Genomic DNA, 144,179 nt, shown 5'->3' on the forward strand with positions numbered 1-144,179 from the left:
TTCTTCAAGATCAAGGAAATTAGACTGTCTTTTTGCATCTTGTAGTTCCCAGAGGCTTGTGCAGACAGGCTCTAAAAGTGCTAACTTCTGTCCACAGAAACTTTTTCCTTGCTACAATAGCCTAAAAATAATATCTCTCTGTCTCTGTCTTTCTGTCTGTCTGTCTCTCTCCCTCTGTATAAATGAGTGTATATAATAGACATGTACACACACATATATGTTTCTATTTTGAAATCCTATAGGACCATAGATTTAGACCATCAAGACCAACTCCTTTACATTGCAGATGAGGAAACGGAGGCACAGAGAAGTTTAGTGACTTGCCCAGAGTCATATAATATAGAAAAACAATGCAAGACACGAAAGGCCAAATTACTTTTTCAATTATATTTTTTGGTCACAGTCTTTAAAATTGTTTTTAAAAATTTGTCTTTCTGTTTTGAAGTTTTACATGAGCATTTCATCTGCTCTCTGTCCTTTTGAAAAGTACAAAAATTAACGGTGCTGAGATTCAAACCCTGACCTTCTATGTAAAACTTAATGTTCTTTTTATTTCAACAGCATCTCATTTTCCTGAGGGCCTGGAAGATGCCACAGAGGAAGTCCATAAAGCAAGAACCAACAACTATATTTAAAAAATATTTGCTAAGTGGATACTATGTATCCTACATTATGCTAGGCAATGAGGGAAATAGATAAATAAGATAAGATCTCTGCCCCCAAGGATCTTACAATCTAGGAGGAGAATGTGACATGGATCACATAAAATGTAATAAAAGTTAGAATATGATAAGTATAAATAAGAAAAGCAAAAAAGTACCATGATATAAAATGAAGCAGACATCCTGCAAGGGAGATAAGAGAAGATTTCATGGAGGAGGGGATATTTGAGTTGGACTTCAAATAATGGGGAAGATTTCAGCAAGTGGAGATGCAGGTGAGGAGAGGGTAAAGAGTACATTCCTGGTATGGGGAAGTGGCACAAATAAAAGCTGGATAGAAGTTAAGTATAGGTTGTGTTCAGTATAATCTAGTTGGTGGGAAGAAAAATAAATGATGAACAAGACTGAAACAGTAGATTTATCCTTATGATTTTATTTTTATTTAAGTTTGGTTTAAATCTATGATTTCAGTTGTTTGGGGAACTCCTGGGGAGAAAGCTTTGGCTAATGCAAATCAGAAGCTGTCTATAGCTCATTATAATCTCATAGAATTTCAAGGGGGCCTTAAATGTCAGATTAAGAAGTTTGGGTTTTATTCAGTAAGCAATGAAAATGTACAAAACATCCATAGCTATATTAGTTTTGTCATAAGAACAACATCTGCTCCCAGGCAGGATAATTTTTCCTTAAAGGTAATGAAATGAACCTCATGGTCTAATTAGTCCAGAGGACTAAGGCTTTGAATTGGTGACATAGCTACCTATTTACTAAATACAAAAACCAGTGCAAGAGACATTAGGTCACATGAGGTATCAGGGGCACCTCACGTTTGACAGATGATTCTGATCATCATGACATCATGGAAAATGGGGAAGCTGTGGAGTGACTCCCAACTGAATCAATGCTGTACCCTTTTTGAATATCCTTTCCATAGAACTATTAAACAAACCTCTTATTGTGATGGTGTCATTTCATCCTAATCCTGAACCTGAACCCCTAACTGGCCTAAGTCAGGTCTGGACTAGGACCCCTTTAAATATGATGTCCAATTTTTCCATATCCCCTCCAACATTTTTTGCTTTCCCCTTCAATCATTTTAGCCAATCTGGTAGGTGTAAAGTGATATCTAAAGGTTACTTTAATTTGCATTTCTCTAATCAACAATGATTTAGATCATTTTTTCATATGACTACACATTGTTTTGATTTCTTCGTTGGAAAATTGTTCATATCTTTTCATCATTTATCAATTGGGGAATGACTTGTATTCTTATAGAATTGATCAAGTTCTTTACATATTTTAGATATTAGACTTTTATCTGAGAAACTATCTATAACATTTTTTCCAAATTTTCTACTTTCCTTCTGATCTTGACTACATTTGTTTTACTTGTACAGAACCTTTTAAATTTAATATAATCAAAATTATCCATTTTACAACCAACTTTGCTCTCTTGTTTATTCATAAACTGTTCATCTATTCATAAGTATGATAAGTAATGGAACTGTAAATTGATGCAACTGTTGTGGAGAGTAATCTGTAATTATACCCAAAGAGTTATTAAACTTTCTATAGCCTTTGATCCTGCAATACCACTTCTAAGTTTATTTCCAAAGATGACTCTAAAATGTTTATAGCAGCTATCTCTGTGATGGCAAAGAAATGGAAATTGCAGGGATGGCTATCAGTTGGGGAATGACTGAACAACTTGTGGCATATGATTGCGATGAATTATTACTGTGCCATAAGAAACATTGAGCTCAGTGACCTTAGAAAAACATGGAAACACTTCATGAAATAATGAAGGGCAAAATGAGTAGAACCAAGAGAACATTGTTTATAGCAGCAACAATGTTGTTTTAAGAACAACTTTCAGCAAATAAGTTATTTTGACTATTAGAGATACCCAAATTAACTATAAAGGACATGTGAAGAAAGATACTATCTGCATCCAGAGAAGAATTGATAAATAGAAATATGTATAGAATAATTTAACAAACCCCACCTCAGCAAACCAGTGGTAGATCCTGAACCTAGGTATGGTGTTGCAGGCAAATACCAACATCAGGACCCCCATGTGCCTCAGCATAGTCAGGGGAATGGGCAGATTCCAGCTCTGAGAACCACCAAGTACTTCAGCATAGCCATAGGCAAACAGGCAGCCTCCAGTGACCAGACTGCCACATGCTTCATTGTATCCCCAGGTAAATAGAGAAACACCTCACTGGCTTCAGCACCCACCCAACACCAGCTGTACGACCCTAGCTCAGCACCGGGCAAGCTGTCAGACCCCTACAGCCTCCAGAAGTGCTTGCCACCTTCTACCCCATTCTGCCAGTGCATCACCAGATACCAGAGTTCCCTGTGGGCCTCAGGACAACATCTGCACAGAACCAGATAAACATCCAAGACCTGCAGCCCCTGGCACAAGAAGCTTGAGACAGTGCCCTTTTCACCCCAGGAGCCAAGCACAGATTTAAAAGAAAGGAAAAAGACCAAAAAAGATGAGCAAACAACAACAAAAGAATCTGACCATGGAAAGTTATTATGGTAACGGGAGATTCAGATACAAACTCAGAAGAGGACAACAATGTCAAAATGCCATGGGCGAAACCCTGAAGAAAAATAGGAAGTGATCTCAAGCCCAGAAAGAACTCATGGAAGAACTCAAAAAGGAGTTTAAAAATCATATGAGAGACAGAAGAAAAATTGGGAAAAGAAATGATAGTGGTGTCAGAGAATTATGAAAAAAGAGTCAATAGTTTGGAAAAAGAAAACAATTGCTTAAAAAGCAGAATAAGCCAAATGGCAAAAAAAAAAAAAGATACAAAAACCCACTAGAAAAAGAAAACAACTCCTTAAGAAATACAATAGGAAAATAAAAAAGAAAGTACAAAAGTTAACTGAAGAAAACAATTCCTTAAAAGCTGAAGTTGGGTGAATGGAAACTAATGTCTCTATGAGACATCAAAAATCAATCAAAAACATACAAAAGAATGAAAAATAATAAAAAATAATATAAAATAACTCATGGGAATAAAACAACTGACCTGGAAAATGGACCAAGGAGAGAAAACATAAGAATCATTGGACTACATGAAAGCCATAATCAAAAGAAGGACCTGGACAGCATCTTTCAAGAAATTTTCAAGGAAAAACTGCCCTCATGTCCTGGAATCAGAGGACAAAATAGACATTGAAAGAATACACCAATAACTTCAGAAAAGAGATCCCAAAATAAAAACTCCAAGGAACAATATAGCCAAATTCATATTAGGTCAAGGAAAAAATACTGCAAAGGGCCAGAAAGAAACAATTCAAATCACTGGAGAGCCATAATCAGGACTACACAGGATTTAACAACAGCAACATTAAAAAATTGGAAGTCATGGAACACTATTTTGTAAGGCAAAGGAGCTACGACTACAACCAAGAATTAATTGCCTGGTGAAATTAAGCGTGATACATCAAGGGAAAAATTATCATTCAATGAAATAGAAGGATTTCAACTTTCATAAGGAGAAGATCAGAATTAAGCCAAAATTTTGATCTCTAATAGCAAGACCAAAAAGGGAAAAGAAAATATAAGGGATTCAATTGAGCTAAACTGTTTACATACCTACATGGGAAGATGATACTTGTAACTCTTAAAAATTATATCACTAGTAGTACAGCTAGAAGGAATATACATAGAAAATGAATATGAGTATAATGTGAATTTGAGGGAATAACAAAAGAAAATAATTAATTAATATAAAAAATGAGTAGATGGGGCACAGAAGGAAGGGACAGGTAGAGTGGGGTAAACTATTTCACATGAAGACTCAAGAGATTTATTACAGTGGTGGGGAAGATGGAAGGATGGGTGATGGGCACTGATTGAACCTAACTTTAATCAGTATTAGCTTAAATAAGGAATACTATATAGAAATCTATCTTACCTGACAAGGAAGAAGACTGGGAAGAAATTAAGTAAAGTGGTTGGGGAGACTGACAGAAGGGAAAGCAGATGGGGAGAGGTGGTAGACAGAATCAAATCATTGGTAAGGTAGGAAAGGGTGAAAGGAGAGAAAGAGGGAAAAATATAATGGAGAGAAATACACAGTTAGTAATTATAACTGTGAATGTGAATGGGATGAATTCACCCATAAAACAGAAGCAGATAACAGAGTGGATCAAAAATCAGAATCCTACAATATGTTCTTTATAAGAAACACACTTGAAGCAGAGACACACACAGAATAAAGGTAAGGGGCTGAAGCAGAATATATTATGCTTCAGCTGAAGTAAAAACAAACAAATAAGCAAATAAACCAGGGGTAGCAAACCTGACCTCAGAGAAAGTAAAATAAAAAATATCCCTAATTAAAAGAGATAAGAAAGGAAACTGCATCTTGCTAAAATGGCACCATAAACAATGAAGCAATAGCAATACTAAACATATATGCACCAAGTGGTATAACATCCAAATTCTTAGAGGAGAAGTTAAGTGACTTACAGGAAGAAATAGAAAGCAAAACTATACTAGTGGGGGACCTCAACTGTTCCCTCTCAGAACTTGACCAAGGTAACCAAAAAATAAACAAGAAAGAAACTAAGGTAGTAAATAGAATATTAGAAAAGTTTGTTATAACGGACCTTTGAAGAAAACTGAATGGGAACAGAAAGGAATATTTTTCTTAGCACCACACAACAACTACGGAAAAATTCACCAAGTAATAGGCTACAAAACCCTCAAAATCAAATGTAAAAAAAGCAGAAATATATTGTTTTTAGATCATAATGCAATAGAAACTACAATCAACAAAGGGCAATGGAAATCTAGGTTAAAAAATTAATTGCAAACTAAGTAATCTAAGCCTAAAGAATAAATGGGTCAAAGAACAAATCATAAAAACAATCAATAATTTTATTAAAAGGAATGACAACAATGAGACAACATATCAAAATTTATGGGATACAGCCAAAGTGGTACTTAGGGGGAAAATTATTTCTCTAAATTGTTACATCAATAAAATGGAAAAAGAGATCAATGAATTGTGCATCCAACTAAAAAAACCTAGCAAAACAACAAATCAAAGTCCTCAGGTCAAAGGTGAGTTTAATCCTGAAAATCAAAGGTGAGATTAATAAAACTGAAAATTAAAAGAAAAAATTATTAAGCTAATAAATAAATCTAGGAGCTTATTTTTTATGGGGGAAAAAACAACCAATGAGATAGATAAGCCTTGGTTAATTTGATTTATAAAAAGAAAGAAGAAAACCAAATACCCAGAACAAAAAATGAAAAGGGTGAAATCACCACCAAATGAAGAAAAAATTAAAGTAATCATTAGGAAGTATTTTGCCTAATTACATGCCAATAAATCTAACAATCTGAGTGAAATGGATGAACATTTAAAAAAATATAACCTACCTAGATTAATAGATTAGGAAATAGAATACCTAAATAACCTCATCTTAGAAAAATAAATTGAATGAACTATTAATGAACTCCCTAGGAAAAAACTCCCAAGGCCAGATAGGTTCAAGAGTGAATTCTACCAAACACTTAAAGAATGATTATAATTAATTCCAATACGATATAAACTATTTGGAAAAAAAAATAAAGAAGGAATCCTACCATGATCTTTTTATGACACAAATACTGTGCTTGTGCCTAAACCAGCAAGAGCTAAAACAGAGAAAAAAAATTATATACCAGTTTCCTTAATGAATACAAAAATTTTTAATAAAATATTAGCAAGGTGATTCCAGCAACATATCTCAAGGATTATATGATATGACCAAGTGAAATTTATGCCAGGAATGCAGGGTTGGTTCAATATTAGGAAACCCACTAACATAATTGACCATATCAATAAAAAAAAATCAACAGAAATCATATGATTGCCTCAACAGATGCTGAAAAAGCTTTTGTCAAAATACAATACCCATTCTTATTAAAAACACCAGAGAACATAGGAATAAAGGGAGCATTCTTCAAAATGTTAAACAGTATCTACCTAAAACCTTCAGCAAACATTATTTGTAATGGAGAGAAGCCAGAAGTCATCCTAATAAGATAAGAGGTGAAGGAAGGATGCCCATTATCACCATTATTATTCAATACTGTACTTGAAATGTTAGCTATAGCAATAGGAGAAAAAAAAGACATCAAAGGAATTAGAAAAGGCAATGAAGAAACAGAACTCACTCTTTGCAGCTGATGATGATGATCTGGTGATATAATTGGAGAATCCTAGAGAATCTACTAAAAAACTATTTGAAATAATTAACAACTTTAGCATAGTCGCAGGATATAAGATGAATCCACATAAATCACCACTATTTCTTTACATGAGTAACAAAGTCTAGCAGCAAGACGTAGGAAGAGAAATTCCATTTAAAATAACTGTAAACAATATAAACTACTTGCCAAGAAAATCCAGGAACTATATGAACACAACTACAAAACACTTTTCACACAAATGAAGTCAGATCTTAAAAATTGGAAAAATATCAATTGCACATGGGTAGGACAAGCCAATATAATAAAAATGACAATTCTGCCTAAACTCATTTACTTATTCAGTGCCATACCAAACTACCAAAAATTATTTGATAGTGCTAGAAAAATTAACAAAATTCATCTGGAAGAAGAAAAGATCAAGAATATCAAGGGAATTAATGAAAAAAATACAAAGGAAGGTGGCCTAGCAATACCAGATCTCAAACCATATTATAAAGCAGTAATCATCAAAACTAACTGGTACTGGCTAAGAAACAAAGTGGTGGATCAGTGGAATAGGTTAAGTACACAAGACACAGTAGACAATGACCATGGTAACCTAGCATTCCATAAACCTGAAGACCCCAGCATTTGGGATAAGAACTCACTAAAAAAAATGCTGGGAAAACTGGAAAACTATAGGACATGAACTAGATATAGACCAGCATCTGACATCGTATACCATGATAAGGTCAAAATGGGTGCAACATTTGGACATAAAGTTGATATCATAAGAAAATTAGAAGAACAAAGAATAGTCTACCTGTCAGATCCATGTAGCCAAGAATAGAAGAAAAACAGAAAGCTGAAAAACAATCTTTACAGCAAGTGTCTCTGACAAAGTCCTCATTTCTCAAATATGTAGAGAACTAAGTTAAATGTACAAGAGTACAAGTCATTCCTCAATTGATAAATGATAGAAGGCATATGAATAGGCAGTATTCTGATGAAGAAATCAAAGCTATCTATAGGCATATAAAGAAGTGCTCTAAATCACTTTTGATTACAGAAATGCAAGTTAAAACAACTCTGAGGCACCACTTCACAACTATCAGTTTGGTTAATATGACAAAAAAAGGAAAAATGATAACTGTTGAAGATGTGGGAAAATTGGGACACTGATGCACTGTTGGTGGAGTTGAACTGATCCAACCATTCTGGAGAGTAATTTGCAACTATGCCAAAAGGGCAGCCAAACTGTGCATACCCTTTGATCCAGCAATACCACTACTAGATCTGTATCCCAAAGACATCATTAAAAGTAAAAAAAAGTAAAAATATGCAAAAATATCTATAGCAGTCCTTTTTTGGTGATAAAAAATATTAGAAATTGAAGGGCTGCCCATCAATTGGCGAATGACTGAACAAGTTATGGTATATGAATGTAATGGAATATTATTGTGCAATAAGAAATGGTAAACAGGCAGATGGAAATATGTTTTACATGCTAGTACATGTATAACCTATATCAAATTGCTTACCATTTTTGGAAAACTGGAGGGAAGGGAGGAAGGGAGAAAAATTTGGAACTCAAAATCTTGTAAAAATGAATGCTAAAAATTTGTCTTGACATGTAATTGGGGGAAATACTGTTAAAAATAGTGGGAGTCAGTGAGTAAATATGTGGGATGAGAAAAATGAGAAGAGGCAAAGATGACTGAGATTACAAGCTATGAATGACTAGGATAATATTGATGCCATTAATAGCTATTGTGAAGAAGAGGAGCAGGCTTGGGAGAAGTAAGCATATTTCTTATTTAATATTGTTGAACGTGAGTTGCTAGTGGGGCAACAAGGTGGAGGTATTTAGTAAGCAGTTGGAGTATGCAGTTATGGAGGTTAGGGAGAAGAACAAGGCTGAAAATATACAATGGAAAGACATTTGCTTTGAACTTATCATGAATGCTGATGAATTGGTGAGGTGAAAGGGAAGTTTAACTTTTGAAGAAGAGTGTTGTCTGATAGAAAGGGATGGAGAAGAACCTGAACTGAATAAGAAGAATAAACAAATTGTGAAAGTGAATTGAAGAGCTTTCTAGTCCTGACAACCAGAGATTAAACTTGTGAAGGAGAAATAACTGGAAAAAATGAAGAACAATTCAGGCTTAAGGAGAAAAGAAGAAGCATTCAGCTTAGGAAGGAAAACAATTGAGTACAAAGACTCAAGAAGAGGGAGAAAGCATTTGTTAAGACAAAGTTAGCAGAAGGTAAACAAAACAAATTGCTAAAAACAAGATATTAATGAGAATAAGGGAAGGAAGTTCAGTGTAACTGTCAAGTTGTTAGAAAATTGATGAAATATTATGAAAGCATAATGAGGTAATAAAATGGTATAAATGTCTCAAAGAGGTGTTAATGAGCCCCAGTTTTATATACACTCACAAAAAGTGGGAAAGACAAGGACTGAGGATCACAATCATTGTGGATGACCTCAAAAATTTTGCAATGATTTATAATGAGTGTGCTCTGCTTAAATTCCTGCTGCTATGAAGTGGCTTCTCTCTTTGTTCAAAGTTTAGAATAGTCTCTCCACTAGAAGAGAAGATTCCATATTCTATGTTGTAAGTGACAATGAAGTATTTTTTAAAAATCAAAAGAGGGTCAGGGAAAGTTTGAAAAGTATCTAAAGAGACAGAGAGGAAATTTGACCCAAGTTTGGAAGTTGGAGTGTGGAAGAATGTGAAACATAGGAGGAAGGGAAGACAAAGACATACTATACACTTACAGCTAAGAAATATATGTATATAGCAAAGACACACAGATATGTACATATATGTGTGTATGTTTATGTATATGTGTACATATAGTTGTTCTTAAAGAGGGAGAAGAAAGATTTTCTAAAGAATGAACAGTTGCTTGTTCTCCAAGAAATATTGGAAGTCGAACAGCAATGCTGAGCTCATCAAGGTAAAGATCAGAAGAAAAGGAAAACAATGGGGGGTGTTGACATCTTGCTGAGAGGAATTGAGGGGACTTTTTGCTAACATGTTAATAACAATATAGATGTACATTGCACTCCCAGAGCATGATCTAGAAGTCTTGATGTAGAGAAGCACATCTGACCTCATAGACATCACTGACCTTGGGATTAAGAGAAGGCACAACTGCCTAATTCTTATTTTGCTGCTGTTTTCTCTATGTAGATGATTGACCTTTGACTTGAAAATGACAGAATTAAAATGACTAACAAGGAACTGATATACAAGAAAAATGAGACAGGGGCTGGAGTCAAGATGGCAGAGTAAAAGCAAGGACCTACTTGAGCTCTCCCCCCAAATGCCTCAAAAAACCTGTAAAAAATGACTCTAAACAAATTCTAGAGCAGCAGAAGCCAAAAAATGACAGATTGAAGCCAATATCCAGCCCAAGACAATCTGAAAGGTTGACAGGAAGGGTTATCTTACTGGCCTGGGAGCAGAGCACTGTTTGGTATGGACTGTGCCCAAGCAAACAGAGCTGGAGCAGGCCTGAAGGGACTGAATTGCAGATGGCTTCAGAGGTTTCCAGACTTCTCAACCCACAAATGCCAAGGACAATTTCGAAAATCAGTGTCTCTCATCTGGATGAGAGGGGGGCTTGGTCTAGCCCCAGCCCTGGCCTGTCCCCACCCCCAGGGCAACAGCAGCCACTGCCAAAGCAACAACTACTTCTGCAGTCCTCCTCTTAACAAAGAGCTCTAAAGTCAATAACTGGCTGGAAAAATGAGCAAAAGGGAAAAAAAACTCAGACTATAGATTCTTACTTCCTCAATGAAAAGGTATTTTTTTTACATCAATGGTGATGAGGAAGATCAAAACATGCAACCAGATGAGGGCAATAAAGTCAAAGCTCCTGCATCCAAAGCCTGCAAGAAAAATATTAATCAGTCTCAGACCATGGAAGAGCTCAAAAAAGGATTTTTAAAGTCAGGTAAAAGAAGCAGAAGAAAAATTGGGAAGAGAAATGAGAATGATGCAAGAAAATCATGAAAAACAAGTCAACAGCTTACTAAATGAGACCCCCCAAAATGCTAAAGAAAATAACATCTTTAAAATCAGACTAACTCACATGGAAAAAGAGGTCCATAAAGCCAATGAGGAGAAGAATTCCTTAAAAATAGGCCAAATGAAAAAAGATCCAAAAGCTCGCTGAAGAAAATAATTCCGTCAAAATCAGAATGGAGCAAATGGAAGCTAATGACTTCATGAGAAATCAAGAAATTATAAAACAAAACCAAAAGAATGAAAATATAAAAGACAATGTGAAGTATCTCATTGGGAAAACAACTAACCTGGAAAATGGATCCAGGAGAGGCAATTTAAAAATTATGGGACTATCAAAAAAAGAGCCTAGAAATCATCTTTCAAAAAATTATCAAGGAAACTTGCCCTGATATTCTAGAACCAGAGGGCAAAATAGAAATTGAAAGAAACCAATGATCAACCCCTGAAAGAGATTCCAAAAGAAAAACTCTTAGAAATATTGTAGCCAAATTCCAGTGTTCCAAGGAGAAAATATTGCAAGCAGCCAGAAAGGAACAATTTGAGTATTATGGAAACACAATCAGGATAACAAATGATTTAGCAGCTTCTACGCTAAGGGATCTGAGGACTTGGAATATGATATTCTAGAGGTTGAAAGAGGTCAGATTAAAACTAAAAATCACCTACCCAGCAAAACTGAGTATAATACTTCAACATGGAAAATGGTCATTCAATGAAATAGAGGACTTCCAAGCATTCTTGTTGGAAAGACCAGAGTTGAATAGAAAATTTGACTTTCAAATGCAAGAATCAAGAGAAACATGAAAAGGTAAATAGGAAAGAGAAACCATTAGGGACTTATTAAAGTTGAACTGCTTACATTCCTACATGGAAAGATGATAATCATAACACATGAGACTTTTTTCAGTATTAAGGTAATTGAAGGGAATATACATATATGTGTGTGTATGTATACACATAACTACACATATATGTATATGTGTGTCTGTATGTGCAAGTATGTGTATGTGTGTGTGTATATATATATACATATATATATGTATATACAGAGAGATAGTGAGAGAGAATGAACACAGGGTAAGCTGAATATGAAGGGATGATATCTAAAAAATAAAATTAAGTGTTGAGAAGAATGTACTGGGAGAAAGAGAAAGGGAGAGATAGAATGTAGTAAATCATCTCACATAAAAGAGGCAAGAAAGAGCTTTTACAATGCAAGGGAAGAAGGGGAGTGTGAGAGGGAATTAATGAGCCTTCCTTTCATCAGATTTGGCCTCAGGAGGGAATAACATACACAATCAATTGGGTACAGAAGTTTATCTTACCCAACAGGAAAGCAGAGGAGAATGGAATAAGAGAGGGAGGATAATAGAAGAGATGGCAGATTGGGGGAAGGAGTAACTGGAAGCAAACTCTTCTGTAGAGCGACAGGTCAAAGGAGAGAATACAGTAAATGTAGAGTGAGACAGAATAGAGGGAAATATAAGTCTTTCACAACATGACCATTACAGAAGTGTTTTGCATGACTATACGTGTGTGACTTGTGTCAAATTGCTTACCTTCTCAATGAGAGTGGGTGGGGAAGGAGGAAGGGAGAGAATGTGGAACTCAAAATTTTAAAAATGAATGTTAAAAATTGTTTTTACATACAACTAGGAAATAAGATATTTAGACAATGGGGTATAGAAATCTATCTTGCCCTACAGAAAAATAGAAGTGAAGGGGATAAGGTGAGGCAGGGTGACAGACGAATGAAAGATTAGAGGAAAGGGTAATCAGAATACACACTACCCTGGGGTTGAGGGGAGGGAGAGATGGGGAGAAAATAGGAGCCAAGAAAGCAAATATTATCAAGGAGGGAAGGAGTGGCAAATTGTTTTGTATAATTCTGAAAGGCCAAGGAAGAGAAGGACTGAGAAACAACCACTGGATTTGGTATATAGGGATGATCAGTCCCCTTTAGAAGAGCAATTTCATGGAATAAAATCCAAGTTACAAGGAGTTGGGGGGCAAGTGGTCAGTGAGGAGGTAAAGACAGGATATGTAACTTGATATTTTTAGAAATTTCACAGTGAAAGGAAAATGAGATGATAGCTTAAGATAATGTCAAGGGATGGGCTTACAAGGAAGACCTGGACATGTGTATAGGTAAAAAAGAAGCATATAGTAGAGTGGGAAGTATTGGAGCTGCACAAAAGGTGTTATATTTGATGGAAAGAGGATCTGGAGAATACGAAGGAAAACTATCACTTCTCTAGAAATAAAATGAGAAAAAGAAAAGAGTTCATTACAAGAGAAGGAATTAACTGGTACTTTTTATGTTTGTGCTGGTATTTAGTAACATTACAGAAATTGATTCTGGTCCATGAAACAACCAAAACCTGTGTTCTTCCTTATGAGACAAAAGACTGATGAATGAGAACCTCCATAGCACCATTTTTAAGTAACAATAAGAACAAACAAAAATGTTCTTGTCCTGTGCTATAGAGCATTATTATTGGACTCTTTCCTAACATAGATAAATCTCAACCTTGGGGTTACTAATGCCTCTCCCTAACATAAATGAGTCTTTCTGAAATGATTCAAGTATATAAAATAAAGGTGTATACAACCACTACAGTTATATGTTGCATAAAGGAGATGACCATTGCTGGTGAGTTAAGCTAGGGAGAAAGGTTTGGAGATTCATCCAAGGATCTAAAATTTGTATTTCTAGGGCAAGTGTTGGCATTAAATATTTCATGACTGCTCCAATTAGTTTTCTAATTTTCAATTTACATATTATGAAAATACGTTGTGTTACATGGCTATATGTGTTTGGTGTGATTTATTTTATGTAGCCAGATTTACAGTTTTTTATAATCAAGCATTTTAACTCCATTTTACTCCATAAAACAAGTGTTGTTTAACCACAGAAAGAAGAAAATGAATTGTAGATAGTCATTCATGAGCTTCACTAAGGATTGAGGATAATTTTATATGCCTTGCTGCTTACCTGCACATGAATCTTTCTAACCTCTCCTTTTCTTCCTCCTTGATTCCTTTTTCCTTCCCTTCCTTCTTTTTCAGTGTTTTTTCTCCCCTATTCAAGTAGAGCTCCACCTATAGTCTGTTAGAGGCTAAAATCACCCAGCTTTACAGCAGCAGGCTAAATATATCACTCTTCTTTCCTTTGTAGTTTTACTCCACAGAGGAATTTAAATCAACCTGGTTTAGATTCATAAATTTAGCAACATCCAATATCCTTTAGGCGGGGGGGGGGGGGGGGGGGGAGAAGGAGTGGGGGAGAGATGAAAGTCACATTTGGACCTAAACTGATAACTGCAAGGGTCTCTGGTCAAAAAAAAAATAAAAGATGAGAGGGAGGGGAAGGAAGGCTTCCTCAGACGCTGGAACGCTGTCCAGCCTCTGGTTCTGAAATTACAATCTGATTTCCCGAGCCACATTTATTTAATACTGTGCGGAATGAGCAAATGGGAGGGTGGGAAACAGAATTGGGTTCCTGCCTCTGTGGATTTGATTTAGAGGTTCTCTTATTGTTTTAATTTAGAATGAACTTCTTCCATTATGCAAAGCAGGAAAGACTAGGGGCATTATTTTAAAGGAATATCCAAGTAAAGGAACCTGGAAAAGTGTGGGGAAGTAAAAGGACTAAGTTTGCACCCTCATAAGGGAAATTACTGGATTTATAATCTCTTTCTTCCCCAGAGGACAAAAGACAAGAATATCTGGGACATTTTGCCCACTTTCCGTCTCAGGCCTCAGAAAAAAGTAAGCTCTTTTCAGGTAGTCTATGAAACTCAGATCTTCATTTGCATGTATTTTTAAAGCTCAGATATTACATTTGACAATATATTAAGGTCATGCATGGTTCTTGTAATAAAGTTTCGTGCTTCGTTTTGTAGTGGTGATCTGAGGGGAAGTGGAAGGAAATAAACCAGTAAACCAAAATTGGCATATTTGAAAACCTAATAGTTTCAAAAAGACAACACGTTGCTGTCTCCCCCTCCTCTGAAATCTTGTTGATTTGTTGAGTGTTTGACTTTCTAGGAGAGGCTATTTACCAATTCCCTAGGCTTGTATTATTAAAAGATTCTCAGCTCAACAACAGGCTTTTGTGATTTCTGCAGAATACTTGCAGAAACCAAATCTCCTAGGAGTACAATAAAAACAAACAAATCAGACCTATCATGCAATCATGAATGCCCCAAACTGATCGGTACTTGGGGTACTCAAGTGGGGCATTTCACTTTGATAGCTGTCCATTCTTTTTCATGGTGAGATAGCTACAGGGATAGAAAAGGCAGCCGCCTTCACAGAATCAAGCAAACGGTTTCACGATTTTTCTTAACCCCCGCTGCTTTATTTTGGCCGCTTCCCTACCCCGCCGGGAATACCATCAAGATCTTAGTCCAGGTAGATCTGACGTCAAGAGATGGCTTTCGTCGATTTGACGTGTAAACACTCATTTCCATTCTGGCTCGGGAGGGTTGGGGCTCCATTCAGCCCGGAGACAGAGGCGCTGTGCTGTGCGCTCGCTGGAAAGCTCCCACTTCTGCACCTCCTCTCGGTTAGCATAGCAACGAGGAGCAAGAAGTGATCCAACGGAGTCTGAATCTTGAAAGATTGATTTCTTGTTTGTCTTTCTCCTATATTGGTTTCCTTCTCTCCTGTTCCCATCGTGTGTGTGCAATGGATGTGAGATATCGGTCTCTGCAGTACACTGCTTTTGCTCTCTATTTCTGCTGGTGTGCAATGTACAGTGGTAGAGCAGAAAAACAGTTCGTTAATGAATGGGCAGCGGAGATTCCTGGGGGTCTAAATTCAGCCAAAGAGATAGCAGAGGAGCTGGGTTACGACCTTCTCGGACAGGTAAGCTTGCACTTCACAAGTTACTTTCTGGTGCTCGGGGCAGCTGCAGTGTCTATATGTTGGGGTCTGCCGGTCCTGCCGATCATTTAGTCGTCGTGTTAACACTAAAGGAGGTTTGATCTTCTTGACTTAGTCCTTTCTCTGGGCGGGCTGTTAGAATGCCTGTATTAGTTGCCGTTTCTATGGGTGCGACCCGGTAGAAGCATGTCTGGGCAGCAGCTGTTTGCTGCTCTCTTTTCCGCTCACTGCCTGCTCTGAGATCGAAAACCGTCCCAGTGCGGTTTCTAAGTGATATCTCTCCCCCTTGCCTAGGGAATTCCCAGTATCCCCAGACTCCCGGGACCCGCCGGGCAGGAGTCCCGACGCACGCAGTTCCTAGAGCCTCGACCCAGTCTGCGTCAGGAGCAGCTGGCTCCTTCCTTCTTTTCAATATGGCAGCGTCATAAGCAAGGCAGGCCTTGGTGGTATCGGCTAGCCGTCCCAGAAGCTGCAAGGGGGCATGCCAGAGCTACTGAGGTAGAACTCAGCCTGAGATGGGTCGAATCCCAAAGAAGCTCGGGGGGTGCGGAGATTGCCGGGAACTGTCTGGGAGCGTTGTACGGAATTGAGGGACCGCCCCCGGGTCCCAGGCCCCGCCCTGCCCACCTTTTCTGGTTGTAAAGAAGCTTCATCGAGAAACTTGCGAAGTCTGGGCTCTCAACTTTTCCCTGTATGCCCCCCATTCACACCCCACCCCTACCCCCAGGCTTCAAGCTGCCGGACTTTGGGGACGGGGCTCATTAACCATGTATTTCTTCTGCAAAGTGCGTAGTCGCTTTGGCCAGGGGTCTCCCTCCCTGGGAAGGAAGAGCTGGAGGAAAAGTGGGGCTCAGGTTCGCACAAATAAGTGGTGAATAAGAAAGAGAACTGGGGGGGGGGGGGGAAGTGTTCATCTGCCAGGCTCGGTGACAAATTATTCTCTTTCCTAAATTAAAATCCCCGCTCTCTGCCCGGGAAGTTACTATGAGGAGGGGTGACTAGGCAGGTGGAGCGGAGGATGAAGAAGTTGTACTTCCTCCCACACTCTTTTTTCCCTCCCCCCATTTTTTTTTCTTTTTTTATTTCTTTCTGTCTTTCTTTCTTTCTTTCTTTTTTTTTTGGCGCGTTTTTCCGGAGGTTGTGTTCGTGATGCTACTGTAGCCACAGATGAGTAACTGGATTTACGTTTCAGTGTAATTGCTAATTCTATCCACTGAGACCACAAGGGAATGGAACTACATTCCACTTCCAGTGGCTACATTTTTCACCTTGGGTATGAAATAACCGGCAATCCCACCGGCAAATAAAGTCCTTCAGAATTCCCAGTCCCTGGTAGAGGGAGGGACTGAAAAAAAAATTAGGACCAAAGATAAGATTCCAGTCAGAATCTAATGAATATTCCTTTCCGTTTTCCCACGTACTGGTAAAAGACTCTTTTCTTTAGTGGAACTACAATTCAATTAAGTTCTCCTAGGTGCCAGGCATTGTGCTGTAGCCAAGGACACTAAAATGAAAAGTTCCCACCCTCAAAGAGCTTAGACTCTACTATGGAATGATAAGGCATATTCACAGATAAGTAGGATACAGGGCATCGCGGTTACGGATCCTAGAAACAATGTGTGTATGTGTGTGTGTGTGTGTGTGTGTGTGTGTGTGTGTGTGTGTGTGTGTGTGTGTGTAGTGATTTCATTGATGTAGGGAACTCCCTATGAAGAATGCAGATCATCATCTGTTCTACAACTTGTAGACTTAGATAATTGCCTAGAGACACGGAGGCATTAAGTGACTTGTCTAGAGTCTTACAAATGAAAGGCAGCCCTACTGGAGTGTGAGAATACAGATCAAATGTAGTTATCTCAAGGCTTGAATCCAGGTTTTCATTTTTGTTTTCTGTCTCTGAGATTACCTCTAATAAGAAAAAAAAGTCATATGATAATCCAATTCGACTCCCAACAAACATTTATTAATTACCTACACTTTGTGCAAAGCACTGTGGTAGGAGCTGAGTGTCTGAGGTTTCATGCAAATTCCTTCTAGCTGCAAGCCCAATTCACATAGTTGCTGTTTATACCTAGTGAGTGCAAATACAGACCTCAGAGAGTTACGAGTTAGTGTGACCCTGTTCAAGTCACTTAATCCCATTGTCCTCTTTCCCTCCCCCCCCCCCCAAAAAAAACCAACATAGAACAAATCAAGCAAGTGGTCCTCAGATTTTTCTTTGTGGGGAGGGTTGTCACCTAGAGATGGTTAAAATAATTCGTGGTTATTTGCATATGATTTACATACTGGCTTTTTTTCCTAAAGATTTTCTCAGTGGAATATTCATTATTGTTTTGCTTAAAGCCACAGTTTTCCCTTCATGATTCCCTACATGATTCAATCTCATTGACCTAGATAGCCATTTGCCAGTAGTTTATTACGCAACATGGGTAAGAATGTATGTGAAGGCAGAGATAGAATTGGGAGGGTCACCAGTGAGTGATCGTCACTTTGGGTTATTAAGGACCCACCATCTGTAATACACTGTCCCATATGCCCAGCATTTATCTCTAGGGCGTAGCAAAATTCCTTGAACATAATTGGTCTTTAATAATGGTTTGTGGAATCAAAGATTTATAATGGGGGATCAACTGGATTAGACACACTAAATATCAAAGCATTTGTTAAGAAGATTTTTTTCCCAAGGCATTTATGGTGACTAAAGCTAACTCTTCCAATGAAAATAGATCAGCACTGTAGAATATAATCATTCTGACTCAAATTCACCTATCTATAACTATGGCTATGACAATACTACAAATCATCAGCATGGCCTTTATAACACTGTCTATTTAAATAGTATCCAAGAAGAGAAAACATTTATTTCCTCTCAGTTATATTGAATTCATCAAATATTTATTGAATCTCTTCTATGTGTCTAGCACTGTGGGAAGCAATATCCTACAAAAATGTACTGCCTCTAAATGGAAGCAGACGCTTTTCCATTAATACAGAATGAACCAAAATGTTCCACAATTGAGGCCCATTATATTCATGCATGTGCTACCAAGAAAAGAGGGGTGAACATCTGTAGTGTGATGTAGCAGAAAGAGCACTTTCAGTCAGGAAAACTCAGATTCAAATCCTATCTCATATACTTAGCCACCTTAGCCTTCCTATTTTTCAGTTTCAAATGTAAAATGAGGAAGTTGAAATCAGTGGCCTCTAAAATCCCTTTCTTAATTTGAGTGTTTTCCCCCTATTGATTATCTGCAGTTTATCCTGTCTATATCTTGTTCATGCATCTTTTTTTCCATATTGTCTTCTTTAGACTATGAGTTCCTTGAGGGCAGGCATGGTGTTTTACCTTTCTCCAGTGCTTATTAGAGTTCCTGGTCCATGACAGGTATTTAAAGAAAGTTTATTGAATGACTGATTTTCAACTCTACATCTATGATTTTAAATTTAATTTAAAATGTAATTTAAATTTAAAATCCAAGGCATACTCTAAATAAAAGTCATCCTTTGCAGGTCAGTTGAAATTAGCTGTTTGTTAGATAAGAGCTTCTTTCAGAAATGAATTTTTTATTTTGAAATCTCTCTGACTTATAGATTGGATCACTTGAAAATCACTACTTATTCAGGCATAAAAGTCACCCCAGAAGGTCTCGAAGAAGCGCCATTCACATCACGAAGAGATTATCTGATGATGACAGAGTAAGTTCTTTAATTTCTCTATGAGTTAGTGTGCTGGCTTCTTTGCCTAGTCCTTAATTCTAATGAAAGTCAATGAACTTTTATTCTGATGATTAGATTTATTGTACAATTTTCCCTACTCTAAGTATATACTTTCACTAAAAATAATATTATTGGGTTAATTTGTATGAGATGATAAACACGAATGAATATAATGTGCCTGTTGCATACTTACTTTGATACTGTAAACCTCTGTAATTTTGCCCCTGTGGCTCCTTCCAAACCAGACCTCAGTCCCTCTAAGGACTTCATAGAAAGTCTTTGAGATTTGTTGTGAGACCAAGTTTATCTCCCTATAGCCATCCTGGTAATGAATCTCACTGACCTTAGCTTGGCTGGTCTTTGGATGTCTCAGAACTAGCAGTTTGCTAATACCTGCCAGAGATTATTTTTGTTTGTTTGTTTTGCTTTTGGCATAGCCTCTAAGAAGCCAGGCTTACCTCCACTGTTCAAGTTAAGGCAGAGGAATAAGAGTTCAATATGTCTATCAATCAATCAATAAACATTTACTAAGCACTTACTATGTGCCAAGCACTGTGCTAAGTGATGGGGATACAAAGAGTTGAAAGATAGTTCCTGACCTCGAGGAGTTTATAATCTACTGGAAGAGATAACATGAAAATGAATATATATATGTATATGTATATGTATATATACATATATATGTATACGAAGCAAGTGATATGCAGGATAAATAAGGAATAATTAACAGAAGGAAAACATTAGAATTAAGAGACATTGGTGAAGCCTTCCTGTAGAAGGTGGGATTCTAGTTGGGATTTAAAGGAAGTCAGGCAGGTCAGTACCTGGAATGGAGAAGGGAAAGCATTGCAGACAAAGGGGACAGTCAGAGAAAATGCTCAGATCTGAGAGATGGAATGTCTTGTTCCTGGAACAGTCAAGAGGCTAGTCACACTGGATTGAAGAGTACATGTCAGGGAATAAGATGTAAGAAAACTAGAAAGGTAGGAGGGGTTAGGTTATGAGGGTTTTGAATGTCAAACAGAGCATTTCAAATGTGATCTTGTAGGCAGAAAACCACTGGAGTTTATTGAGAAAGCATTGTGTGATATAATTGGACTTGTGCTTTATGGAGTATGTGTGTCCATATGTACATACATACATACATATAAACACACATACATATACTTATGTACACACATCTGCATATGCAAGATGTTCCAATTGCATTAATTTAAAACTGTATATGTGTGTATATTCATGCACACATATGTTTAGTGAAGGAATATATAATAAATAGCATATTATAACATAATTATGATATAATATCTTATATAACAATAATTATTATATCTTATATTATATAATATGATAACTATTATAAAGTTATATTTAATAATATAATAATTATTCTAATATATCATGTTTAATATATTCCTCCACTAAAGTCTTATTCATATGTCTTACTTCAAATACAGATATTTATTACAGAAACATATCTTAAAATACCTAACTGATGTTCACATTAGATCAGAAATCATGAGACAAAAGTCTCATAACAGATTTTATTTACATAACAATTTATAAAAAACTTCCCCCACAGCAGGCCTTTGAGATAAGTAGAAACCTATTTTGCAGACAAGGAAATCAATTCCAAGAGAGCTTAGGAGATTTATCTAAAAGTTGCATAGCTAATAAGTGGCAGAGTCAACATTCCAACTCTGGACTTCTGGCTCTAAGTTCAGTGGTCCTTCAATTGCACCACAGCTAGGTTCTAGTACAAATTTAATCTACCTAGTAACTTTCAAAAACAATTCACAAGACTATGAATGTGTGTATGGATATGTACATACATACATACATACATATCTATATCTATATCTATATCTATATTTCAATTGCAGTCACCTAGAGTGAAGTATCATGCGCCCCGTGGGTGGCCACTGTACTTCCAACAAGGGAAAGATAGGGAGATCCAGTCTCAAAAAAAAAAAAAAAACCCATTGATTTTGGAGTCTGACAACCTATGTTCAAATCACCCCCCCAAAACAAATTACCACCTATTAGACCTTGTACATAGAGGAATTTACATGCAATAAATGATCATAGATTTAGAGTTAGACAAAATGTTAGAAACCATCAAGCCCAATATTCTCAGTTTATAGATGAGGAATCAATTTAGTTTCACCCTCCTCTAGTCATTATCATTCAGATCTTTGTAGTTATGTCAGATTATGCTTACCATAAAAATTGAATAGATTTGATGATGATGATAAAATTGTTATAGCACTTTAAGGATTGCAAAGCATTTTACAAACATTAACTCATTTTATCTTTACAACAACCCTGGGAAGTTGGTATGATAACATCTTCATTTTACAAATGAGGAAATTGAGATAGCTAGAGGATAAATGACTTGTCCAGGGTCACAAAAACTATTAAGTGTCAGAGGCTAGATTTGAACTCAGGTCTTCCTGACTGGAGAGGGCAGGTAATCCAATCCCCAGCTTACCCTTTTCTGTATCTTATGCTATCATACGTGTATCATGAGAACGTTCCCTACACCAGTGGAGATCAACAAGTGGTCTTTAGTCATCTGCGGAGAAGTTAATTGACTTGCCAAGGGCCAAACAGACAATATATATTAGAGGTGAGAACTGAACCCAGTTCTTCCTGTCTCTTGAAGTGATTTGCTAGAGGTCATACAAAAAGTAAGAGGTAGAGCTGGACTTCGAATCCAGGTCTCCTACTTCCATGTCCAGTAGACTTTTCAATGTTGCCTCTCACACTCCTCCAAGGTGGAGATTGTGTTTGGCATCTGTATCACTCCTATAGCTCTCTGAGCTAATTTAAGCATCCCAAGTAAGCAATAGCATTCCTGAGATGGAAGCTAAGATTGGAGATGTCTTTAACAACAACAACTATAAAAACAATGGTAATAACTAACATTTCCACAGAACTTACACAGTGCCAGCTGTGCCAAGTGCTGTACAATTATTATCTCATTTGATCCTCACTAGTCCTGGGAGATAGGTGCTATTATTATGCTCATTTAACAAATGAGAAAACTGAGGTAAAAGAAGGTTAAGTGACTTGTTCAGGGTCACACTTAGCAAGTGTTTGAGGCCAGATTTGAACTCAGGTCTTCCTGTCTTCAGGTATGGAACCCTATCCACTATACTATCTAGTCAGGTAAGCAATTTTTCAGCAGGAAATAGTGTAGACAGTATTGATGTTTAAATAAGGACCAAATGACCTTTGAGATCCCTTTAAGATTCTGTGATTCTACAATTCAGTGCCTGCACAAGTCAGATTTTGCTCTCCACCTTAGTCCTCCACCTCCATCCTCTATACTTTCCCCAACTCTGATACGTCAGTTGTCTACCCAGCTCATTGTCAAACTCAGAGGTCCTAATCGGACAGCCTTGCTTATCAACTATACCAGGTTGGAAAAGGCCAGGGAATTTTCTAGATATGTATAGCATGTGGTTTTAAAAATACCATTTACACTCAGTGTCTCTGGATAGGTCAATACAATCTAGTGGAAAGAACAGCAGCCTGAGAGAGGAGACCTAACCTCTAGTCCAGGGTCCGCCATTAACTATTTCACTTCTGTGCTTCAATTTCCTCCTCTGTTGGTTGTTGTCATCTGTTCTTGAAGAGGACTGACATGACATTACTAGGCTGGAGTCAAGGTAGTGTGTCCAACTGTGGCTGATCAGACCAGCATGAACTTGAAATACTCTATCACAGTTCAGGCACAAATAGTCCATATGAACATTTGGAGTTGAGATATCTCTAAATTTGTGCATCTCACATTTCTTTTGAGCTACTAAAATTCTGCTTCGGGGATAGAGTTCAGTGCTTTCGTTGATGTGGACACGCCATACTAGACAGTCCTTTGCCAGTGTCTCTCATGTCATGCAATTGATTCCAAAATTCTTCAGGGAGATGAGACATACTTTGAGAGTGTCCTTGTATCATTTTTTCTGACCTCCATGTGAGCACTTGCCTTGTGAGTGTTCTAGGTAAAATAATCTTTTAGGCAAATATAAGCTTGACATTTGAACAATGTGGTCAGCCCATCAGTGTTGCAGTCTCTGCAGTAGAGTTTGAATGCTTGGCAGTTTAGCTTGAAAAAGGATCTCAGTGCCTGATACCTTATTTTGCCAAGTGATCCTCAGAATCTTTCTAAGACAATTTAAATTGAAGTGATTCAGTTTCTTGGCATGTTGCTGGTATACTGTTCAGGTTTCACAAGCATACAACAATGAGGTCAGCACAATAGTTCTGTAAACCTTCAATTTGGTAGGCAATTTAATATATCTTCTCTCCCACACTTTCTTTTGGAGCTTCCCCAAAACCAAGCTAGCTCTAGCAATGCATGCATAAACCTCATCATCTATGCCTGGAAAGTCTACTGTCAAGGTAAATGAATTTATCCACAACATTCAAAATTTCTCTATTTGCTGTAACCAATGGTTCCATGTATGGATGGTTCAGTGCTGGCTCGTGGAGAACCTGTATTTTCTTTCTGTTAATTGTTCGACCAAAATTGACACAAGCAGGAAAGAACTGATCCTCAGAGCCTGCATTGAGTGCACAATCATCTGCGGACAAAAAGTCATGCAGCAATTCTCCCTCTATGTTAGTCTTGGCACTTTAGTCTAAATTGAAAGGGTTGGACAAGATCTCTGATGTTACTTCTAGCTTCAGCCTTCTTTGATACAATGATTCTTTATGAAGTAGATAGCACTAGAATAACTACTGGAAAAAGCAATGATTAGGAGACCCAGGTTTGAGTTGCAGTTTTGTCCTTAACTAACTCTGTGGCTTTAAACAAGTCACAGCTCCAATCTGGATCATAGATTCTTTGTTTTGTTTTGTTTTTATTTTTTTAATGTGAATGAATGAGTTGGACTAAATGATTTCAAGGGTTCCCTTCTAGCTCCAACATTTTGTGTTTTGTGTCTGACAAACCCAAGCAAATATCTTTCAGGGTCCCTTTCCAATGGTAACTTCCTTTCCTCTCCTCAGGTCAGACATCTTTTTGCAGGTTGTGTATCAGCATTCACATGAAGTCTTGTCTCCAGGCACTGTGACTATGAATGTTTGCTCCTCTGGTTAAAGGACAGCACATCCTGAGGCCAGACTGAACTCCTTAGTTTGTCATCAACACAGTTTAACCCTCTCCCTCTGTCCTCTTCTTTCACCTCACAGAGGAAAGGGTGATTGGGAAGAATAATGAGAAACTAATGCTTTTTGAATTCAGAGTATCCGTAGAAAAGATTCAATAGCCTAATTTTATTTTTAATGTGTATTGTCCTCTTGAAACCAATATGGTCTTCACTGGAAAACAAGACAAAGTGTGAAGAAGGGTTAAACCTTGATCCACAGTGGGTCGCTACTTGTCCTTTAATAAAATCCTAACCAAAATAAATTTTATGATAGGATAAATAACATTCCAATTTGACTTACATTTTTATTGCTACCCATGCCCCTGTAATTTGGGGGCCCCAATTACTTTACCCAAGTTCCATCCATAGTAAGCATGTTTTCAGTTTGCTATATCATGTCGATTGCATTCTCCCAGAAGTTATCGTGGACTGCTAGATGAATGACATCACCTACAACCATGCTTCTCAGAATTGTAAATCAAGTTTGGATGATTGCTCCCTTTCATTGCTCTGACTGACGTTCGCAAAACTAACTCTTAAGTTTCATTTTAGTACATTTTGTTTACATTTTTTCTGATTTTCATTCAAATTATCATTTACAATGAAATGCAATTGTGTACCCACTTCCTAAGATTGTACTAGAATACTCTCCAATTGGAAGTGACCCTCTTCTCTAAAGATAAGCACTTGGTCCCTAGCAGCCTGCTTCCAGAAGACTAATTTAAATGATGGGCAGTCTATTCTAAGCATTAGATATCTTTCAAGCCAACACAATATAGCTTTCAGATATATGCAGTTTAAAAATAATTCATTAGTGAGTAATTTCTGGTTCCTGAATTCCTCCCAATGTTTATGGTAGTTTCACAGCACATTTTCTAACTGGAGTATCAAGATGAAGTCAGTGATTGATTTTTGTCGTTTATTTTAGATTATTTTTCCCAATGTAAAAATAAATTACATTTAACTCATGAGTTTCCACTTACATCTGTTAAATCCCAAGACACACTGGACTTCCACTCTGGGTACAACAGAGGTAACATTTTAAATAGGAAGGAAAGGTTCTTCTTGCTCAGCAAGTGGGTTTTTACTAATATGACAGCCTTGTGTATTGAAAGTCATCCCTGGTACAAGAAAGAAAATTAAGAATATTTACCATGTGCTATGATTTTTTCAAATTTTAGTGGACAACAATGAGCTCAGTGTGAGGCAACAGTATGTTAGGGCATTTAAGAAAGTGAATGCAATCTTAGGATAAAGAAAGGCTCTATGTTGAAGATTGGGGAGATTTGGACAGTACCTCTGTACTCTGCCTTAGTGAAATTAAATTAGGAATATTATGTCAAGTTCTGGACATCAGATTTTAGGAAGGAGAATATCCAGAGGAAGACAATTACAGAAAGACAAATTTAGATTTGACGTAAGGAAACATTTCCTAACAATGAGAGGTATCCCAAAGTAGAATGACCTGCCTTGGGAAATAGTGTGCTCTCTCTCAATGGCGGTATTCAAGCTAAGGCAGGATGACTATTTCTCAGATATGTTGCAGAGGGGATACTTGATTAGGTACAGTTTGGACTAGATGGCTTCTAAAGTCTCTTTGAACTCTGAGATTCTGTCAGAAGACAACTTGAAGCCACAATTCTCCCCATTTACTAATCATATGACCTTGAGCAGTTTCCTTCACACCTATGAACCTCACCTTCCTTATGTGTAAAGTGGAAATAATAGTATGTACACTATCTACGTCATAGAAGTGTTGTGACGATAGTACATACATGAATGAGATAGTGTATATCAAACATTAATAAACTGTAAATTGATCTACAAATGTCAGCTTTTACTAAATGATGCGTAAACCAAACACATATGGGTAGATAATCCTAGCCAGAAGAGATCGAGTAGCTAAACAAATAGACACAGACACAGTTTGGGAGTTAAGATCATTTAAATTACTAGAAAAATCACCTGGTCAACGTACTGTATAGAAGTTTTTTGAGGAAAGTACTTTGTTACCTTAAAAGTATCATACACATATGTTTATTTTCTGATGGTGTGGATGCAGTTAGAAAAAATGATTGGAGAATCTCAGAATATCCAAGCTACAAGAGAGTTGGGAGATTATATAGCCCCAACCTCTCATTTTAAATGAAAATAAAAGCAAATTTTATAATACACACTGACCATCATCCAAGAGAAATGACAAAATATCCTCATTCCATTAGTCAAACACTCCTTTAGATAGTGTAGAAACATCTAAAATACTGAGTGGATTTTTTTCTTTCATTCAAGTGCTTGTGTAGAAAAAGCTAAGACAATAAATCATTTTTTAAAAAAAGCCTTACACTTTCTAAAATCTATGGCCAGCATTTGAATTTTTTTTCTCTTTTAAGGCATTATTTTTGAGTTTTTGAATATGTTGTATTTTGCATAAGATATAGATGGCACACTTTCTATCAGGTGCATATCATAAGCTCAAATTCACAGAAGCATAAATGTGTGGCTGTCCTGTGATAAGCCTATGATGCACTGGGTAGGGTGTGAAGTTGGGACTTAATCCTTTTCTCAGTTAATCTCCAACTATTTGTGTGATCTAAAGATCATTCAATGGCTTTGTACCTCGTATAAGATCCTGTTATAGACATTGTTTAGAGGGAAGATAATTTTCATTTAATTTGATCTGCTTATATAATATGTGACTCAGTATTAGAGTTCCATATGTGAGTCTGGGGATCAATACAGACACCTCTCATCACAATTTTACTCTCATAAGCTGCTGCCCCTGAGGACTAAGAATTATTTTCTCACAGTTTCTGCTTTTCAGTGCAAGTATATGATGAGAATTCAAACTGTAGTCATGATTTGTTGAGTCTCTCTGCCACAGTAGACACATTAACAACTGCAGAATACATAAAAAATGTGTGTGAAGTGTGTTATACATTTTCCTCTTTTGTAACCACAGAGTAAATAATTGGGAAGAATCATCTCTGATGAATGGTTTCTTTCCTCCTTGAGGTGTGCTTTACTGTTATAAGGGAAATGTTCATCTCCCTAGTTGGCATCCTCCTTGCACTGACTGAGGTCAGATCACCCATCTGCCAGGTGTCTGCTGGGGCTACGACCTGATGGGGTGAGGACAGTGGTATTGTTGGGGAATGTTGCAGTTTGACCTATCCAAATATCTCTTCAGGTAACATGGGCTGAGCAACAGTATGGAAAAGAGAGAAACAAACGTTCTATGCTAAGAGTTTCAGCAGAGGACCTCTTCAACGACCCAATGTGGAATCAGCAGTGGTATTTGGTAAGTCTTTACTCAAACATGGATGCGCATTTTGTATTTTCATATTGACACATTGAGGAATGCAACGACCCTGTGTGAGCTTGAGTAAGAGCGAGTGGATACTCACAAGATCTCAAACTTAGTCCTTTGGTGGTGGAAGGGAAGAGAGGGAGATAAGAGAATTCTGGTGCTATGTTGTTGTTGTTCAGTCATTCAGTTGTGTCTGATTCTTTGTGACCCCATGGGCCACATTGTTCATACAGTTTTTTGACAAAGATACTGAGTGGCTTGCCATTTCCTTCTCCAATGGATTAAGCAAACACAGCTTTTGTGATTTGCCTATGGTCAGAAAACTAGCAATTATCTAAGGTCAGATTTAAACTCAGGTCTCCTTTGACTCTGGGGTAACTAGGTGGCACAGTGGATAGAGTGCCAGGCCTGAAGTCAAGAAGACTCTTTTTCCTGAGTTCAAATCTGACCTTGCTGTGTGACCCTGGGCAAGCTACTTAATCCTGTTTGCCTCAATTTCCTTACTTGTAAAATGAGCTGAAAGAGGAAATGGCAAACTACTCCAGTGACTTTGTCAAGAAAATCTCGAATGGGGACATAAAGAATCAAACACAACTGAAGTAACTCAACCACTGAGCCATCTAGCCGCCTCTTAAGTTCTGGTGCTGCCTTCTACTAAATCCCCAGAGAGAACAATATAGCAGGTCCCTTGGATTGTCAGATGGATGTCAATTCTATGCCCATTTCAGCCTTTAAGAAATTGGGACTTATTTCCTTTTTGACCATAGGCAAGTTACTTGATCATTTTGGGCTTTACATCATCAGTCATCTGTAAAAATGAGATAGGAGACCCTTCAGTTCCTTTCATGCTCAATCAATGACTTTAGAATAGTGACCTGAGTTTAAATAACACCTCTGAACATACTGGCTCTCTGATGTTGGACAAGTAACTTAACATCTTAGTGCTCTAAGTCAGAGGTGTCATACATGCATGGGGTCCCAAGTACAGCCAGAACCACATTGAAATGTAATTGGAAAATATTTAACAAAATAAATCAAATGTAGCAAACTACAAATAACACTGAATTTTAAACCTACATTAATCCTGGTCCCTCAGGGACCCTTATGTATAGATTAGTGGTCTCCATTTCTATTTGAGTCTGACACCACTGCTCTGGGCAACCCTCGAAGACTCTAAGTTTCAGTAACTGTGCCAGCCAACATTGCGAAAAGGAATTTCTTCTTTGGGAGTTCCCTGTGCCAATGGAATCAAAAGTTGAATTATTCTCCCCACGTACTGAGGGGGTTTTTTGGGTAAAATTTTAAACTTAAATACAACATGATTAAAGAAAAAAAGAACATTTCTACATACACAGCAGAACATGAGAGGATTCAATATAAAACAATAAATTTCCATTTCAGGAAAATCTATATAATAAATACTACACATTGTTTTCAAAGATAGCCAGCTTTTCTGCGCTTCTTTCTAAATTTTCTTTTGTTCTCTGCTGTGTACTTTTAACTTGATTTTTCCTCTCCCTCCACCAAGAAGGCTATAAACATACGTACATATACATAAATATCTGTAAACATGCACATATATACACATATATACTCATACACATATACATAAGATCATACTATACATATTTCCCCTTCTCCTATATTTCTCTGGAGTTGCATAGCATTTTCCTTCACAAGTCAAAATATTTCTGTGCTTTTCTAAATCAACCAGCTCATCGTTTCCTACACCACAGCAGTATTCCAACACAATCACATCCTATCTGAGAGATTGTCTATGAAAGTTTTCCGCCAATTTTCTGCTTTCCTTCTATTCCTGGCTACATTGCTTTTATTTATACAAGAAATTTTTCATTTAAAATAATATCCTATGTATTGTTCAGTAGAAGAATATACTTCTCCATGACTCCCCAACTCTATCTCAGTTAGTTACGTTTCACAGTAAGAGGTATGGCCTCCCTCGTTGTTCCTGAGGCTGAAAATTCATTCCCTTATGAATATGATCAGATGTGTTATGTGATTTGAACGCCCTAGCTTCCTTCATAGCACACTTTACTGGCACCTGGTTGGTAGGCTATGGTTTCTACATACTTCAGGTCAGCAAATGGGAAAAGGGTTTATTCTGCCAGAGGCAGAATAAGGTAAAAATTTTTTTTCTTGTTACACACGAGTTACAGACTCCTTTGTTGAGTATCTGACAACCTCTCTTGGTGTTTTGCTGCCACGGACTTCCACTCCCTGACATCCCAGCCATGCAGTTCCATATTATGTAACTTTAGAACACAGAGGGAGACAGACACAGAGATGCAATGAGAAAGGAAGGAGAAGGGGAGGGAGAGAAAGGAAGAGAGACAAAGACAGAGAGACAGAGAGAGACAGAGAGAGAGAGAAAGAGAAAGAGAAAGAGAAAGAGAGAGAGACTGCCCTCCAACATAAGCTTATTCTCTAAGTCACATGAATTTGGAAACAGTCAAACAAATGACATCATTGCCTGGCCGTTACAGGTTGCCCTTTTTCTTAAGGAAACAAAGATAAAAACACTCTACAGATATGACCATGCATGCACTAAGCAATTGAAAGTATAAAGGAATGGTAATCTGTGCCTCACTTTATTTTTCCAGAGAAAGGGAATATAGAATATCAAACAAAGCTTTGGTAGATGGAAAGCTTGAACATTTCATTAGAAAAGAAAAAAATGATGAGCAAATGGCTTCTTCAAAGCCTCATCCTTCAAAGAGAAGGGGCCCCAGGGTGATTCATCCTTTCAAGTGATTTTCCACTGGAACAGCAAGGAAAAGTGTAGCACCCTAATGATTCACTCTTCGAGACCTACCCTCAACTTTGGGTATTTTTAACCTACTTACCTTCTATGAAATTACTCAAACACCCAAAAATGACCCCAGTGAGAGCAAACACAATTTTCCAGGCTGAGGCTCAAGTTGGGTTCCCAAATGAAGTAAACAAAGCATGAATCCACCAATGATTCTTGTTTTTCTTTTCTAGCAAGATACCCGGATGACCCCGATCTTGCCCAAGCTGGATCTTCATGTGATACCAGTTTGGCAAAAAGGAATAACAGGAAAAGGGGTGGTTATCACCGTTCTGGATGATGGCCTGGAGTGGAATCACACTGACATCTACGCAAACTATGTGAGTTTGGGCTGTCACGCTCTGCCTATGAACAAGACAGTGGTGGACAGCTCCCTGCTCAGCTGCACACATATAAAGGAACTGAGCATTAATTTCCTCAGGCAGGATCCTGCTCTGCCTGGCCTGGGTCACATGATCCAGAACCTCTTGTCCCTTTCCCTCACCCTCCTGCCAGCTTGTCATAAACCTGCTTTGTGTCACTGGGAGTAGAACAGAGTTAATCTCCCAGGAGTAATCTCACAATGGATGTGTGTGGGCATCAGACCTCAGGCACAGAGACAAGGTGAATTATTAAAAATCTTCCAGACCTTCTCTGGGCAAAAAAAAAAAAAAGAAAGAAAGAAAAATGGCAGCCAAACAAAATTTAAGCAACTAAATCCACTTTTTAGAATTCACTCTTGCACTTCTCCAAAGATCAATGTCTTCATCATGGCATCGTGTCATGTGCTTAAATTGTACATCCTCCCCAGCACTCAAATCCAAAACAGGAGGGACATAGTGAAGACAATGTGGCAGAAATGCTGAGTAGCCAGCATCAATCAAGAAAAAGCATTTATCAAATGTCTAAGGTGTGCAGACCCTCTTCTAGGCACTGGGGATGCAAAGCAAAAAAATCAGTTTCTGCCCTCAAGGCCCTATGAATGTATACAAAATTTTCACAATATAAATACACTGTAACACAGTGGTTGGGGGGGGGTGCTTGTTTTAGTTCTCAGTGCAAATAACGAATCCCTCAAAGTAGCAACATTATTTTAATTCTCACTGAATATTTCCATTGGGCTGGAACCAATTACTGTATTTAACACAATTATAACTTTGAACAATACTGGAGAAAACTAAGGAACAGGAACTATGGGTAAGAGTTGTAAAGGAACATATACATTTTGGGGAGAGAGAGGGGAAAATGGGAATTTGACTTGACTATGCATATTTATTTTTTGAAAGTGGAGGGGAGATGGAAGGGAAAGAAAATAGACTTTCAGCCATTGAAAAATAAAGTTAAATTGAAAAAAAGGAAAATTTAAAGAAGTCAGGAACAATAGAGAATTCCCAAGAAATGGAGGTGGGTACCACCCCTCAGTTTACTCCTTGTACCTGAGAATGCTCTGCCCACTTACAATCTATAAAATAGTTGTTTTATCCTGGGCCAAGAAACCTCAATTACATGTTTTAGCCCATGTTCAAACTGCAGCTGGAGGCTCAGTGGGAAATAAAATTGGCATATGTAGGAAGAAGGGGGCCAGGGTTAAGGAACACAATGCAGTCTGATCAGATTCTAAGCATGGTCTCACATTCTTTTCCCCCCAACCCCCAAGCTCTCAACTCTAGGAGTAATGCTTATGCTAACATAATTCTTAAGGGCATATCAACCCCAAGAAACCCTAATGCAGTGGGTACAGACAGCACCATGGAAACAGAAAGGCAGAGAACTAGGCTCCAATGGATCTGAGTTCTAGTTCCAGAATCTGCCACTAATTAGCTATGTGACTTTGAGCATGTAATTTAGCCTTTTGAGGCCTTAGTTTCATCAACTATAAAATGCAGGGATTGATCTAGAAGGTAATTTAAGAGGTCCCTTCCTGCACTAGCACACTGTGAGTACTTACTAGTTTCACTGCTCACCAACCTTGCGATAAGCAATTTGCCATCTGTGCCAGAAGGCTGATGGGGCTAACCTGGGTTTGTCTGAGGAAAGGGCTAGAACAGGTGTGCGTATGTGCAAGGAAGAGAGACATTAAAAAGGTCTAGGACGTTCAGTAATGGTTATATGTGAAACCCACACGTAACACGTAAAGAGGTAAGCAGTACTGACTGAGTCTCTGCTTGACCACAAGGCCAGAGACCTGTTGTTGCTTCACTTTCTAGGGCTGTAGTAACTGTACTGGACCACTCTTCCTAAATAGTTAAAATACTAGTTATTGGTTGAAAAGTCTTCTTTCTGAATTGTCTAAAAAGATTCTTAAAATATACAGTGAATTGTCATTATGAGAAATTCATTGATTATGAGCTCAGAATTACATAGGCAAATCACTGTCCATTATTTTTGGAGCATAATTTACATTCACATCTCACTTTATGGTTATGGAACACTTCCATATGCCTTGTTTTATTTGAGCCTTGCAGTAATTATATTAACTACATGGTGCCACTTCATAGAATGAAAACAATAAGACTCAGAGGTTTTGTGACTTACCCCAAGTCACATGGTGATCGTACTAAGCCTCAGGTCCGAGTTTTCTGAGTACAGTACCCTAAAGTGAGATAATATACATAAAATGAGATAATATATGTAAATATGAGATAACACATGGATATGAGATAATATACATAAATATGAGAGAATATAAATAAAATGAGATAATATACATAAATATGAGACAATATAAATAAAATGAGATAATATATATAAATATGAGATAACATACAGGAGTATGAGATAATATCATAAAATGTGATAATATACATAAAGTTCTTTGCCCAACTAAAAACGCCATGTAAATGGGATTATTATTACTTCATTCTCATTCTCATTATTATTCTTGCTACTATTAATGCTACCATCCTTTTCATGACTTCAGGCTCCCTGGAATTTAGACACAAGAGAAGGGATATTTAAGCAGACCACTCTCTTATTAGTTCAGCTGCATTTATCATCACCTGGTTCATTGAAGTGGCTAGAGGAGAGGATGCAAGAAGCAGACATGTAGATCGAGCTAGATATCACTGAGGTACATTCCTCTGAACCATCTCCCAGGGGAGGGTGGGTTTCCTTTGATCAGTCATAATGTAATGCTGATTTACTGTTTCTGTAGGACCCAGAGGCCAGTTATGACTTTAATGACAATGACCGTGATCCGTTTCCCAGATATGATCCCACAAATGAAAACAAGTGAGTAAATGTTCATACTTAGAAAAATGCATTTAAATGTTTCCAGCTTGTTTGAGCAAAATGTACTGTAAATGGCCCAGGCTTTTTTGCACTCTGAATACTCAGCATGCATGGTGCTTCACTATTTAACTGTAGAACTATTTGTTCCCACTATCAATGTCACAACTGAGGTTTTGTGTTGTTTTTTAAAAGAAACCAAAACACCTACTATTTTTGCATCTGTTGTTGGATATGGGAATTGAGTTCCCAGGTCCAATTGGGCATTTCAGTTGCTTTGTGAAGTTATTGAGTATGGTCAGCTGAGCTGTATCATTAACTAACTTCATTTTCCTCCTTCCTTGAATTCTTCTTCCTCCACAATTAGGAATACTACTTGAAACTCAAGGAAGCATCTTTTTTTGGGGGGAGGGGAAGAGGGAGCAAATTTAAAGGATCCAAGAGATGAAGGGAAATATTACAGTTTACTGGGCAGATTTCATGGCTTCTGGGGACTGCCAATATTGTAGAAAGAACAATAAAATGAATAATTCCACAGAGAGTCCTTGCTTCAGAAGAAACATATCTCTGTCTTAAAGCACTAAATTACAGATTAGTGACTAGGTGGCATCGTAGATAAAGTGCAGGTCTTGGAGCCAGGAGATCCTGAGTTCAAATGCAGTCTCGTGCTTAATAGCTATGTGACCCTGGACAAGTCACCTAACCTTCCTCAGACCCACTTTCTTTTTCTATAAAATGTAAAACGGTAGCACTTACCTCTAGGATTGTTGGGAGGATAAAGTAAGAAAAGATTCATTAAAGCACTTTGCAAACTGAAGTGCTATACAAATGCTAGCTAGTTTCAAATGCTCCTGAGAGCTCTTGATAGCCATAATATAATGTTAGGGAAATTTCTTGATTTCCTCATGCCTTAATTTCTCTGTCTAGAAAATAGAAACAATATTCTCTGCCACACCTTCCTAAAAATAATGTTGCGTATGTAAACTTTTAGTCCTTCCATTTTTTGAATTGGATCCTTCTACAGTCAAGAAATTGATATGAATATTAATAGCCCATATTTATATGATGATTTAAGATTTGCAAAGTGTTTTACATTTGTTATATAATTCGATCTTTAGAATAATCCTGAAAAATAGGTGCTTTTAACGATGAGGGAACTGAGTCTTAGAAATTTTAATTGATCTCTCCAGGGTCACACAGATAGGGAGTGCTTAAGTCAGAATTCAGATTTACATCTCCCTGTTTCTAGCTCCTCTGCTCTATCCACTAACCATCTAACTATACCTGAATGGAGATGGGAGGGAGCAATGGAGAATTGCTCCCAACCTACATGGTAGCCAACTAAAGGAATGTACCACCAACTCTTATTTATGGAAATGCTGTCCATACTGTATCTCAGGCTTTACTTTGGGTGAGTCTTTGAGATCTCTTAAGATGGGGAAATACCTGAAGAGACTGACGCTCTACAGAGTTGCCTTCCCCATCAGCAGAGGGGAGCTTAGAGCTAATTGTTTGTGCATAAATGTGGCCATATATATTCAATTATGCTCTCTTCTTGGGTCCTTTACAGTGGCCCAGGACTTACCTCTGCTTTTGGAATGTCACCATATGAGCAAGTTGACTTCTAAGGAAACCCTTATCCAATGAGAAAGTTGCATGTGCAATGAAACAAGGGGGTAGAAGTTTCTACAGTTGAGATCAATAACATATTCAGAGCAGAAATGACAAGCTCCAAAGGTTGTAGAGAAAATCCACTAAGCCCATTAGGGCACAGCTGTTTAAAAATGACACCATGAGCAACAATCACTGCAGCTTTTCTTTGTCAGTCAAAACGATAGCATCCCTATCATTAACCACTTGGCATTATAGAATCAAGCTGTCCCAATAGCATACTGTCAGAGGATAAATGACTCTGGCTTTGAGAATAAATGTCTCCATTTTGTCTTGACATTTATAGCAATGGGGAATCATTCTCTAATTCCAATGGCATTATCTCCCAAAGCTATCTTTATCATAGTGATTCTCTATTAATATGTAAATGAGATTAATGGAAGCAGCATTTGAATCTGACACTGCAAGCCAAACTGCATTAAATAACAAAATCTTTGAAGTGTAGAAAAGTCTTGCCATTAAATTGAGCCTTTCAGCACGAATTACAGAGAGTACTCAAATGAGAGGTATTGACCGAGGCATTTTAACCAACATAATAGTCTTCTTTAAAATGAAATGCTATCTTGCATAATAATCTTTTTTGAAGTTAAACCTCTTTAAGTGACAGTGCCTGTCATCATTTAAAAAAATAATTTCAGGTTCTTTCCCCTTGACTATACACCTTAAGAAAAAGAAAAGAAAGATACTCACTTTCTTTCCCTTGGGTTCAGGCTGAGGGATGGAGGAGAAAGAAACTATATAAAGTTAGATTGGTAGTCCAGTCCAGCCCCAGTGTTGTTCACAATGGGAAAATAAGAAGGGACAAATATTTGAGGGTAATTAGTATGTATTTATTACACACCAGGCACTGTACTGAGCCCTGGGTAGCACCCTGTATTACTTATGAGCTGGGTATACAACCGCCAGTGAGGGAAATTCCTGAGGCCAAGATAATGGGAAAGAGAAGAGGGAAGATGTCTGGAGGATAAGGGCATGTTGTTGGCATGGTGGCCCATCCTGGAATGGGATTTCTCATGCTCTTTAAATGGCAATGAATTATCTTGAGGAAAGAGGAGAAACTCTACAGACGAGGAAAAAGTCTTCTGCACTCATCCCTCACATATTCCCCATAACACTGGAGAAAATGAATGGTAGGATTATCTGCTCTGACTTAGAAAGGTACCCTACTATATGTTGTATACTAAAGGGTACACTTAACCCCACTGACAGTTTTTTAACTCCTGGGAGGAAGCACTAAATCTAATGTCTCTAAATACATTTTACCACTAAAATATTTGCTGATCAGGACCAACCCAAGGCAAAATGGTGAATTATTTTCAAGGTTCTTCTCCCTTTTCTGAGTCCTTTCATCCTCTCTCAGTGTTGCCCTTCCTTTGCTCACCTTGGGTCCCTGATGCCTGTATGATACCCCAGTGCTCCATTTATCACATCTGACATACTTATCCTCACTAAAGTGTTAGTGATGGAATATGTTATCTTTTTCAGAAAATGTATTCTTTTCAAGATTATACCAGGGGAGGGCAAAGTTTAACCCAAAGGAATAAATCTCTAATCATAGAATCTCAGGCGCTAAGACTGTATGAATAGGAGTTCTTTTTCATAAAGAGAAACTTTCTTAAATTCCCCAAATTATAACATATAAATGAGTGCCTGCCCTGACTACTTGGAAGGCCAACCTCTCATTGGGTTTCTGGTTCCATATGAAATAATTCTGGAAGAAAGAGCCACACACCACTCTTAAGTCATCTCCTGTTGGTATTTTGTTTAGCATTCCAAACTCCAAAGTGCCTTGGTGTCTTTCACCAACACTAGAGAACACTGGGAATCCTAATCTGACGTATGATGGGGATGATAAGGGGAAGAAAGAGGGACCTTAGGGCTGCATGCTGTTTAGGTGGGGGTTAGAGTTAACTAGCACTAACACAACGTAATGCTGGGAGCCAGAGATCACATTATCCTTAGCTCCTTCCAGAGCCAGAAGACCAGGCTCCAAGTCTCCTGTTCTGACACTTACTGATTTGAAGCTAATCACTTAACCTTTCTGAATATCTTCATCCATAAAGCAGGAATAATAAATGATAAAATAGCAGCTCTAAGGGAAGGTGGATAGTACTGAACTTGGAGACAGGGAGACTAAAATTCAAAATCTGTCTCTTAAACGTCCTTAGTTGCGTGACCTTGAGGAAGTCTCCCGATCTCTCCCAGCCTCAGTTTCCTCATCTGTAGAATGAAGATCATAATAGCAGCCACCTCACAAAGTTGTCATGTGGATCAAATGAGATAACATCCATAAAGTGTTTTATAAACCAGTAAGCATTATATAAATGCTAGCTATTATTATTATTTTTAAACTACCTACCTCACAGGGCTGAAATGAGGAAAGTGCTTTATAAAGTGTTATACGAATGTAAGTTATTATTGTTATAACAAACAGAAGAGACATTTATTTCAAATCAATATCTTATGGAAGATATGAGTGTCTCAAATACCTTGGTATAAAAAGCTTGAAAGGGGGCTAGACAAGGATTCCTGGTTTAGTCTCTCTCTTGACATGTGGGAAAAAGCAACAGATCTTTTCTTATTTATGTTTTTATATTTTTATTGTTCCCAGGCATGGAACGAGGTGTGCTGGAGAAATTGCCATGCAAGCCAACAATCAGAAATGTGGTGTTGGGGTGGCCTACAATTCCAGAGTTGGAGGTAAATAAACTAGAGGTTGTTCTAGGTCAGGATAATGGACACACCTGCTGGCAAAGTACTCCTGAAAGGACCCATGTTGAGGTTGAGCTTCAGAGCCTAAGTATGGCTCATAGCCAAATTAGGGGACACACTCTTAAATAAAAGAGTGCATGACTAACACATACATCCTAAAAAACATGAATGGAAATGTTAAACACATTTTGAGCCAGATGTAGCTTTCCATCTGCTCTATTTGGGGAAAGTTTATTGTCTAGAGCTTGTGATGTGGTGGCTGAAGAAACCAAAATTTCCCAACTCCTTGCTCCACTACATATTCTTCATTTGAGTGACAGACAATATCTATGTATCTATGTGTGTTTATATACATATATACATGTGTTTATACATATACATGTATATGTTACATACATGTGTGTGAATGCACATATGTATATATCTATATCTATATATATACATATATATAAGTAGATTTTCAACAATTAAAAAAACAGAAGTTGTCTTTGAGAAAAAAAGTTTTAAATATCTGGCTTCTGCAGGTATCTGAAATGTCTACAATTAAGGCACTGGTTAGAAGCATTTATGGTTCTCAGAGGCACTCTGAGGGGAAAAGCACCCAGATCCTTTATTTATTTCACCTTTTTTCAGTTTCTTTTATAAATAGTGAGGTCTAAGCTGAGATTCAGCTCTCCCTTATTTATTTTAATTTTTTTATCTTAATCTTTTCTCTCATGGGACACATAGAACAGCTGCAAATGCCCCTCCTCTCCATCCCCTTCCCAGCTTTTAATTTCTTGTGCTATAAATGCTTGGTCTTGTTTTCTAACATCTGTATCACAGAAGTTAACAATTGCAATGACATATTATAATGAGGTTTGCAAAGTGCTTATAACAACCCTCTGAGGTAGGTACTATGGTTGTCCCTATTTTATAGATAAGGAAATTGGGGTTGATGGAGTTCAATGACTTGTCCAGTCACTTATGTTATATCTTGGATTTGAACTCAGCTCTTCCTGAGTTCAAGTCCAGTATTTTATTCATTCTACCACTTAGCTATCCCATTCTAAAGTGCCTCAGTGTAGCACAAATTCAATTTTGATGAAGAAGAAACTGAGAGTCAGAAAGGTACACAAGTTCACAACAGAAGATTAGAGGCAGAACCAGGACCAAGACCTAGCCTTTGTCTCCCAGTTGGGTGCTCTTTCCTCTACATTACCTTGTCTCAGTTCCAAAGGAATTTTTATTACAGTTTAGAATGTATCATACAGCATTAATAATGCATTCAGATTTTTCATTCTGTACTATACTAAATAATACCATGGGAACCCTAGGATTTATTTTCTGTTACACTCTGAACCTGAATATCCCATAGCGTTATCAACATGAAAACAGAAACAATCAGGGAGATGGTTGTATATGCCCAAATTACTTTTGCTTTCTTGGTTGATAAATTCATGAGGCTGATGATGGGTGACAGCCTGTTGGTAAACACAGCAAACTATTATTTCTGTCTTCCCCATAACTGAAGGATAATTTTTACCCTCAAGGAACACAAAATCTGTAGCAATGATTTAATCCTTGAGATTATTTGGAAAGAAAGGGATGTTTCTTCCTTGAAAATGTCCCTTAACAGACACATTAACAATGGTTTTGGGGTTTTTTTTAAATCAGTTCCTAAAAACAAGGTTATTTTCCCATGCTTTAACTGTCTTAGATGGAAAGAATTTATTTCACTCCTGCTAAACAGGATTTCTAAATGAGGCCAGGGGGTTTACCACCATTGGCACATTCTACAAGGGCTGTATGGTAGGCTTCGCTCATCCATTCATCCTCAGTCACATTAAGACCTGTTAAAGACCTTAGCCTAAAAAAGCCAAGGTCTCCCACTGCATCCTGGTGCCATCTCCAGTCCTCCTGATCTATATCTGGCCACTGGACCTAGATGGCTCAGGACGATAAAGTGAGGCTGGCGACCTTGCACAGCCCTGCCTCATTTAATCCAATTCACTTGGATGTCATGGCATCACCTCCCTGATGTCTTGGTCCTCTGAGAATGAAGGACAAGCAACAACAGTCAACAAAGACCATTTGAGGAAAGGGCACTGTAGTGAACACTGGGGGAGATAAAAGATAAGTAAGATAAAGGATTTACTTTTACGTAACTTGCAATTTAGTGGGAAGGTATATATAGATTAAATACAATGCCAATTGAATTGTGAGAAGTGCAAAGAAAGAGTACAAAGTTCTGTGAGATCAGATGAGAAAAAAATAATTTCCAGCTGGGAAAACATAAATAAATATCCTTCTGGTTTTTTCACCTTAGAAGGTCCTTGAGAGGTGGGAGCTGGGAATGAGGTGCTGTTATAATCAGTGTTATCACTTCCGCCTCACCTCTGCTGCCTCACATGCACCACCCTCGAGGTAGGGTTCCCATCCCATCTTAGAAATACTAGCAGCACATGCATCTAACTCTTATGTTGCCGGGAGGGGAGGGGAAAGAGAAAGGAACAGAATATTCAAGGAGGTAATTGTGGAAATACTGACCTTCATCTTCTCTGGTTGCTTGCTTGACACCTTGGGAAAGGCAGCAAGGGATATGAAGGAGCTCTCAGCAACTTATACAGATACAGTTTGCTTGGTTTCTGATCCATAGTCAAGTGGGTGGGATAGATGATGGAATATGACGTAGAGTCCAGAAGACCTAGGTCCAAATTCTGTCTCAGAAACCTCCCAGCTGTAGGACACCAAAAAAGTCACTTAATGTCCCTCAGACTTGGTTTCTTCATCTGTAAAATGTAGATAATAATGGCACCTACTTTTACAGGACTGTTAGGAGAATCAGATGAGATAACAAAGTGCTGTCCCCACTTTAAAGTACTGTATAAAGGGTAGCTATTTTTTTGTTTTGAGCCTTTAATAAATTAGGATAAACAAGCCTACGGTGTCTTTCTCTTCACATTTTTAGAGTATTTTACAGTTTAACAAGTAGAGCAGTAGGAGCACTGGATTTAACGTCTGCAGAGCCCACTCTGAGATCTACCGATTGTTTGACCTTGGGAAAGTCAATGAACCTCTAAGAGCCTCATTTCTCCTATCTGCAAAATGGGGACAATAATATCAGTAGGACTCATCTCACAAGGTTATTATAAGAATCAAGAGAGAGTTTGTATATGAAATGTTATATAAATGTCATTTATTAATGACTAGAGCTATCCAAAAGTTACACAGGCTGCCTTGAGAGGTTGTGAGTTCTTCTGCTTTGGGGAACTTTCAAGAGAAGCTTCATGAACTCTTATCTCCTATGTTGTAAAGATAAGTCTTTGTCACATATTCAGTTGCTCAAGTCCCTTCAACTCTGAAACTGGATGCTTCTGTGGTGATTCTACCACCCTCTCCCTCATATTAGAGCTCTTGTAATTATGATCAGATCAATAGTGCTAGTGCTACTAAGTCTTAATCTAACTCCCCTATGACTCTACTGACCTTCTTTGTGACTTTGGAAACCAAAATATCCTTCCCTAGCCTCAATTTCCCCAAATGAGGCAATTACAGTGCATGTTTCTTGAGGGCAACTTGTTGTTCAGTCATTTCACTCATGTCCAACTCTTTGTGACTCCATTCAGAATTTTCTGGCAAAGATATACAGTGGTTTGCCATTTTCTTCTCCAGCTCATTTTTATAGCTGAGAGAACTGAGGCAAACAGGATGAAGTGACTTGCCCAGGGACACACAGCTAGTAAATATCTGAAGCTAGATTTAAACTCAGGTCTTCCTGACTCCAGGTCCAATGCTCTACCCACCAAGCAACCTAGCTACCCTGAGGAGAAGTACTGACTCACTTTTGTGTTTGAAATCCCAGGACTTAGCATAGTACTTGGCACATAATATGCACTTAATAAATTTTTTTTCCACTCATTAATTTGATCTTTTCAATAGTGTGATGGAAACAAGGAAGGTTTTATTAGATTGTAAGAAGTTTGAGGGTAGAGATTGTGCCATTTTCCATTTTGTGTACAAAGTACCTACCTCTGAACCTTGCACACAGCAGACTCAACATTTCATCAACTGAATTTCTGTTTTTGAACTACCATTTCACAGAAGAAGAAACAAACTCAGAGAATGCCCTTGACTTGCTCAAAGTCAAAAGGCTACTATGGAAATCAAGTGAAATCATGTCTATAAATGTCATTTACTCATGACTAGAGCTAGCCAAATGAAGGAAGTGATAAACTTGTGACTTGGTGAGACCAAGGTATTTTGACTCAGAGACCAGTGGTTCTTTCACTTGTTAAGAGTTTCTTAACATTTTGGTTAAATTTTGGACCCCTTTGGCAGTCAGGTGAAGCCTGAGAATCTCTTCTCGGTGACTCAGTAACATAAACAAACATTTATTAAGAACCCATTATATGCTAGGTACTGTGCTAAGATCTGAGTATACAAAGAAAGGCAAAAGAGTTCACAGCCATAGGGGAGATACCATGCAAACAACTCTGTATTAAAAGCAACATGCAGGATAAATAAGAGATAATCAACAAAAGGAAAGCACTCAAGGAGAATTGGGAAAGGCTTTCTGTAAAAGGCAAATTTTAGTAGGGACTTGAAAGAATCCAGGAAAACTAGGAGGCACAGATAAGGAGGGAGAGCATTCTAGACATGAGGGACAACCAGTGAAAATGCCTGGAGGTAAGAGGTAAACTGAGCAACAGCAGCAAGGCCAATGTCACTGGATTGAATAGTGTATACAGTGGAGTGCTGTAAGGTGTAAGAAGACTGAAAAGTTTGAGGGGAGAATAGATTATAAAGGGCTCTGAACACCTAACAGGGGATTACGTGTTGGACCCTGTAAATGATAGGGAGCCAGTGGAGTTTATTAATTGGGTGCATGGGGGGTGTATAGCATGGATTGACCTATGCTTTAAGAAGTTTACTTTGACAACTAAGGATGATGTTTTTTAAAGCATGAAAAAAAATACATAGGCTTACAGAGAAAAACAATTTTATTCAAATGAAGTTATTTGTCTACCTCTTTACTGTTTTAAGACAGAGCCCTCAGCTTATGAATCTCTGCACTACACTCTTCTGCCTCTCTTATATGCTCATTGACATTGACTACGGTATATTTTGTTGTTCAGGCATCAGAATGTTGGATGGCATTGTGACTGATGCCATTGAAGCCAGTTCCATTGGATTCAATCCCAACCACGTGGATATTTACAGTGCAAGCTGGGGCCCTAATGATGATGGAAAAACAGTTGAAGGCCCTGGCAGGTTAGCCCAGAAGGCTTTTGAATATGGCATCAAACAGGTGAGGTACTTAAAAGACATTCAACTGGGATGAAATATGACTATGCAAAGAATATGTGAAAAAATTCCGTTTGTACAGACAGAAGAGAGAGGTCTTTTCTTGCTTTCCAAAAGTCCCTTGCTATTTCAAATATATTTTCAAAACCAAATAATTCTTCAGAGGGATGGAAGTAATAGGGTTACGTGAGCTTTACTAGCCTGGCCCTGACTTGCATACTTCGTATATGTTCCAGGGTATCCCGACAAAAACTTCCATGTTCATATCTAGTATACAACTTTTTTTAATCTAATAAAACCTATGCAGTGAAATTATGAATTCAACTCAAAAACACTGGCTTAATTCATATACATATATGTGTATGCATATATATATATCTATATTTACACTTACTCATATAATATATCAAGGATTTCTTTCACTAACTCTAAACTGAGATGTGAAACCACCTCTACTGCTAGAGTTTCCTGACACTTAGAGAAGTTGTGACTTGCTCATAGATGTTCATCTGGCAGTAAGTGTCATAGGTAGTAGTTAAACCTAGAGCTTTCTGAGTAACTGTTCTGAGTTACTGAGTGACTGAGTAACATGTTCTGTCTATTCTGCCCTGTTGCATATTCATATAATACATAAGTATAACAGGATACTGGAGATAAATGACTCCTAATGGGCAGAAATCCCCAGCCCTCCCTTCCTTAATCCCCCAGTAAGTTTTCCAAGTCCTGTTACATATGGAAAAAAAATAAGATTTTGAAAACATACATTGAATGCAATGTATTGCATCTGATCTCTAATTCTGATCAAATATTTCTTTTTTTAAAAAAAAAGGTATCCTGTCCCTCTAGATATTTCTCATTTTATTTTATCAGATATTCTTGGGTTACTATGTTCACTTAGTGGTAACCAGAATTTCTCTATGCTTTCCTTCATTTTATTGGGCATCTGCCATATGTAAGGTACTAGACTGGTCTAGTCCAAGGTGAGGGTGGGGTGGGGAAGTCGTGCTGTTTTTAACTATGTAATCACTTTTTTATGCATCTGATCACTTGGGTTTAGTGCAATATCTCCCAAGCATATACCAGGCCCACAGACTATGAGTTATAAAATTAAAAGGGAGATATTTGGGACACAAGCTGAGAAAGAATGACACTGTCAAATATAGCCTAACCAAGCAGCCACTTTCAATCCAGCTGGAATGCATCACTGAATAATGGTTGATTGACTCTCTGCTGACAGACTGATAGAATAAGAGGTTCAAGCTGAAGAAAGGCAGAGGAAGTTCAGTGATCCAAATATATCACAACAAGCATTACAAAGTATGGAGAAAACATAGGAGAGAGCATGGAAGGTAAGGTCTTCCATCTACCTACATAAAGAAAGAAAACCAAGATTGCTACATACCACACCAAAAGGAGAGACAGAAAAGACAGAAATATCTGGCTTTAGGGAAAGGTTACAGAATTGTGTGTATTATATATGAGAAAAGAATACATGGAAAGAGGATTTCATATTCATTTCAGAAGGATTTGAGGTGAGGAATAGATAACAAATTTGTGCATTTTGTACCTTCTGTATGTATATTTAGATGGTGAGGTTTTGAACAATTTCCATTTAGATCTGACCTAAACCTCCATGTCTGCCATTGCCTACAGGGAAGACAGGGAAAAGGCTCCATCTTCGTCTGGGCATCTGGGAATGGTGGGCGCCAAGGGGATGACTGTGATTGTGACGGTTACACAGACAGTATCTACACCATTTCCATCAGCAGCGCCTCACAGCAAGGCCTGTCTCCCTGGTACGCTGAGAAGTGCTCATCCACACTGGCCACTGCCTACAGCAGCGGGGACTACACTGACCAGAGAATCGTAGGCTGTCTTTTTGTTGTTTTTTTTTTTTAAATCAGATTTACTCTACTACAATAGGGGAACGTAATTTGTGTATACAGCTAACAAAACAATTGCTTTTGAAAAGGTTAACTTATTTATATTTGCTGTCCCAGAGGGTGGAAACTCATGCTTCGTCACTTGTAAAGTTTTCACATGTTAAAATATGATTTTTTCCCACAAGGATAATCACACTTCTGAATGGAGGATTTTGTTTATCTATCCCTTATGCTTTTGGCTTGATATTGAGGAGCTACCAATATCATTGCAAAAAGTCTTAGCGTGGTTTCAAGCTATTAGAGCTTAAAATGGTGTTGTCAGTGTTTAAAAGCACTCTAAGACTTTGAAGGGACTCCTCTCCAAAGGGCTTGGACTTCACACATTTGTGTTAACCATGGGTGGGCACTATCCTTTGAGGAAAACCACAATCACGATAAGCCAGGACTCCATGACCTTCTTGATTTGAGAGTTCTCTCCAACCATGAAGATCTAAAGCAATCCATGCCTGCTCATATGATCTATATCTGCCTATATGATCTTCTGTCAAATGTTCCCTGAAGGTCACCACAGGGGATGTGAGAGGCCTTCCTCAATCTCTCCTGCCTCAGGGGAGCTCCTTGGCGGTTCACCTTTCATTCTTCACTTTCACAATATTCAGCAAATTATGAAAAATACTAATTAAAGACCTGCCTCATCCTAAGAGAGTGACAAGCTGAAAGGAAAATGCCTGAGTTCAACATTTTCCACAGCTGATCTCAGCATCCAAATCAGTGACCCAGGAAATTTATATTTTAGAAAGATCTTTCAGCCCACATTCAGATCGATATATTGTGGGTAACCAGGATGCATTCTGTTTAGGGCAGGAGTTTTTAACCTCAGATCCACAGACCCCACTAAGAGTCCATGGATAGAGTTCAGAGAGTTTTTACTTTTATAATTATGGTTTGATATAATTGGGTTTCTTTCATAATCCTATTAAAAACATTGTTCTGAGAAGGCGTCTGTGAGACAAAAAAAGGCTAAGAATTGTTTCAGTAATTTATTAGATTCCTTCAGGAGCACACTATTGAAGCATGACATGAGAGCTTTGTGGTTAGAGCCCCATCAATTAAAAATGTTGTGAACCCCACAATTAATTCTTGACAGAAAAAAATGACTATCCAAGGCACAGAGGATCCTAATTATAACATAACCACTGGTTATGTTCTCCAATTAAAATTATATGTGTTCATTTGAATTATATGGTAACTCTATCCTTGTGTATTTGTAAAAATCACTCATAAAGGCACTATTGAAAACAGCCTAGGTTTTATCTTCTCCAGACAAAAATCACTGGCAGAGAACTGGGTTTTTTTTGTTTTGTTTTGTTAAATAATGTGATCATTTAAGCACTGAAACTATGGTCTTAGCTGAAAAACATTTTTTACTCTCACCTTAATTTTTGCACTTATTCATTTCACAAACAGTGAAAAACAAATTTTTTTGGATACAGACATTCAACAAAAGACAATATTCTGCATGATCCTTGAATCTGAGCTGTCAGACACTTACCCCTCCTTTTTCAAGTGAGCACAGCAGGTTAGTGTCTCCATGGATATTTAATAGTCCCTTCAAGCGGATGGGTTTATCAAGCATTTCAAATATACCGTTAGCCCTATTTTAACCTCTTCATTATTCTGCAAAGGAGTAGCAAGGAGGAAATTGAGGTCTAAAAAGATCCCTATTTTGATCAAATATGCTGAGGACAAATGCATATGATGGAAACCAATGGAAACAGTTCCAAGAAAATCAGCCTTATCTAACTTACTCAAAGCTGTTTCTTAGCCTTGTCAGTTGTAACCCTCTCACAGTGTCCCTTGTCAATAGCAGCTCTGTTCCTGCACCTTCAGGAGAGAACATTTGCCTCCATTTTGGAAATTCAGCAAGTCCAAGTGGGAGGTGATAATTGAACAAATCATTTTTTCACACCTCCTGCCCACACAAAGAAACCTCTAGTGAAATAGAAATGCACCACTGAAACCTAGGTAGGCTCCCATTATCGGTCCCATTATTGGCTGTACCAGCCACCCACCCTTGTCATCAGTTATGGAAATCATGGAGGCAAATTAATCATGAAGTCTATCTGTTTGCTTCCATATACCCCTTGTTATCAATGTTCACTCCCCTACACACACACACACATACACACACACACAGACAAGATGGAAATGACTTTCTGGTTAGGAGATGTGAAAAGAATGATACACGTGGAAATCAACTCAAGTTCATACGTATTTGTTGAGCACCTTCTCCATGTACTAAACAGAAGACTGAGTCCCTACTGAGTGTGAGTTCATAGAATGATTAACACTATCAAGATCAGTTTGAAACACAAATCAGAATATTTCTGTTAAAAACATAGTCAAATGTCAATCTGAAAGGAACAGATCAAATTTTCAACAACAAGAGGACTTCTGAATATACGAGATCAAACACAATGGATATGATGATGAAAGAGGTAGCATGTGATTCGCTGTGGATTTGAAACATGCCTTTTATACACAGTGTAACTCCAGGAATCTGGGAGGAGGGGTAAAATATTCATGGAGGAGGCAGTTCATAGTACCAAAATCACAAACAAGTTGGAGAAAAAAGAGAGTGACTTGAAATATCAGCACGTGGAAATATCCCTACACTTGTTTGGCAGAAACAGAGAGCTGGAGCAGCTGAGTTACCTCGTCATTATTAGCCTTTGATTATGGTTAATCCCAAGCGATGAAATTTATGAAATCATTGCATTTTCTCCCTGTGTCCCTTCTCCTGTGTCACTACTCAGACAAGTGCCGATCTGCATGATGACTGCACAGAGACCCACACCGGTACATCAGCCTCTGCCCCTCTGGCTGCTGGGATCTTCGCTCTTGTACTGGAAGCAAAGTAAGATGTCAAAGACTTTAAATCACCTTTCCTGAAACTTTCCTTTTTTTGTAAAGGGTGTATATTGGAGAGGGAGGGAGAAATGAGGAGCCTGCCTAGCTGGCACCCTCTTAGAGGGCTGGCTTTCTTCGACCACTTGAATTAGTTTGTCTGCATTCCCATGTTGGGTAATGTCAACAATTCTTTACATGTTAAGACAAGTATTATAGCTGCATTGTGAGAAAGGCTGGCTAATTTGAAGATTAATTTTATCCTTCCTAGAAAGGAAGGTTGACATAATGAAATCAAGTAAAACCTCTACAGAAATGATGAAATATCTTCCCCTCACATGCATCTCTCCTCCCCCTCAACCCAACCCCTTATTCTTAGGTTATGGCATGTTTATTGAACTTGCCACTTGATGATGCCCAGTAATTGAACCGTGCCAAAGTATAGGAACAACTTGATCTATGGTAGGAGTGATTGAATCATTAAAACCATGGGTCCTTAACCATCTTCTTTATTGATCTTCTAGAGCCCAGGTCAGTTTTAGAGATCCTAGGTCTCCCTGAGAAGTTTAGTTTAGTCCAAGTAAGTTTCATGATGTGTCTGATTCTAATAAGGTGTTGAGTAGAGCAGGGCAGAAAAGTCTGTGACTGACAATATAGTTTGTCTTAGATATCTTGAAATAGTTTATATGTTTGGCACAGACTCAGGAACAAGAACTGAGGAACTAAGGAGAGAACACAGACATATGCTAGGCCTAAGCCAGTAAGGTCATATGCTTAGTTCAAGTGGAATTTTTTTTTTAAATGGTATCCAACAGGAAATGAAGTCCAAGTCATTAGATCAACGTCAGTGGCTAGAGAGCCAAAGCAAGCATTGTAAGGATAGAAAAGAATCACAGTCCCATGCAAATAAGTAGTTTTACCTTGGTGGAATATGGGGATATAACAACAATAATATTAGCTAGCAGTTTATAGTACCTTAACATTTGCAAAGTGCTTTTTAAATATTCTTATTTTCATCACAGTAGCCCTGTAATCTAGATGCTATTCTTGTCCCCTTTTTACAGACAAGAAAACTGAGGCTCTCGGTGACTTGCCCAAGGTCACACTGTTAGTAAGTGTTTGCAGCTCAATTTGATGTGAGGTCAAAGATGAGCTGACCTCTCCATTGTCTTACACTTCCTGATGAGTATGGCCAGACATCCTAAGGAGAACTAGAGAAAAGTCCTTTTATGTGACTAGAGCAATTACTTTTAAAAAAAGGGGGCAATATGACCTGATAAGTTGGAGGTTCTTCCATTTTAGCATCTAGCCTGGGAACCTAGCTTCTGGAGCAACTCTAGATCAAGGAAACAGCCTATTCCTTCCACTCACTGTTAAAATGAAGATACCTTATTGCCTTTATAGCAATCAGCAAGGACAAAAAGGAGGCTGCCAGGGGGCTAAGAAAACACCCACTGGATATATGCAAGGTTCTGGCAGTATTAGCCACAGTAGCAAGTCAGGCTGTTTTGATACCCAAGAGGCATTTCCAGAAAGCTGGGCCTCTACCACAACCTAGAATAATAGCTTATATTTCAACAAAAACTTAAAACTTTCCTTATGGTAACTTTGTGAAGTAGGTAGGACAAATATTATTTCCCTGTTGAGGCTCAGAAACATTTCCATATCTAGTAAGTAGCAGAGTCAGCACTGGGCCCGGGTGTACCCCCTCCCTGTACAGGACCTTTGCCACTTTATTTCTCCCATAAGAGATCACTAGCCTAAGTAAAATACCATAGTGGATGTCTTAGGATTGGGAGATGAGGCAAGGGAGGGAAATGCCTCCAACAGACTTATGGAGACCTTTGCCACAGATTGGCTGGGGGTGGGAAGGAAGGGGTTGCCCACATTAGTTGACTAGGTCCTTGTGGATTTTTATAAAGATGCTTAGTAAGGGATATGCTAAATGACTAGAATCTATCTGAGAAATGCCATGCTCCCTGAAAGTTCCTATAGAAGATGGGAAAAAAAAAAACCCAGTTGATTTCATGGTTAAGAAATAATAGCTGAAGCCTTGTCAGAAGAGAGAGGGAGAAAATCTAACACTTATGGAAGTGATTGTAGAAAACTGAAAACAAATAAATTAATAATTAAAAAAATAAAAAAAGATGAAGAGGAAATGGGATGAAAAGGTGATGCAGAGGATAGAACTCTGGAATTGGAGGTAAGAAGATCTGAATTAAATTTAGTCTTAGATACTTACTCAGACATCTATGTTACCCTGGACAAGTCACTTACCATCAGTATGCCTCAATTTCCCTAACCGTACAATGAGGATAATAATAGCTCCTGATCCCCAGGGTTGTTTTGGGGACAAAATATGAGATCATATTTTCAGAGTGCTTAGCATAGTTCCTGGCATATATTGTAGGTACTTAATAAATAATTATCCATTTTTTTTATTCCATAAATACGTATTAAGTGTCTATTCATTCTTTTTCATTTGGAAAAAGAAAGGCTGGGCCATTGAAAAGATATCACAAAACAATTACAAAAATAAACTCTACTATTTTCATTGGGTGCAAAAGGAGAAATACGCTTCTAATACACTAAGAGGGAATTGAGTTAGTTATTGTGAAGAAAACCTTGACTTCTTGTGTTATGAGATACTGAAACATGTTGCCAAGGTTACTGAATGTACATGTCTTAAGATGTTCAAAAGAAATGGAGATGATCTTTTTGAGGTCAGAGAAATAGAAAACTAGACTTAGCAACTTCTAGCATTTCATCCTATGTTATATCTACTCCCTTCAAAATTAGTGGAACTAAATGCCTAATTCCAGAATTTTTTTTTCTGCAAATATATGCCCGGTTGGCAATCCACCACATTGTTTAAAAAAATGCTTTTTCTCCATTAAGTTGGTTTGGCTGCTTGGTGAGCAAAGAATGGTGATGAGTACTTCAATGAAGAGCTAGCAAGATTTTTTTCCATGTAGGAAATGCAATTGTTAAGATAGAAAATGGTAGAAAGGATTTCTTTTTCTTAATTATGTTAGAATGCCTTCCCCTCGAATATTTTCCAAAGATTAGATAAGGATAAACCAATGAAGAAACCATGGAACCTGCATATTAAGCAATGTCATTAAAAGAGAAATGTGACATGAATGAAGAAACTTTATCAGGTCCAACAACAGACTGCAGCTCTGATATGTGATCTCTCTGCAAGAAAAATATGTATAAAGAGATATTCACTAAAAATTATTACTTGAAATGTGCAGTACTAAAATCCATTGTGGTGAATGTATAATATAGTCTCTTATTTTGTGACCTCATCATGACATAAAGTTAAGCTTGTGATTTCAAAGGTTGGGAGGAATATGGGCCCTGGTAAGTTTACCAAGTTTTCCTAGACCCCAGAGATGGAACGTGTCATTTTACTAAGGATCAGTGTAGCTAAGATGATCAGAGAGATTCCTCACTGGCAGATTGGGTACAGAGTGATAAATTTTTATTTTTTGTATTTTCTTTTAAAAATATTTTTACCATTCCTTATTATCTCTCCCTGTTACTACTGCTTCTCTAACCCAAAACAGTTTTGAAAACTTTCATAATAAACATGTATAGTCTAGCAAACAATTTTCCATATTGGCCAGGTTCAAACATGCATGAATCACTATGGATTTGGAGTCCAGAGCGGTAAATTTTTAAAGCATGGTAACTCATAAACCTTTTATCTTAAGATTGGTTTCAATCTATAGCCAGATACTCACATATGTGAAATCAAAGATCCTTGAAATATGGATGAAGAACTTACTATGGGGTGTAGTTGATTTTTCAACATTTATTTCAGTGTGAATATTAAATCATATAGTTAGCTTTTAAAGTCCTTTGAAACCTGGCCCTTTCCTACCTTGCCATCCTATCCTTTAATACCTTTTATATATTCTATGATAGAGCTGTATTGGCCTTCATACTGTTCCTTAGGCGTAATGCTCCATCTCTGCCATCCAAGTACATGCCTTTTTACTGACTGTCCTCTATGCCTGGAATGCTCTTTCTCCTCACCTCAACCTCTTGGCCTCCCAGGCCTGCTGCAAGACTTAGCTCAAATTCCATCTTCTGTCCTGTGTTCTTTATAGGTGTTTACAATATTGGGCAGGTACACTTTAGAGATGGAAAGGACCTTAGAGATAATTTTTTTGCAAGATATTGCTTAATTATATGTCTATGAAATCTTAGAGTGTCCAAAGTACTTTCCTTATGATAACTGTATAATGTAGGTCATACTTAATGAAACACCTAGTCAAGGAACACCAATAAGAAAATGATAGAAAATGGTGAGGGTGAGAAAAGTGAAATGTCCCCTCCAAAGTCACATAGGTACTTAGCAGCAAAACCCAGACTGGAACTCAAGTCTTCTACCTTGTGCTCTGTTCAGTAACACTCATTGCTTTCCAAATATCTGTTAAACCCAATTTTTCACATATGTTTCATGAAATCATGATTTCCTATTGACTTATCTATGTGACTTATAGTCTAACTGACCATATATATGTTTAAACTCTTGCTATTATCTCCTCAGTTTAAAAATAATAACATACCAAACCAATTTTTGCTCCTACAGTCTCCGTTAGCCCTATGTTTGACTATGCACACTGTGCACACTGACTCTGTCCACCTGGTAGTCAGTATATTAGACAATGCTCTGCCCTGGGAGCAACGCATCCCCTTTCTTCAAGTGTGTAAACCAGTAACCACTCCTACTCAGGCAAGTCATTTTTAAAAGTAGCAGTAACCCTTTATTTTGAACAAAATATGTGTACCTACCAAACAACACTTTATTGACCTTAATAAATTAAGACATCTTGCCACAGTGGGTAAAATTCTGGCCTAGAAGACAAGATAACCTGGATTCCAGTGCTATTCCTGATAGACCCTGGCTGTATGGTGCTGGACAAATCTCTAAGTCTATGAGATGCAGAGAAGGTGCTGACCTTCACTAGTGGAGGGAGCTTCCTCACTGGGAATTCCCTATTCTCAGTATGTTGGAGCCTGCTCATAGGACAGTCAACTGTTAAATTTCCAATGTGAGCCATTATACCTCTCTAATCAGGCTTGATTTGTTGCATGTCTAGACTTCAGAAAGTGATGAATATAGTATTAATAATGAAGATTAGACTTAAAATTCTGTTGTGGGTACATTTCCCCCCTGGAAAACATTTACCAGCATACACCTGCCTGTACCAATGAAATCACAGGTCAGTTATTATCTCTATCCAAAACCAGGGAGTAATTTAAGCATCTTGATATACATCGGGCTCTTTATAGGTTTACAGATTTGAATTTACCATCTGCATGAATAACTTATTGGTAAAGATTACTTTGAATTTTAAGATTTATTATTCATGATGTTATGTTGATCATATCAATGACATAAAATTGTACACTATAATAGACACATTAATAAGCATTAGCATAACCTTAATTTATCAGCAAGTCATACTTGCTATGTAATTATTGATAATCATAACAAAAGCTAGCATTTTTAATGCTTTAAGGTTTGCAAAATGCTTAATATAAATTATCTCATTTGGAATTTACAATTATCCTGGGAGGTAGGTGCTTTTAGTGTCTTCATTTCACAAATAAGAAAACTGAGGCTGAGAAAGGTTAAAGGTCTTACGAAGGGTAACATAGCTTTTAAGTGTCTGAGGCAAAATTTTAACTCAGGTCTTCTAGACTCCAACTCTAGCACTCTATGCAGTTGTATTTCTAAAGAAATTTTGTTTCTGAAATATTATAATTTCCCTCCCCATGCAGCCCTCATCTTACCTGGAGAGATATGCAGCATTTGGTTGTGTGGACCTCTGAATATGACCCCCTGGCCATCAATCCTGGTTGGAAGAAGAATGGAGCAGGACTGATGGTGAATAGTCGATTCGGATTTGGGTTACTTAATGCTAAGGCCCTGGTAGACTTAGCTGATCCCAAAACTTGGAGAGGTGTCCCCGAGAAGAAAGAATGCATTGTGAAAGACAACAGCTTTGAGCCCAAGTAAGAAATCCCTTGGCCTTTCATTCTGACTTCCATTTATCATACTATTTGATTACAACATCTGATGTCCAAAAGAACTTTCTCAGGGCCCTGAGCACTCAGCAGCAGCTAAGATCTCCTCCTTTCTTCTCACTCCCACATCCCACATCTGCCTTTGTGCCATTGAGGGAGAAGGAGATCAAGTCTCCTCTATGAGATGCTAGAAAACCCTCATGGGTGGCTTGATGATTAAAGGTCATATATTGTATAATACAGACTTAGAACATCCCCCCCTCCTTTTATTAAAGAGGAATTGAGGCCCAAGAGGTTAAGTGACTTTTCCATGGTTATATAGCATAGAGAGTAGGCCTTGGATCCAAATCTCCTTAGACCTAGTACAATAATCTTGCTTCTAAACCATACCACTATCTTTTTTTTACAAACTGCTCATTTGTAGTGTTTGCTCTTGTCATTTTACTTCACATCGTATAATTTGTTACCTGGTATTTTTACTCTAAATATTTTTCCTTATTTATATATATCTCACCTAGAAATTACCCATAGATATTTCAAATTATGGCACAGAAACAGACTAGACTGTGATTGATTATTACTCCTACAGTCATTGTAATTAATATTATACTAGAGACACTAAAATCATGTCAAAAGTAATAGATTCTATTTATATAGTGCAAAGTGATTACAAAAATTCTTCACACACATTATCCCATTTGAACTTCATGATAGCCTCATGAGTTATGGAATGCAATACTCTTACCATAATTTAAAAAAAAGAAAGAAACGAACATCCAGATAAATAAAGGGACTTGCCCAGGGTTACACAGCTAAGTAAGCAGTAGAGCCAGATTTCGAGTTTAGGTCTCTTCCACCAAGTCATGGGACTGCTTCATAGCTGAGACCACATTATCAAAACATGAACATGGCACCTGTGCTCACCAATACTCTGCAATCTATCTGTCATGCCACCTAGTTTCTTCATTGATCATAGACTAGACTAATTGGCCTCTGAGTTCCTTCCTATTTCTGAGATGAATACCTAAACCTTCTTGGTTGTAGTTCAAAGCATTACATTCTAGAGCAAATAGTATTATAACAAGATTTCAGGCTATTTTATTCGTATTTACTAATATATGTGAACTACCAACCTTGTTTCAAGAATCCATCTTCTCCATATCTACAGAAAGAAATATGGAGTCTGAATGCAGATCCAAAGCAAGCCATTTGCTCTCTTTTGTTTGGTTTAATTTTTTCTTTCTCGTGGTTCCGCTCATTTATTCTAATTCTTCTACACAACATGACTAATGTGAAAATATATTGAATAAGAATGTATATAGAGAGCCTCTCTCTCTCTCTCTCTCTATATATATATATATATATATGTGTGTGTGTGTGTGTGTGTGTGTGTGTGTGTGTGTGTGTGTGTAGATTGCACACTGTCTTGGGGAAAAGGGAGGGGAGAGGGATGGAGAAAATGTAAAACTTATGGAAGTGAATAATGACATCTAAAAATAACAAAATATTTTTAAAAAAAGAATTCATCTTCATGATACAAAAAAAGTCCTAAGTCCTTTTTTTGGCTTATTCCATATAGGATGCTTATATATTCACACATACACTGAACTGGATAAATAAAAGCTTATTTATTGACAACCCTTGACTTTTTTTAGATCATTGAAAGCTGATGGAGTAGTTACTATTGAAATCCCTACAAAAGCCTGTGAAGGACAAGAAAATTCCATCACGTCTTTGGAACATGTGCAATTTGAAGCAACAATTGAATATTCACGAAGAGGAGATCTTCATGTCACACTCACTTCTGCTGCTGGTACAGAGAAGAGATGTTTTCTTTTGTTTTTCCCCCTCCTTACAAAATCATCTAAGTCCTTATTTAAATGCCTGTAGAATTTGTTTTATTCAAAGAGCATTTTGGTATGGAGTACCTGAAAGAAAACTTTAAATCTATAAGTAATGTGTTATTTTACTTTTTTTCAGAGGTTGGGTTCTCATTTGGATAAGCGGTGAATAAGGTCTATGGAAAGAGAGCCTGTTGACTCAGATTTCCCCAGTTTGTAATCTTATTACTCAAAAAGAATTCTGATACTGTGAAAAGGATTTTTCAAATCCTAACGTCGAGCTTGATGTTCTTGAAGTACTAACTATTCTCAGAACCTTTTTTTATGTTCATAGGCAATACTTTTAAATGATCATTTTTATCTGCTGTTTTCATGTCACTTACATTGCCCAATATGTCTTTTGCTCTACTCTTTCCCTGAAAACCATCCCTATAAAAAGAATAAAAAAGAGTGGGGGAAACAGTGTAGCAAAAATAACCAACACATCCCCCAGAACTGACCTGTAGTGATCTATGCCCATAGTCCCTCAACACTGCTAAGAAAACAGGGAGTTACAGACCGAAGCATACAATTTTTTTTACTTTCTTTTCCTTCTTTCTTTCCTCCTTCTTTCCTTCCTTCCTTTCTTCCTTCTTCCTTTCTTTTCAAGTTTTCTTATGCAAAATAACTAATATGGAAATGCTTTAAATGATTACACATATATAACCTATTGCTTACCATCTCAGTGAAAAGGCAGGGAGGGAAGGAGGAGGAAGGATAGAAATTTTTTAAAAAGACTTTTTAAAAAAATGTTAAAAATTATTTTAATATGTAATTGGGAAAAATAAAATATTTTTAAAAAAGAAGGGAAGAAAAAGAAAGAGAGAGGAAAGAGAGAGGGAGGGAGGAAGAGAGAAAGAAAGAAAGAAAGAAAGAAAGAAAGAAAGAAAGAAAGGAAGGAAGGAAGGAAGGAAGGAAGGAAGGAAGGAAGGAAGGAAGGAAGGAAAGAAAGAAAGAAAGGAAGGAAGGAAGAAAGAAAGAAAGAAAGAAAGAAAGAAAGAAAGAAAGGAAGGAAGAAAGAAAGGAAGAAAGGAAGAAAGAAAGAAAGAAAGAAAGAAAGAAAGAAAGAAAGAAAGAAAGAAAGAAAGAAAGAAAGAAAGATAGAAAGAAAGAAAGAAAGAAAGGAAGGAAGGAAGGAAGAAAGAAAGAAAGGAAAGAAGTCAGGCACTTGTATTCTCATAGCTCTTTGGGAGATGATTTGGCCAGTATAATTCCTTAGCATTCAGTTTCAGCTGTTGGGTTGTTAACTGTTAACATTGTAGTCACTGTGTTTTCCTATTTTTCCTACTTTAGCTGCTATAAGTCTTTTCTATGCTCTCCTGCACTCTTCCTGTGTCACAGTAATATTCCATTGCATTGATATAACACAATTTATTTGACAATATTTTATTAAATTACACTCTTGAAGCCCCAGAGGGCCAATTTCACTTCCAATATGTGCAATACACAAAGAAATAGTTTAGGTACATCTTGCTCAGTTTAAAGGGGCTAAAAAAAAAAAACAAACAAACACCCAGAGTTTCTTACGAATGGGAGCTATATGCTTTGTGTAGAATGTGTTTTTGAATATTAAGTGAGATGAAGGATGTAAAAGTAAAGTACAAATACAAGTCATTATTATTAAGAGCTTTGATACATGACTCTTTGAAAGTGAGGTCTTAGGAAACTATATTTCTCAAAATTCAGACAGAGTAAAAATGAACTGTCACTGAGGATAAGATGGATCCTTGGAATGGATGCACTCTTTACATAAAGGATTCATAATATGCAATATTTGGAAAAGACTGACATCTGAGAAAGTATAATGTCATGGAAAGAGTTCTGGGCTTGGAATCAGGAGATACTTGGGTTCACATTCTACCTCAGAAAGCTGCATGACCATGGGCACGTGCTGGTACCTTCCGGAACCTCACCTGTAAAATGAAGATATTAATAGGAGCACTGCTTATCTCACAGGATTCCTGTAATGATCTAATGAGAGAATGTATGAAAAGCATTTTGCATATCAAAAAATCCTATGTAAATATCATCTCTTAAGCTCCTATATCTTACAACCTTCCAACTAGCCCCAGGGCTACTCTGAAGCTCACTAGTTCTTTTGATTCAGGAGATGAATGGTTGTTAATGACTCTGGCAGGGACTGGGATTCCATTATCATTACATTTCTGACTCTGCCCCTAGTTTGTTGTGTGAACATAGGTGAGCTAATTAATGTATTTCTGTATCAGTATGAAGTGGCTGCTCTATAGTTTACACTTAATGCTCTCTGAAAACTGTGAATCTTTCGAAAGTGATAATGTCCATGAAAAGTATTTATGCCCCTCAAATCTCTCTTCTGAATGCTGTTTAAATGTAGCTCTCAGTTCTTTGTATTTAAATGAGTTTATATATCTCCCTTTCCTAATGAATGATTATAATCTGACCTTGTACTGGATACAGATTTTGAGAGCTCATTGCTACCTGAGCGTAAATTTTTATTAGCTAGATTTTATCCGAATACCAAATAGCAATTATCTGAAGTGATTTCCTTTACTTCATTGATTAACATTAGTCAGTGGGTCAATAAACATTTATTAAGTACCTTCTATATGACAGTCACTGTGCTAAAAGATGGATGTGTGTGTGTGTGTGTGTGTTTTGTTTTTCTATCTGTATCAATATAGGAACCAGTACTGTGCTATTGGCTGAAAGAGAGAGAGATACATCACCCAATGGTTTTAAGAACTGGGACTTCATGTCTGTTCACACGTGGGGAGAGAATCCAGTAGGCACCTGGGCTTTACGAATTACTGATATGGTATGTAGATGTGTGTGTGTGTGTGTGTGTGATGGGAAAGGCATGGAACTGAATTTATGGTGGATAAGCAAAGTTCTGGGAGCACGTAGTACAGGATGTTAAAGATTTGGAAATGGGGGTCAACATTTATCAAGGCATTAAAGGAATTTGACTGCTACTTAGTGGAAAAATTGGAATAAAATAGTTATTTCTTCCACATCACAACTTTCCCCGTCACAGTTTCAATATATCTCAGGGTGACATAAGAAATTAAATGAAATTTGGGGATAATTGTGTAGAAGCCACAGATGACAGAGGAAAAGTTTAGAAGCCTATAAATACATAAAATATATGCATGATATGATATAATATCAATATATCTTATCCTTTAATTCCATAATAATTCAGATTTCTCTGGTATAAAGGGAGGACCAAAAGCTTTTATGCAGATTTTCCACATGGCAGGGGTGCTGTGCCCCTAAGCCCTGCAATATGGAAGGGATAACCATAGTTTATGGAAACCTTCATATTTGGATGTGTGGATAATAGTAGAAAAAGAAGCCCAGGGAACTGAAATTTTGCCAGTAACACTGGGAGCCATGCCAGAGGTGCATAAAGTGACTCCACATGGCAAACCTGATCCACTTATTTTGCTCCTCTTGATGAAGAATGTGAATTACCCCCTGACTACTTATTCAAATGACTGAATGATCCATCTGTGTAATTTGTCAAATTGCTTTTGCCCTGGTATAGTATAGACATTACATTTAGTCTGTGTAGATACCCTAAAATAACTTTGTGCAATTTAGAGAAGTTAGTCATGTTCTGAGTAAGAAGTAGTAAGGTGTAGTTTGATAGAAAGCTATCCTGGCCATCAGAAAGAACTGGGTTCAAATCCTACCTCGGACATACTGACTGTGGGAGCCTTGAGTGTCCCAAGCAACTCTCTAAGACTGTAATTGCAGAGCATCTGCCAGTCTACATTGATAAAGGAAGTTTTCTCATTGGGGGAAATGAATACTACTATATTACAATATATACCAATGAAATGACATTTGTTGTCATTGGAAAGACAAAAAATAAAGCTATAAGCCTAGACATCAACAAAACCATAAATTAAATTTCCGAAGTGTAAATGCTTATACTGAAAATTTTACAGTTAGTTCTTGGGAACCGGATCAAACTGGCTCCAGCACACCCTGTATGTTTCGATGAGATGTTATAATAAGATGTTAATTATGAATGTGAAGGATGTTTAAGAACATATTTTGAGGAAAATGAAGTCAAGCTCATTCAAAGCCCACCACAAATAATATCTGTACTTATTCATTAGTCTGGAAGAATGGAAAATGAAGGAAGAATTGTGAACTGGAAACTGATTTTGCATGGGACTTCCACTCAACCAGAACACATGAAACAACCCCATGTCTACACTTCCTATAATGCTGTGCAGAATGACAGAAGAGGGGTGGAGAAGATGTCTGATTTTGTTGAGGTCTGTATATATCGCTTTTCTTTGTAATCTACCACGAAGCTGCTCCCAAATGATCTACATGGTTTCCTGCTGCCCCAAAGGATTAATGTGCCCCACCCCCTCCAAAGTGGCTCATTTATAATAAAGGTATAGCTCAGGTACCTAGAAAAGCCCAAATAATTTTCTTTAAGAGGAAACATGTTTTCTCTAACATTTAGGTCCTGTATTTATTCCTAGCTCACATTCATATATCACTTTGAAATTTACAAAATGTTTCCTTCACAAAAACTCTTAACAGAAATTAGTGTAAATGTTATTGCTCTTATTTTTAAGAAGAGAAACATGAAACTTTGAGAAGTACATTGAGTTTCCCCAAGGTCTAATGATTAGTGTTAGAGCTGAGGCTTGAACTCAGGTCTTGTGGTTCCAAGCATAACATTCTTTCCAAAACACCACACTACCTCTTTCTCCGTTCTTCCAATTATCTCCTTTTTCTCCTGACTCCTAAGTTTCCTGGGATTCCATCTATAATAAAGATTTTTTTAATCCACCCAACTATATATGAAATCTCTTTTGAATCTACAGAGCATTGTTTATATAACCTTGATTTCATGTATCTTATTCTGCTTTATATTCATTTACATGCTTGTAACCTTCCTATAAGAATATGAGCTTCTTGAGAGAAGGCACCATGTCTTCAATCAACAAAAATTTTATTAAGCCCCTACTATATGTCAGGGACTGGGTTGAATAGCAGGACTACAAAGCTAAAAATAAAACAATCTCGGGCCTCAAAAAGTTTACTCTCTATTGAGGGAGAAAAAATGTATAAATATGTAATTATAAATCCAGAGCTGGAAGACACTTTAGAAGCCACCTAGTCCAATCCGCTTATTTTATTGGTGAAGAAACCAGTGCCCATAGAGATGAAGAGATTTGACCTTCGAATGTAATTGGAGGGAAGGGAAGGGGAAGAGGGGGAAAGAAGGAAAGGGAACGGCACTAGTAGCAAGGAGAATTCACAAAAGAGCTTAAATAGAAAATGGAACCTGAACTAAGATTTGAAGGAAACTAGAAGAGAAGAGGAGGGAGTGCTCTGCATGCAGAAGGGATAGCCTACAGGAACATTATCATGTATGGGAGATAGGAAGAAGACCGGTGTGGCTGGAATGAAGATTGTATGAAAGGAAATAATGGATATAATAAGACTTGGCAATATAAGTTGGAGCCAGGTTGTAAAGGATTATAAGTGTCAAACATCAACTTAATAAAATTCAGCACTGAATGAATGGAGAAATAAATTTGCTATTTTGACTCCCATTTTTCTTGTTTGTAATTCGATTCCCATGATATTTTTATTATAAATGACAAGATTCTGCTTGTAAAAGCACTTTGATAACTATGAAGTCCTAGAATTGCTATTACCCTCCTATTCCCATGAAGACTGGAATTGTATTTTTCTTTTCGTTTTTCTGTCCCTTTAGTGGTGTTGGTTTAACTGGATTAAAAATAATAATACTGTTTCAATAACTGTTTCAAGTTATAATAATAAAATTTAACAAAGTCCAAATTATAATATTTAAAAAACCTAAAGAACATGCATACCCAAACTTAGTCTTCTTTTTCTATATAAATATACATTTTTTTAAAAAATATATTATGTTAGAAAATTCCTTGAAATCATTAGGTTTTATGATTTCTACAGTCCCTTCTAAGACTTTATCAGACTTTATCTGCAGTCCTTCTTGTCAGCACTAGTTTCTTTTATTATGGGGTTAAGAAAAGCCATCTTACTTTTAAATGTAGGATGAGTACAATAGAGTAGTCTGAAGGAGTAGAATGTGGTAATGGAAAGAATACTAGATTTAGAATTAAAGGACCTAGGTTTAAATCCTAATTTTGCTATTTACTTACTGTGTGATGTTAGAAAAATCTCTTGGCCTCTCTGGGTCTTGGTTTCTTCATCTGTAAAAAGAGGACTGCGCTAAGTGATTTCTCCAAAGTTCTTTTGTTACTGTTCAGTTATTTCAATCATGTCCAACTCTCTGTGACCCCATGTGGGGTTTTCTTGGCAAAGATATTGGAGTGGTTTGTCATTTCCTTCTCCAGTTTATTTTACAGAAGAGAAACTGAGGCAAAAAGGGATCAATGACTTGCTCAAGGTCACACATCTAGTAAATGTCTGAGACCAGATTTAAACTCACAAAGAGGAGTTTTTCCAGTTCCAATCTTGGTGCTATATCCACTGCGCCACCTCTGAAGTCCTACGGTGATGTTAATTAAGTACATACAATGTATAAGATATCATGTTGGCATTAAGGATAAAAGGATGAAAAATAATAATTCCTGACTTTATTAAGGAGCTTACAATGTGATCAAAAGGTTTGAAAAACAGAGAAAAAGTATGCTATAAGGTAGAATGAGATAGGAAAAAGATTCAGAAAAAAATGCTGTTGGAAAATTTGAGGTGAGAGAACCATTTTTATCTATATAGTTTCTAATGCATGAATACTCCACAAATTTTTTTAAAATCAAAATACCAATGGCCACTCTGTGGTTGTTTTTTGTTTTGTTTTGTTTTAGGACCAGGTTACCCCGAAAAGCCTTCATGAAAGCCCCCAGCCCTCTCAAAGCTCCACTATCCCCAGCGACAACAGCAGTGACAAACTGATGGAGAAAACACCATCCAGGGCCATGCTCCAACTCCTACAAAGTGCTTTCAGCAAACAGGGAAACCCCAATCAAGCACCAAAGAGTCAGCCAGATGAGAAGCTGAAGATCCCCTATGAGCATTTCTATCAAGCGCTGGAAAAGTTAAACAAACCATCCCAGTTAAAAACCGCCGAGAACAGTCTGTATAGTGACTACGTGGACCTTTTCTACAACACGAAACCGTACAAGCACAGGGATGATCGGCTGCTACAGGCTCTGGTCGACATTCTGAAGGAAGGGAATTAAAGCGGGGTGATGGCTTGAGTTGGAAATGTTCATTCTTCCTCCCTTCTCTTATATCCTGCCTGTGACTGATGTAGGTTTTATATTTTATTCATATGATTTTGTCCCTGCTTCTCATTGCTGTCTCGTACATGCACACATGCACATGCACACACTCATTCAAGCTCACATGCGCTTGCACACACACAAACTCACAAACACTTGCACACAATTTAGTACATGAAGAGATGGAATTTGCTTCCCACTGAGAGCCTAGCTGTACTGGGGACAGTTAACAGGAGCTCTATTTAACATGTTTTCACAAGTGGAATGCTTTTTTTTTCTTTCTGGAATCAAAGTCCATTGGTGTTTCTCCCATCGTATTTAAAGTCCACTCCAAGCTGCCTCTCTTTTTCCCATTTTCATTTCTCAAAGAATAATAATTTTAAAAAAACTCTGGGCTACAAAACATTAAAAACAAAACTGCTGCAAAACACCAGGAGATGTGCCTACAGCCTTTTATCCTGTCCCCTCCGTGGCTGTTTCCTGTCTAGCAATGACTTTTAGGGTTGCGATTCTTACAACTAAAGGGCTCCCCAAATTGCAAAGAGTCATTTAGGACTGTAGATTTTGAGCTGGAAAGGCCTTTAGAGGTCATCTAGCCCTACCCCTCATTTTCCAGATGAAGAGCTGAGCCTTACCGCCAACCAACCAGGTGGTTAAGTGGAAGAGCCAGGATAGAACCAGACATCTCCTCTGATTCCCATTAATTTGAAAATCCAGTGCTCCTTCCAATGTTCCAGAAAAGGAGAAATGAATTAAGCATGTGATTAATGTGGATCATGGAGGCACAAAAAATGGAGTTATGACCTGGATTATTTAGCTTACGTAGTTAGTAAAATATACCTAACACTTTGTGTGATATAAAACCAGCCATTGGATTAAAATTTAGTGTTTTTCCTTCTTGGTTCTTCTTATTTTGAATTTTTTTCCTTTCCCTTTATATGTTCCTTTCTCAGAGCTGCACTTTCAGCTTAATAAATGGTATTCTGTAAGTGAATTTCACAAAGCAAAAATCAGGAAATAATTCTGAATGAGAAATCAAGAGAAAAAAAACACACATATAAGCCAATACACAATGAAAGAGGATTTTCTGGTTTCTAAAATGTCAGCCTTCCCTTTCCTACTCTGTCTTTTTTAGACCCCCTCATTCTCACAGACAACTTCTTTACCAAAGATACTAGGCATGAATAACATTAATTAAAGGGAAAAAATCCACACAGATGTTATTTTCAGGCTGATTCTACACATTATAAAATAAAAGTGAGAACTTGTGTTACACTGATAATTTTGGCCATATCTGTGGAGAGCCAAATCAGATAATTCAGGCAAAAAAACAAAACAAAACCCAACAACGCCAAAAGGTTAACACCTATCTGTTACCTGGATAGGCATTTGCATCTTTATAAGAGATGTCAGTCCCTCCTTCATTGTACATGTGCACTGAAGGCTTCTGTTTGCTCCTGGATGCTAACTGTAATGTTCCCTAAAGCTTAGTAAGCAGCCCCAGGATTTTAAACATGTGCAGATCAGAAAGCATTGTGATGTTCTTCCTGATTCCACACAGTTTGGTAAAATGGCCTTCCCCTTCCCTAGTCCCCCATTTGAATTTGTGCAGAATGAGGAAACAGTCAGGATACAGCTCTGATATGATCATAATGCTTACAAACTGTCCAAAAAAAAAATAGAATGACCATCCTGTCCTTGGAATTTCCATGTATTATCTGATGTGAGGTGACGTGTATAGTTTTGCCTGTGGTCACACTGCTAACAGTGTCTGCACCAGGACTAGAACTCAGGTTTCCCTGACTCCCAGCTCAATGCTTAACGTATAATGCCTTCTTGTTAACCATGTTGAACAATATTAATTCATTGTTAAAATCTCAACCACCTCTTGTGCTGTGGCCAAAGGTTCCCCTCGTGAAGCTTTAATATGAAAACCACATCTTGTTTGAATGTTTCCAACCCAGAGTGTGTTGTATAGACATATTTTTATTGTTTGTCTTTCTTGGTGCCTGTGTGGATTTTTGTGAAAATGTAAAAGAGGAAAACTATAAAATGTTTTGTCTCAGAATTTTAAATTCTATTTTCTTTACAGGTATTTATAATATATCAAAACTTTTATCAAACATGCAGAATTTTGAAAGGCACAATAAATTATATTAAAGAACCATATGTTTTCTTGAGAATGAGAAAGTTTCATCCAATAAACTATTTTTCAAAGGCATGTTCCTCTAGCAATGATGATACCTACATGTATGTGATGTGATGTTACAATAACTTGTCTTATAATAATACAATATGTCAGCAGAGTTCAGAGTGTGTGGTCGTAACATTTTTAAAGCAACTTCAAATGAAGACCTGAATGTATTTAACCAGGAAATGTCAAATCTACTTTTAAATTTAAAGAGTAAATGGTTCCCTCAGTGAGTCCAAAATAAAAAGATGGTGGACATGGTAGAAATAATAATAATAAAATGACCTAATGGAACTGCCCCTTTCTCACTTACTGTGTGTTAAAAGGGGATGTCAATATGTCAATCAGAGAAATAATGGACTTTAGAAAACTCTAATTCAATCCTCTCATTTTATGAGAAAACTAAGGCCAAAAGGAGCAAAGGTATTTGCCCAAAGTCACAAAAATAACGATCTCTTTGAATCTACATTAAGAATTCATTTCCTTTTGGAGTAAATGGCTTTTCATTTGTGTGTGTGTGTGTGCACACACATACACTCATGAGGACACTCAATTTTACTTTAATCAACATTTGAAATTCAACTTTGAAATAATTATGTTTTACTTACAAAAACAATATAAAACCCAAAATGATTCTGATAACAATTAATGCAAATCATTCACTATTAGAAAGTCTGACTTCATAAATGTATGTGCAGGAAAAAAATTGACAGTGAGTGAAAGATTGCATACCATTATTACATACAGATAGCCTACAGGAAGAATGATGGTACACTCCATGTCTGTTTAATCAAAGCATGAAGTCTTTGTACAAATATTTCAATACTACACAGATATGCTATAGTCTAATACTATACAAATGTCATTTGTAGAAATACTCCAAAATTATGTGGAGATTAATAGAAAAACAAGAATAACATCTACAGCACAGTGCTAGGCACTGACTCAACAATGTCAACAATGTTAGATATTGTGATGCCTGTCTTCTTCAGGCTAACAAACAGCACTGATGCACTCAGACACAGGACTGAAGAGTTTCTTAGTTTATCCCATTCACATTGTGTGAATCCAAGAATAAGCATAATAGTTGGAGCATAAATCCTGGGAGAAAAATGGAAAGTTATGATTTTAGCAGGATGAGATTGGTCATAACACTTTCATCTTATTTCAGGGGTGGAGAGACCTTTCAGAATGGATAGGAATCCAGTTTCATTGGCTGTGTTATCCCTAAGCCATCTTTGGTTACCACAATACAATATTTAAAACTTATCAACTTGGGGTTTTTTGAAAGTGTTCCCCTAGAGAGAGAGTGAATGGGTGATATGATAAAATTAGAAGATCTTCTAACTCTTACGAGGCTAGCATTCATTCAATCAATTAATAATTTTATCAGTTAACTATTATTTACCAAAATCTGTGCTGGACATTGAGGATACAAAGACAAAAATGAAACAGTTCCTGCCTTCAAGGAGATTATATTATACTGGGGAAATGTGCACATATAAGTAGATACAAGGTGATGGGAGGATTTAGAGGGATGAGGGAGGAGTCACTAGCAGCTGTAGGAATCAGGAATGGGTGTGACCATTGAACTGAATTTTGAAGGCAACTAGACTGTTAGAATTCTAAAAGCTGGAGGATAAGAGGGAGTGCATCCTGTCTGGGGAGGACAGGGGGGAACAGACCAAGCAATGGAATGAAAGCCAGAGAGGGAATGTTACATGTGAAGAATAGGAAATAGACTTTTTTGACTGGACTTTGGAATGTCTGAAGTCTAAAAAGTTGGGTTGGAACCAGATAATGAATGATTTTTCAATGCTAAACAAAGGAGTTTATAGTTTATTCTAGACCCAAAGATAATAGAGAGCTATTGGAGATTTTTGAATGACCTATGCATTAGAAATTGCAATCTGGCCACATAATGGAGGATGGATTGAAGAGAGGAATAGTTTGAGACAAGGAAACCAGTTGGGGGCTACTACAACAGTTCAGGAAAGAGATAATGAGGCTCTAATCTACAGTGGGGGCCATGTCAGAAGAGACAACAGGATGGATATCAGAGAGGTTATAGAAGTAGCATTGACAAGAGATGACAACTGATGGATCACAGGAAATGAGTAACAGTGCAGATCCATGATGACTCAAAGGTTGTGAATCTGGATAATGGGATGAATGTTAGTGCCCTTGAGAGAAATAAAGAAATTTAACAGAGGGGGAGTCAGGGGAGAAAAGTAATGAATTCTATATTCCCTATTAATAACATCATTGAGGATGCCCTTGATACATATGCAGATTACTCTCATGAAAATTTTATGTATATGGGAAGCCAATGAGGTAATATATGTAAAATGTTTTGCAAATTTTAAAGCATTATATGAATATTAGCTACACTTGTTCATATTCAAATAGGCTTTTTCAGCATTAAAGAAGTACGAGATTTATCCCACACTTTCGCTCTCTCTCTCTCTTTCGGGTACCATGCAAATCGGTCCCTTGTTGTGCTTACAAATGAGTCACCTCCAACATAGGTTTCCTCTGTATATGCATGCTCTAATCCAAGTACTTTTCACATATTTGCTCTCTTTAATGTCATTTCTACTTCTTCTATGACTGCAACCATGATTTTGATGATTCTAAGCGTGGCTCTCTTACTCTTAATGCTGAAAAGTTTGCTATAAAAATTTTCACAGATCTTTGCTACTTTTCTTTGATTTGTTGTCCCCTTTTTATTTTCATCTTTAAATGTCCTTAGAATGATTTTGGGGCCAAGGTGTTGGGGTGAGAGCAACTACTCACTTTTGCTCTTAGACAAACTCCTTTAGATACCTCAAAAAAGAGTATCTTACCAGATTTTTGAGGGGCAGAATCCAATAGGAGACAGACTGTGGTGGATTCATACCCCAGGACAGCCTGGAAGGTCAATGGGAAGGATCCATTGCACAGGGCTGGAGGAACACACAGCACACAGACACAGGCTATACCAGCACATCCCCTCCACTGCGGAGCTGAGCAGAAAGCCCTGGGACATCTGAGGCAGTAGTTGTACTGTGGAATCTCAGGCATATCAGCCCAGGACAGGAAGTTCAGAGGAACCAAGTGAGTGAGAGTTGGGGAGTCCCAGGTATCTGCAGCATCTGCTCCTGAGACTATCAGCCTGCAGATTAAATGTCTGTAAGTCATCTACTTGAACTTCTGGGAGTCTAGATGGTGGAGTGATAAGTAAATGATCTCCCTCTCCCCTTGTTGACCTTGAAAGACCCATAAAATATTTCTCCAGAAAAATCCTGGAACAGCGGGATCAACCAAAGGGACAAAGAGTCTCTTAGCATGTGAGGCCAGGAAAATTGCTAAGAAGGGTCCCTCTTGATGTTGTTGAAGAGGACTAGTGCAGAAACAGAGCTGTCCCAGACAGCTCCACCTCAGCAAATTGGGAAGAGTGAGCCCCAGTGGGGTGAAGCCCACAACTGCCAATACCAGGATCCCAGGTGCGTCTCAGCAACCCAAGGGAATTGGTAAGACAATAGTGCAAAAGGGATCACAAACCACTAAGCTTTCCTATGCTCTATCTCAACAGAGGAGACCTGCTGTAGCCAAATAAACCCTCTCCCACACATAACGCAGGTAGCTCCAGGCCAACTCCAGGGAAACACAGAAAGACTTCACCTGGCCTCTGCTTTCTCACACCAGCCAGCTCTGTACCACATAAACTGTAGCATTTTAGCTTCTAGCTTAAAGAACCAGAGACCACAACACACTAAACTTTAAGGTCAAGAACTGTGGGACAGAGCCCCTTGTGCCCTAAAAGCAGAGATCTATTTAAAAGTGAGGAAAAGTGTGATCATCATGAATAAGAAGCAAAGCAGAAAAGAAAAGATTATAGAATCTTTCTATAGGGAAAAGGACCAAAACACAAACACCAAAGAGCTCACCATTGTGACTGTACTCCCTTCTGAAACTTCAGAAGGGAATATGAACTGGTTGCAAACACAAAGAGCATTCTTAGAGGAGCTGAAGAAGGATTTCAAAAGTTGAATAGGAGAAATAGAAAAAACTGGATAATGATTTTAAAAATATAAAAAAGAAATCACAGAAGAATTTAAAAGGAAATTGGACAAATGGTAAAGAAAGCACAAAACCTAACTGGGATAACTCGACAAATGGAAAAGGAAGCACAATAACTAAATGGAGAAAATAACTCCTTAAAAGGAACAACTGGACAGATGGAAAAGGAGATGCAAAAGTTAACTGAAGAAAACAACTTGATAAATATTAGAATTGGGCAAGTAGAGGCTAATGACTCTATGAGACATCAAGAATCAGTCAAACACAATCTAAAGAATGAAAAGATAGAAGAAAATGTAAAATATCTAATTGCAAAAACAATCGACCTGAAAAGTGGATCCAAGAGATAAAAATCTAAGAATTATTGGTCCACCAGAAAGGCATGATGAAAAAAAAAGAGCCAGGATAATATCTTCCAAGAAGTCATCAAGAAAAACTGCCCAGAAGTCCTAGATGCAGTGGGCAAAATAATCATCGAAACAATCCACCGTTCACCTCCAGAAAGGATTCCCAAACTAAAAACACCAAGGAAAATCGTTGCTAAATTCCAGAACTATCCAGTGAAGGAGAAAATATTACAGACAAGCAGAAGAAACCATTCAAATACTGAGGAATTACAGTCAGGATCACATAGGACCTTGCAACTTCTACATTAAAAGATTGAAGGAATTGAAATATGATATTCTATGATGTAAAGGAGCTGGGACTACAACCAAGGATCAATTACCCAGTAAAGTTGAGCTTAATATTTCAGTCAAGGAGATGGGCATTCAATGAAATAAGAGATTTCCAGACTTTCCTGATGAAAAGGCCAGAGCTCAATAGAAAATGTGATCTTCAAACACAAGTCTCAAGAGAGGCATAAAAGGTAAACAGAGGGGAAAAACTTGCTATTCAATATGGGCAGGCAGTTTACATTCCTATAAGGGAAGATGATACTAGTTAATCTTGAGAACTGCATATTTATCAGGCTATATAAAAGGGATATACAGAGGGGCGGAGTCAAGATGGCAGAGTAGAAAGATGCACATACACATAGCTCCGAACCCACAACCCATAGAACGGCTACAGGGAAGTAACTCACGGCGAATTCTGCACCCAGAGGCCATGGAACATTAGAGCGAGGGAGATTTCTGTTCCAGAGAGACCTGCAAACCTCTCGCAGGGGGTCCTTCGCGCTGCAGACTGGGCGCCAGGACTGGGAGCTGAGTGCAGCCCTGCCGCGGCCACAGCACCGAGAGGAAAAGATCCGAGCGGGCTTCAGGGACGGGATCTCCAGTGGCCACGTGGGTCCCTCCACCCACAGAGGGACCTGCAAACCTCTTTCAAAAGGTCTGTCACGCTGCAGACGCGGAGCCCAGCCCAGACCTGCTGCGGCCGCGGCACCGAGAGATACAGATCCGAGCAGGCTTCAGGGACGGGATCTCCAGCGGCCGCACAAGTCCCTCCACCCACAGGTGATGGGGGTCGGTGAGAGAGTCTCTTTGGCGGGTTGAGAGGGGAGTGGGGTGCCCCCATAACTCAGGCCCCCGCCCCGGGAGGTAGAAGCTGAGAGGCGGCTGCAGACTGGGGCTCCCCAAGGGGGCAGGAGCCTGGATCCATTGTGGAAGGTCTGTGCATAAACCCCCTGAGGGAACTGAGCCTGAGAGGCGGCCCTGCCCTGATCTCACCACCTGAACTTAATCTCACACTGAATAGCAGCCCTGCCCCTGCCAAAAGCCCTAAGGCTGGAAGCAGCATTTGAATCTCAGACCCCAAATGCTGGCTGGGAGGATCAGGAGGTGAGGTGGGTGTGAGGAGAATATTCAGAGGTCAAGTCACTGGCTGGGAAAATGCCCAGAAAAGGGAAAAGAAATAAGACTATAGAAAGTTACTTTCTTGGTGAACAGGCATTTCCTCCTTTCCTTTCTGATGAGGAAGAACAATGCTTACCATCAGGCAAAGACACAGAAATCAAGGCTTCTGTGTCCCAGCCCACCCAATGGGCTCAGGCCATGGAAGAGCTTAAAAAGAATTTTGAAAATCAAGTTAGAGAGGTAGAGGAAAAGCTGGGAAGAGAAATGAGAGACATGAAGTCAAAGCATGAACAGCAGATCAGCTCCCTGCTAAAGGAGACCCAAAAAAATGTTGAAGAAATTAACACCTTGAAAACTAACCTAACTCAATTGGCAAAAGAGGTTCAAAAAGCCAATGAGGAGAAGAATGCTTTCAAAAGCAGAATTAGCCAAATGGAAAAGGAGATTCAAAAGCTCACTGAAGAAAATAGTTCTTTCAAAATTAGAATGGCACAGATGGAGGCTAAGGACTTTATGAGTAAGCAAGAAATCACCGAACAAAGCCAGAAGAATGGAAAAATGGAAGATAATGTGAAATATCTCATTGGAAAAACAACAGACCTGGAAAATAGATCCAGGAGAGACAATTTAAAAATTATGGGACTACCTGAAAGCCATGATCAAAAGAAGAGCCTAGACATCATCTTTCATGAAATTATCAAGGAAAACTGCCCTGAGATTCTAGAACCAGAGGGCAAAATAAATATTCAAGGAATCCACAGAATACCGCCTAAAAGAGATCCAAAAAGAGAAACTCCTAGGAACATTGTGGCCAAATTCCAGAACTCCCAGGTGAAAGAGAAAATATTGCAAGCAGCTAGAAAGAAACAATTCAAGTATTGTGGAAATACAATCAGGATAACACAAGATCTAGCAGCCTCTACATTAAGGGATTGAAGGGCATGGAATAGGATATTCCAGAAGTCAAAGGAACTAGGACTAAAACCAAGAATCACCTACCCAGAAAAATTGAGTATAATACTTCAGGGGAAAAATTGGTCTTTCAATGAAACAGAGGATTTTCAAGTATTCTTGATGAAAAGACCAGAGCTGAAAAGAAAATTTGACTTTCAAACACAAGAATGAAGAGAACCATGAAAAGGTGAACAGCAAAGAGAAGTCATAAGAGACTTACTAAAGCTGAACTGTTTACATTCCTACATGGAAAGACAATATTTGTAATTCTTGAAACATTTCAGTATCTGAGTACTGTGTGGCATTACACATACACACATGCACACACGCACAAATACATAGAGACAGAGTGCACAGAGTGAATTGAAGAGGATGGGATCATATCTTAAAAAAAAAATGAAATCAAGCAGTGAGAGAGAAATATATTGGGAGGAGAAAGGGAGAAATTGAATGGGGCAAATTATCTCTCATAAAAGAGGCAAGCAAAAGACTCATTAGTGGAGGGATAAAGAGGGGAGGTGAGAGAAAAACATGAAGTCTACTCTCATCACATTCCACTAAAGGAAAGAATAAAATGCATACTCATTTTGGTAGGAAAACCTATCTCACAATACAGGAAAGTGGGGGATAAGGGGACAAGCAGGGTGGGGGGGATGATAGAAGGGAGGGCATGGGGAGGAGAGTGCAATTTGAGGTCGACACTCATGGGGAGGGATAGGATCAAAAGAGAATAGAAATAATGGGGGACAGGATAGGATGGAGGGAAATATAGTTAGTCCTATACAACACAACTATTATGGAAGTCATTTGCAAAACTACACAGATTTGGCCTATATTGAATTGCTTGCCTTCCAAAGGGAAGGGGTGGAGAGGGAGGGAGGTAAAGAAGTTGGAACTCAAAGTGTTAGGATCAACTGTCGAGTAATGTTCTTGCCACTAGGAAATAAGAAATACAGGTAAAGGGGTATAGAAAGTTATCTGGCCCTACAGGACAAAAGAGAAGACGGAGACAAGGGCAGAGAGGGATGATAGAAGAGAGAGCAAATTGGGCATAGGGGCAATTAGAATGCTTGGTGTTTGGGGGGGGAGGGGATAAAAGGGGAGAAAATTTGTAACCCAAAATTTTGTGAAAATGAATGCTAAAAGTTAAATAAATAAATTTAATTTAAAAAAAATAAGAGAGAAAAAAAATAAAATGGATATACATAGACAGAGGGAACCTGTATAAAGTAAATGATGTGATGATAATAATGTGATTTAAGGACGCAAAGGGGTTGTAACAGGAGATGTGAGAAGGAGGAGGCAGAAAATGATAAATTACCTTGCAGGAAGAGGCATAAAATTATGTTACAGCACAGGGAAAGAGGGGAGGGACATGAACATTGATTGATATTTACTCTCATCTGATTAGGTTCAAGGAAGGAATAATAAACTCACTTAAGTATAGAAATCTAACTAGCTTTATAGGCAGTAGAAGGGGAAGGGGGAAAGAAAAGAGAGGGGAGGCTAAAAGGGAGGGAAGAAGTAGTAAGGGTAAAAGGGAGTAAAAGTGGGGAAGGACTGAAAGAAGGAAGGGGAGACTGAAGGAGCCGGTGGTCAGAAATTAAAACTCTATTGTGGAGGGCAGTTGAGAAGGGAGAACTAAATGGGGGGATAGAGGATGAAGGGAAAGGAACAGATAGTAATCATAACTGTGAATGTGAATGGGATGAATGGAGATGGATAGCACAATGGATTAAAACCATAATCCAAAGAAACACATTTGAAATAGGAGGTTACACACAGGGTAAAGGTAAAAGGTTGGAGCAGAATATATTGTGCTTCATCTGATGTAAAAAAAGCAGGGGTAGCAATGCTAATCTCAGACAAAGCAAAAGCAGAAATAGATCTAATCAAAAGAGATAAGGAAGGAAACTATATCCTGCTAAAAGGCACCACAGACAATAAAGCAATATCATTACTAAACATATATGCTCCAAATGGTATAGCATCCAGATTCTTAGAGGAGAAGTTAAGGGAGTTATAGGAAGAAATAGACACCAAATCTATACTACTGGGGGATCCCAACTTCCCTCTCTCTGACCTTGATAAATATAATTTCAAAATAAACAAGAAAAAGTTAAGGAAGTGAATAGAACTCTGGATAAGGTAGGTATGATAGGTCTCTGAAGAAAACTGAAAGAGGATAGAAAGGAATATATCTTTTTCTTAGTGGTACATGGCTCATATGCAAAAATTGACCATGTGCTAGGGCATAAAATCCTCACAATCCAGTGCAGACAGGCAGAGATAGTGAATGCATCCTTCTCAGATCATAATGCAATAAAATTATATGTCATAAAAGTCCATGGAAGGATAGACCAAAAATTAATTGGAAACTAAATAATCTAATCCTAAAGAATGAGAAGGTTAAACCACAAATCATAGAAACAATCAACAACTTTATTCAAGAGAATGACAACCTATCAAATTAAATGGGATCCTGCAAAATAATTTCTTAGGGGAAGTTTTATATCTTTGAATGCCTGCATGAATAAAATAGAGAAACAGGAGATCAATGAATTGGGCATGCAGCTGAAAAAGCTAGAAAAAGAACAAATTAAAATCCTCAAGTAAATACCAAGTTAGAAATACTGAAAACCAAAGGAGAAATCAATAAAATTGAAATTAAGAAATCTAATAAATAAAACTAAGAGTTGGTTTTATTAAAAAACCAATAAAATTGATAAACATGTGGTCAGTTTGATTAAAAAAAGAAAGAAGAAAACCAAATTACAATATCAAAAATGAAAAGAGTGAACTCATCACCAATGAGGAGAAAATTAAAACATTAGAAATTTCTTTGCCCAACTGTATGCCCATAAATTCAACAATCTAAATGAGATGGATGATTATTTTAAAAAATATAAATTGCCCAGACTAACAGAATAGGAAGCTGAATACTTAAATAATCCCATCTCAGAAAAAGAAATTGAACAAGTCATCAGTGAGCTCCCTAGGAAAAATCTCCAGAGCTGAATGGATTTACAAGTGAATTCTATCAAACATTTAAAGAACAGTTAATTCCAATACTATATAGACTATTTGAGGAAATTGGGGAAGAAGGAGTCCTCCCAAAGTCTTTTTATGATACAAATATGGTTCTGATACCTAAACCAGAAAGAGCCAAAACAGAGAAAAAACACTATAGACCAATTTCTCTAATGAATATAGATGCAAAAAATTTAAATAAGATTTTAACAAAAAGAATACAACAACTTATCATGAGAATAATGCATTATGATCAGGCAGGATTCATACCAGGAATTCAATAGATGTAGAAAAAGCTTTTGACAAAATACAACACCCATTTCTACTGAAAACAGTGGAGAGTTCAGGAATAAGTGGAACTTTCCATAAAATAATAAGCAGTATCTACCTAAAACCTTCAGCAAGCATTATATGCAATAAGAATAAGGTACATGCATTTCCAATAAGGTCAGGGATGAAACAAGGATGTCCATTATCACCACTATTATTCAATATGGTACTAGAAATTTTAAGTGTAGCAATAAGAGAAGAAAAAGAAATTGAAGAAAATATAACAGACAAAGAAGAAACTAAGTTATCACTCTTTGCAGCTGATGTGATTATATAGTTAGAGAATTCTAGAGAATCAAGTAAAAAACTACTTGAAGTAATAAACAACTTTGGCAAAGTTGCAGGTTACAAAATAAACCCACACAAATCATCTGCATTTCTATATATTACTAACAAACCCCAGCAGCAAGAGATAGAAAGAGAAATCCCATTTAAAGCTAAGGTAGACACTGTATTTATTTGGGAGTCTACCTGTCAAAACAAGCCCAGAGACTATATGAACATAATTACAAAACATTTTTCACACAAATAAAGTCAGATCTATGTAAGCGGGAAAGCATCAGTTGCTTGTAGGTAGGCCGAGTCAATATAATAAAAATGACAATTCTGCCTAAATTAATTTACTTATTCAGTGCCATATCAATCAAGCTATCAGGTAATTATTTTGCAGAGCTAGAAAAAATAATATCAAAATTCATCTGGAAGAACAAAAGGTCCAGAATATCAAGGGAACTAATGAAAAGAAATGCTAGGGAAGGTGACCTAGTCCTACCAGGTCTCAAATTTTATTATAAAGCAAGAGTTATCAAAACCACTTGGTACTGGCTAAGAAACACAGGAATAGACCAGTGGAATATGTTAGGTACTCAAGACACGGTAGTCAATGAATATTGCAGTCTACTGTTTGATAAACCTAAGAACTCCAGCTTCTGGGATAATAACTCAGTGTTTGACAAAAATTGCTGGGGAAACTGGATAATAATGTGGTGGAAACTGGGCATAGATCAATGCCTGACATTGTACACAAGAATAAAGTCCAAATGGGTGCATGATCTAGGTATAAAAATTGGTACTATAGACAAATTGATGAGCAAGGAATTGATTTATTTATCAGACTTATGGAGAAATTTTTGACTAAACAAGAGACAGAAAACATTATGAAGTGCAAAATGGATAATTTTGATTACATTTAATTGAAAAGCTTTTGCACAAACAAGCCAGTGCAACCAAGATTAGGAGGGAAGCAGAAAACTGGGAAAGAATTTTTTGCAAATAATGTCCATGATAAAGGCCTCATTTCTAAAATACATAGAAAACTGAGTCAAATGTACAAGAATATAAGTCATTCCCCAATTGATAAATGGTCAAAGGATATGAACAGGCTGTCTTCAGAGGAAGAAATTAAAGCTATCTATAGTCATATGAAAAAATATTCTAAGTCACTATTGATTAGAAAGATGCAAATCAAAACAACTCTGAGATACCACATCACACATATCAGATTGGCTAACATGACAAAACAGGAAGATGAAAAATGCTGGAGAAGATGTGGGAGAGTTGGAACACTGATTCATTGTTGGTAGAGCTGTGAGCTGATCCAACCATTCTGGAGAACAGTTTGAAACCATGCCCAAAAGGCTACGAAAATGTGCATACCCTTTGACCCAACAATGCTGCTTCTAGGACTGTATCCCCAAGAGATCATAAAAATGGGAAAGGATCCCACATGTGCAAAAATATTTATAGCAGCTCTCTTTATGGTGGCCAAAAACTGGAAATCAAGGGAATGCCCATCAATTGGGGAATGACTGAATAAATTGTGGTATATGAATGTAATGGCATACTATTGTGCTATAAGAAGTGATGAACAGGAAGACTTCAGAGAGGCCTGAAAAGACTTATATGAACTGATGCTGAGTGAAAGGAGAAGAACCAGGAAGACTGTACACAGCAACAACCACAGTGTGCGAGGAATTTTCCTGGTAGACTTACTACTTCATTGCAATGCAAGGACTTAAAAAATTCCCATTGGAATCTTAAGGCAAAATGTCTTCCCCATCCTGAGAAAGAACTATGGAATTTGATCATTGAATGAAGCAGATCATTTTCTTTTGTATTATATTTTGTTCTGTTTTATGGTTTTATATTTATGGTATTATATTTTGTTTTGTTTTATGGTTTCTCCCATTCATTTTAATTCTTCTATGTAACATGACTGAGGTGAAAATGTATTTAATAGTAATGTATGTGTAGAACCTATATAAAATTGCATATCACCTCAGAGAGGGAGTGTGCAGGAGGAGTGAAGGAGAGGGAGGGAGGGGAAAAAAAATCTAAGATACATGGAAGTGGTTGTAGGACACTGAAAACAACAACAAAAAAAATAATTTAATAAAAAAATAAAAAAGCATGGGAGCAAGCACATGCTTGCTTCATTCCAAAAACAAAAATGATTTTGGGTCTCTTACCCACCTTCGTCTAAGTTGTTTATTTTTTATTCTCCACCACTTCTCTGTGTTTTAGGAGGTAATATTGTTCAGAATTTTATGTCGTCCTTATATGTGAGATGTTTTACTAATGAGCTTCTAGTCTAAACCAGTGCTGCCTTTGGCTGTTATTTCACTCTGCTTGACAAGTAAGTCAATTTGCTTGTTAGGCTCATTTAGTCTTCTTGTTATGGCAACTGATACACTTGGTTTAACTTCTTGATTGTTTGATAATAATACAATTATTATTGTCTTTTTCTCTATTCTTTCTTCTATCCATTACCTTTTTTTCACTGTACAAAACTTGTTTGAATTGGTTAGGGTTGAATTGTTTTAATTGTAGGCCATATGTCATTCTCATTTTTATTCCTCTGGTTCTATACTAATTTTGATCTTTGTTCTAACAAGTTAATAGAGTAACTGTACACAGACAGAACATTCAGGAATGAGTCATTTCCTATCTATTAAAGTATAATCAATTACATTTCTCTGATATTATTCAGGGCTCACCATGTCCAGCAGTAACAAAAGGCCAACTTTTAATTTGACCTTTAAACAACTTACAGATTGGTGGAGAAATAAAATGGACAACTATCAACATGAATAAATATAAAATCCAGTGTAAGACACTGAAATCTAAATTACATATGAAATATACACATTATCTACAAAACTTATATGAGTATTAACAAACACAGGAATGAGTACAATGAAATGACAAGGACAGCAGGTTCATCCAAGTTTATTAGGATAAGACATTTTAGGGAACGTCAGTTTTAAATTGATTGTTAATGACCAAATGGATGTGAAAGGTTAGAAGGTTGTTTCAAACATGTGAATGTGAATAAGACTAAAAAGGAAAAATTATGAGAGGTAGTCAGAGATTTAGGCTGAAGGAAACCAATCTTTGTAGTTTTGTAACTGCAGGTTTCCTGTAGCACTTTAAGGACCTGGGATGGTGAACTTCAGAAAGGATGGTAGCCCCTGGCTTATGGTCACCTTCACTCATGCTGTTTTATTCATTTATTCTTTCCTTTCCCTGTAGTCATCCAGATGACCACAATGTGTCTGGCTAACCTTTCCTGGAATGTTTTTATTGCTAGAAATGATCCAAATGCCTAATGCTTCTCACTCTACTGTCCTCCGTGGCATTTAAAAGAAAACAATATACTGATTGGGGAGCAAAAGGGTATGTTAAATGGTCAAAGGACATAAAGATGAGCTTGTTACCAATTTAGCCATAATTGAACACGATGCTGGAAAGTATCTCAACATTTATACCCTCCTTAATGATTATCACAAAGCCTTTGACTTGGGTTCTACAACCATTGCTTATTAAAGTACTATCAAATAGCATGAAATACAATAAAAAAGAAAGTATTCAGTGCCCCTAATAAAACTGAGTGACAATTCTCAGGGAGAGAGTTTAAACCTATTATGCTTTTGCCTCACTTTAAATATATTATCCTCTCTTCTAAATCAAAATAAATATGGCTTCCAAATTAGTGAAGGGGTCAAATGAAAACATCTTATTTTGATGTACTTGGATGGCAACAAGGACCAATAAAAAACATATCAAAGAGCTCTTTCATACCATCACAAATATCTTCATCAATACCAAAATATCATTTAAACTCATTATGTATAAATACTTAATGTATTACAAGGAAAGATGGAGATTAGAGGTTTCAAGTTTGAATCCAGAGGTCACAGGGACTAGTGGGAAAAAACTTTCCGTACAAATATGTCCTCCAGTTAAGACATTTCAGGCATAAAGATATCAAAGAGAAGCTTATGTTTGAACATATTTAGAGACTTACTGGCACCCCAAAATCAAAATTGTACAAGTAGAACACATTTAAAGCAAAATGTACCTACACAATACCTTTCTCAATATATAATTTTAAAACTTTAAAATGGAACACAAATGTGGAGAAAATACTAACAAAAGATACACAGTGATAATGAAACACAGAGCCATTATTTTAGCATAACTATAAGAAGATTCGTCCAAAAAGGAAAAAGAGAATTGATAAGCTAATTTAAAATCTATAGTCTTTTGGAACAAGCATACATCACTTTGCCAAACAATGGTCAAGGCAGATAATACATGCACATTGTTGTTCTTGTGTTCATCCTTCGTTTTTGAAGACCATGACACTAGAGAAATGATGACATGACTTGCACTTGATTCTGTTTTGAGTGATGGAGGGCTGTGCAAGGTCACTGGTCTCCCTTTCTCCTCCTGAGCCATCTGGATCCAGTGACCAGATATTCATCAGGATGACTGGAGATGGCCCAGTGGCAATGGGAGACCACAGCGTTTTCAGGCACTCACTTAGAGGGAGGTAACTTCCATTGAGTGAATAGACCTCTTTAAAAAGTAGTCAGAGGGTGGCCTTTTAATGAATAAAAGAAAATAAGAGCTAAATCATGCTGGGAGGGAAAGACAAACTGTTACTACTGATAATCACTCTAAGCCAGTCATTAAGTGGAGCTTGGGCAGGGATCTATTGTTGTCCAACCTATGGCCTTCAGAGTGCAGTAGGTTTAAGGTTTGGGGAATGACAAGGAAAGAAGGAAATAAGGAGAGAAGGAAGGAAGGAAGGAAGGAGGGAAGGAAGGAAGGAAGGAAGGAAGGAAGGAAGGAAGGAAGGAAGGAAGGAAGGACATGTAGCCAGTAAACCCCAAAGGAAGGGGAGAGGGGGACAGAAGGGAGAGGATGAGCTGGGTTCCCCAACAAGCTGGGTCTCCACTGTGGCAGCTCGGTCTACTCACAGGTTGTGTTTGTCCTTTTTTGAAGAAGACCATGACTTCACAGAAATGATGACATGACTTGCACTTGACTTTGTTTTGTGTGAGGGAGGGCTGTGCAAGATCACCAGGCTCACTATCTCCTCCTCCTCAGATGTACATCATTAGAATTACCAAATATAACCAAAAGTGGTTTACTGCAGGGTAGAATCTATGGAACAGCTAAGATCTAAGAGTAGAATCAAAAAGCCCTTCATGGGAAACATCCACATGAACTCAGCTTCTTCTTCCTAGAAATGCATCCAAAGTTAAGGGGATTATTGGAACTTGGGAAATGCTGGGCAAATTCCTACCAGAAGGTAGTACCTGGCATCCCAAGGTTTCCATGGCAAAGTTTCTGTGGAGGTACTAAACTCAAAGTACATGTAAAATAAGGAAATCAAACTAGGTAATATTTAAGGTCACTCCAAATTTGAAAATCTGTAAGTTGTTTTTGGTTTTTTTTTTAATCTGAATATATAAGAAGCAGGAAGTGCTGTCTTAGGTCAAGTATTCATTGATCCTAAATGCAAGTTCATGATTTGGAGAGACTGAATTAATGAAGTGAATATGAAGAATTACAGATGCAGCTCTCCAGGTCATTCCTAAATGGGACACATTTAGATCAATAATGGTTCATTTAGGTAATACAGTGAGTAGAGTACTGAACCTGGTTCAAATCTGGTCTCAGATACTTGCTAGCTGTGTGACCCTGGGCAAGTCACTTCACCCTGGGTGCTTCAGTTTCCTCATCTGTAAAATGAGCTGGAGAAGGAGAAGGCAAACTGTTCCAGTATCTTAGCCAAGAAAACCTCAAATGGAGTCAAGAAGAGTTAGACACCACTGAAACAACTGAACAACAACAGATGAATGATAACTGCTGAGCAATAAACAGTTTGTAGTATCCAAAGAGCCACTCTCTGTTTTTGATGTTGGTTTGTAGACAGTTTCTCAAAAGGTATTTAGATGATCCTCATTCTGAGTCTCCTCAACCAAGAGCTATTCATGTTTAAGAATCATGAACACATTCAGCCTAATCAGTCCCTGGTGGGCTTATGCCCAAGGCAAAATAAATAATGTCTGATAACAAAGAGAGCTGGTCTCTGAATCACAAAGACCTGGGTTGAAACCTGCTTCCCATACATACTGGCTACATGACTCTCAACTGCCATGTACCCTTTCAGTGCCCCAAGCAATTAAGTAGGGAACTGGGTGGAGAAAGTCAGGATAAAAAGTCTGGTTTTCTCAATCTAAATCCTTTCTACTCCAGACACTGAGGTCCTTACTCAACTAATCTGCCAAGCATTCAAACTATGCTTCAGAGAGCCCAACTCCAAAGGGCTGAACATGTTGTTTGAATGTAAAATGTACACTTGTCAAAAAGATTGTTTTATGTAGAACTCACACAGGGTAGGCAAATCACATGGTGGTCAGAAGAAATGATACAAGGACACTTTCAAGGTCTCTCTCAAGAACTTTGGAACTGATTGTGTGACATGGGAGACACCGGCACAGGACCACTCAACATGGCATGCCCACTTCAGAGAAAGTGCTGTGCTCTGTGAGCAAAGCAGAATTGAAACAGCTCAAAGGAAATGAAGGATGGGCAAATTTAGAGTATCCACCCCATATATTCACATGGACTATCTGTGCCCAATCTGTGGTAGAGCATTCTGGGCCTGGATTGGTCTGATCAGCCACAGTTGGATGCTTTGGAAGGACTTTATCATAGTAATGCCATTTTGGTCCTCTTCAAGAGCAAATGACAACAACCAACCAACTCTTTACTCCTCTCTCATTCTAAGTTCTTTCCACTAAACTAAGAACTTCGCTAATTCTTGACACTGGACACTGAGTAAGAGCAGTGTCTAAGAGACACAGTCAGACAAAATTAAACTGAAAAACAAAAACCGAATAATCTACCTCTTTCCATGCTTCAATTCACTTCCTCCCTTTATTTCCTCAGCAAAGTTTTTTGACTTCTTTGAATTAAGGGAAGATGGCCTTTGTCAGTGTGTGAACAAGGTTTCCTAAGAGGATATGGGTAGGCTGGTGACTGTAGGAAAGCAAAAAGGAAAAATTTGGAGACTCACCAATGGAAGCACCCCAACTCTAACATAGCATTCTATAGCCCTGGAAATTCATTCAAATTTATATCTTCTTTAAATAAAGTCACATTGGAAACCAATTTATATTTGCCAATATAGTCTATAAGTGAAAGCTGAAAGAGTATAGAGTCAAACCACTATCAAAATCCAATTGGAAGCACAAAGAGTCAATGAAACATTAAAACACCCGAACTTCAAGATTTGGATTCGAGTCATTGCACAGATAGATGTGTTTGGGATAAGGGGTGGTATTTATTCATTGTCAAGTTTTTGAATACATGAATAAAGCAATGACAAATACCAAGAAAAAGGAGGTGGTCATGAAACTTAGATGAGAAATAACATGTTGGAACTTTTAAAAATACTGTCTTTTGTACTTTTGCAATTATTTTCCGTTCTCCGTGAGCATCATTCTTTAACATGGACAGATTTTCTCCAAATTTTTCAAACTGTGATTCATTCTATTTTGTGCTATTTTGAGGCTGTGATATATATCATATAGTCTTACAGCAAGTTTGGAGGTGCCCTCCCTACAGAGTTTAACAGAGAGAGTTTTCCCTTGTCTCTGTTCTAAATTAGAATGTACTAAAATCCTTCAGGAGGATACTGAGTTGACTTATATCTTAGTCATCATTTGGACTAGGAAGGGCCCCAACTTTCATGTTCTATTTTAGTCCAGATCATGGGCATGCTAGTAAATGTTTAACACCAAAAAGATATACTCAGTGCATTTTAAAGTTTAATTTGCATTATTAACATTTTATTTAAATTAAAATTATATTAACAATATAAAAATAACATTTTAACATTAATTTTAATAATATTAACATTAACATTTTTCAACATTTTCTTAACTCTAGATAAGCAGCAAAGCAATAAATCCAGCCTTGGTTTTTATCATTTGATGATTTGGGGGGTTGTAAATTCTCATACTGAAAATTTAACAGTTGGTTCTTACAAACCAGTACAAGCTGGCTCCAGCACACAGCTAGTTTAGATCTACACCTGTCAAAACAGTCTCCTTGGATAAAGAATCAAAATGTCATAATCTCAGAAGTTCACCTGTAAAACTCTTCCCTATTCTCATACTGCTTTATTCCTGACCACCAATACAGATGAACAAACATGAGGTAATCCAGACTCAAAATTGTTTATTTTGTAGCTAACCCATGTTTAGAAAATCTGATCACACATCCTCATTTAGTAACCAATCCAAGGATTATGTCCCTTGGTCATTCATTTAGATAGAATTCACTTTACAAGCTAATATTTGGCTCTACAAGCAGAATTCAAGAATACCAAATGTCTGAAAAGCCCTGGAATATAAAAATACAAATGAAGGTTATTTTTCCTTTGCATCAACTATTGTAGAATCAATTCCCTATGCTCAGTATGGTACTTAGTGACGATGCCTCTATGACAGGCTTTTTTCTAGGCTATTCCTGTTGTCTTTCATCTCTCCTCATCCTTCCTTCTTCTTCCCACCAATTCCACTTAAATGTATTTTTGGTCAAGCTTGTGAATCTCCTGCCGGATAACCTTTTCTCAGTCCTCCTGAAAGACTCTCCTTTCCTTCCCAGAAGGCTATCATTTTGATATTATAGCTCCTGGCCAAGAAAGCCAAACCTTGTTCTTTACTCTCATCTATATAGTCGCTCACGTTCCGTATCCTGCTTTCTCTTTTGGTTAGAGTTTTCAATTTGGAGAAGTCATCTATGCCCATGAGTCCATCAGTTTCTTACCCATTCAGCTTGAAGCCTTGAAAACATTAGTAAACAACTAATAGAAAGAGAAAGGTAAGAATTCTTAAGTTGTGTCAAATGCTGTTTAACGTACAGGCATGAAAGAACAAAGTGGTAGAAGGTAGGAGGGGAAAATATAGGCATCAGGAAAAGAAAAAGAATCTCTCTCTGTCTCTATGCCTCTGTCTCTGTGGGTCTGTCTTTGTCTCTGTCTCTCCCTTTCTCTCTAAGATATTCATAGAATGATTGATTTAGATGGGATCTTAGAACTCATCTAATCCAACCCCTTTCATATAACATATAAAGGAACTGAGGCCCATAGTGAGTGAGGAGACATGCTCAGATGCCTCAGCTATCAGAAGCACTCACACTAAAGCTGCATTGGTAATAAAATCTGGGTCTCCTGATTCCTAGGGGCATTGGTTCTCTCCATAATGATCTTGGGTGTTTTGTGGGGTTTTTTCTGTTCCTTTTTTTTTCTGTTTTGATTCTTTAAGCAAGAGAAAAGTAAATCTCACCATTATTTCAGGCTATACAATTCTACTCAGTCCTACGCTGACAGTGATACATGTGTCATCATTTTAGGCACTGAATCACAAGGACAACATGTATTTTGATAAGAATATGTACTTTTGACAGAATCGTAGTCTGTTTGTTATTCCTCATGCTGATTTCAAAGTCCCCTTATGAAATAAAACAATAAAAGTTAAATAAGGAAACAAGCCATATGCCAGACCTATTCAACACAGTCAGAGCACAGAAGTTCTGTATCTGAGACCAAAAAAGCTCTAGTTCATGGCACTCCTAAACAAACATTCTCACCAAGCAACCAAGGACTGGGTGGCCATATTCACCCGTTAGAAAGCAATAGCTAAATCAAATGCTGCAGACTTCAGCGCAAAAGGGCAAATGTATTATAAAGCATTTTAAAATTTATTAATTTATTCACATTCTTAATTAAATTATCCCTGTGCAATCATTGTCGTCTTGCTCTCCTTCACTGTTGACCCCATTTTGCGTTCAAGTTGGAGAACTTTCAAATGTAAGGACTCGTTGTTGTTGTTAACTTGTATAATAACTTCAAACTCTTCTCATCAGAACTGCTCTTAAAAATTCTCTTTATACAAGGCTATTAAGTATCAATGGGAAGCCATTTCTAGGATTAGGACTGGAGTTAGGACAGGTGGTTTTTGCTACAAGATGAAGGTAGTCTAAGTGATCAGGAAGGAGGGAGGTCCTAGAAAATAGCTTGCTCTTCTCTGGGACTTTTTCTTTCCCTCTCTGCAGCTGAGCCAGAAGATGGGAGAACAGGAATAGTCAGAGACCTTCTCTGGCACCTTCTACAGCTTGCTTAGGGCTCTTTAACAATGCAGATCTCACCATCCTTCCAGCTCAATCCGAATGTCCAGTTGCCTATCTTTTAAGCCAGTCAAGCAGCAGAATTACCTATAGAGCTGGTCTAAGTACAGGCTGTTTTTAGCAAACCTCTTATGCTGAAAAATTTGGCCCCTTAGCTAGGACCAGATGTCTCACTTTCAAAAAGACAGAACTTTAAATTCTGCCACAGCCATAATTTTCTGTCTCTATTGCTTATGGCCTCTGAGACTTGAAGCCAACCCAGTGCCTACTGTTGCCAAGGCCCCAGACTTACAAGCTGTTGCCTGGTACAACTAGGTAGGAAGCAACTCCTCTATCTCCCCTCCCTCCACCCCCATACCACCCACCATAGTTAATTTCTTTCACAAGCTAATATGAGCATCAAATGGCCCTGGCCACTCAGTCTGGAGTATAGACACAAGATACCATAGTACCAGAAAGTGGAATATCTAGATAAAAGCTAAATGGAAGAAAGAGAAATAGTAGCCAGAGTTCCTGCAATAATACTTAGCATTTGCTTAGCATTCTGTAGTTTTCTAGGCTCATATACTATTTCATTTAATACTTACTGATATTAAGACAATTGACACATGAGTTCCCTCAACTACCCTTTTATATACTTCAAAATGTCTTTATTTTTAGTCACATCATAATTCAACAAGCATTTATTGAGTATCTATTATGTGTCAGGCTCTGGGTTACCTTCCTCCTTGAAAATCTCACCAGCCATCTTGCTGCTGGATCATGGACCATGTTAATGAGGACTCAGTCTTCTCAGTTCCAGAACTTCTGTCCTGGGGAAGACAGCAGTACCCTATGGGTCTTAGAACATTTTTCTTTATGGTAGCAAAGAACTGGAAATTCCCAGGATACCTATCAGTTGGAGAATGGCTGAACAAGTTGTGATGTATGATTGTGATGGAATACTACTATGCTAGAAGAAATGGTGAGCTCAATGATCTTAGAAAAACATGGAAAGACTTGCACGAAATAATGAAAAGTGAAATAAGCAGAACCAAGAGAACATCATGTACAATAACAGCAATAATGTTTTAAGAACTGCTCTCAGCAAATAAGTTATTCTATTATAAATTCTCAAATTAATTATAAAGTACATGTGAAGAAAGTTGCTATCTGCATTCAAAGAAAGAACTGATAAATAAAAGTATGTATAGAATGAGTCAACATATATACACATATATGTGTATATACATATATATATCTTTACATCTAATGGTAGTCATCTTCTGGGTGGGGAGGAGAAAAATTTACATTATAATTTTGATGTGTATTTGAAAAGAATGCAAGTTGTACATAAATTTATAGTCTGATATGCAACCATCTTTTTATTGTACTATGTTATGGTAATTCTTATCTTATTCCATAAATTAAAAATAAAATAAAAAGCAAATGTGAAAATAGTTTTTACATGTCATTGGAAAAAATAAAATATTTAGTAAATAAAAAAAGAGAACTCTGTGGTTCTACTATAGCAAAGATTGCCCTTATTGGTGAGTACCCCATGTGGCTCACTATGCAGGCCAGCTCCAGTCACACTTAACTCCCTAGTTTTCTTTTTTCTAGGCACCTTATTGACACTAGCATACCTTTTGCATCTTTTCCCCCACTCCAACTTTCCAAGTCTGGAACCATAATCAAATCAATGCTTCCATTGCTACTGTAAAAGTTATATCAATCTATTCCTTTATGGCTCTGTTCATTCTTGTAAGTTTCCCAACCAAAATGCTCCTCCCTGACCATCATTCCCCTGTATTTGCTATTACCCCTCCCCTCAAAAGAACATAAGCTTCTTGGAAATAAAGTCATCACTTTTGTACTTGTATCACCAGTACCTAACACACTTTAGTGTTTTAGTACATAGAAAGCACTTAATACATGGTTTTTCATTCATTCATTGGGTATACAAAGACAAAACAGAAAATCATGCTTTCCTCAAGGAGCTTACTGTGGGGAGGGAACAGTATGTGAATAGATAAGTATATGCAACCTATATATGGATAAATATTAAAGAAATTGGGAGAGAAGAGAGCACTTATTGGAGGAATCAGAAAAGAACTCAAAAGAGGTAAAGGCACTTTGGGGAGCCTGGTAGGGAGATAGAGGTTACAACAGACAGAGCGGTGAGAAGTGTATGTATTACAGGCATGACAGATAGGGAGCCAGGACCAGGGCAAGAAGGATGTCATCTATGGGAAATAGCGAGATGACCAGACTAGAATGTAGAATGCATTAGGGGTAGTAATATGTAATTAGCCTGCAAAGACAGGCTAGACCTACGTTGGACTGGGCTTTACATGACAGAATGCTTTGGAGTTGATTTACCACTCTCCCTCAATCCCACAGTCAATAAATTTCCAAATCCTATCAGTCCTACCTCCAAAATATCTTTCAGATTTCTTCCTTGCCTCTCATTCCTGCTGTCTCTATGGTAATTCAGGTTTTCTCATTTCCTTTTGTCTAGCCCTAGATTATTCCCATAGCTACCTAATCATTCTTGAACTTTTCAGTTTCTTCTCATTGCAATTCCTATTTTGTATTGCTAGGTTAATTTTCCTAACTCAAAAATATCATTTCATCAATCCATCATTCAGAAACCTTTTGTGGCTACTGAACAAAGTTCAGATTCTTTAACTTGGCATTAAAAGTTCTCCATAATCTAATGCCAATGTACCTGTGAAGCTTTATTTTCACACTATTCAAGCTTTATGCCCCAACCAAAATGTACAGTTCCATGAGTGCCTGCCTCTACTCCCTCACTTATATCATTTCCTTTGCCTGGAATACCCTCCCTCCCCAACATGTATACCTGTAGAATTCCTACTCACCCTTAATACTTGGCTCATATGTTACCCTCTTTCTAAAGCCTTCTACAAGTTTCCTTCCTTGGAATTCTAATGATACTATTTTTTTATAACCTTCTTACTTTACATATTCTATTACGATGATTTGTGTTCCTGTCATCCTTTTCCTGTTTCATTGTAAGTTCTATGACGGTAGGGACCATGCCACTATCACAGCACTTTTAATGTGGCAAGCTCCTCTGTTGAGTGAATGGATGAAAAAATGAATGAATGAATGAATGAATGAATGAATGAATGGAAAACAACCTCCATGAGGTAGGCAGGACAGATATTATGATTCCCATTTTATAAATAAAGAGATTCCCTTGGTCTTCTCTCTCTCTTCTCCTCTCCTCTCTCTCTCTCTCTCTCTCTCTCTCTCTCTCTCTCTCTCTCTCTCTCTCTCTCTCTCTCTCTCTCTCTTTCTCTCTCTCTCTCCCCCTCTCTTTCCCTTTCCTTTTACCTCCCCCTCTTCCCTGCCTATAACCATTCTCATGGTTTCAATTATTCCTTGAATGCTGACAATTCCCAAATATATTTCTACCTCCAACTTTTCCCCTGAATTCTAGCCCCAAATTTCCAAGTGTCATTTGGCTATTTCCATTTGGTTGTCCAGCTGGCACTTGAAATTCAGCAAGTCCAAAACCCATTATATCCCACCCAAACCTCCACCCTTATCACTATTCTTCCAGTCATCCAAGTTCAAAATCTTGAAGTCATCTTTCACTTTATTTTCCTCCATTACCTCTTACGTCCAATCAACTATCAGGTTTGATCAATTCTACATATGTAGCATCTCCTACGTCTGTTCTTTCCTGTCCATCTCTCCTGACCCCTCTCCATGTTAGGGTTGCATTATTTTTCTCCTTTAAACTGGACTCTTTCTCTCCAGTCTCTTCCTTCATACTAAATAATCTTCCTAATATTCAGTTTGAATCGTAACACTTCCCTGCTCAAAACCCTTTGATGCCTCTCAATTGCCTGTGGGATGAAATATAACATTCTTATCCTGGAATTCAAGCCCTTCTATCACTTGGATCCAGTCTACCTTTCCATTTTTATACTACTTTATGCATCTGTAGCATCAATGCAAAATTCACAGTGCCCACAGCCCTCATGAATATCCCAGTACAATTCTGAATTGTGAAATACCACAGACTCTCCACATGGAAGATAGAACCAAAACATTTATTCAGACACCAGAAAGCCAATCTGCCATAGTAACAAAAATTTATACACAATAAAAATGAAGAGAACACCACCAGCCCCAAGCCTTCCCTCTGTGAGGTTTCCCACAAACCAGGTCTCTTAAACAAATCATAAACAATCCCAAAATCTCTCATGTTAGTCAGCTGCCTGATCGTCTGTGTCCTTCCTAGCTCTGACTGCTCTCAAGACTAACTTCTTCTCAGCTCTACTCTAGCTCTGCCTCTTCCTGTTCCACCCATTCAGCAAACTCCTCCCATCATAGGCTCCATGGGATTCATACTCATGTGGCTCAGGCTTCCATGTGATCCAGCGTATCAGTAAGCACCCCAACATACATAGGGGTCCTGCTATCACAGGTACTTAGGTCTGCATTCATAAAAGGAAAGACAACTTTCAAGGGATTAACAATCACTTGAATCAAAAACATATATCATTCCTTTAACCAAGCGCATATATCATTCTCCTAGTTCAGGGAGTCAGCACCCTGAACTTCAGAGAAAAATACAGAGAAATCAAAGATCAACAGACATGGCTTCCTCTGCCTGAATTCAACAGACAGTTGGACCCAACAGCTTCACTAATCAAGCTTTCCACAATGGGCAGGCCCATCAGTGGGTAGGGAAGATTTTCTTTAATCACATTATTCAATCAGAGGCACTTTTAGTAAAACAAAAACAACAAAAGATCCTAACTTGATTACCTTCATACTCAGGCAGGTCACATGGGCCTATCAATGAATATGAAAGATTTTTCATTTAAATTACCATTAGAGCATTCTATATTCAAAATGAACTGCATTAGAAGAGTCTACAGTTTCCACCCATTACTCTTAGGTCTGTATTTGGGGGTCAAATAAAACAAATCTTAAATCCTCTTTCACATGACAACTCTTCAAATATTTGAACACATATCACAATCTTTCTGCATCTGGACAAGACATTTCCAGTTCCTTCAGTCACACCTCAGATGGCCTAGTTTCAATTTTCCTTATTGTCATCCCTGTACTTCACTTGACACATTCCAAGTTGGCAAATTCTTTCTTAAAATTCATCTCCAAGAACGGAAAATAACACTACAGGTATGGCAGCATCATCATGGCATATATCAGGATTACTATTTCATTGAGTATGGATAATATGCTTTAATTATTGTTGAGTAGAAACTACTTCCAATCTGATACCAAGGATTCCCACAATGGTATCAAGTCTAAGAGCTTGTTCTGAATCCCTTTGTTCCAAAAGAATGTTTTGAATCCTCAAATGGCTGTACGGTATTTTTCTCTAAACTTTCCTTCTTGTATTTCCCTAAACTCATAAAGATAAACAATACAGAAATGTGGGGAAATGTTATGTATTCCCATCCCAAAAATGTACTGAGAGTAAAAGACATTTGAATGGTGAACACATAAAGCTTCAATTTCATGGAATTCACATCTTTCCCCCAACAAAGGACCATATTTGAACTGCTGACATATAATTAGTTCTACTTGGAAGGAAGCAGGCATAAGTGACAATATCTGAGTGTTCTAATGTGTCAGTACTATATGCTAGATAATTCAGCTAAGTATAATGGCCATTTTCAGACTTTGTAACATATTGCATGTATTTAGAAAGAGTAAAGCACTTCAGGAAGAGGAGAGGGTACCAGGCCTGTGGTCAGCTGGATCTAAGTCATCTGCAAGGCCAACACACTGCCTGGATAGCAGAATTTGATGCCTGCTTTCTGTTCTTTTCTTCAGGTAGCAATCAAACAAACAACCAATAAGCATTTATTCTATGTTATTTCTTTTCCAGTCACAACACCAATCTGGACTACTCAGAAGACTCTGAAGATTAATTGGCGATAATGACACAAAAAACAGAAAAGGCCATTTTCATTGCCTAGTTTGTTTCCGTACACTATAGCCAGAAGCATCCTCAGTTACATAAACATTTTCCTCTTCTTCCTCCCTCTCTCTTCACCCCCCTTTTACTTTCTTCCTTCTCATTCATCCCCTCTCTCTTCTCTGTAAAACAATATCTATTAATAGAGTACATATCAATCAAAACTATTTGTTAAGTCCCTACTGTGTTCTCAGAACTGTGCTAAGCCCTGGGCTTTCAAATTCAAAGTGAACTAACCCTTTCTCTCAAGATGTTTACAGGGATACTGTGTGTTCTCAGTGTATGATGAGTGTGTGTATGTGTGTATATATATGTATATGTATATGTGCATAAGCATTATTTATATACATGAGTAGATTATATGTAAACATATATGTAATATATACTTACATATAAATAAATATAAATACATATTTATATGTACATACAATACAAAGTAATTGGGGAATATTAATAACTGGGGGAACCAGTAAAGTGGTCTTTTGAAGAAGGTAGCACTTTAACTGAGTCTTCAAGTGAGCTAGGGGCTCCCAGGGCTAGAGGCAAAGAGTTGAAACATTTCAGGAGCCAGAGTCAGTCAATGCTGCAGCATGGAACTGGAAGATAGAATATCATATATGGGGAATAGCAAGTAATCCAGTATGGCTGGAATATGGATGTGTGAGAGGGAACAATATAGAATTAGATGGGAAGATAGGCTGGAACCAGGTTGTAGTAGAATGGCTCAAGTGCCAAGAGAATAGTTTATATTTAATCTTAGTGGATCAGTGATTAGTGACAGATCATTTGAGGAAGGCAGTGATCAAAATCCAGCTTAGTTACAGGTGGTGGATAATGTGGTGTCCTGTGAGGCTCAGGAGGACCACCCCACAGCTCCAGGAGCAGATAAAGGAGTGGCCTTGGAGATTTCAGTCAGGAGATAGTACGTTGTGGGGAGAGATCAGTTCCAGGACACTGGAGAAGGGACCTAGACGTAGTTCTGCCAGTAGGAAGGCCCTGGAATGAAGACAGGCTGAAGATAGATATCTGCATTTAGGGCTACAAAGAGAAGAGAAAAGACACAAAGCAGAGCACTGAAATAAACCCACTTATAGGGGATGGGGCATGAATAGTGATTCTTCAATACTGAGACTATTCAGAGAGATAAGAAGAAAACCAAGACAGAGTAGTGTTTAAAAAAAATAAAATGACAAGGAATGACCTCTTTCTCCTCTATTTTTGACATAGATCTAGAAGCACAAGCAATGACAGAAAGGGAAAAGAACAAAAATAACATGAAGAAGAGATACAACTGCCTCAATTTGCAGATTACGTGATAGTTTAAAAGAAAAACCCTCAGCAATTGAGTGGAAAAGTTAACGAAAATAATTAACAGGCTCAGCAAGGTAGCAGGACATAAGATAAATCCATAAAAATCATTACTATTTCTCTACAATGCTTACAAAAACCAAGAAGAAATGGCAGTAAGAGAAATTTCTCTTAAAATAGTTAACAAAATGAATAAAATATTTAATAATTAGCCTAAAACATATAAGATTACACACATACACACACACGCACACACACACATTCACTCTCACTCACTCGAAACTACAACATAGTCTTTACAGAAAAATGAAAAAAACAACTAATTTGAGATAGATTCACTGGTCCTATTTGGACTATGTCAATATAACCCAAATAACAATACTACCTAAATTAATATATGAGTTGAATGCTATATAGGTATATTGTATGGAACTAGATAAAATAATAAATTCATTTGGAAGAAAAAAGGTCTAAAATCTCAAGAAAATTAATCAGGGGAAAAAATGAATGAAGAGGGCATAGATCTCAAAACATATTATAAAGCAGTAATCATCAAAACTATTTGGATATTTTTAAAGCAACAGAAAAGAGAATCCATAGAATAGACTAAAAATAAAGCAAGATATAGAAACAACTTAAAACAGTAAAACAGAATTTAATAAACCTCAAGACATAAATCATTGAGGAAAGAATTCCTTTGTGCCAAGAACTGCTAGCAAATTTCAAAGAAGTTTGGCAGAAAACAGATTTAGACTAAGATATATACCACATGCCACAATATGTTCAAAATGAATATACAACCTAAATATAAAAGATCACACCTTAAAAATTTGGAAGAGAATAAGCCAAGGCAAGGGTGATATTTCTTTTCCAAACAAAGAATAGAGAAAATCATAAAATATAATAGGCAATTTTGGGTATATCAGTTAAAAAGCTTGAGTAAGAATAAACTCAATAAAATCAGAATTAGAAAAGGAATAAAATAGTAGAAATATATACATCAAATAACATCAAAAAAATAAGTTTTTGTAACTAAAACATCCTGGTAATTGATGCAAATATGTGTGTGTGTGTGTGTGTGTGTGTGTGTGTGTGAGACCAAGTGCTATTCCACAATGGATGATATTGTTCAAAGGATATGAATACTTTTTTAAAAATGCAAATGCTAAATGGCTACATTAAAATACGTTCCATATCACCAAGGGTAAGATATTTGAAATTAAAAAAACAACAACTCAGGTTTCAAGACACTACACAAATTGTCAAAGGCAGTATTGAAGGAGTCATGGAAAGGCAAGCATACTAATTTGTTTTTGAATCTATAAAGTAGTCCAACCATTTTGAATTTCAATTTGGAATTATGCAAGAAAAGTGACCAAACTGTCCACATTCTTTGACCCAGCAAGTCAAAGACAGAAAAATCATTGGTACTGGTTAAGAATTAGAGAAACATATCAGTGAGACAGACTAGATATACAATATACAGAAGGAATTGAGCACAGTAACTTATTTTTTTCATAAAACCAAAGATACCATTTGTTGGATTAAGAAGCCACCATTTCACAAAAACTCGGGAAAACTGGAAAAGCAGGATGGCAAAAAGTAGTTATACAGACCAATATCTCACACCATATACCAATACAATCTCAAAATGGCTTGGAAATAAAGGGCAACGTCATTTGCAAATTAGGAGCAAAGAAGAACTTGTCAGATTTATGTGTAGTAGAAGAATTCATGGGGGTGGAGCCAAGATGACAGAGTAGAAGGATGCATCTCTGGAAGCTCTCTGCCCACAGCCCATAAAATACCTGTAAAAAATTACTCTAAACAAATTCAAGAGCAGCAAAAGTCACAAAACAACAGAGTGAAAGAGATTTCCAGCCCAAGGCAACCTGGAAGGTAGACAGGAAAGGTCTATCACACTGGGAGTGGAGTGGAGTGGAGCATAACCTGGCCTTGGCTACATAACAGGGAAAGGACTGGAGCAGGCTTCAAAGCACCACCAGCAGCAGCTGTGATTTCCAGATTCCTCAACCCACAAATGCCAAAGACAGCTTCAAAGATCAGTGAGAAAGCTCTTTCACCTGCATGAGAAGGGAACACAGAGGTCTAGCTCCAGCTCCAGGCAGAGGTAGCTTCCATTGTTGGAACCCTGGTCTAAAGACCTTGGGGGAATTGACCTGCTGATCTGCATCTCAGCCCTAAGTGGCAGCCCTGGGGTGAGGAGGACTGCTGGCTGGTATGGTGGAGCTAGAGGCAGCTGTGGAGAAGGAATTCTACTGGCAGATCCTGGGCAGAAAAGAGTGCTTGTAGTTACTCCCACACCAGAGTGCAGGTCAGGAGAGGAGCAAACTCCTCTCCCTCAATTGTGTCACTTTGGAGGAACTAAGAACTTACAGGTCCCCAGAGTATACCCTCCTCTTGACAAAGAACTCAAAAGTCAAGTAACTGGCTGGGAAAATGCCCCCAAAAGGGAAAAAAGAATAAAACAACAGAAGGTTACTTTTTTGGTAAGCAGGTATTTTCTTCCATCCTTTTGGATGAGGAAGAACAATGCATACCATCAGAAGAAGACCTAAAGGTCAAGGCTTCTGCATCCAAAACCTCCAAAATAAATATGCAATGGTTTCAGGCCATGGAAGAGCTCAAAAAGGATTTTGAAAATCCACCTGAGAGAGATGGGGGAAAAAATGGGAAGAGAAATGAGAGAGATGCAGGAAAATCATGAAAAGTGAGTCAACAGCTTGTTAAAGGAGACCCAAAAAAATGTTGAAGAAATTAACACCTTTAAAAATAGACTAACTCAAATGGGAAAAGAGGCCCAAAAAGTCAATGAGGAGAAGAATACTTTAAAAAAGCAGAATTAGCCAAATGGAAAAGGAGATTCAAAAGCTCACTGAAGAAAATAGTTCTTTAAAAATTAGAATAGAGCAGATGAAAGCTAATGACTTTATGAGAAGCCAAGAAATTACAAAACAAAACCAAAAGAATGAAAAAATAGAAGACAATATGAAATATCTCGTTAAAAAAACAACTGACCTGGAAAATAGATCCAGTAGAGACAAATTAAAAATTACGAGACTACCTGAAAGTCATGATCAAAAAAAGAGCCTAAACATCATCTTTCATGAAATTATCAAGGAAAAATGTCCTGATATTCTGGAACCAGAGGGTAAAATAAATATTGAAAGAATTCAGGAGAAGAATTCATGGCTAAACAAGGACAAAAAATAAAGAAGGCAAAATGGCAAAATAGAAGAAGATATAATGGAAAATTTTGATTAAATAAAATTAAAAAGGGTTTGCACAAACCAAACCAGTGCAGCTAAAAAAGAGAATCAGATAAATAGGAAAAATCTTTGCTTCAGGTGTCTCTAGTAAGTCTCATTTCCAGGATATGTAGGTAGCTGATTCAAATGTATAAGAATAAGAACTATTCCTCAATCGATACATAGACAAAGAGCATGAGCAATCAATTTTCAGAAGCAGAAATCCAAGCTATCAATAGGCATTTGACAAAATGCTCCAAATCACTAATAACTACAGGGATGCAAATTAGAACAACTCTGAATTACTATCTCATACCCATCCGTTTGGCAGAGTTGATCATAAAAAAAAAAATAACAAATACTGGAGGGCTATGGGAAAATAAATACATTAATGCATGTTAGTAGAGTTGGGAATATGATCCAGGCTTTCTGAAAAACAATTTAGAAATTTATCCCCAAAGTAAATATGCATACCCTTTAACCCAGGACTACCACTTTCAAGTATATACCACTTTCATCTCAAAAGAGATGAAAAAAAAGGAAAATGACCCGTATCTACAAAAATATTTGGCAATAGTTGTTTTTGAGGTGGCAAAGAACTGAAAATAATGAGGTCCCCATAAATTAGGGAATGGTTAAACGAATTATGGTATATGAACATGATGCAATATAATTATTATACTGTAAGAAAAGTGATGAAGGGAATGATACCATAGAAACTTATGAACACTTGTATACAGAATGAAGTGAGCATAACTAATTCTGATCAGTACAGTGACCAACCACACTTCCACAGAACTCCTTATGAAACTTACAACCCATGTCCTGACAGAGGCAACGATCTCTGAGAGCGGATTGAAACATGTAGTTTTTTAACATAATCTAGGAATTAGATTTGTTTTGCTCCACATATATTGCAAGAGTTTTGCTTTTCTTTTTCTCATTTGGGAAGGAGAAGTGGAAAAGAGAAAAGGTAGACAGTCATTAATTGAAAAAAAATTAAACACAAACGAAGTCATAGACAGAAATTAAAGTCCATCATATAATCAGCACATTCATAGTTACTATGAATAGTAGCAATAGTATGAATAGTAACACTCTTTGTGGCTGCAAAAAAAAAATGGAAATAAAGTGAGTACCTATAAATTGGGAAATCTTTTTTAAAAAAACTATATCATACAAATATAATGGAATACTAATGTACATCACGAAATGATGACCATGAGGAATTTAGGGAAACCTTGTAATGTTGGTATGATCTGAAGTAGAACAAAATAAGCAGAACTAGAACAGTATACATGATGCCTACAATAATATAACTAAGATAATTAAAAAGAAGTCAGTACTTGAGTAATAGAAAAACCAGTGAGTATCCCAGAAAACATAAAATGAAATATGTTTCTTCATACACAACAGAGAGATGAAAGACTCTTATGAGGGAATACAGACTCCTTTGTTAGATATAGTCACTGTTTTTAATCAATAAGCTTTCTTTACTCTAGTTGCGGGTTCAATCTAGAGTTCAAGCAGGGAAATGGGTTGAAAAATGACTGTGGTATAAAAATGAAAAAGTATTAATAAAATTATTTTTTTAAAAAAAAAAAACCTCAGAATGCTTTAAATCACTATTGATTAGAGAGACACAAAACAAACTAATACTACTACATCACATCTATCCAATTGGCTAACATGACAAAACAGGAAGATGATAAACATTGGAGATGTGGGAAAGTTGGAATGCTAACTCATTGTTGGTGGAGCTGTGTGCTGGTCCAACCATTCAGGAGAGCAATTTAGAACTATGTCCAAAGGGCTACAAAAATGTGTATACCCTTTGACCCAGCAATACCGCTTCTGGGACTATGATCCCAAAGAGATCATAAAAATGGGAGAAGGTCCCACATGTACAAAAATATTTATAGCAGCTCTCTTTGTGGTGGCCAAGAACTGGAAATTGAGGGGATGTCCATCAATTGGAGAATAGCTAAACAAGCCATGGTATATGAATGTAATGGAATATTATTGTGCTATGAGAAATGATGTACAGGAAGACTTCAGAGAGGCCTGGAAGGACTTATGTGAAGTAATACTGAGTGAAATGAGCAAAACCAGGAGAACATTGTACACAGTATCAACCACAGTGTGTGAGAACTGCTTCTGGTAGACTTAACACTTCACAGCAATGCAAGGACCTAAAACATTCCCAAAGGACTCTTGTGGCAAAATGTCCTCCACATCCAGAGAAAGAACCATGGAATCGGAATGCATAATGAAGCAGAATATTTTCTCTTGTGTTGGGTTATGTTATAAAATGCTGCAGAGAATTCAATAATGATGTAATTTGGTAATCATGGGATCCTTTAGAGATAGTAGATTCAATGATTGAAAAGGAAGTCAGATCTCAAAGAAGAGAGTGGGAGGTGAAAAAGAGAGATAAAAATATTGAATAAGAGGAGAGCTATGGGAAATAATTTGAGGGGATAGCTGGGCCAAGTTTTTGTTTGTTTGTTTGTTTTAAGATAGGGAAGCTTGTGGCATTCTTATAGGCAGCTGGAAGGAAGCCAATGGATAAGGAGAGGTTGAAAATTGGAAGGGAAAGGGCCATCCAAGAGAACCCCCCAAAAGAGACAAGAAAGGATTGATCATGTAGATCAACATAGATGACTTTGCACCTCATATTCCATGCTTGGGACAAAAGAAAAGAGAATGGGAGATGATACTGAGATGATTTGAAAATGTTATATACAATTTTCCTCTTCAAAGTTAGTAATGCTCCTGATGATTACTTATCTGTGAGCACTCTGGAGGCTCTGTGGGGCCAATTAACTCATAATGCAATCAATCGACACATCACTAGTAGTGCAGTGTGTGGTTGGGGACCAATGGACCAAACTAGCTTTTCCCATGGTCTCATAATGTCAAGCTTTTATAGCAAAGGATATAGTCTTCCCAAGGACCACTGTTGAGATTTACAAGGTACTGAGTGGAATCTTCTACATGGAGATCGTGCTGACGATGTTCATTATGACTTTTCCAGAACCTGTTCTCAGCATATCTGTTTCCCCTTTCTTTGGACAGAGAGTGACTTATAATCTTTCTGACATAATGATTTCAGGAAAAAGTGGCAGACAAGAAAGAGCTTACTCTCTTTACTTACTGCCAAGCAACAGAGCACCAGATTAAGGATGTTGTGAGGTGGCTAATGGGAAACTAATACCTAGTCAGCTGCTGTTTTATTTGTAACCATGAAACACTAGACATACTCAAATGTGTCTTATAGGTAGCATGTTCCACCATTTGTTATATGAAAACTGTATAAATCCCTATCTGAATGGAGCCTTACCTGGAAACCTGGGTTTAGGCAGTGTAGACATGTTAAGCATTTCAATTTGGTCTTCTTTCCCCCTGAATTATAAACAGGTGTATTTATAGTGGCAATTCCTCTAGTCTTTTTATAATTGCCACATGGGAAAGTCTGAGTGAAATTTGAAAACAAACCTCTGTTGCTTTTATGTGCTTAACTGATGCTTCATTAGGTGCCCTTAAATTCCTATGTGAGAGATCTTTCTCAGAGAAAGTAGTACAGGGTGAGAAGTTAAGAGATGCTGCTTCTTGGCCCTTAATTATAGAAATCAGGGAGTTGAAAAAGACCCCAGAGGTCATTTTAGAACAACCTACAATAGCCCCAACAATATTCTAAAGGAGAACAGCTCAACTCCCGTTTGCTTCTGTTTTCTCTGCTGAGGCAATGAATTGATTTGTCCTTAAAAAGATGTAACAGAAGAGTCCAACAGGGAGGGCATTCTAAGGTAAGCAAGGAAAGAGTAAGACAGCATCTAGTTTGGTGAAATCAAGTCACCTTGCCCAGATGAACTACATCATCTGGTTCTGAAAGAATTGGCTGATGGGACTTATGGGACACTATACATGCCACTTGAACGACTATAAAGAATTGGAGAAATACTATAGAACTGGAGAAGGGTAAATGTTGCCCCAGTTTAAGAGGGGTAGGGTATGTGGGTAAAGTCTTCAGATCATAGGCTAGTGAGCCTGAATTTGGTTCCTGAGAAAATTCTAGAAGAGATTATTAAAGTGATGCACCTAAAAAAAGCATGGGCTATTACAAAGAGCATGGCTTCAATACAAGCAGGTCATGGCAGACAAACCCTAGTTTATTTTTTGAGATGCTTACTAAACTTGCAAATTAGGATAATCATTTACTTCTGCTTCAGCAAGGCATTTTAAAATATATCCCATATAGTCTCATGGAAAAGATGACAAGATGTAGAATAGATAATAGAACAATTAGATAGATTTGGAAGTGGCTGAGTGGCCATATTCAAAGCATAGAAGACAGAATAATACAATAAATGACAGACTGAGGATCCCAAAAGAACTTTACAGGTTAGAACACTGGGTTAAATCTAATGAAATTCATTAGAAATAAAGGTCATCCTTTACTTGATTTCAAAAAACCCCTTTACAAGTACAAAATGGGGAAGGCATGATTAGACAGCAATTTGACTGGAAAAGATGTGGGGTTTTAAATGAATTAAAGTTCAATGTGTTAGCAGTAAGATGTAGCAGCCAAAAACTAAGGCTATCGTCAGACAGAGAATTAACTGGTGATGGGGATATGAGTTCAATTTGCTGAAGGTTAGAGAGTCTGCGTAAGCTTACTAACAGGAGAAACACACACAAACACACACACACACACACACACACACACACACACACACACACACACTTGAACATTGTGGTCACAAAATGGAACCATATTGAAATTATTGCTTATCTCCAATATCTCACATACTCCTGTGTATCATTCTCCCAGTTCTGCTTTCTTTGCCTACATCGGTTCATACAACCCTCCACAATTTATCCTCCACATGACTGCCAAAGGGATGCTCGTGTTTAAATTTTTGTATTTTACTACTATTTATTTTATAGCTCCCTTCATGACTCATTCCAACTACCACTTCCTTCAAAACTCCTTTCCTGATTCCCCAGTTTGTCAGTTCCCCTCATCATCAACACGTAATTATTATGTTTACGTCCAGCATTTTCTTATCTGGAACATATCATATCCATCGATCAATCAATAAATATTTGTTAATCCCCCGTTATGTGTCAGGCACAAAGTCCCTGTAACAAATATGCATAGCTAAGCAAAACAAATTCCCAGGATTTTCGTGTCCAAAAAGTATATATCTCAACCTGCACCCAGCGTCCATCATCTCTGTCATGAGGTGGGTACTACGCTTCATCATGAGTTCTCTGGAACTGTGATTGGTCATTGTGTTGATGAGAATTCTTAAGTCTTCTAAATGTGGTTTCTTACAATACTGTTGTTATTGTATAAATTTTTCTACTGGTTATTCTCGCTTCATCCTGTATCAGTCCATTCAAGTCTTTCTAAATTTCTCTGATACCATACCCTCCATCATTTTTCCCTAATATAGGTGTGTTGATTTTTTGTGTCAAGGGTCACTTTGGCAGTCTGGGGAAGCCTATGAACCCTTCCTCAGAGTAACGTTTTTAAATGTATAAGATGAAATAACATAGAATTATAAAAAGCCAATTATATTAAAATACAGTTATCAAAATATGAAAAAAATTATGACTTTCAGGTTAAGAACCTTGCTCTAGAAAAACTTAAGCTCCTTGGGGCAGAGACTACTTTGTTTTTGTCCTTATATCCCTCATCCTCATCTATCAGTCCCCTCACCCCATCTTACCATCACTGTCCACATGGAAAAGATGGTCCTGCTATGATATGCAATCAGAAGAAAAGGCAGCGACTAAGGGTGGGTCACTCCTTTTTAAAGAGTCAGAGTCATCAATATTTAATATCTCAAATCATAAACTTTTCAACATTAAATCATACATGTCCTTGTAGTCAATCAATCAAGAAAGATTTATTAAGTACGTACTATATGCCAGGCACTGTGCTGAGCACTGATGATATAAAAAGAAGCAAAAGACAGTCCCAGCCCTCAAAGAGCTTACAGTCCAGGAGGAGAAACAACACAAAAACAAATGTATACAAAGCAAGCTATATACAGGATTAAAAAGGAGATAATTGAGAGAGGGAAGTGAATGAAATTAAGAAGAGTTGGAGAAGGCTTCCTGTAGAAGGTGGGATTTTAATTGGGACTCGAAGCCAGGGAGGTCAGGAGGCAGAGCAGAGGGAGAGCATTTTACAGCCAATGTCTCTGATAAAGGCATGGAGTTAGGAAGATTCATTTTTCTGAGTTCAAATCCAGCCTGAGACACTTATTAGCAGCGTGACCCTGGACAAATCACTTAACCCTGTTTGTCTCAGTTTCCTTCTCTGTAAAAAGAGCTGGAGAAGGAAATAACAAACCACTCCAGTATCTTTGCCGCAAAAATCCCAAATGGGGTCATAAGAGTTGGACGCTACTGAGAAACAATTGGATTTGCTTCTTGAATCTATTCCACTGACCTACTTTTCTGTGTTTTAAACACTATTAGATAGTGTTGGTGCTTACTGCTTTGGAAATTTCCTAAATTAAGATCTTGTTATTTTCTGTAGGTCACTTTCATTATTTTCTCTTATCAACCTTTTGTTCTTCCAAATGAATTCTGTTAATATGTTGACTAGTTTTGTAAAGTAATCCTTTTGCATTTTGGCATAGCACTAAATCTATAAGTTAATTTAGGAAGTATCACCATTTTTATTACATTGACATGGTCCAACCATAAAGAGACTATTGATTCAATTATTCAAATCTATTTTTCTGTGAAGAGACTTGTTTATTTATGTAAGTCCTCAGTGTGTTTTGATAGGTAAACTCCCAGACGTTTTATACGTTTTATAAATACTTTGAATATAATTTCTCTCTTTATCCTGGATTTTCTTGGTAATATACCATGGATTTATTCTAAAACCTTCTGTTTTACTGAATTGCCTCAATTTTGTTTTTCATTAATTCTCTTGGGTTCTCTTTAAGTAACTTAGCTGTTATTATTGTAAAATGATTTCTTTCATGTTTGCCAACAATTTATGTAGCATAGGGGCTATTTATTCTTTCAGTGTATTACAGGATTCACGTGAAAAATCTATCTAGACAGGCAGTTTTTTTCTTTTGAAGTTCATTTATGACTTTTTCAATTCTTTCTGAGACCAGGTTTTTATTTTGCTACTAGGTGTTTATATTTTATCTTTAATATTCAGATATTACTTTTACATTTTCATTTTTGCTGATACATAATTTTGTGTAGTATATTCTGACAATTGTCTTTAGTTTTTGTCCTTTAAGTGGGCATTACCTTTCTTACTTTTTATTTTGGTAATTCTCTAGCCCTCTGCACTTGAATTAGGAAATGGTTTGCCTTTAGTTTCCTGTATTAAAAACAGTTCTTGGTTTCATCAGCTCAATAATTTTTATTTTCAAGCTTCAGTTCATGTACTTCTTTGAAGATGATTGATTAATTGCTGCTGTGGCTTGTCAGTTGCATACTCAATTGATTGACCTCCTCTCTTTTGCTGACACAGTATTTGGAAATATAACTTCCTCAGAGGATTGCATGAGCTCCTTCCCACACAATTTGCTATACTGTTTCACTGTTATTTCTCTTTAATGTAATTATTTGTTGTTTCTAGAAATTGCTATTTGGTTCATTTGATTCTTTAGGCTAACAATATTTAGTCTCCAGTATTCAATATTTTCCATGTTGCTGACAATTTGTGTTGCACTATGATCTTAGAGAGAAGTGTTCAAACTCTGCCTTTCTGTATTTTATGGATGAGCTCTCTGGGTGCTAACACGTGATCAATATTTGTAAAGCTGCCGTGTATATTGGGAGGTTCAGGGAACTTCCTGGAGACAGAAAGATGCTCAGCTGCTTCCATTTTACCCATCATTTGTTTGTAACCTGGTGGAGCTTTTATAGGGGACTACTGACTTCCAAAAGTAAAATCACAAATACACACCCTTCTCCCAGCACAGGGGAGGCATAATACCTCTCCCTGCCTTGTATCACCTCAATTTCTGGGAGAGGATGGTAATTAGGTTCATGATTTAGCTCACTTCTCATAGAGCATAGTTTCAGTTCAGAGTTCAACCCTGGGCCTCAGACTTGAGTCAAGGCTTCCATGCCAGGCTGACTGCACACTCCCACCTTCAATTCTGGCTCCAGGGTCCATGAGGATTCACTCCATCATTGGAAATTGGAGAGAACAATTAATACTGAATGGAAACAAACACCCCCAGGCCCATTTCTCTGAGCCAAGCCAAAAAGAGGAGCGCCTGGATAGTCCCTTCCCTCTTGTCCAGGCTCAGTAGATAAAGGGTCAGAAGAAAGAGCAGCTGTAGAGATACTGAGCAGTTCACTGGCCTGTTTTAAAGAGACAGAGAGCCAGTCAAAGGAGACCACCAGACTTGTGCATCCTGGGCCAAAGGAGGTACCATGTGAAACAAACAGGATGCGATTGGCCTGCCTGGGATTACATAGGGGCAAAGGTTTTCTAAATGGGAGATTTTGTGATAAATTAGTGCTAAGGAGACCTGAATACAGTAACAGCCCACATACAAAATCCACATGTCTAATACTGGATTTATTGGGATGAAATTTTGGGGTGCAGTCAACTGACACTTGGTGTCATATCAACGCAGAGGAGCAAGGCTGTCGAACTGGGCCATGGGAGCCTCCTACTTGGGAAGTGTTTCACTAGGCTTGTAGGATGCTCTGGGTGTAGGCCAGCTACTGATCTGACCAATGATGATGCTAATACCTGAGATGTATGTGGGACCATAAAGAAAAAAAGGATCCAAAAGAGAAAATTTGGATGCACCTTTACATACACCAGAATTCTCACTTTTTCACATAGGCCATGAGGGCTACGAAAGACTTAGCTTCCCTACTTCTAAGATCAATATCAAAGGAGGTTCAAGATGTCAGGAACTTGGATAACATTTTAAAGGCCTAGACCTTTTAAAAGATCTTGTTGGCCTAGCACAAGGCAGCATTCTCTGGATTCTCTGGATGCTATCTATGAACAACTTTTGTGGAAATTCCCCATCTTTATCAACTATACTTTTGTGGTCTTTGATATTCTAGCCCCCAACAAATCAGCAAACACAGAGCTAGAGCTGGGTGGGCCCAGGATACAAAAACAAGGGAACTCATTGTAAGGAGTTAGAAAGACCATCTACAGTCAGAAAAGAGGAAGGTTTTTTTGATTCAAAAAACCTTTCATCATTCTCTGTAACCTTGGGTACACATCTCCTCAGGCTTCATATATTCAGTAGCATAAAATATATTGATTCACCATTTTCAGAAGGCTTCTTTAATGAAGGAATAATTTTTTTCAATTCCTGAGATGAATTGGGAAGCTACCATGGTAACATGCAATATGGAAAAATGCATATTAAAATTAATGCTTTTAATATTAAATTTTTAAAAATTAAATAATTATAATATTAAATTAACATTTTAAAAGTTAACATCATTAAAATTCACAATCAAAAATACTCAGAGGTCTATCATATCTATATTTTCTTATATTCTATTAAGATTCTTATTTTATTTCTTGCTTATTTTTCTATTCGATTTGTCCTCTGAACAAGATAACCCAAATTAATCTTACAATCTTGTAATTGTCACATTAACAAACATTTATTAACTGTATACTATATGCCAGGTAGCTTGAAAGGACTGTCAATATGAAGTCTAACCCCTTTCTTTGTACAGATGAGGAAACTGAGGACCAGAAAGTTTATGTGACTTACCCAACGTCACACAGGTAATAAAAATTTTACAATTTGAACCCTTCTGATTCCAAGCTCTACTGATTCCAAAGTTAGATTTTTTTTTAAACTGTATTATGCTACCTATCTAGGTATTTCCATAGTTTAATTAACATTTCTTTGAAGTAGAGGCACAGTGGATAAAAAGCTAGCTTTGATACCAGGAAGTTCAAATCTTGCCTCTAACATATATTGGTTGTGTGACTCTGGGCAAGCCATTAAATGTCTCAGTGCTCTAGGGAACATTACAAGATAATAAATTGCAGGGAAAGGAACTCATCTGAAACTCAACCCAGTCTAGGAGGCATTTACGTTTCTACCTAGTCATTGCTTCTCCGCAGGTTAAAGAACTGGGTATGTTTCCAGGTTCCATTGGTACAGTCAGGCAGAGCTGGTTATGGGTCCAGATGTACAGTGAACTTCACAACAAAATCTGACAATACAGCCTTACTGGTTTTGTCTTGATTTGCATTTTCTCTGGGGTTTATTTTTATAGCATTCCTTTCTTTTCTTCTCTTTTAATTATTCCTTTGCTTCACTTGTCTCAGTTATCACTGTTTTGAAATAATTAGGCAGGACTATAGAACGATACAATCTCTTCTTTTTCTAAAAGTCTGAATTCTATGATCATTGGCATGTAGGAAAAAAATGTCTTTACTATTCTGTTCCTTTATTCCCCCCACTAGAGTGGCTAGGTGGTGCACTGGATAGAGTGTCAGACTTGGAATCAGAAAAACTCATCTTCTGAGTTCAAATCTGGTCTCAGACTCATACTAGCTGTGTGACCCTGGACCAGTCACTTAACCTTGTTTGCCTCAGTTTCCTCATCTGTAAAATGAGCTAGAGAAGGAAATGGTAAACCACTTCAGTCTCTTTGCTAAGAAAACCCCAAATGGGGTCACCAAGACTTGGACACAACTGAACAAACACAAAATTCTCTCCATTATCTGGTGGACGCACTAGTTCCATGGCTTCCAGAAGAAGAAAGGATATAGATGTCTGCAAGTATCATGCTCCCAGGACATATAGCAGAGGTGGTAAATACATCCATGAATCTTGGTGGTCTCTCTCTGTTCTTCCAAGGGTGCCCTGTGAAAGGCAACATTTTAGTCTCTCACATCATGCTTTGGTTATATTATTGTTATTTTAGGAAATTTTAAGAACTTTTCTCAAAATTGAGAACATGGTTCCATTTTCCTTTCCTTGTTCTCTCTCTCAGGTACTTAAAACAAAATATTTGCTCATTATCTATTACAGTGTATAGTCAAACACAAAAGAACAAGTGGGTTATTTTCACCCATGCCTACCTGACAATTTAAAGACTATTTTCTGCCAGATCTTTCCTGACACCCACACTACCATCCTCCCCTTTCAATGTGTGTGAGAATAAGCGAGGAGATAGATGATAGATGGTAAGTATACATTTACCCTGGACTAGAGAATTAAAATGCATTTTCTTATATACCAAATCATTCAATATCAGTGGAACTCCAGGGTGTTTTTCTTCATCCACCATCACTAAACAGACAGAACTCTTTTACTCTTGGAGTCAGCGTTGTATGACAGGAACACACTAGGAGTCAGTCATAAGGTCATGCAATCCTAGAAGCAGCTAGGTGCTACAGTGGATGGAATGTTGAACCTTGAGTCAGGAAGACTTGTGTTCACTTTTCCTGCATCTATAAAATGGGTATAATAAGGAAGGAAGGAAGGCAGTAGAAAATGAACATTTATTAAGCACTGACCACATATGAAGTAGTGTGCTAAATGCTTAATGATTATCACTTGGAATAGCATGTGATCCTTACAACAAACTTGTGAGGTAGGTTATTATCTCCATTTTACAGTTAAGGAAACTGAGGCAGACAGACATTAAGTGACTTGCCCAGAGTCATACAGCTAGTAAGTATTTCAGACCAGGTCTTCTTGATTCCAAGTCTAATAATGTTCTATCCACTGCCCCTAATAGTACCATCTACTTCCAGAGTTGTCATGAGGCTAACTAAAAATTGGATAACATTTTTAAAGTACTTTGCAAATTTCAAACTACTAAATAAGTGGCAGCTAGGGGGCGCCGTAGTGTGTAGAGCACAGTCCTGGAGTCAGGAGGACTACCTTTCCTGAGTTTAAATCCATCCTCCAACTCTTACTAGCTGAGTGACCCTGAGTAAGTCACTTAACTCTGTTTGCCTCAGTTTCCTCATCTGTAAAATGAGCTGGAGGAGGAAATGGAAAACCACTCCAGTATTTCTGCCAAGAAAACCCCAAATGGGGTCCTGAAGAGTTTGACACAATTGAAAAACAATTGAGCTCTCTACTTCCCCTCTCCCTCTTCCCCCTCCCTATCTTTCCCTCCTCTTTCATTCTCTCTCCTGTTGTTTCTCACCCTCCTCAGCTTCTTCTGGCTCTTTTCCTCATCCTTTGCTTTTTCCTCCTTTCCCCTCCTCTCTCCTTTATCCTACCCTTCCCTCTCCATCTTAGCCTTTTTTCTTCTCTTTTCTTTCTTGACCCCATCTTTTCTTTTCTCTCTTCTTCCCTTTCTTCCTTTCCCTCATTCACTCTATCCTTTCCCTTTTTCATACTTCTCTTTCTCCTTTCTTTCCTCCCCTTTCTATTCCTTGAACTCTCCTTTCTTCCGCCTTTCGTTTCTCCTCCAGAGTTCCTTCTTCCTCTCTTCCAGTTGACTCACTCCTCCAAGAATAGGGATCTTGTGTTTTCCTGTCAATTCAATTCTGGAAAAACTCCTTCCTCTCTTGCTTCCAGCCTCCTGCCTTTCCCCTACCCTCAAAGTGGGAGCCATGTGTGTGGCAAGTTACGTGCTATACTGTGGGGATCCTGTCTCCCCATCATTATGTCCTTAGGAGAAGGGCTCTACTGTCCTCCAGCCAACTTTTCCCAAGTCTGAGTCTCCTTTCAATAGGGAGAGCGATATTGGAGAGCTGGAGCAGAGTTGCTGCATCTCAGAGCACCCCTCAGAACTCACTTAGCACACCATTCCTCTCTCATCCCCCATCCTGGGACAGCAGGTCCAACGGGTCCTTCTCCAAGCGGAGCCTTGGAGGGCCTAGCCGGCACCATTACCTCCAACGAGTGGAGCTCTCCCACCTCCCCTGAGGGGAGCAACGTCTCCGAGGGCAGCGAGGCTTTGGACAAACCCATAGACAATGATGCAGAGGGTGTGTGGAGCCCTGACATTGAGCAGAGCTTCCAAGAGGCCCTTGCCATCTACCCACCCTGAGGCAGACGCAAGATCATCTTATCAGATGAGGGCAAGATGTATGGCCGGAATGAGCTGATTTCTCGCTATATTAAGCTCTGGACGGGGAAAACTTGAACCAGGAAGCAGGTATCTAGCCACATCCAGGTGCTGGCCCGTTGTAAAGGCCGGGAGATCCAAGCCAAGTTAAAGGATCAGGCAGCTAAGGACAAAGCCCTGCAGAATATGGCTACCATGTCATCCGCTCAGATCATCTCTGCTACAGCCTTCCATAATAAAATGGCCCTTACTCGGGGACCCGCCTACCCAGCCATCTCAGGGTTTTGGCAAGGAACTTTGCCAGGCCAAGCTGGAACTTCCCATGATGTGAAACCTTTCTCTCAACAAACCTATGCTGTTCAGCCTCCGCTCCCTCTGCCAGGGTTTGAACCTCCTGCTGGATCTACCCTGTCACCGTCAACCCCTCCATGGCAAGGCCGAAGTGTGGCCAGCTCCAAGCTTTGGATGTTGGAGTTCTCTGCCTTCTTGGAGCAGCAGCAAGACCCAGACACGTATAACAAGCACCTATTTGTACACATTGGCCAGTCCAGTCCCAGCTACAGTGACCCCTACCTCGAAGCGGTGGATATCCACCAGATCTATGACAAATTCCCTGATTAAAAGGGAGGACTCAAGGAACTCTTTGAACGAGGACCCTCAAATGCCTTCTTCCTTGTCAAATTCTGGGTTGACCTCAACACCAACATCGAGGACGAAGGCAGCTCTTTTTATGGTGTCTCCAGTCAGTATGAGAGTCCTGAGAATATGATCATCACCTGTTCCACCAAAGTCTGCTCCTTTGGCAAACAGGTTGTGGAGAAAGTAGAGACAGAGTACGCCCACTATGAGAATGGCCACTACTCGTACCGAATTCACCGATCTCCTCTCTGCAAATATATGATCAACTTCATCCATAAGCTAAAGCATCTGCCAGAGAAATACATGATGAACAGCGTATTGGAGAACTTCACTATTTTGCAGGTGGTGACCAAAAGAGATACCCAGGAAACTTTACTGTGTATTGCATACATGTCTGAAGTATCTGCAAGTGAGCATGGAGCTCAACATCACATCTACCGGCTGGTGAAAGAATAAGAGACTTAGGGATGGAGGACAAGAAGAGCCAGGCTGTGTGTGTACAGGGAAAGTAGGGAGATCTGGCCTATGCCTGATGTTCAGAATCAAGAAGAGAACATTTCCTTCCCTTCCCAAAAGCAAACATAATCCCCTAACCTCAAATAAACTCAAGATATTACATATTTAAAAAAAAAAAAGAAAGAAAAAAAGAAAAACAATTGAACATTATAAAAATGCTAGTGACTATTACATCTTCTTTGAATTTCAAGTTGAGCACCACTAACAATATAAGCATCAGAAAGTCATCTGATTTCTGTGAGATCAGTAAGCTGAGGATAACCATTATGCAAATCTGCCTCATGAAGTTGTTGTGAGGACATTGTTGTAAACCTTAAGGCATTTGACAAATATGAGTTGTTATTACTTTAATGGATCCGTAATCCCATTCATGTGAGTACTCTCTCCACAAGGACAGATCATATTCCATGGATGTCCTCTCATCCTGTGTAGTTCTGACCCACGGTCTTCCAGAAGTCCTCCCTACAGGATTTACTCAATATGCTGAAAGCCTTCTTCTGTCTTTTTTACTATCCCCTGGATACCCAGATAACTTTCAGACTGTTCATTTGCTATCCCCATTCCTGGTTCTTGACCAGCTTATATTCTTTTCTGCACATATCACACGTAACAATTATATTTTATTATTATCACATAAATGCTTTTCCAAGTTTCTTGTGTATATTTGGTCATCAATAGCTAAAAGTATAGAATTTAGGGATGTATACACAAAGATATCAGAATCATAATGAACAGGCAGTTGACTGAGAGGTGACGCTATTTATACCAACATAGTTTAAAAAACATAATGTTGGAATGTATATAGCAACCCACAATATCACCGAACTATCAGGTAATTCTCCCATTACACTAAACCCTATTCTGACTTGGGGTTCAGTTCATTTCTAGGCTCCAGGGTCAAAATGGGATAGGAGGCAACATAGCACAATGGGAACAGTACTCAATTTGAAGTCAAAGGACCTAGGTTTTAATCCTGGCTCTGCTTTTGGTTTTTTTGGGTTTTTTTTTCATGTATATCACCTTGACCCAATCAAATTCTTCCTTCTTTTTACTTATTCAAGTTGCTTCCTTCTAGTATGGGGTCTCACTGATGATGTCCACCAATCAACCAGAGGTACTTTTAAGAGCTACATGCCCAAAACATGCAAATTCTATTTTGGTTGGAGGACTTCAAGACAAAGCAAGGCAGCCAACATTTATTAATCATTTACTATGTTCTAGGTATTATACTGAATACTGGGGATACAGATACCAACAAAAAGAAAAATTGTCCCTACCCTCCAAGAGTTTACATTTTAATGGGGGCAAGACAACATATGAAAAGTATCTGAAACGGGCTGAGGGAGGGAAGGTACCTGTGAGAGGGAATTGTGATAAAGTTCTACAAGAAGAGGAATGAAGGAAGTCTGGCATAGGTTCCACCCCAAAATGGAAGCCTCAGAAGGATTCCATCAGTGAGAGAGGAGGGCAAAGCAAAGAAATGGTATAGGGTGAGAAGGTACTGGTGAGTAGCTGAGGAGTGGTGGTAAAATCCAGAGCAGCTAGAGAATGTTGGCTTTTCCATTAGACCATGAGCTCCTTGATGGTTTGTTGTTGTTTTGTTTGTTTGGACGTATTTATATGATTACAAAGCTAGATATGATCTATTCTCCATGTGGACTGGTTGTTGGCAGCCTCCTCCCCTTTCACCTACTATAAGGTCTGTCTGCCTCCAAGGTCCCTTATTGATCAATCTCTTCTGGAACATGCATTTTAAGGAAGGGCTTGGGCTATCCATCTTCACTCTTTAATTCCTCTCTAGACTCCTTTCTGACTTCCTTTTATATTTTATCTTTCCTTATTAGAACGTAAGTCCCTTGGGAGGAGAAAATTTTTTTTGGCTTCTGTTTGTATCACCATTTCTTAGAACAGATCTGGGCACATAGTAAGTAAATGCTTGTTGACTGACTGTTCACTGAAAGAGTGAAAGCAAAAGAGACAAAAGGCAGGAGAGATTTTTCAAATATTCTGAACATGGGTCTCTGTAAGCTCACTGATTGCATATAGAGACTGTATCGATGCCTAGTTAAGTGAAATAACTCTTACAGTAAACACTTGGGTATAAAGACAAGTCCTAGCCGAGAGCTAAAAGAAAATAAAGGGGTTTATTAAAAGCAACCTTCCCAAGACACTATCACTCCTCCTTCCCACTCCTCCTATTGTGCCATTAGGAACCCAGTGGGAAGGTCAATCATTGCTTGCAGAGCTTTCTAGGAGGTCACACAAAAGACAGTCTTTCCTCTTGACATCCAAGAAGTACAGATAGTGAAGGAACTAACTGTCCTAGCAATGTTCTGAATTTGTGCTACACAGTGAATCCTTACTATGGGGCAAGGATTTGCCTTCCTTAACAAAGATGAGTGTATTATTATAGGCATAAACAAGTAGGCAAGGACTCTGAATGTGAGAGGAGCTCAAGAGGTATAGCAGCATCTCCCAAATATAATGTTGACAATTATAATGAGGAGAAACAGAGGGAGACATCTGGAGATGAGGTGCACAGGGAGCTCTCTAATGAGCTCAGATTTTAAAAAAACATGTATAAAAGATGGAATATAGGACACATCACCAAGAACAAAGACAAATGTGGCAGAGAACTATACAAATAGTAGCAGGAAGGCTACAACCTAGAATAAGATGAGGCATCCAAAAAATAACAAAGAGAACTTTAAAAAAATTATTAAATATGTTCTGATCTGAAAAAATAAAAAACAGGGCCTTTGATGGTAACAGATGGTTGATTCCTGTTTTCTTGCATCTTCTGTATCAAAGAGAATGATATCCTAATTAGAAAAGGCATAACATACATAACAAAGATAAAATGGAACCTCAAGAGCGGGAAGCAATAGGGCATTGGTTGTGCATATGGAGATCAGGGTCATAAAGGAGAAGTGTTCTGAAGGCAAAAACCAGACTTGCAACAGATTGGTTATGTGCAGTCAGTGCAAGTGAGGGGCCAAGGATGACAACAAGGTACCTAGATTGAGTAACTAGGAGGATAGTAGGAACAAGGAAGTTGGGAAGAGGTAAAGGTTAGGGGGAAAACACAATGGTATCGAAGAAACTTGTAGATATGATTTTGTAGATCATAGAACTAGTTTTGTCCTTCTCTGAGCAACTATACACTGGAAAAAGTGTTGGAAGACTGGAGATTAATGAACATTTTTCTGATTTTGCAAAAGGAGGGTAATGGGGATGTTGGCCAGCAAGACTGGCCCAGTCCTTGAAGCATACAGTGGCTTTTTGCCTGTTGAATATTCATGTGGAAATTTTGTGAGCCTGCTTCCAAACATGTGTGATGGGACCTTTTCACTTCCCACTTCCAGAAGTGAGCAAGTATCTTCTAATTGTTTCCTGTTGGTTTGGTCCCATGATGACAAAGAAATTTTTAATTGACAGCTGAGACAGAATTGAGTCTATATAGAAAAAGCTCGAAGAAATAAAATCACTTTCTCTTCCCTGGTGATTGGTGAGGCAAGAACTACTGTGGACCTCTGGGTTGGTCTCAAGTCTTTTTCTCACCACTCAGCCTCCATGTAGCTATCAATGCATAGTCTTCTGCTTCTATTGTATTTATTGTTACCTGATCTTATGTGAACTCTCAGAGATAAAGTGGATCAGGCGATAGCCATGCCTCATTTTAACCCTTGTATAAACTGACATAAAATAGGGTTGAGATTCACTTTACTTATTCTGTATATACCAATTGGGCAACTAGATGGCTCAGTGGATAGAGTGCTGGGCATGGAGTCAGGAAGACTCATCTTCATGAATTCAAATATGGTCTCAGATGCTTACTACCTATGAGACCCTGAACAAGTCACTTAACCCCGATTGCCTCCTGACCCTCCCAAAAGATGAAGTGAATTGCCCAAGGGCATACAGCCAACACAAACATAGACACACACACACACACACACACACACACACAAACAAGTGCATGCATGCATACATGTGCATATACACAAATATACACCTATATATGCATATACACATATGTGTATATATACACACATACATATATGCATGTGTACACACATACATATATATGTGTGTACATATGTATATATACACATATATATACATATACACCTATACATTATATATACGTATACACATCTCAGCAGTATGACTTGAACCTAAGTCTTGCTGGTTTTGAGGCTGGCACTCTATCCATCATATCACATTTCCACTAATTTTGATTAAGAAGCATTTATTACAATTATTTTGTATGGAAAAGTATACCATCTCAGGAAAAACTTATGATCACCATAATGAAATACTATTTACGAACTTCCTAATATCAACCAATAGCTAATACGCATTATTTAATGCCTACTATGTACCAAACACTATGTAAAATACAAAATTGAGATAGTACCTTGAAATAGTAATTAAATGGAAAAATCTTTCATATTCATTAATAGGCCCATGTGACCTGCCTAGGTCACATGGAAGCCTGAGTCCCAAGGAGCCTGTGGTGGGAGGAGTTTGTTAAATGGATGGAACAGAAAGAGGTGGAGCTAGAGCAGAGCTGAGAGGAAGTTAGTCTTGAGAGTAGTCAGAGCTAGGAAGGAAGCAGGCAAGCTGACTAGCGTGAGGGATTTTGTAATCGTTTGTGATTTATTTAAGGGACCTGGCTTGTGGGAAGCCTAGAAGGGGGAAGGTTTGGGGATGGTGGTGTTCTCTTCATTGTTATTGTGTGTAGATTTTTGTTACTGTGATGGATTTGGCTTTCTGGTGTCTGACTAAATGTTTTCATGTGGAAAGTCTGTAGTACTTCGCCATTAAGAATTGCGCTGGGATATTCATGGCCACTGTGAGCACTGTGGATGTCACATTGGTGCTACAAATGGGGATGGGGAAGAGATTGTGAAATATCAGACCACTATTTGGAGATAGAAAGGCCAAGGAGACAGAGGAAGAAATGGACATCCCAGGGTGGGAGGGTTTGCTTTATTGCTCCCTGGCAAGAGAATGGGCTAAAGACATGGGGCTGTGCCTTTGAAAACTGGGAACCACAGCTACAGAAGAGAGAACCCAGAAACTCAGAAAGATGTTTGCAGGTTATAACAATGGAAACAGGGAAAGAAATGGCAGCGTGTGTAGGAGAGGCTGGGTCTTACTAACAAGCTATGGAATTATATGTAAAAGCAGAGACAAGTTGCTGGAGGAGAAGGCTCAGATGGAAAGGAAGTTGGCTGATTTGCAGGAGAAGCTTTTTATCCTGCAGTGTTCAAACCTTCTTTTAAGAGAGGAAGCTAGAGAGTTTCAGATGGTGGAACTTTTTAGTTGTTATTGATTTGACTCACAGGAGGTGAAAAGTTAACAATAGGAAAGTGAATGCAGAACCTTGCACAGGCTGGGTTTGATTGGGGCCTAAACACAGGCATTTGGGAGAGAATGAAGCAAATGAGGAGACTGAGGTTTGGCCAGTACTAAGAAGGAAGTAGGAGAATCAAGGCACCCACAGTGTTTGGGGAGGTAATTGAGGATTTTACTCAGCAGGAAGTCATAGACATTTTGAGTTGGTTCACCTGATGGATGGGAGATTCATGGCCACAGAAGAAGCTGTGAATGTCACATTGGCACTACATACTGCCCTCAAGAAGGATACATTCTGATAGAGAAATACCATCTGCTCACCAATGAGAAGATATGCCAGTGCATATGATATTGTGTTCATCCTTCATACTCAAAGAGAACCAGTGACATCACGATGATGGCGCCAAGGTACAGTGTGTTTAACTGTGGCTAAGTTCATTAGGAGCTGGAAAGGCTCTTCCATGGGTCCAGCACAAATAGTCCATCTGAACATTTGAGATGGAGATGTCTCTAAATTTGTGCATCACACAAAATAAATATTCAGCAATGGATGTGAGAAGGCCCTGGACAAAAAGATCTATGACCCAATTAGCACAGACGTACTGGTTTCTAAATTCATGTTGCTAGTGTCTTCTGCTTTATAGGTGAGTTTCTTCCCCTTCCCATTTGCAATTATATGAATACTGGGGCAGCTAGGTGGTGCAGTGGATAGAGCACCAGCGCAGGAGTCAGGAGGACCTGAGCTCAAATCTCACCTCAGACACTTGACGCTCACTAACTGTGTGACCTTGGGCAAGTCACTTAACCCCAATTGCCTCATCCTGGGTCATCTCCAGTCATCCTGATGAATATCTGGTCACTGGATTCAGATGGCTCTGGAGGAGAAGTGAGGCTGGTGACCTGCACAGCCCTCCCTCACTCAAAACAAAGTCAAATACGAGTCATGTCATCATTTCCCTGATGGCGTGGTCTTCTTTGGCAAAACAAAAGACGAACACACACACGCTTGATTCACTCACTAAATATATCTTATTTTAGCAAGACAACTCTAGTATTATGGGGGAATAAAAGGACATTTAATCTCAAGTAGCTTACAGACATACAAATTCCTGACCTCAAAAGCATTTCCGTTCTCTAAAAGAACAAATACACATGCACAAACAATATACTCATCATTAAGAATTTTACCTCAGGGTGGGTAAATAGTTCTTTCACTGAAATAACCCTGTGGTGCTTTATCCTAGCACCAGGCCCAGGATTCCTGAAGGCTTTTCCAAGGGAGCACGAACTCTGGCAGCTGCCCACATCATTTTGAGTGTGGGCCCAGGAGGGGACTGTTCAGTTGCACTCACTGAAGCTCCTTTCCAGAAACATGGCCACTGGCTGATGAATGATTTTGACCTCAACACTCCACAAACACAGTCTAAAGGCAAAAGAAAATGCAATCTGCATCAGTGTAAAGAGTATCCACACTGAAGAAGAATCCTTGTATGTGTTGAAAGGGTGGAGGGGGAGATGCGAGGGGAAAAAAGTCATTTATTAAGTGCCTACTATGGTTCAGACACTGTGTTAAGAACTTTACAAGTAATATATCATTTGATCCTCACAACAACCTTAGGAGGGAGATGTTATTATTATGTCCATTTTGCAATTGAAGAGACTGAGGCAGACGATAGTTAAGTAATTTGCCCAGGGTCACACAGCTAGGGAGTATCTGATACTGGATTTAAACTTGGGTCTTTCTGACTACAGGCCCATCCCTTTATCTAGTATGTCATTTAGCACAGAAGCACTTTTTCCTTCTCAAAGAATATTAAATTTTAAAAGGTAAATACATAGATCATATACATATTTATCATGTGTATGTACACATAACATATAGTTATGTGACAGTAATTTGGATTTGAGATGATAACTATTAAATTATCAATAGCAAATTTACTTGGTTTCCAATTCAGGTTCTTATTTTGAAAGACAAAATTTGATCTCTGAGACAAGTTTATAAACCTGTCTGACCGCAAGAGATTGTCTAAACTATTCGTGACAGTTTAATAGAAATAGAAGAGGAAAACAAAGGAACCAATTTTGGGTGATGGCAGATTATACAAAATGAACTGACTTCTGCGTGTTTGGCATTTACAGATGAAAATTAGATCACTTAAAATTAAACTAAGCCATTCAGTAGAATCATACTGAGGTCAAGGAAGGAAGACAGACTGTAGCATCTGATTATATTCGTGGGGAAGCATAAATGACTCAGCATGAACAAAGCTTAGTTCCAGGGTATTGGTTTAAGCCAGGGCAGGCACCTCAGTAAAGTTCAAGTATGATCCTGACCTTGGCAAACATTCCTGACCCACTAACACCGGATGCACAGCAGTTTATTCTAATGAGCAGGGGTGTTCTGATAAATACTTAACTGCCTCTCCAGACAAAAATGTGCACATGACTCACTTTTAAAACTTAGTATGCATTATTAACACCATCCCCATCATCTCCTTCAGATAATCAACTAAACAGTAAATAAAGTCTTGATTCTAATATTTTTAGATAATCAGCTTTCAAAAGCTGGTGTGATCTGGCTCCAGCACACCCTTGCATGAGTAAGAAAAAAAAGACAAGTTCAGTTTTTCTACAGCTGGGCATCTAAGAAGAAGAGACAATGTTTATTCTGCATGTGTATTCTTATAATCAAATGTTATTATACAATTAAAATAAAATAAAAAACATACATATTAAGTTTTTGAAATGTAGCTTTTTCGTAACACCTTCTATTCTCTAGAAGTATTGCCTGGATCACACACTGAATATATTTTCCATGGACTGAAAAGCGTTCTCAAATTATTACATGTTAAGTTGGTGGGACAAGGAAATTAAGAATAATTTGCTTTTTTTTCACCTGTTATGAGGATAAGAATTTAATAGTAAGTATGAAGCACCCTGTCTAAAGCACAGAATGTCACAAGGGTCATTAAGAAGTCATCCAAACCCAGCCCCAAATTTTATGGATCAATTGATCTATAAGCATTTATTGTCTCCTCTGCTAAGAAATGGGGTAGGCATTAAAAGTACAAATATTCACAGTTAAGTAACAATAATCATAACAAAATCTAGCATTTATAAAGGGCTATAAGGTCTGCAAAGTGCTTTTACCCACATTACCTCATTTGTTCCTTACAACAATCCTGGGAGATAGGTGCTATTTTTGTCCCCATTTTATAATTAAGGAGAATAAGAGTGAGTAAATTTCAGGATATACGTAAAATAAACACACAGGGTTGGGAATCAGCAAATAGAGGAATGTTGTCGTTGTTCATTGTTCATTTTCTAAGAAGACCAATGGCATTAGGAGGGTGAAGTATTGACTTGCAAGTGAATTGGATTTAAGTAGGCAGAGCTGTGCAAAGTCATGAATCTCACTCTCTCCTCCAGTCATTGGACTCTAGGGATAGACATAGGTTAGGATGACTGGTGATGGCTCCAGCTGCAGTGGGAGACCTTTCCCAGGTCTGTTTGTCTAAGACAACCCCCATTCAGTGATTAAAGGTTAGGTAAGAACGGAGGCAAAAGATGACAAAAGAAGACCTTCAGAGCTTCTGGCAGAGTCATGAGGAAAAGCCTCTTGAAAGAAATTAGAACATTCAAATAAGGAAGTCAAAGTTTAAAAAAATTATGTGACTTGCCTAAGGTCACACAGCTAACAAGTCATAGCAGTCAGGATTTGAATACAGGTCTTATGACCACTTCGCCACCCCTGGGTTGTAAAAGCTCATTTAGTTATGCCATATTGCCTCATGTAAGATATTTATCATTAGTATTATTATTTCATTATACTCATTTTTATGTTTGGTGGAACTGAGATATAAATAATCATAGAACAAGACACTACAGCTACCTATAGCATTGTGAGGACTCCATGGATCAAGTGAGAAGGAACCATCCATACTTGGGCTATACTAGAATGAGAAAGCCAGAAGTTTGCTAAAGAATTTATGGACAACTCAACATTGACATGCTCCAACATAGAGAATCTCTTTAGTAGGTAAGCATTGGCTAGAACCAACATCAGCTTATTCCAACTCAGAACTTGAACACTTTGACCAGAAGAGTATAGAAAGATAGAAACAAATAGTCCCAGGAATTTCTCCAACTCAGAGATCCATCTAAAGAAATATGACTTGGGTCAAGAACAGAAAACCAGTTAGGAGAGCAGCTTAATAAAAAGAGAAACTCATAGAATCTATCCCAAAGATTCCAAAATTTTCTTCTTTTTTCAATATATTTATATGACATTTTATTTTTTCTCAAAAACCATTTTTAACATTCATTTTTAAAAATTTTGAGGTCAAAGCTCTCTCTTTCCTTCCTGCCCTTTCTCATCATTGACAAGGCAAGCAATTTGATACAGGTTATACATATGTAATCATGCAAGACAAATGTCCATATTAAGCATGTTGTAAAAGAAAACAGAGACCAAAAAAACAACAACCAGAAAAATAAAAGAAGTTTAAAAGGTATTTTTGAATCTGCATTCAAACTCTATCAGTTCTTTCTCTGGAGATAGATACCATTTTCTCATAAGTCCTTCAGGTTGTCTTGGATCATTATTTCGTCATTCAGTTTTTCATTGTACGATATTGCTGTTGCCACGCAGTTCTCCTGCTTCTGCTCATTTCACTTGGCATCAGTCTATGTAAGTCTTTCCAGGTTTTTTTGAGAACTATCATAGAAGTTTCCCCTAACTGATAAAAGGTCTCAGAAACCATCTGAAAGAACAACTCAACACTATGATGACACAGAGTCCAGCAGCCCATGCTCATCTCCTACATGTTGTAGTAGTCATCTAGGTTGCTTAATAGGAAAGAGTATTAGATCTAGAGTTCAGAAAATCTGAGTTCAGATCCCAACTCAGACACTCACTGTGTGACCCTGAGCAAGTCACTTAACCTGTCTGTCTCACTTTTCCTCATCTGTAAAATGGGACATAGCACCATCCATAATAGTAGCTACCTCCCAAAGCTATTGAGTGGATCAAATGGGATAACCTGTACAGTTTTTATAAACCTTATGCTATCTTTTATTACCTATTTTTATTATTGTGGCACAAAAGAAGACTGGGAAAATACAGATTTATGTATACTTCTAGACTTTGAATAAGAAAACTAAAATGGAACAATACATGATTCCAAGAGTTAAGATGCCTTGAGCTGCTTGCTAGGCAGTGAGTGCTTCTCAGTTTAGGATTTACACTGCTACCAGGTAGATAAGTACTAGATTCCAATGGCAGAAGAGACTGTTCATCTGCTCAGACTGGATTTTGCCAGTCTTAGTGAATTTTTTAGTATATTTTGCCAGTTGGAAACAATATGTATTTAGCACAGTACTTGGCACATGGTAGTCATTATATAAATGACTATTCTCTTCACCTCTATTGGGCTGTAACTGACCACATACATGGTATCAGGGAGAAGTTGGTGCTATCCAAAGTGTGCATATTATGGCAATAAGGGCCATAGTGATAAACAGATATTAATGACTCAATGTGGTAGAAGATGTCTATAAGAAGTGTGAAATTTGTGTTCATTGTATCCAAAGGAAAGTGCCACTGACTCCTGCTACATAAAGACCAACAAACCACTGCAGCTTGTGTACACTGACTTTGTCTCTGGAAGAAGATAGAACATGAGTAAATACTGGTGGTGAGTGACCATTTCACCCAGTATGCATAGGCATATCCAACCAGGAATGATTGTGAAGGTGTCAGGGGAAGATATGTCTTTTATTATGCTTCCCTATAAGAATTGTAGACCAATTGGAATAGACTAAGGAGAAGACTTTAAAAGCAAACCACTGAAATGGTAGCCTTTGCAGGAATTAAGAAGTCTAGAAGCATACTATACCACCCTCAAAGAGAGATTCCCAACATGAACATTTTAACTGCCCCTGGATATCCGAGCAGAAATCTCATCGTATGGTATTTCTCGTGCATGCAAAGCATAACTAGCTTTGCTCTAGACTTGTCTAATGTTTGGGGAAGAGCCATATTTGTCTGTTGCTTTGTTGTCTTGATTAAGAGATAAGTTGAAAGAGGCTTATTGTCTAGGCACAACTGCAACTCTGAATATAAATGAGCAGGTGATACATTCTGGGAAGGACAGCTTTTATAGGTGAGAGTGTAGGTGCTACCTTTGGAGTTTCGGATTTGGCTGTTCCTCCCATGAAGTGCCTAGATGATATCAGTCAGTCAGTCAAGAAACATTGATTAAGTACACACTATGTGGCAGCCACTGTGACCTTCCCTTGGTTACAACTGTACTCCACCCCTTGCCCTGGAGGCCAGAAGCTTCACTTAAGCATCAGTCTCTCTATGCCACCTGAATTTTTCTTACCCCTTACTGTAACCTAGGAGTAAATGGTCCCAAGTCACATGGTTCATCTATCACTGTAGATCAACAGCTGCCAATACGTTGCAGCCTGCAGCAAGGGGGTAACTCATCCAGTGACTGTTATATGTGGAAGTGAACTTGGTAGGGCGAACACTTTGCAGCAACCATTTCACTTTTTCCCCACTTAACAGTATCTTATTTTTTTCCAATTACATATAAAGATAGATTTTGAGTTCCAAATGTTTTCTCTCTCACCTCTCAAAGATGGCATGCAATCTGATATAGGTTATACATATACAATCATATTAAACATATTTTCACATTAGTCATGGTGTAAAAGAAGAATCAGAACAAAAGAGAAAAACCATGAGAAAGAAAAAAAGGGGGGAAATAATATGCTTCAACCTGCATTCAGACTCCATAGTTCTTTCTCTAGATGTGCTTTCTCTGGATGTGAATAGCATTTTCTATCATGAGTTTTTCGGAATTGTCAGTTGTAGTTGGTCATAGCACAATGTTGCTGTTATTGGGCACAGTGTTCTCCTGGTTCTGCACACTTCATTCAGCATCAGTTCATATAAGTCTTTCCAGGTTTTTCTGAAATCACCCTGCTCATCATTTCTTATAGCACAATACTATTCCATCACAGTCATATACCACACTGTATCCTCATTCTCCAGTTGATGGGTATCCCCTCAATTTCCAATTCTTTGCCACCAATAAAAAAGCTGTAGCAACCATTTTAAGTTTGGGCCCAAGAATCTCCAAGGGCTGAATAATAGAAGCGGAAGAGCACCTCCCTGTTGCTTGCTAAATTTTCTCAGTAAATTTCCTTTTGTAAAAGCTAGTGGATGCTAATTAAGTTGATAGTGGAGCACTCATCACTGTCTCAATTAATGATATAAAGATGTTTTACTGGTACTGAATGATTTGACACTGAGGCAAAAGACATTGAAATGGGGGCTCAAGTCATTAGTGTTGGAAGAATCATCCCAATCCCTCAGGGGTACCTATATAATTCTCAGGATAGATGTAGCTAGTCAGCCTGACTTCTGAGTGTGAGTACTCCCAGAGTTTATAAAGTAACATTAAGATTAAGATAAGGGCATGCATTTTTCTGCATTTACACTGAATGTACAGTGGTGTCACAAGGATGGGACAGGTAGCACATTCACTCAGCAGGGGGACAAAAAAGAAAGAATATTAGTAATTAATAACTTCAGTAAAACAGCAAGATAAAAAATAAACACATAAATAATTTCTATATAGTATTTCTATATTGAAATAAGAAAATTCAGAAGGGATTTTAGAAAGGGGAGTCCTATGCAAAATAAAAAACAAAGTGAATAAAATATCTGGGAATTGCTCTACAAATGCAATCCTGGTATAGATACAATTATAAAATGTTCCTTAAAGAAATAATTCAGTGCTTATGGCTTGGCTATAACAATGTCATAAAAATAACAATGCTGCATAAATGCTGCAAAACAATCTAATTAGGGTATTCTTTATAGGGTAGACAAATTAATAACAAAATTTATTTGGAAGAACAAAAAAAATCTGGAATATCTAAGGAAACAATTAGAAAAGCAGAAATGAAGAAGGGAAGGATAATTCTAAGCCTCAAATTATTTTCATAAAACAAAATCATCAAAACTATTTGGTAAGTTAGTAATTGAAAAATAGATCTATAAAACAGTATCGACAAAGGGGAATCAGAAATAAAAGTACTCAATAGCTCAATATACAATAAACTTGAAAGTGTAAGCCACCTAGGAAATAATTTCCTATTTGATAAGGTTTTCTGGGACATAGGAAAAGTCTGGCCAAAATTAGATTTAGACCAATATATTTTTATCACATACCACAATAAACTCAAAATACATATGTGACATGAATATTAAAAATCATACCATAAAAATATTAGAACAGATGACATACCCTTCATGGCTATGATGCGGTGAAAAATTTTAAGTAAACAAGATACAGAGACCGTTACAAATGATTAAGTAGATAATTTCAACTACATGGCATTGAAAGGGTGTTTGCGTAAACAAAGATAACGCAACAGAATAAGATTGGAAGTGGTACACTGGGGGGAGGAGGAGTGGAGGAAATCTTTGAATTGAATATCTCTGATAAAGATCTAACGTACAATATATATAGGCAACAAACAGGAATATATGACCAAAATCCATTCACCAACTAATAAGTAATGAAAGCACTGGAATAGTCCTCAAAAGATTTACACACTATAACAACCAGATTACTTATAATGAGAAACAAAAATCAGAACAACTTTGACATTTCACCTCACGACCAGAAAATTGGCAGTGATGAAAAGAGGTGAGTCAATGGTGGAAGAGTTGTGGAAAGATGAGGACATTAAATAAAACTGCAAGTTGACCCATCCATTCTGGGAAGCAATTTGGAATTATAGGAAGTGTACATACCCTTTGACCCAGAGTACATCTTAATATTTATAGCAGTATTTTTTTATATTAACAAAAAGCTGAAAATAAAGTAGACATCCATCAACTGGGGAATGGCTAAATATGAATGTAATAGACAGTAATAACTGCTTTGAGTGACTCTAAGTATGACAAAGAGAAGCCTGTGAAGACTTTCATGAACCAATACAAAGTGAAATAAACACATTCAGAAAAACAACATACATGAGTGCAACAATATAAAAGGAGGGACAAACCGTAACAAAACTGAAACTGAATTCTGTGGAGTTGTAAATGACCAAATTGGACCCTCCCCTGTTTGCTGCAGTGGAGGACTATAGGTGTGAAACTCTCAATCTAATACAGGAATTGCTTGATGTATTGATTAATTTTGCTGAATATTTTCCCTCTATTCTTTTTATCATAAAGGATAGCTCCCTGGAGGATGAAAGGGGAACAATATTTTCGGAAATGTAGATGACATGAAAACAAAACATACTCATACAAACTTTGAAAAATAAGCATTTAAGCTTCTTGAGGGCAGAGGCTATTCTAGAATGGTACCTTGCATATCATGTTTAATGATTTTTTTCATTCATTCTCTTCCAGTCAGGTATCATAGTCTCTGCCAAATGTTGACACCTGCTGATTTCGTATAGTCTCTATCTAATAATGGTCTTCTAGTTCCATTGTTGAGGTGAGGGAACCATAATATTGAGGTTTGGGGTGCTTGGGGCCCCAAAACACTGACTCACCGAGTGCTGACAAATGAATTCGACCTAAACCTTCTTTCAGCAAAAGTAAAGCAAAGTTTATTAAAGATTCTCCATATTGGGTTGACTCTTAAGAAGCCTCACCATTTGTGAGGCTTGATTAATTAACAAGCTGACCAGATGGAATCTGAGCTAGATTGAATCTTAGCACCTTCATGGAGACAAGAAGGATCTTAATATACAGAAAGACTCTGGGAGGGATCTGGGGGTGATCTAGTAGTCTGGGAAGATGGGAGGAGGGGTATAGGGAGGGTCTTGAGGAGAAGTCCAAGGACAATCTTAATGGGATTGGGGTTACCACAGGTCAGAATCAAGAGAATGGAATTCTGATATGATCAAAGGTAAAAAACTGCTGGAGGTAATCAGGAGGCAAAAGACCATGGAGGGTTGGGGTGGGGAACAATGGAGGGCCTGGTTAGGTTACGGGTAATGGATCTGGGTATAAAAAACCAGATTAAGTGGAAAGATTCAAGGAGAGTTCAAGAAGGTTCCCAGGGTCTGTACCCCATCACCAGTGGAATGAAACAGGGCTGTGTGCTTGCTCCAATGCTTTTTATCATGATGTTTATAGCCATGTTGTCAAATGCCTTCAACGAGGATGAACGTGGCATCAAGGTCAACTACCATACTGATGATAGGTTCTTCAATTTGAAAAGGCTACAAGCCAAGACCAAAGTGGAGGGACTGTTGGTGCATGATTTTCTGTTTGCAGATGATTTTGCACTCAATGCAGCCTTTAAAACTGAGATGCAACAAAGTATGGATCAATTCTCTGTTGCCTGTTCTAATTTTGGCCTAATAATTAACACCAAGAAAACACAGGTGCTCCATCAGCCACCACCACACAATCTATATATGGAACCATCATGAATTCTGTGGATAAGTTCACTTACCTTGGAAGTGTACTTTCCAGGGATGTACACATTGACAATGTATTGCCAGAATTAGCTCAGTGTTTGGAAGGCTCCGAAGAAAAGTTTGGGAGAGAAGAGGTATTAGACTGACTACCAAACTGAAGGCCTACAGAGCCATTGTGCTGACCTCACTGTTGTATACCTGGGAAACTTGGACAGTATACCAGCACCATGCCAGGAAACTGAATCACTTCCATCTGAACTGTCTTAGGAAGATTCTGATAATCACCTGGCAGGAGAAGTTACCAGACACTGAGGTCCTGCTCGAACCAAACTGCCAAGCATTCAAACAATGCTTTAGAGAGTACAACTCCGATGGTCTGGCCATGTTATTGTAATACAAAATGTATGCTTGCCAAAAAGACTATTTTATGGATAACTCACATGGGGCAAGCGATCACATGGTGGTCAGAAGAAACGATACAAGGACACTCTCAAAGTCTGTCTCAAGAACTTTGGATTTGATTGTGTGACATGAGAGACACTGGTACAGGACTGCTCAGCATGGTGTGCTCACATCAGAAGGGGGGTTCTATGCTCTATGAGCAAAGCAGAATTGAAACAGCACAAAGGAAATGAAGGATGGGCAAATTTGGAGTATTCACCCCAAATACTCACACCAAGCATCTGTGCCCAATCTGTGGTAGAGCATTCTGAGCTCACATTGGTCTGATCAGCCAGTCTTACACAATGAAACTTAACTTTATTACAATGATGTCATTTGGTCCTCTTTGAGAATGAAGGACAACAGCCAACCACCCCATCACCACAGTCACTGCTAGTCACTTTCAGGCATAAAGTTGTGGAACTTCTCTCTGTTTCATGCTTCATGCTTTGGCTTCAACTGGAGTCCTCAACTAAGGTGCTTCCTCCTTTCCACAAGAAGAAGAATGGGTTCTGTCATTTCTCTTTTACCTCAGAACCAAGAGAATTAAACTTCAGTTCTTAATTTGGGTATAGCAGGGGCCTCCTTCACTCAGACATCTGACAAGGGACCAAAATCCTCGGTTCTTTTTTTGAGCTTAATCAGGAAAATCTCCCTCCTTGGAATCTTGTGATAGGTTTTTTCCTCTCCAAAAAGAGACACCTCACTCTATGAGTCAACCTCTTTTGAAACAGGGAATAGCCAGCCATCGATGGGCATTAACTATATATTTTAATTTCAACTTCCTATTCACCAAAAGCAGTATATGACTAAAGTCTTTAACTTGGAGTTAGAATGTCTTTGTCATTTCCCCTTAGTGTGATTGCTAAACTGTATCCATACAACAACATTTTAGGGGCTCCCCTTTCTACAAACCTTCTACAGACAGCTGTTATCCAGGTCTGAGGCTCCCTGGTTTTGTAAACACTAAGATTCTTTTGATCTTCTCGTGCTAATGAACATGAGCAAGAAAAGGAAGGGAAACCAGCCCCTCAGGAGAAGCCACTTAAAGTGGCTCACCACCTCAATGCTATGTTTCCAATTTTCCTTGATTACGTGTACAGTAGACAGCACAACAATCCAGGTGGGTTTTGTTGTTCGGTCTTTCAGCATCTAACTCTTTGTGACCCCATGAACCACAGCACAAGTATTTAAGACTTTATATCTATTTATAGACCTTAAGGCATTAGATAAGTGTCAGCTACTATCATCATTACTGTTCTATTGTTATATAATAATGTATTAATAAATGATAAAACTAAATAAATACAAGTAATAATATAATATGTAATATAATAAATATAATACATAACAAAACTGAAGTCAATGAAAAGTTAGTTGATGCTTCTGCCCAGTGGGAATGGGACAAAAATATATTTCTATTACAAAAAGAATAGACAGCATTTCCCATGGCAGTAGAAAATCGATTAGATGTTTGTTAGTTACTCTGGGGAGCTACAAAAGGGGCAGGTCGTAATTCTGAAACAGAAAAGGGAGCTATTTCAGGGGAAAACAAGATATTGCTTTCCTTTCTTTTTCATCTATACATGAAAAATCATGCAGGCATCAATGGATCTTCAAGCCTGGAGGACAGGACAATGTGACTCAATAAGAAATTCAGACAGTCAGCTCTGAGATCTGTGTCGGAATGCTGACCTCTTGTGTCTACACAAGGAGTAAGGCTCTTTATCCATAGAGTGCTGCTTCTAACAACTTGCTGTGGATTTCTTGAGGTGCGTCTACACCACTGACTGGGTGAAGATGGCAACAAATCGTTTTCAAGAGTAACTGGCCCTGGAAATTGTAATTGGCCCACAAGACATACATCGACTTTGCCTACACTTCCTAGTTATTCCTACTGCTTTCAGTACCTCCTAAAACAAAGCACAGCATGAGCACCAAATAGACTCAGAGCTCCCCAAGAGCATCGAACTAAACCAAAACAGAAATCAAATATAGAATATATTTAATTCCTCTTGAGGCTGCAATCAGACTCCTACCATCATTAATGGGAGCAATCTGATTCTCGTTAGTTATGAGGTGCTTTCCTTTTGCCCTAGGCACACAGACTAGCGCTTCCTTTCATGGTTGGCTTAATTAACGCAGTTCTTTCCCATATTTATTGATTGTGCCCCTGGTTTATCATCTAATTCCCCATGAGATTAATATTCAAAGAAAGAAAGACATAAAGAGACAGAAGATGGAAAATGAGAAAGAGAGAGGGGGGAAGGGGAGACAAAGACAGAGAGAATGAGAATCAAGCATATTGGGGATTGGGGAAAGTTGTCAGATTTTATATGGATTTATATTTATAAATGATCTTAGTGAAGGAAAAATCGATCTGTAATTAGGATTAATGACTAAATAAACCCTCCTCCTATCCATATCACACACAGCTAGCTCTGAAATGTATAGTTTAGAGAGTTACCTGAGGCTGTAAGAGGTTAAGTGACCTGTCCAGGGCCTCAAGGATTTCAGAAGTAGAACTGGGTCCTTTATAAATCAGAGGCAGCCTCACTGCTCTCCTATACACCATACCACACTGTCTTCCTGCCACCTGGTGGTCTTACAAGTTGTAATGCGGTTATAGGTTGCTGTTATTGGGATTTTTGGTAACTTACAAATCATAACACCTGAAATTCAGAGCACATACCTTCCCCCACTCCCATTTTCTATTGTTTACAAAATAGAATTTTATGTCTCTGTTCAGAATGTCCTACTCTTAATGACCCAACTTGGGGTGGACTGGTTTGCAGTTTTGTTCTCCAGCTCATTTAACTGATGAGGAACTGAGGCAAACAGGGTGAAGTGATTTGCTATTAAGTGTCTGAGGCCAAATCTGAACTCAGAAAAATAAGTCTTTCTGACACTGGGCTCAGCACTCTATCTGCTATGCCACCTAGCTGTCCATGCAAAGAAGATTGTTCATTGCTAATGTGGTGGGGGGTTTTTGCCCTGTTTAGTAGTGCCCCTTTAGCATGTACACATGCTATCTGGTAGCTTATTCAACCAATTATAGTGGTTAATCTACCAATAAAGAAAAAGACATGTAAATAAAAGGATTATAGTAGAATTTCAATGGGCCACGCTTCCAGAGTTGAGATTTCATTCAGTCCAACCTTCACCCAAAGTATGAATTCTGTCTGCTAATTAAATCAAAAAAAAAAATTTCTCACCTTTGGGATGAAACTTGAATTCACTTTATAGTAAACAAAAAAAAGTTTTCATAATGAGATTCCAATAAAATGCAAATATATTTCCTCCTCCCATTGAAATAATAGTAAAATAAACATACGTTGTTCTGACCAAGAACCCTGTTTATTTTCATGCTACTGAAAAAAAGGGGTATGCATCAGTATGTCTTTAAACAGCACTGTGAACTAAATAGCAAATCAACCAAAACCTGTAAGCTCTATTGCACATCCCAGGCTTCCTCCACTGAGTTCTTTTTTTCCATTTAACCTTATCGAACAGCTGTGATTTAGTGGGAAAAGCTTAGGCAGGGGGTCATTAGTTCCAGCTAGGGCCTTCCTCCTCCCCTGTTCCCTGCAAAAGCCAAGCTGGAGCTCACTGAGGAGACACAGGAGCAATGCCTATGGTCTAGCTCAAGAGGGTAGTAGCACGTAAGGGAAAACCAGTGAAGCCTGTTGTCCAAGGTTGTTGAATTCCCTAATTCCTGAATCTCATAGATCTGACTCTGGAAGGGACTTCAGAGGATGTTGGGTCTCAATATCTCTTAATTTTACAGGGTTTTTTTTTCAGTTGTGTTTGACTCTTTGAGACCCCATTTTCTTTTCTTGGCAAAGATACTGGAGCAGCATGCCATTTCCTTCTCAGCTCATTTTACAGATGAAGCAACTGAGGCTAACGGGTTTAAGTGACTTGCCCAGACTCACAAGGTCACAAGTAAGAGGTTGAAATCCCTGTAGGTTAAGTGGTTTGGTTATCAGTAGTAAGCCTCAGGATCTGAATTTGAACAGGTGTCCTCTTGAATATGGGACCAAGTGTTGTTCCACTGCGCCTCACTGTTCCCCTTTGATTCTGAAGTTTCTATATGTGCTCCTTTTTGAACTGCTGTTTTGGATCAAACCTTGAGATTCAGCCTAAGCCCTCAACTATGGAGCTCCATGGAAAAACTTCCCTCTTTCTCATCTCTCTGGATGTTCTTTAGCTTTCAGCTATGTGACCCACAGATTCCTTTACAGAAATTTTCTTTTTGCCTCTGGTACTGTTGACAGGTGTTTACTTTCCCACTCACACAAACCAAGAGAGAGTCCTTGCCTCATTGGACTGGCAGAGGATGCCAAGTAACTGTGTGAATTTTCACAGGTCACAGCTTCCTGGGCCTGCTGCTCTTTAAACTAAAGGCATTAGGCCAGAGGATCTGCAAGGTTGCTTCCCGTACTAACATTCTATAATTCTATAAATGAATTAATAATAACCAGAAGTTATAAAAAAGGAACCTGTATTAATCAAGCAGTGCAGATTATACACAATATGTGAAAACTGCAGTACGGTGATCAGAGGTTACAAAAATTTCGCACCAAGATACTTAAAAGACACAATTATTAGAATTATTCAGCAGAAAGTCACTAACCTTCATAAATGAACATAAAAATCCTCATATTACAAATCCCCAAATATCCTTAATAATTCAACGAGCAACAGAGACAAAACCATTGCCCATACACCCCTCAATAACATTGAACCATAAAAATTTAAGAACATTTTTAATATATAGCCTTATGTGTTTTTCTGGGTATAGGTTTGGAGGTGGAGGAGGCAGGAATCACTTAGAAAAGTTGTACTCATTTCTGAGGTCCCAGCCTGTGTGACCCTGGGCAAATCACTTAACCCTGTCTGCCTCAGTTTCCTCATCTATAAAATGAGCTGGAGAAGGAAATGACAAACCACTCCAGGATCTTTGCCAAGAAAACCCCAGATAAGGTCATGAAGAATTGTTTAACCAGGACCAGTCACTCCTTTGTTCCTTCCACAGGGCAGTTGCTCTTCCTGAGTCACCAGCCTCTACTCCACCCTAGCAGAGAGTCCAAGGGAGGGGGTTCAATAAGGTAAAGAAGAACACTAAATGCTAAATTTAGCAGCAAGCTTAAATGTGATAAGGTAGCAGATGGCCTTGGGAACTGAATAAGTGCACCTTTGTTCTAACTGCTGATGTAAAACCTAGCTGACTGAATGTAAACATTTCAAAGGGGCTGATGTCTCTCTGATATTCTTTCTGCTTTCCGGTGCCAATAAATGCTTGTTGACTGACAGATTGACTCAATGATTTTGGAGATACTGTGCTCCCAATTTCTTTGTAACCTGTAAATTGTTTAAGCTGAACTTGCTAGAGTGGAAGGGAATTTTAGATCTTTGGTCTGTCCTGTAATGGCAATAAAAGATTTGTTCTTGGATATGTTCTCTGATACTGACTTTCCCTATTGTGTGACATGGTAAGGAAGACTATTTCCTTAAGAGGGAAAGGTAGTTAAGCCTAACGTTCTGATAGCAGTCTTGTGCCAGATGGCAAAAATGCCTCTATGTCTTATATTTTTTAGCCTAGGGAAAAGAAGGCAAAAAACACAGATCCAAATGAGTAAGTTTATCTAAAAAAATCAAAACTTTGGGGAAGTTTATTTTAAAAAACAATCAAAACCATAAAATTCTCTCTTGTTATTAGGTTAGAGCTCCAATCTAGAATAAAATCCTAGCATTTTAGACAGGGGTCACACATCTGTTTCTCTCTATATATATATACTAATACCAATACTAGTTCTCTTTTTCTTGAAGTCTCTCTTTCCTCATTTAAGGATACAAATGAAGTCAAAAGTAGTTAAGATTCATCTGATTTTTGTCTAATAAAAACTGCCTAATTAAAACAGAAAGTTAAAGCATTAAAAACCAGAAAATATTGGAGTAGAAACTCACAGGAGTGGGAAGGGGGAAGAGACAGAGAAAACAACAGAGGCAGATGAAGGAGGAGACAAAGACAGAAAAAGGAGAAAGAAAGGAAATCACCATCATCTGTCTCAACAGAATTAAGCAATCCTAGTGCCTTTCATAGCAGCCCTGGGAGTATCCCCATGATTAACACGTTAATTGTTCTAACATCAGCTCTTGCTGTGGCAGCCAGAACTTTCTCCATCTCTTTGCTAACCTGGGAGTGAAAATTCCTGTTTTAAATTCCGTAGCCACTCATAGTTCAGATGAAGCTCCCAGCGCTGTCTCTAAAACTCTCAGTTCAAACTCCTGAGTTGTGGGTATCTATCTTTAGCTCTCAAACTGCTGCCTCAGCTTAAAACCTTCCTCTTGGAGTCTGTTCTTACAATGGAAATTGTAGAGGTTCTGTTCTAATCTATAGAACATCAACACCCGTTGTAAATTTCTTTGTCCTTGAAGGACTTGAGTTACAAATAGATGGCGTGATGGATAGAACGTCAGTCCTGGAGTCAGGAAGAACTCAGTTCAAATCTGACCCCCAGTACTTAATAGCTGTGTGGCTGTGTGGCCCTAGGTAAATCACTTGACTTCTGTCTGCCTCAGTTTCCTCCTCTCTAAAATGGGGATCATAATAGCAACCTACCTGCCAGGGTTTTTGTGAGGATCAATTGGGTTAATACTTGTAAAGTACACAGTGTCTGTCACATATAGGGTGTTATATAAATGTTAGCTATTATTATGATTAAATTCCAAAGTACCTGGAATCCTGGCAGAAGAAATCAATAATAATAATAGCTATTATTATTATAAAATATAAAAATTAAAATCAAAACCCTATGAGTGTATAACAAGATATAGATGATCTCCCTCATTCTATCTGTTCCTGAAATTGTCCTAAAGACTCTTTCATTGAATATAAAGAAGATGAGCTGATATCCCAATACTCTTGTTCAATTATAAAAAACAGTGGGTGTAGGAGCCATATTTCCTAAAACCTCATCACACATGCTGGGCTACCTTTTCCTAAGGTCCTATCTACGCCATGCACTTTAGGCTAGGTTTTCCTCAAATATGCTGAAATCATCTTAGAGTCCTACTTGGATCAGGGAGCCAAGGACCAAACAACTGACTTCCGGGTGTCCTAAATGCAAGCGCAAGAGGTATCAGAAGCTCATCCCTCAGGTTTCTGACTAGTTTACCTTTATAGAAATAGAAACAAGCAAGTTACATCCAATGGAATCAATGTTATTTCTTTGTTAAATGCCCTTTCTGTTTTATGGCTAAGTAAAAGCTTCTTTTGTTAATGGTTAGATGCTTTTGCAATTGTTTCACTTCCATGAAATCCCATATTTGAGCTGTCAGACTAGCCCAGCTCCACTGAAATGTCACCGTTGCTCATCTTGTGATTGAAGTGAGGGAAGGAACCCTGGATGTCTCCTGTGCTTCAAACAGTTGTGTTCTTTCTGCTACCATTTGCTAATGGGCTTTGATTCGCCTCAGATGTACATCCCTCTCAAACTGGAAAGGCACTGATGGCATCATGGCCATATTCTCTTGGATTTGACTTGTATTGGTTCAATGGCATTCTCTATCAAACTCTATTGTATGTTCTTTCTAGCTCTAGCTAGATTAAGAATATGTTACTATACACATGGACTCATTAGAAGGGACTTTATGAGATTATCTAGTCTGACCTCATTTTATTGATGAGGAAATTGAGACTCAAAGAAAGGTAGTAACTTGCCCAAGGTCACACACAAAACAGGGATTAGAACCCTGGTCTTCTTGTGATCTTGCCTTGTCAGAACACTACCTTCCTTTATACTAGCTAGGCTGCAAAAATAGAACAAAATAGAAAGGCTTCTATTATAGTGAACAAATCATAAAGAAGTAAGAGCAGCATTCTCTTTTTCATATGTATTTTTTTCAATGAGAACAAAGTCTGTCTGTTTAATTGTGTCCTTCCATCAGGGTTTTCATGGAGACAAAAAAGAAAATATTGGGTTAATCTGTCTCCCCTGCAGTAACTACACATTCACCAATCCCCATCTTCTCTCCCTGGCCTACAAAACCACAGCCAAACACCACTTCTAAACTACATGATCTGAGGGGGCATTGCAAGCTGACTCCAATCATGGTGGTATCGTGTCAAAGACTTTCAAAAGGTAGCTTAAAGACAATCAGAATTATTGAAATTAATTTTCAAATTACCCTCACAACAAAACAAAACAAAGTAATTATTTGGATCTGTTGAACATCAAATTCAAACATAAAAGACTCATTATACCAAAGTAAGATAGCAGGCTATGGTTTTAATTTTGTTTTGTTTTGTTATATACATGCTGGCTCTTCAATCATTAGGTTGATGATTGATAAAGCCAGTTCTTTCATCTCGTCAACACATCCTGCTTTGGTGGGAAGAACTCTACCTCAGTGGAATTGTTTGCTCAAGATGTTTGGGGAAAAGGGTAGGCTTAAGAAGAAAAGGTTCCAGATCTTAGAAAATCATAGCACAGATGAGAAAATTGTGTGTTATAACTCTATTGTTATCATTGATTTATATGAGGTAAGGGTTGGAGTGAGGGCAGAAACAGGCCTCTAGGAGAATTTAACTCCTAAGGAGCATGAGTCAGAACTTCGGAACACCAGAAGGATATATGTGGCTTTGTACTGAAGGCTTGTGCTTGAAGACATTAAAATGGTCCTCTTCTTAGCCACTGAACAGCAGAAGCCAATGACTCAGTGGATCTTTAAAACAGAGCGTTCTACCCTTAGTCCTGTTCCTCTGTTGGTTACATCAAGGTGATCCTAGCCTCTCCCTTAAATGGGGTGTGAGAAGGAAGATGGGATGACCTTTTCCCTTCACCATGGCAACACCAAGGTTGCTAGCCATGTGGAAGCTAGAGCTGGGCCTCAGCTAGGCAAGCTTAAGGGGGACCTTCTGGCCGCTTCCTCTGCTTTGCTTTCTTTGCCTGATCTCCGTCACTCCACATATTTAAGCAGTTGCCAAATCTTACTTTTTGCCTTCAAAACATCCCTAGTATCTTCTCCCCACTAGCGCAGCTATCACTAATTTAGGGCCTCACCACCTGTAGATTACTGAAACATCTTCCAGAATGGTCTCCTTTATTCAAGTGTCTCCTTCCTCCAAGTCATACCACACACTGCTCCTTATACATAGATCTGACCATATGATTCCCTAGTTAATCAACTCCTGTTGCTTTCCAAACCCTACTTCGTATATATTTTTATTTATTAAATTTGTACTAGTATATCCCCACTCTCTGTCTCTAGTCTTTGATTTCTCTCTACCATGTCTCCCTCATCCTTGAAATGCTTTCATTTGGACCTCCTATCCCTGCTAGATGGCATCCTATATCTCCCTTTCCCTTCTTGGTTAAACTACTTGAGAAAACCTTCTTCCTCTTCTCACTCAATTCTAAACCCTCATCAATCTAGGTTCCAACTCCATCATTCAACTGAAATCACTCTCTCCAAAATCACCAAGTAGCTTTTATTTCTCAGTCCCCATCTTTCTGGACCTGTCCACTGCCTTTGACACTGGGCTTTCCCTTTTCACCCGCATCCTCTCACCTCTTGTGTTTTTGTGCCTCTGTTCTCTCCTGGTTTTCCTCCAGCCTGTGTGACCACTCCTCAGACTTTTTTACTGACAGTTCATTCAGGTTGTGTACCCTAACCCTGGGTGTCCCTCAAGGCTCTGTCCTTGTCGCTCTTCTCTTTTCCCTCTATGCTATCTTTTTTCTGATCTCATTAGCTCCCATGGAGTCAATTATTTTTCTATACAAATGATTCTCAAATCTATATATCCATCCCTAACCTCTCTTGAACTCTAGTCTCCCATCTTTGGTGGTCTCTTGGATAGCTTACATGGGATGTCCTGCAGACATCTCAGGGTCAACATGTCCAAAATAAAATGCACTATCTTTGTCCTCAAACCTTCCCCACTTCCCAATTTCTCTATCAGTGTTGAGAGCACCACCATCTTTCCAGTCACCCACGTTTACAATTCCAACATCATCTTTGATTCTTCTCCTACCCACTCCATGTATACCATATATTACAAAGTTTTGCTGTTTCTACCTTTAGGATATCTTTAGTGTATGTCCCCCTATTTGCACTTATACAGTCACTATTACAGGTGCTTATTAACTCATACTTGAACTGTAGCTTTCTGGTTTGTTTCTCTACCTCATGTCTCTCCACTCCAGTGATCACTTTCACTCACGTCAACCCTATCCCAACCTGCATTCAGCAAACTCTGAGGGCTCCGCGTTGCCTCCGAGATCAAATATAAAATCCTCTGGTTTTTAAAGGCTTTCACAAACTGGCCCCTTCTCATATTTATGGTCTTAATCTTTATTGCTACACACTCTATGGCTCAGTAACACCATCCCTCTTATTGTTTCATGGCGGTGCCCCATCTCCAAACTGCAAATCAGCTGCCTTCTATTTCTGGAATCTTCTCCCTCTCCACCTTTACCCCCAACTTCCCTGGCGTCTTTGGTCTCCTTCCAGCCTCGGTTTAATCCCTTCTGCAAGTGGCTTTTCATCCTCCCTCACTCCACCTCTACTACCAGTGCATTTTTCCTGGGATTATCTATGATTTGAGTTATATATATATCTAGATGCACATACTTGTTTAGATTTTGTTTCCTCCATGAGATCTCCTTGAAGGGAAAGCCCTTATTTTTTGCCTTTCTTTTCATTCCCACCACAGGGCCTGACACGTGTACATCCTTAATAAATTCTTATTAATTAATTGATGGATCGATTTGCAAATTTGTTTTGAGTCATGTTTAAAAATCCTTCTGTCAATATGCTCAGTGCTTTGTGTTAAGCATTTTGTCTATATGTAAGAAATAAATATCTTTTCCGTAAGTGATTTTTGTTATATGTTGAGTTCGTTTTTATCACTTACTTTGGGAAGACCCTAGCCATGAGCCTAAAACTAAGCTTTAGCTAAAGCTTCCCAAGGGCACTGGATGGGTGTGGGTTTAATGAGCCAAAGACTATGAGAAAAAGGAGTCTAGCCATGCTTATTAGAAACTGGGTTCCTCCAGGACCGAACCCTCGGAATTGTATGTATGGATTCAGAGTAGATGCGCTCTTTGGCTGATAGGAATACGATTTCTAGGCTGCTGGTCCACTACAAATTGTAATGTTAGATTTGAGGATTTCAAAGGCTCATCAGAATTTATTTTCTTTGTTTTTGAAATAAGTCTGGGGGCAGGTAGGTAGTACAGTGGATAGCAAACTGGCCCTGGAGTTACAAGGACCTGAGTTCAAATTCAGCCTTAGATACTTACTAGCTATGTGATCCTGGGCAAGTCATTTTATCCTATTGCCTCCAAAAAAATGCCCCAAAAAGAAATGTCTATCATCTCTGTAAGATCTGCCCTCCATTTAGATTGCCCTATGAATTGATAAGGATCCCACTGAAAAAATGTGGGGTGCCCTATACTTCAAAGGGACCTTTGTAGATATTTTGTCCAAAGGCAATGGTAGATTGTTTTTTGTGCTACAGAGATGCAAAACAATTTTTACCCAAAATAATTTCATTTTTCTGAGGATGAAGAAGTGACTTCCAGACAATTCTGGATTCTTATTTACTATGGAAAGAACCCTGTGTGTCCTGGGAATTCATTTGGGAATACAGCCTCCCTCAGAGAATGGAAGCTCATTTTTTTTCCTTTTCCTTTCCCTTTTTGTTATTTCCCTTTTTTGTTAATTGTTGTATTCTATTGTTTTCTTTATTTGTTTAGGTTGGAAGGGGCTCTTAAAAGTAATAAGCAATCAATAACCTATGAAAACTTTGTAAAACATTTTGTTTATTGAATTTCTGTAACTTTGTATTTGGGATTGACTGTAATCTCCAGGTTCTCCAGCTATGATAGATCAAAGGACTGTGCCAGATGGACTTCTGGGATTTAGGAGACTATTAAGAATGATTCCAATTGGACATTTTGAGACCCTTCAGGGCAAAGCACTGGGAGAGGCTCTTAAAAGAACAATATATGAACTTCCCCGTGGCCCCAGAGGACTTTTCAGAATTGTGGACAGGAACATATATGCCCGTTGCACCCCAATCTATTTGCTGAGGACAGCAAATATTGAATCAGGAGAAGAATGTACCAGGGATTGGAGCATGTGTGAGAATAGGCTTATAGAAGTCATCCCATGAAAGTAGAAATTTCTGGGGACTCTAGAAATATATGTGACTGAGTGCTGAAGGGCAGAGCTTTGAAATAGTAACACTATTATCTTATTGGTTACTGATCAGGAAGAGCCAGTTACTCAATGGACCTTTAAAAAAGCAGTGACTCTGAGATGGTCCTCTAGAAGATATTGTGTAACTCTGGGACTTCCCATGAAGGGGTGGGGAGTAGTGACCCTTCTCTCTAATGGGACATAGATTGCACCTCTGAGAAAACTAGAGCAAGAGGAACTCATCTAGGTGGGCTTGAGCCTAGAGGGCTACCTCATCTGTTTTGCCTTTCTTTGACCAAGCATACATGAATATCTTTAAATGGATATGTCCAAGCTTGGAGGTGAACTTGAGAATTTAAGATGTCTAAAGATCCTGGGTCCTCAAAATAAGTGCAGGCTGAACTTTCAAAGGAATCTGAAGTCACTTTTGCAGCAGTCTTGAAGAAACAACCACTGCCCAGACCAGGGATGGGAAACCTATAGCCTCAAGGACAAGTGCAACCTTGTAAGTCCTTGGGTGCAATTTTTAGACTGATTCCAAGTTTTACAAAATAAATCCTTTTATTAAGCAGATTTGTTCTGTGAAGTTTGGATTCAGTCAAAGGGCTACACTTAAGGACTTAGGGGGCCACATGTGGACTCCAGCTCACGGGTTCCTTACCCCTGACTCATATCCCGACCCTAATCCCTAGCTTGGTTTGCCAGGAAATCTATAGTACAAAAGTAGACAGTAAACATACTATTCATCAGTCCTGGCAAATGCTTTATGGTTTTGGTAGTTTAGTTTGTTGGTTCATTTGTACTGTTGAAAGCCTTTTGTGCTAAGCATTTCCTTTGCATGTGGGGAATAAATATCTACCTCGTAACTGACTTCTACTGTACCTCTCTACTTCCCATTTTAGGGAGGTTCTAGAGATGAACCAAAACCCAAGTTTTAAATAAATCATTCTCAAGGCATTGGAAAAGGGTTATAATAGGCTAAATAGTATTTTTAAAAATGGAACCTAGCCCTCTTACCAGAGGCCAAGCTCCCCTACAACTGTTTATTTTAGACCATGTTTGTGAGACAAGTGCAACAAGCCCCTTAGTGGAAAAGAGTGGGTGCAGTTCTCCAACCCCTTGGCCCCAATAGCAGCAATTTTTATTGTTAGATGCAAAAGGTACCCTAAACAATGACTGAAAATAGGGGGAAATGGCTTCATTCTTACTAATGACATTTACTCCTTAAAAAAAGGCAAAACAAATGCAGAATTTTACCCACCATTTTGTGTCTCATATCAATTTGTAAAAAAATAAATTAATAAAAAGTTAATGTTTTCCTGTATGCACCTGCCTAGATAGGGTGTTCTAAATGTTAGCTGCTTTGTTAGTTGGCCCTTTTTCATATAAGACCTTAGGATCGTTTCTCTTCCTTTCTCCACTTGATTCTCAGTCCCAGTCTCTCTCTTTCTCAATTTCTCTCCGTCTGTTTGTTCTTCCCCTCCCCCACAGCTCTGTTTCTCTCCCCCGTCCTCTGTCTTCTGTCTGAGTCTGTCTGTCTCTCTCTTTTTACCTCCATAGTGTCCAACCTCATGCCCCACCCCCACAACCACATCCTTTCAGATTTAGCATTTAGGTCATAACATTTAGCTTGTTTTCACATGCACAAATGGACAAACTAGCTTCATTCGCAGTGTACAATATGTTCTATTTATTTATCAAGCCCCTGCATCATCATCTGTACAGATTACAACATCATAGTTTTAGACTTGGGAGGGAACTGGGAGGTTGTCTGGTTCAAATCCTTCATTTTAGAGATGAGGAAAAGGAGGCCCAGGGAAATCAAGTGACTTGCCCAAGGGTTACACTAATTAACAAGTGGTATCTTCAGGATTCAAACCTAGGAGCTGTGACTCCAAATCTAGACCTCCATCATTGGAATACACTACTTCTCTACAGAATAAATGAAGCAGTCTCTGGTCAGCCAATAGCCCTCTCTCTTTAATTCACCTACAAAGATGACCGCTATCCCTGCTCTGAGTATGCACCATCCTGTCCATTTCATTATCTCCCTTCTTTCCTTTTTCCTTTCTTTCCTCTCTATCACTTTTTCCCCTTCTTTCTTGACTTCCTTCCTTCAGGTACTCATATCACTAGGACGTCCACTGCCTTTATTTAAATGTGACTGAATTTCTTCTATTAAGCAAAGATGAGTCCATTTTTACCACTTTCTCGAACTTACTGTGTAATTTTCTGGCAATTATTTGACTTTGTCCTCCCATGTCTCATCTACAAAACAGAGATAGTTATTTGATAATAATACCTTGAACCTGTAAAATGCCTTTCTTCCAGGGAATTCAAAGCATTTCATAGGCATTACTTCATTTATCATTACCCAATTACCCAATGGGCCAGGTATTAGCTAATTAAGAATTATTCCCATTTTACAGATATGTATACTAAAACAACTTAGAAAGACAAGCAATTTACTTAGGATCATATACCGTACTAATGGTTTAAGAATAAGATGAGCTCATGACTGTACTATCATCATACATGCTTAAATCACAGAATATGAAAGCTACGTTATTTGTCTGGCTTATATAGCAATCAAGAGCTCACTAATTATGAGCAAGACCAAATAGACCCTTATCATGTGGATTAGTCAATAAGAAAGAAGCTTTTATGTCTTCCCATTTAAGAAAGGGGTCTCCATTTCATGAAATGAATATCCATTGTTGTTTCTGAAGATTTGCAGATGGTGGGTGTGTTGTACAGCATTGATAATGCACTCAGCTCTAAAATTACTTGCACTGGTACAATAGCGCTCAGACTGAAAAGTACTATAGATCATAATAGTAAATCCATCAAGGCAGAAACATGAGAGGTGATTGTTCATGCAAAGGTCCAAAGGTTTGTGCTGGAACTAAGAAAGCCAAGCATCCAGAATAAAAACAGTCAGCTGGAAAATGTCCTAGTAACAGATTGTCCTGCTGGATTTCCAGTTCATTCTAGGTCTAGAAAACTCTTTCAGTTCTCCCTGTCACTCATCCCTAGGTTTGGTCTAGGATTCCATTTCCAGTCTCAGGAAACAGCAAAGCTGCATACAGCTAACATGCCCAAGTAGGGCTACAATAGTTTGTCTGATTTTGTTTTTAAACTTAAAGCCAAGTTGCTTCTGGTTGAATTTCTACATTCTATTATAAGTTAATCTAGTTTTGTTTGCAAGAAGATTAATAAGGATCATTCTTTTTCCCCTTGAATTCACAAAGCTTAGCATCTTTTATGGTCTGAGTATACTTGGCACATAGCCTGTTATCTGTCTTGGGACCTAACCTGGGGGAACTTTTCAAGTCCTACCAGTAGAGTTAGAAAGAAAGGACTAACTGGGTAAGGCAAAAACAGAGCAAAATATAAATTGGCCATAACAACATAAGATGGAATAAGACATTTTCATAAACTGCAGAGGCCTATGTCAACAAGCAAGGCTTTTGACCTTATCATCAGCATACAGTAAATGAACTTTGAAGTCAAATTCCAAAGCCCAAGGAATGATAAAAATAAGTCCGGTGTTATTGGTTTTTCCTCCTAATTCAAACGCACACCTGAAAACAAAAAAAAGAAAGCTCTGAGGCAGAAATGCATAGCATACACAGCCTCATCAAAGAAATTTTTCAACCTGCTATAATTTTAAATGCCTCTGAAAAATCTTACTAATTGTGACCCAATGACTGCTGTTCCAAGCAGAATTGTCTCTTCTTGGTAACATACGGCCCCTCCCATCCTTTCTTATTTGAGAATGCCAAGCTCTAAATCCAACTAATCCAAAAGAAAGTGAAACGCCATTTCTTCTGGGAGGTCCAGGGTAAACTTACAGAATATACAAGGATTCCATAGGAGAAAAAGCCAGAAAGAAGAAACCAATGAGGATTTCAAAGGGTGGATCCCAAAGCTAGGAAAGAGGTGACTGGGCGGAGGGGGGGGGGGGTGAAGGGGGAGGGTTCACTTCAACTAAAAGAATTGTAGATGCAGATCACTCTTGGTTAGAAGCAGACTAGCTATTAATTTCTTAATAATTTCATTCTTCAAAAAGTAAAAAAATGGAAAGTGGTGGCAGAGATCGGTCTAGAACCCAGATCACCATCATACCACATTATGTCCTTTGAGTAATCCTCATGTATCTTTGTGAAATATGTAGTGATAAATATTATAACCACTTTGTCAATAGGGAAACAGAAGTAGACAAAAATAAAACCCTGTTTGGCATCAGTTAATAAGTCAGTGGTAAAGGTGGATTTTAAATCCACATCTGACAATAGTCAAGCCTGTATCTCTGCTAACCTGTCCTGCCTATGGGTTCTGGAGAAATTCAGTGTCTTTTGTTTATCGATTTCCTAACAAAAACACTAGGAGCACTTTGAACTTGGATAGTATCTTTCATCTGCAGATGTCAAAGAAGGCACTTAACATTACTCCCA

The 144,179-nt window shown here is 38.1% G+C and overlaps 1 protein-coding gene and 1 pseudogene across 1 annotated transcript; both read left to right on the forward strand.

Annotated features, from left to right (window-relative positions):
* The first annotated feature begins 15,298 nt into the window (after positions 1-15,298).
* PCSK1 (proprotein convertase subtilisin/kexin type 1) lies at positions 15,299-65,968 on the forward strand. Its single transcript, XM_072606065.1, has 14 exons — positions 15,299-15,788; positions 19,398-19,502; positions 27,867-27,977; positions 30,990-31,136; positions 33,950-34,026; positions 38,306-38,394; positions 43,524-43,696; positions 45,346-45,558; positions 48,392-48,492; positions 54,282-54,515; positions 56,183-56,340; positions 59,071-59,204; positions 60,517-60,678; positions 63,241-65,968. Exons 1-14 carry the CDS (start codon positions 15,609-15,611, stop codon positions 63,613-63,615), a joined length of 2,259 nt encoding a protein of 752 aa, XP_072462166.1. The 5' UTR covers positions 15,299-15,608; the 3' UTR covers positions 63,616-65,968.
* A 43,656-nt stretch (positions 65,969-109,624) lies between these two features.
* On the forward strand, positions 109,625-111,353 carry LOC140498643 (transcriptional enhancer factor TEF-3 pseudogene; annotated as a pseudogene).
* Positions 111,354-144,179: the final 32,826 nt, after the last annotated feature.

This window comes from Notamacropus eugenii, chromosome 4, assembly GCF_028372415.1.
Source record: "Notamacropus eugenii isolate mMacEug1 chromosome 4, mMacEug1.pri_v2, whole genome shotgun sequence".
NCBI lineage: Eukaryota > Metazoa > Chordata > Mammalia > Diprotodontia > Macropodidae > Notamacropus > Notamacropus eugenii.

What these genes read in the sequence shown, in the direction of transcription:
- PCSK1 (XM_072606065.1), top strand. Translation starts at nt 15,609, where the DNA reads ATGGATGTGAGATATCGGTCTCTGCAGTACACTGCTTTTGCTCTCTAT. An exon ending in CTGACATCTACGCAAACTAT is followed by an intron (nt 31,137 to 33,949) that starts GTGAGTTTGGGC and finishes CTGTTTCTGTAG; the next exon opens with GACCCAGAGGCCAGTTATGA. An exon ending in GACAACAGCTTTGAGCCCAA is followed by an intron (nt 54,516 to 56,182) that starts GTAAGAAATCCC and finishes GACTTTTTTTAG; the next exon opens with ATCATTGAAAGCTGATGGAG.